This window comes from Spea bombifrons, chromosome 1 (assembly GCF_027358695.1).
Source record: "Spea bombifrons isolate aSpeBom1 chromosome 1, aSpeBom1.2.pri, whole genome shotgun sequence".
Classification (NCBI taxonomy): domain Eukaryota; kingdom Metazoa; phylum Chordata; class Amphibia; order Anura; family Pelobatidae; genus Spea; species Spea bombifrons.
In genome coordinates, this window is record NC_071087.1 from 92932222 (window position 1) to 93076152 (window position 143931).

At 40.4% G+C, this 143931-nt stretch overlaps 4 protein-coding genes across 4 annotated transcripts; 2 read left to right on the forward strand and 2 right to left on the reverse strand.

Moving 5' to 3' along the window:
• The first annotated feature begins 1786 nt into the window (after window positions 1-1786).
• DENND4C (DENN domain containing 4C) lies at window positions 1787-46534 on the forward strand. The gene is made up of 33 exons (XM_053465898.1): window positions 1787-1931; window positions 13840-14160; window positions 19151-19403; window positions 20832-20901; window positions 22654-22823; window positions 23271-23512; window positions 24692-24758; window positions 25184-25242; window positions 25826-25970; window positions 26674-26849; window positions 28566-28666; window positions 29089-29307; window positions 30111-30256; window positions 31174-31209; window positions 31397-31527; window positions 32825-32957; window positions 33156-33362; window positions 34571-34699; window positions 34941-35085; window positions 35429-35548; window positions 36681-36842; window positions 37578-37730; window positions 38537-39651; window positions 40141-40303; window positions 41059-41168; window positions 41503-41678; window positions 41876-42049; window positions 42498-42684; window positions 43046-43291; window positions 43410-43527; window positions 44295-44448; window positions 44596-44660; window positions 46332-46534. Exons 2-33 carry the CDS (start codon window positions 13856-13858, stop codon window positions 46466-46468), a joined length of 5814 nt encoding a protein of 1937 aa, XP_053321873.1. The 5' UTR covers window positions 1787-1931; window positions 13840-13855; the 3' UTR covers window positions 46469-46534.
• A 6895-nt stretch (window positions 46535-53429) lies between these two features.
• Window positions 53430-57261, reverse strand: RPS6 (ribosomal protein S6). Its single transcript, XM_053465899.1, has 6 exons — window positions 57130-57261; window positions 56332-56463; window positions 55964-56174; window positions 55334-55480; window positions 54742-54899; window positions 53430-53568 (listed from the first exon to the last, which is right to left on the reverse strand). Exons 1-6 carry the CDS (start codon window positions 57133-57135, stop codon window positions 53473-53475), a joined length of 750 nt encoding a protein of 249 aa, XP_053321874.1. The 5' UTR covers window positions 57136-57261; the 3' UTR covers window positions 53430-53472.
• A 10199-nt stretch (window positions 57262-67460) lies between these two features.
• ACER2 (alkaline ceramidase 2) lies at window positions 67461-76901 on the forward strand. Its single transcript, XM_053456508.1, has 6 exons — window positions 67461-67993; window positions 71795-71909; window positions 72759-72900; window positions 73494-73631; window positions 74906-75043; window positions 76153-76901. The coding sequence occupies exons 1-6, from the start codon at window positions 67886-67888 to the stop codon at window positions 76337-76339; spliced, it is 828 nt and encodes a 275-aa protein (XP_053312483.1). The 5' UTR covers window positions 67461-67885; the 3' UTR covers window positions 76340-76901.
• A 6999-nt stretch (window positions 76902-83900) lies between these two features.
• SMC2 (structural maintenance of chromosomes 2) lies at window positions 83901-104401 on the reverse strand. The gene is made up of 24 exons (XM_053465900.1): window positions 104210-104401; window positions 103286-103435; window positions 102995-103117; window positions 102327-102365; window positions 101729-101839; window positions 100535-100579; window positions 99426-99659; window positions 98261-98410; window positions 97690-97923; window positions 95644-95803; window positions 94876-94993; window positions 90781-90919; window positions 90504-90623; window positions 90028-90232; window positions 89196-89331; window positions 88919-89043; window positions 88186-88379; window positions 87260-87403; window positions 86885-87079; window positions 86226-86426; window positions 85746-85862; window positions 85335-85495; window positions 85099-85246; window positions 83901-84210 (listed from the first exon to the last, which is right to left on the reverse strand). Exons 1-24 carry the CDS (start codon window positions 104375-104377, stop codon window positions 84028-84030), a joined length of 3600 nt encoding a protein of 1199 aa, XP_053321875.1. The 5' UTR covers window positions 104378-104401; the 3' UTR covers window positions 83901-84027.
• Window positions 104402-143931: the final 39530 nt, after the last annotated feature.

Sequence of the window (143931 nt, forward strand, 5' to 3'; positions counted from 1 at the left end):
GATAGGGAAAGAAGATAGATTAAGAGAAAGGCAAGATAATGAGAGGTAAGAAGAAGGGGGGTGGGGAGAGAGGGGTGAGATATTTACAGTGGAGGAGGGGGAAAGGGGCTCTGATAACAGGGGAAAGGGTGGCACAGGGGTGGCCAGCACAGTGCGCCTGAATACCTAAGGTAATAATTACTTTAACGGTGGCTAGGACTAATGCTCCTTTATCATTTATTAATTACCGTATTTGCTCGATTATAAGACAAGGTTTTTTTCAGAGCAAATGCTTATAATTGGGGTCTTATAATCAGACCTCAAATAGGTCTGACTATGAGACGACTAAGATCCAGATCCCCCGCAGCTGCAGGGGACCTGGATCCTCCTGTCTCATACCCACCAGCCCCACTTACCGGTGTTGCAGCCGGGGCAGTGTATAGATGTCTACACGATTCGTGTAGACAACTTATGCTGCAGCCAGAAGGAGGTGGTGTGGCTAGCAGCCGGGGTTGTCTGCGTCCATCGCGCATACAATTCTCTCTGACAGTCGGGGAAGGTCTGCACGATGGGCGCAGACAACCCCCGCTGCTAGCCACACCTCCTTCCGGCTGCAGCGTAAGTTGTACATCTACACGTTGCCCCGGCTGCATGACAGGGGAGTCAGAAGCACCGGTAAGTTGGGGGGGGGCGGGGGAGTGTTAAATGGGGGGCATAAGGCATTTCTGGAGGCAGAGTGCTCTGTGAAATGCCTTTTAACCCCCTTAATGCCACTTTGCCTCCAGAAATGCCTTTTTAACCCTCTATACGCCACTCTGCCTCCTGAATGCCTTAAACCTCCCTATATGCCACTCTTCCCCATAATATGCCTTTTAACTAGACTTGTGCATTCGTCTTCAGGCGAACATGAAAACGAACACGAAGAGTGCGAAGACGAAGACACACACCACGAAGATCTTCGTGATCGTCTTCGTCTACCATTCCCCCCCCCTTCTAACTTACCTTGTCTTCGCGGCATCGCGGCAGTTCCCGGAAGTGGAAATCCGCAGGGTGACCAATAGGCTCATCCCACTGGTCTCCCTCCCTGTTCAATTAGTTAAATGTCCGTACGAGCGACCAATAAAGTCGCTCGTATGGACATTTACCTAATTGAACAGAGAGGGAGACCAGTGGCATCTGCAGGGTAAGTTGCAGCATTGGGGTTTTAAAACCTCAATGCTGCAACTTACCCGGCACATCCCACTGGTCTCCCTCCCTGTTCAATTAGTTAAATGTCCGTACGAGCGACGAATAAAGTCGCTCGTACGGACATTTAACTAATTGAACAGGGAGGGAGACCTGTGGCATCTGCAGGGTAAGGAGCAAATCAGGAAAATATTAAACAGTACAATAAATGAATAAATGAAAAAAATCAGTTTTTTCCTACTCCTCCTTTTCTAGCAATTTGATAAATAATATTTTTAATTGTCAGATTCATATGCCATGTTTTTTTTGGGGGGGAAGGGGGAGAAGTAAAAAAGTTTTTTGTTAGAGTTCCCATAACGATGGGGGTTTTGTATTCATGTTAGGATTGTCCAAGATTAGGAGAACTAGAAGTGTAATTATATATGTATAAATAAAAGTAACATAAAAGTCGCCTTGTAACGTTTCGACCTCTGCTGACTGCCACCTCCAAGCATGTGACGTCACTCGCTGACAGGGTGCTGTGGCGCCAGCGATCTGGCGCCAGGGGGCAGCAGTGAGGCGACCACCGGGGCAAAGCCCGGAAGTATTCTCCGGTCTCCAGTCAAGATCATGGCGCCAGCGGTACGGATCACGGCCGCTGCGTCGGCTCTAAGAAGTTTTATATTCGTGTAGCCGCCATCTTTCTGGTGACTCTCCTGCAGTTATCCGGCCTCGCCAGCACACTTGACTTAAGTAACTTAAGTGGGAGCGGACTCTCCGCCTGCCAGGTAAGAAAGTCATAACAAGGTGCCGGGCGGGGTGGCGGACCGTGCGGGGCGATGTCCTCCCCGGTGACTGGCATGTGCAGCAGGTCGGCTGGGGAATGGCACATGTACGCGCCGGGGCTGCTATGTTCAACAAGTGCTTGTATGTAAGGAGTGGGAGTGATAGGGTAACTCTGCTGCACTGATACTTATCAGCAGGAAGTGTGTGTACATGTATGTGTATGTATATATATATATATATATATATATATATATATATAGTGTGTGTATATATTCTGTGGTTGAAGTGAGCTCGTTGTGTGTAAAGGTGTGTGCAGTGGCGTGTATACACAGTGCAGGTTATCAGGTTACCTGGTGTGCACGGCGCTGCACCCGTGACTCATTAACATCACATGCATTGAGCGCGTCGCCTCTCGTTGTGCTATTTGTGATGTGCACAGTGCTGTGCGAGGCGTTAAAGGAGCATGCTGTGCTGTTAAGTGTACCGTACCCGGGTGCTTGGGCTCTTTTACGAGCGGGCGGCGTGGAAATAGGACCAGCTACTTATGCTCTGTTATGCCATTAAGGCTTCTAAACACCAAGTGTGTTATGGTTGCCTGGAATGTTGTCTGGAAATGTTATGACAGCGCTGTCTATAAGCTCCTTTCTATTAGCTGTCAGCTCGTCTCCATGCTTTATACTTTTTTTAGTTTATATTTTATATTTATTATTAATATACTATTATTGTTATTTTTATTTTGTTTCTTTTTTAAAATAACACAGCGGGTTTATCGTAATAGCTAGGGTGGTATAGATAATGTCATTGTGTTTTACTTATGGTACTGGATCGGGTTTATTATACTTATTATATTTATATATTATATTTTATTAATATAACGGCAACTACTTGTGCTTCTTGCAGCACATACATTCAACAGGTACGACAGAACCTGAACTGACATAAAAAGGGTTCATCTTCATCTAATTTATTTAGTTAAAAGCAAGAGGCTTAGATGCGATGTTCGGAAGTTTTACTTTGCTGGGGTGGGTGTGGTAGGTAAATGGAACAGCCTCCCAGCAGAAGTGGTCGCAAACTGCTCCCTGATCTCTGACCTTTCTTGTTACTAAATGTCCGAAAGTCTTCACATCTTGGATGTTTTGATATATTATATGTTTGGTCACCTAAACCCCGTCAGAATCTTAGAGTATCCACAAGCAACACGTACTAAAACGTAGCAAACATACCATCAAAGGGCATCCGTACGGCTTGTGCTGCAAACAGAACCAGCTCGAAATGAAGTACAATGATCTTATTACCATAGCGACGGAATGGTCCAGTCTGCCAGAACATCTATGGTTGCCATGGTAATAGGGTTTTCAGAACTTGCCCCGGAAAAACACTTTTTATACACCCAGCTATCATCTGCGAGGGCAGGTTCTGTGAGTGAAATAACAGACATCATGTGCATCTTAGCGCTGAAGGTAGAATATTAGTGACATGTTAGTGCTGTGTAATGTGTATTCGCCCGTATTTACATAGGTTTCTTGGATCTAGTTTTATGTCTGCCAATCGCTAGTTCTAGAAGCAATGTGTTGTATCCTCGTCCATCTGGATTTCATTAGTTTTCTTGAAAAATGTGCCTTCGTTTTTACATACATATTATCCATGCGGTTAGCGTTCAAGTATGTTTAAGTGCTGGATTTTCTTTTAATGTGTGTGTATATATACTGTATATATCCACTGCCGTTCAAAAGTTTAGGGTCACTTAGAAATGTCCCTGGTTTTGAAAGGACAATGTCATTAAATGGATCAGTAGTTATAGATGGTGTTAATGTTGTAAATGACTATTGTGGCTGGTTTTTAATGGAATATCTTCATAGGCGCACAGAGGCTCTTTATCACTCCTGTGTTCCAATGGCACGTTGTGTTCGCTAATCCAAGTTTAAGTTTAAAGGGATAATTGATTGTTAGAAAAAAACCCTTTGTAATTATGTTACACAGCTAGAGATTTCTTTGTTTTCCCCAAACTTCTGGACAGCAGTGCATGTTCCCAAGGATAGCAGTGTTTGGACCCGGTGAAATGGTGGGAAATCTGATAGCTCTATGAAATGGGACCTCTTGTTGAAACGTGGTTTACACTGCCCAATACAAAGTACATGGGCAGTCTTACAACGTAAAACATCGGCAGCTGCCGGAAATCACAGCGGTCAGTGATTTTAAACTGTAAATGTATTTACTGCAGGTAAGCTCCGCGTAAGCTTGTATCGCGCGTGTACAGTACATTTTGTTACACCTGTGCATACGTACCTGAGGAGCACGCTGCTTCGTTACCTGCATATTGCATGTGTGCACAAGGTAGTCATTGTACCTGTACAGCTGGCACACTCCAGAACCTCATTGCTCCTGTGCAGCTGGCACACTCCAGAACCTCATTGCTCCTGTGCAGCTGGCACACTCCAGAACCTCATTGCACCTGTACAGCTGGCACACTCCAAAACCTCATTGCACCTGTACAGCTGGCACACTCCGGAACCTCATTGCACCTGTACAGCTGGCACACTCCGGAACCTCATTGCACCTGTACAGCTGGCACACTCCGGAACCTCATTGCTCCTGTGCAGCTGGCACACTCCAGAACCTCATTGCACCTGTACAGCTGGCACACTCCAAAACCTCATTGCTCCTGTGCAGCTGGCACACTCCAGAACCTCATTGCACCTGTACAGCTGGCACACTCCAAAACCTCATTGCACCTGTACAGCTGGCACACTCCAGAACCTCATTGCACCTGTACAGCTGGCACACTCCAAAACCTCATTGCACCTGTACAGCTGGCACACTCCGGAACCTCATTGCACCTGTACAGCTGGCGCACTCCAGAACCTCATTGCACCTGTACAGCTGTCGCACTCCGGAACCTCATTGCACCTGTACAGCTGGCGCACTCCAGAACCTCATTGCACCTGTACAGCTGGCGCACTCCAGAACCTCATTGCACCTGTACAGCTGTCGCACTCCGGAACCTCATTGCACCTCCTTATATACTTATATTTACCCGGCATGCTTGTATTTATATTTACCGGTCGCTGTGCTGCAGCTAGTCATAACTGGATAATGCACACAGTGTCTGACGGCGGTCAGTGAGGTCTTACGTTTGACTATGTGTGTCACTAAAGAGTAGTATTTCAGCCCATTAGGATCTGCCTACCCGAGGAGTTAGTATCCTTTGTGGGAAGTTCTGCGCTGCAGAAAGGAATAGAAGTTTTTTTGCAAAGGCGTATCAGAGATAGATAAATTAAGTAAGCTTGCTTCTTTCTCCCTTTGGAACGGAATGGAACTGATTGTATGCTTGGAGCGGGCCCTTCTTTACCTGTGTATTGGTTTGTCTTAGTTGGAAATTCTACTTTTGTGGGGGCACTGCATAAATCCACGATTAAAATGGTAAATAGCTCTAATATTTAAGGCCATTTTTTCCATTCTCCATTATTTAGGAAATCCTTAAAATCCAATAGTTTGCTATCCTCTTCATTCTGGTTTGGGTGGATGAAAGCGAAGTGGTATAATAGAATCCTAAACCGCTCCACTTGCCCTAGAATGTAAAGCCCGTAGGAGGTATAGCACTCCATTTATCTGACGCTCAGGCTTGGTTCTTAAACCTGCGCTGTAAATACAAGAGGAAGGCGCGATCAGCTCTGCAATCTCCGCTCCCCTCCCATAGATGATGATAAATCGTACAGAGACTGCTTAATGATTAACCAGGCGTCTCTCTGATTAACGGCTGGAGGTGTGAAGGAGAATGTAATATATGGTTACCAGCTACAATGCTTTATATTGTGTAAAGCACAGGAAGACGAGGCTGAAATAAGAGCAACACTAAGAGCTTTAATGGCCCGCTAATATTTTATTCCTCTGACAGGTGTATACGTGTGTTTCAACACCCGGGCCTGGTGCTAATACACGCCAATCCAAGCTTTGGCTTTTATTTCTTCCGGAAGCACACATTCTAACACAGAAAGCTTGCCGTATATTTAAAAGCATAAGTGCGAGTGGATTAAGCCGTTTAGCGGAATACAAACGCTGTAAAGAATACTGAAACATGACTGATAATTGTCTGATCAATACCTCTTAATACAACTACAGATGTTTTCTGTATGGTAAGTAACTGAGTCATGGTGTCATAACAATTATCGTTTGGTGATTATTTTATAGAATGCGTAGTGCTGGACATTTTCTTCTACTTTTTCTTTATCCATTTAGAGTGGTGTGTATAGTGAGGCAATATTGCGATATATATTCATAAGAAAATAGCACATGCCAAAGGCAGCAGAGTGAAGAAAGAAAATAACTTGGAAAGCGGTAGCGTAGTAAATGTGCTCCTTCCATGTTTGATTCCGATGTCACCAACAATGCAACCATTCCACCAAAAAGAGAGTATATCAATCAGCAATCAATTCACTATAAAAGGCATGTTGCCAAAGTGTCCTATTTGATGTTCTTCTCTCATGTTTAGCAGTTGTTACAATCCACTTATGTTTCTTCTAAGACCACCGGCAAATATCCCCTTGTATTTATTCTTCCAAAGGAGTTTTTTTTCTATCTCAACCATTCTATTTCAGTAGTAAACATGACCACTATCTTTGTTTCCTTCTCTTACTAATCCCCCGTGTTTCCTTTTGATATCCACATCTTGGCATCATGTCAAGTCCCCTGCGATCTGTTTATTTCTTCTCGTCCTTTAAAGCCACTTTTTAAACAATGGCTATTATAGTTGAATTCCTCCATTAGAGTTTTATGGAAGTTCTGTGCTACGCACTACCTAGCCCAATGTGCGTAAATGGAATACCAGCGCTTACCGTGTTATTCCGCATTATTTAATGCTTGGTCTGCATATGGATAATTGTACGTATACAGCATGCTTTGTACATCTGTTTAGCTCTTTAATGTTATATGGATGTCATGCTGGAACGTGTACAATATCCTCAGCTGCACTTTCTTGGCATCTAACTTTGCCACCTGTGTGGTCTGAACTGGGCCTTGTAAAGTGTGCAGATTTAAACAAACAAGCAAACAAATGTAACATGTAAAAAAAAAATATATATTCATATTTATATTAAAGGGGGTAGTAGATTAAACACTCATCTACAGACACCAGACAAGCCAGAAGGCTTGTTTTTTCCTCAGAAATGTCTTGATGCAGCCACAACCACAAGGGATTCTGGGTAGGCGCATGCAAATAAGGTCAACAATGATCACCTTTTGCCTCTATATCCACTTTATACATGGATCCCTTGAAAGTAATTGCCCGTTGTACAAGGCAGCCTTTAGACCAAACTTGGGAAGAATTGGTGTAGTAGCCAGGTTATATACTTAAATTTAAAAAAGTCTTCATTTCGATGAGGCTAATGTCTGTTTATGTGTTATATCAAATTCTCTAGGGAAAATGACAATGAGCCACTTAAATGAGAATGGATCAGCAGATTTTAGACCTCCATATAACAGGTTCAGCAAGTTCTGTTTTGTGCTTTCCATTGTGAGACGGTGAACACGAGGAACTGAGGGCAATGTGTCACCTGAGTTTAATACACAAGGCCATCTGTTTGTTCCTACACAGTTTGGTGTGCCAGAGAGTAAGAGGATGCCTTTTAAAAACACTTTCTAAACACATAACTAACTGTAGTCTTAGATTAAAACCATTGAGTTTATTTAGCTGAGTTTGTGTAATTAAGACATGGGGGAAAAATGGACATCTAAATGTTGGTAGTCCAGTGATTGAATTTTACATATAAACTCACAAAAGTCTAGGTTAAGGGATCAGAAAGAGGACTCAAATGAAGCAATTGGAGCAGCAGCCAACAGCATGGATGATAGCAAATTATCAATGTTCAGATATGAAACATGTGATGCTTCTCTTCCCGTTGGTTGTAATGGCATCTCTCTTCCTATTGACTCAATGGGAGTTCTACTAGGTGTATGCAAAAGAAGTGTACTGGAGAATGCTCCCCGCTTTCAGTAGATTCATCTGAGGGAGGACTTAAATAAGACTGGGTAACTCGAGGAACAAAGCCATGTGCTGATTTGCATGCAGTTAAATAGGGTTAAATTGCTTAACATTATTACAGCAGTAGAACTGTGTGTTGGCATTCAGTTCTAAGAAGCAAAACATTATTATCCTTTGGCAAGAAAGCCCCTGATAAATGCACACACATGTCATTGGTCAGTTTTACAGCTTTTAAAGGAAATATTTAGCATGCCCGGTCTGGTATCAACACATTACTTTATTTTAATAGGATTTCATGAGCATGATATGAGAGTAGTAAGTGGCGCTGGAAGCTTTGTTTATGGCAGCGTGTATAATCAGGGATATTACATGTGCAGCAAGCACAGCAGTTCTCAGGGTGAATCACGGGGAGACGAAATGAGATGAGTCTATCCTACAGCTGCGACTGTGTGAAAAATAGTACATTTGCAGAAGCTAGTGTACTAACTAGGACAGCAGATGTTCCTCGTAACAATGGGTCTTTCAGACAAGTTCTCCCTCTTCCAAAGGAAATGCCACAACTGCATAATGTTAACCTAGTCCGGTCTAGTAGGCCAGTAGAAATCGCTTACTGTTGGGGAGATTGTGGGACCGGTCTTTTTTTGTTTGTTTGCCATGCAAAATTGTAAATAAGCTACTGCTGAATGCCACAAGTTGACTGTGATTGGTTGCACGTGAATCCCAACAGGACAAATGCAAAGCAGGAGTTTATTGATACTTAACCATAATATAGTCTGAAAACAACTAGTTATAGTTCTCATTGGTTATCCTGCCCAATAAATAATTTAAAGATGAACTAAATAAAGAAAATTACAATATACTCCATAAAGCTGATTCTTTATCGACATTAAAGCAAAGCTTGCTTGGGTATTTCTGTAGTTTTGGGATTTTGGGGGGGATTTATTATCTGTGTCTGAAGCTTCTGTGTCGTGTTTGCCTGAAAATCTCTTTGAATGCCAGGTTTGTCAAAGGATTGAGTGTTTTTTTTATCTCGTGATGGAAGATCTGTTGGATAAGCAAACTAGAAGCTACTCTTATGTGATAAATCTTATGGTAGTCCAGTGTTTCATGGCTGGCAAATATTCCACCGTTTTTATAGAAGAATGCATATGAAAGTACTCTCCAAATAACCCTCGCTCTGTGAGTACATTAAAATGCATTCTTCTTTCCCAACACACAAGAGGCTGCCCTGCTGCAGAAGCTGCACTTATCCTCCATGGTCCAGCATGTCTTGCCACTAATTGGCTGCTTGAAGCTGCCCTTATCCTCTGTGGGGAGCACTTTCCACGTATGTGCATGGAGTGACTAAACAGACCCCACTTATAGCATTTTCCCAGCCAGTTCTGAAGCTGACCGTAGGTGAGTAGTACATCATGTGCCGGGAGATGTGTTTGACTGTACCTATCTCCATCTAAATGCTGTGCTGGAGATGGGTAAAGAGACATGCATATGGGGGGGGGGGGGGTTCTGCAGAATCACCCCATGCGTTTACAAAATGTACAACACAAACAACTAATGAGGCAACACGGCTATCCTGTGCATTAAAGTGCATCTGATGGCAGGAGTGTCCCTCTAATCCGGTAGTTCCCAGTCCCCCGGGGAGTTCCCATAACAGGTATTACAGGTATAATGGGGGAAGTTGGTCACTGAGTGGTTATAGAAGCCGGATTTGGCCGTGCCGATAATACTGTACAAATGGGAAATGTGCTGTTTTCTGTGTCTTAGGTTATTATACTTGTAAAGGACATGAGATTTATCTGTTTCTATGCAAGTGCTCAGAGTCATTAGCTTGCTGTTTACAATACATTGAGTTAGCATAATGTCGTGTTTAGGGTACTTCTAATGCTGTCACATGTAACAGGTCACTGACCTTTCCTTCTACTCTTCTGCCAAGTTTAACAAAGCTTGTGTATGCTGGATTTTGGGTAAACACAAATGGATTAATGTAAGTCTATCAATCCTGTCACAGGAAATTGATACATAGATTTAGCCAACACTCCCCCATGGACTAAAGCAATCCCTTTCATGTAAACCAAATATCTCCAGAACATTTAAATTACCTGAGGAATGAACAAGAAGAAGTCATAGTATCGGCCTTCGGAAGCTTTACTCTGGTGTTTTTTTTTTGTTTTTTTTTTATAGATTTGTTAGTTTTCATTTCAGTTTCATTTTCAAACAGCTCTCCCTGCAATAATTACGGCCAGTTTGCTGAAGGTTGTATAATGTAGCATCTCTCCTTTGTCCCCGAGTCCAGCAGTTCGCTTTGTAATATACAAATGGAACATCGTGGAATCCTTTATAGGAGTATGAATGCACATTTGTATATTCATGTTTGTTATTTCAAACTTTTTTTCTACTTTTTATTCCAAAAAAGCCATCTGTATATCGGAGGAATGAACCTCTTATGACCTCAGTTGCAGTTTAATGGCAATGTTTTACAGCGGGGCTAAGTTCTATGTGTTTCTTAATTATCCTGTAGTCCAAAAGGAGAAATGTAAATGGTGATAAACTGTGGGCTGTTATGAAGGCACAGTAACAACAAGCTGCAGGTTCCTCATTGTTCGGAGTAAACATTTTTTTTTTTAATAAAACTTCATTGGTAAGTCTACGTTATTTTCCAGCTTTTGCCATGATGTGGTGTTGTGAAGACCGTTGTATTGTATATTCTCTGATAAATGTTTTGTCAGATTTGACAGTCTGAAATGCATTAACCCAGCCTGAGGCAGGGTACACTGTTCTGAGGACATTTTGTTTGTTCTGTACCCAGTGCACCATCGCTGCTTGTCTTTCTCTGGAGTGCTCCATTCAACATTTCAGCTATTCATCAACTGAAAAAGTCTCTAAAACTGTAGCTATGTGCATAGCCATCCCCACACAGTTTAAGTTCCCCCTGTACTGTTGGCTACCTATCAACGACTTTTAAAGAAGCAGATAAGCTGCGCTGTATTCATTAAATGAAGTGACATCAGCCGATGTGTAGAAGTTTGCTTGTAATTGTTACTTTGGAAGTGCTGTTGAAGCCTCTTAAGGGCTCTCGCCAGTAATGTTTGGTGCTTGTAAGGATGGTGGTGGTGTTGCGTAGTGATTTAGGCTGAAAAAATACACATGTCCAACCTTGCTGCTGATCCAAAAGAAGGCAAAAAAGTGATTTCTAATCGTGCCCTAAAAAGAGGATTTAACCAACTATATTCCTGTATGTTCATTGTTCTAAAATAATCTAGCCCATATGCAAAGGCATCTGTTAAATTTGATATCACAAAGCCTGTGGGTATTTACAGCAAAAACAAAGACATGGAATTAAAGAGCCCTTTTCTCAACTCAAAGTGAACATTTCTTTCTTCTAGAATGGGCGATCTCTTTTTCTTTGTACAGTCCAGTTAATGAACAGGTCTTCAGAGCATTTGTATTTGTACATAAGCTGCCTTTTTGTAATGTAAACCAATTCAACTCCCCTAGCCTTTCTTAACTTTATAGCTCACTTCTGCACTTTTTTCAATACCTCTTTTTATACAAGCCAATATCTTACTGGCCCCTACAGCGGCTGCTATTGAACACTGTTGCTAAGTTTGTCTGCAATTATTTCCTTTTTCTTCAGTAACTTTTTGAACACAAACGTTATACGGTAATGTGTAGAATTTAGACGTTTATTTCTTTTTCCAAAGTGCATAACCTTGCACTTGTCAACATGAGATCTGCCAGTTGATTCCCCCAGTGTTCCAATTGACCAAATCTGCTAGTAACATCTAGATCAGATTGTATTACCTTACCTAAGTAATACAAAAAAGTGGACCTAAGACAGAACCCTGAGGAACTTAATATACCGCTTTTGGTCCAGTTGGAGATTTTTCCATTAACAAAAAACATTCTGAACGCTATCTTTAAACCTGTCTTCAATCCAGGTGCTAAAATGTCACCTAAGTCCCCTATATCTTTTGATTTGTACAGTTTATGCGGAACTGTATCAAATTTAGCAAAATGCGAATAAACCTACTGAATCTACTGAAAGACCCTGCTCTGTATTTTTGCTCACTTCTTCGTAGGATTCAGTTAGTTTATTGTGACACAATCTGACGTTCATAAAACTGCGTGGTCTCTTACTAATGTTATCGGGCCAAGTGTATTGCTGAAAATGATCCCTTAGAAAGCTTTCAAATTATTTCCCCACCGCAGATGTCAGGCTCACGGGTCTCTAGTCCGCTGGTTGAGTTTTTCATCCCTTTTGAATATTGGTAGTACTTTTGCTTTGTGCCAGTCTTTTGGCAGCATATCGGACGAGAGAATCCATGAAAATAAAGAGCAGTGGTCTGGCTATTTCTTGGCTGATTTTCCCTAAGGGCACCCAAGGATGTATACCATCTGGCCCTGGGGCTTTATCTGCTTTTGTAGCATCCTTTATCACCTTGTCCTGTGTCAGCCAATCACATGATTGTCGCAAGTTGTTTGTAGCAATTATTTGTTTGCCTGCAAGCGTTGGTGGTTCTTGGTATACAAAGAGATGAAAACTGATTTTAAACTTCTGCTTCCCGATCTTCAGGAAACAACTTACCCGTTCCAGACTTCATGGGCCAACAGTTTGCTTGCTTGCTTAGCTTTGCGTTTGTCATGGGCTATAAGTTTCTCGTTATCTGCTTTAGCCAATTTGATTGCCCTTTTGTAATCCTTGTATTTCATAAATGATGCTGATTATCCCATTGATTTATGTACTTTAAATGCCATTCAGTTTTCCCTTATTTCTTGACTGACTTATCTATTAAGCCACATTGGTTTTAATTTGCTTCTTTTGTTTAGAAATGTATTTCGTTATTTTGTTAGTTTGAATGTTCCACTTACCTTCTGTGTTTTATCCCAGTCAGTTAGCTCCAGGGATGCTCTTAATCTTCTAACGTTGGCCTTCCTCAAATTCAGGGTTTTGCTGGAGTCTCTGCTAGTTTGCTTTTGTGAATTAATCTCGTGTCACCATGTTTTGGTATCTGTTCCCCAAATGCTGTCTTTCTGGGATATTCATCAAACGTTTATATGTATAGTTCTCACCAGATCCCGACAGGTGACCTTTCTAGTTGGTGTCTCCTCTTATTGTCACACAAAACAGCATACCCCCTCCCCACTTTCCTATTTACTTTGTCCTTCCTAAAAAGTGTATAACCATTTAATTTTATTGCCTAGTCATGAGCATTGTCTAACGAGCTTTTTGCATTTGCCAGCAGATACATCGGGCTACCTCAGTCTTTAAACTGCTTCGTGTTAAGCAACTTTTAGCATGTTGTGGTTTAGCCATTTGCTCATCTATGCTGATCCCACCATTCTCCTCACCGGCCGCGGCGAGGTACATCAGCTCCCTCAATACCCAGCAGTGGGGAATTTTGCTACAGGCTTGACAGCATTACTTCACTAGAAATACTAGCATGTCTTCCATCTTTGCTGCACTCTGTTTTCTCAAATACTGCTGGATCTCCGGGATAAACAGATTTTAAAATGGCCATCATTTCTTAAACCTCTTGGCTCAGAGCGTAAGCAGCATCCTTACTCAGATGTCTTTCAATGTGTTATACATATGAGTTGTTCATAATTAAGCCCTGTTGCCCCTTGAATGACACAATTCTACATTTATATGGGTAACGAAGTTTACAGTTTCAGGCAAACACACATTCTGTGTAACATCTACATGTAACGCTTGCAAACTCGCGCATGGTTTTGAGCACATAGAGGTGTAAACAGAAACATAGTCCTATGCATAAAAATGGGAAGCCACAACACCACGTGTTTTTGTACCTGTGATGTTCATGTCTGTATTGTTGTCTGTGATGTTACTTGATACGTGTACATTTTATTGGGACTGCGCCTATAGCTTTTCTTTCAAAGCAGAAAAATAGCTAAATGAATGTTTTGTGTTTTAGGTGGCCTGCTGCAGACATGATGGAAGACCAAGGCCATCGGGTTGCTGACTACTTTGTGGTCGCAGGACTGACTGATACTTCAAAACTCCTGGACCATGACACAGGTCGCATGGAAACTAAGACAGCAGGCCCCAAAGCTCCGATTACTGACATTGCCGTCATCAATAAAACAGCTGGAGAGACTGTGCCAGAGGGTTATACGTGTATCGAAGTCACACAAAGTGGCCTCCAAGCTAATCTCAACCATGGAAGCTTGAAAAGCCCAGAGCTGTACCTCTGTTACAAGCGTGAAAGAGGGAAGGTACCCCTGATAGATATTGGGTGAGTTCCTCTCTCCTTTTGCTATGTTTCTTTCCTTTTATGTAATATTAAGTGTCCAGAATCGATTCTCCCACTCTTTCTTTCAGTAAGATTGCTTGGGCTGTAGTCGTCAGTCTTGATTGCCAGTGTTCTATATTGTTACGTGTCAAAATAAAATTACTTGCTTTAGTTATCAACACATGAGTCTGTTGTCCGTCTTAGTATGGCCATGCCAGCTTTAGTGTCAGCTACACATTCCAAATCACGATTGCTGGTACAAAATAGAAAATACATACGGTGTATAACTGCTCCCTATGTGTATTTTTCCAGAGCCAAGTGATAAAAGGAGTCTTACTGATACGGAAGCATTTTTTTCTTGATGGAAAAGCTGCTCCATTATCATAGTTTATTATCAGTAACTCCCAATGTTTTTTAAGGACAAGAATGCAGAAGGAGTAATAGATGTTTGCTTTATTGTGGATTTTTAACCATGTGGGCGGTACGTGAAAGATACAGCTCAATCTTGGATAGATTCGATTCAAAAGGACTTTTCTTCTCCTTTCTCAAACTTTACTATGCAACCTAATAATGAGCAACAATGGATAGGTTAAGTACCAGTACCACTGTCTACTAGTGAGTTAATGAATAGAGGGGAAAAGCAATTGCTAAGGAACATACCTGCCTGTGACAGATGCTGGACCCCCATTTAATGGAAATTAATGGGAATGCAATTAAAATGTAATCCCTTCACCTCTGTTATGCTTTTGCCAATGTTGAATGTGAGATTAACCTGCTGCCGATGTTGTCTGCATAATACCTTGCTAGTATGTTGTGTTAATTATGTTAATCCTTTCCTGTTTCCTGCCTAAGTCAACTCCCTTTCTCCTGCTACAACTGTTATCTAAACCATGTCCTGTCCCAATAAAGTGTGTTCTCTTGTATCCTGACTGGTGTGTCATGTCACGACTGGTGGTACAGACCACCTGTAGGAACACCTTTTGTCTGAGGACTGGAGCGGCTACCTATCTTGTAGGTGACCTTCTCTACGAGGAAGGCGGCAACAATGGCCAGGGACGTCCAGCTAGACCCCCTGGTTCCAGTTACACGCTCCATTCTCCTGTATATGGGATAAGTGTTGGTAGATAAAGTTGTGTCTGTGTAACAGGCACTGGTGCTTGGATTGCAACATTTGGCACGTTTTGAGGACTTAAGTAGTGCTTGGAAGCACCACATTCCTACAGCCAGATGTAATACTGCATGATTTGTCCAAGGAAGCTTCAGTTTGTATAGCAATAAAAGTATATCTAGAGGAGAGCTATGAAATAAACAGTTGACAAATTTATTTAAAAATATTGCAAAATATTTCTACCCACCGTCCAAGTATGTCCAATATAATTGTGAAATATGGGCTGTGATCTTGTAAACATGTCTTGATGCAGATCTTCTAAGCACTTAACGCGCTAGGGTTCTATACCGCATGCAAGTACTTTGGAGAAAATGACCAGGTTATTTGCTTAGGTGACAGTGTGGACTCTAAGAGTGCCGTAATATGCAGTCAGCGGCCAAGATATGTTTCTCCCGTAATGCCGCAGCTCACTAAAGATTTGTTACACCTTCTGTGGCTATACTGGCTGCTAAAACATGCTGTCTGATTGAAGTACACTATATGGGCAAAAGTATTGGGACACCAAAAGGGACTTTAATGACATCACATTCGAAATACATAGCCATTAATATGTAGTTCGTCTATATTTGTGAGTACAGACCAAAAAGGTGAAGACTTTAATTTCCTGTGGAAAGAACTGTACCAGTACGCTGGCTTTCAGTGCATCACTTCCTTTATCACAGCCTATTTCCGTTGGCAGCTCATTACTGGGACATTATGTTGGGGGCATAATGTCCCAGTAATCTATGTCCAGAACACAGCACATACACGTATCATCGCCTCGCAGAGAGGAATAAAAACCTTATCCTCAACTAGTTTCAAAGTTCTATCCTAATTAACTAGTCAGAAATATTATAGGGCTATTACCACACAACTGGCCTAACTATCATTTTGTATTTCCTTAAATAATTGCATCTTGTGCGGCTTTTGTAGTTTTGAACTGTAATTCTGCCTAGAAGGCATTAAACGATAGCATGCCTGTATTTCGTTAGGAGCATCTGTCTAGAGATAAATACGATATCTGCGTTCCCACCAGACGTGTGCATATCTTTGAGAACATCTTCAGAAGCTCACCCATAACAAAAGCACAATTAACATGACATCACAGTTCTGACATAATTATAGGACGTCGTACACAAGTAAATGGTGATTTTATATTTCCAGAGTGTTTATTGTGGAAATAAGATTAGCACAACCATAACAAAATGCAAAAAAACTTTGCATTATTACTACTGTACTATTTACTGTTTCTGTGTAGGTTTGTGTATATGTATGCGTGTGTGTGTGTGTATGTATATATAATATATAATAAGTATTGTTCCTCTCATGGAAATACTACAGCTCATCATAGGAGAAATTACTTGTATAAGTAAGAATTTGGGTACGGCTGTTTGGAAGAGCAAGTAAGATATGCAGACCCATGTGTCAGTCATTATGCGTATTGCTATTTACAAAGAACTTTTTTTTTTATTATTTGAATGGAAACAATGGTGTTCCATACTTTTGAGGTGTTCAAGTCGCCCAGCCCTTTTAGACTGCTACGCCCTGCGATGCTCTTTAAAGCTGTTGGACGTTTTCAGGTACCCGAGGTGGTGTTTACTCTGAAGGAACACAAGGCAGGAGGATGATTACTCTTAGCTGCCAGGGCTTAGCTTTTGTGTGTTTTTCCTAAACGGATGGGCACGCGGCCGTTCCCATATCCTGCCAGCTCTGCGGCTCCTGTACAGAGTAATGAGGTGCGCACCTGCTGCGAGCGAGGGGACCCTGTGACCCTTGTTTCCTGGAAACCTAGCGTGGGGCAGAGACTTTCCTTGGTTTCCTGCCAATTCTTCCTACGCATTTTTTGTTAACTCTTATTTGAGAGAGACAGGGTTCTAACTCGAGCAAGCCTGCTGTGATTGACTGCCGTGTTATCAGGGAAGGTCCGTGACACAGGTGTCACTTGGTGCCACAGGCTAAGGTGTCTTCGCACACCTGTCCTTGCACCGCGCTCGTCACAATTATACAACGTATAGCAAGTCGATAAACTGTTTTCCAGGTTCAGCAGGTTCAGATCTCATGTGCTGAAGGTTTGTGGTCTGACATAAAGACTTCCTTGATGCTTTTTATTTTTTTATTGCATTAAATCCACTTGAAAAGGAGTTGTCGCTTGTTTAAAACCCTGTTAGCTGGTCGCTTTTGCCTGTGCACCATATAGTGAAAAATGAAAGCACCTCCGTTATAGAATAGTTTCAAGCCCTTTCATTTTGGTTTACTTCTGTGCAATGCATGAAGCAGAACACATGAGGTGTGAGCATAGCAGTAAGGGGTTAAATCACACCTGAGGATTATATTGAACGAGGGATATTACCAATCCACACCTGAGCTTTATAATGAGCAGTCATTGGGGTTTGTGTAGCAGATTGGGCTAAGATAACAGAGCAAGAACCCTTAAAATTGGCTAATATCCAGCTGCCTGAAAACATTATATAATGCAAAAAAACTAAAGCTGGTTTAAGAAAGAAAACAGCGCAATATTTAAAGATGAATGTCTAATCGGATGCTAGTTATGAGAGAAATGGTGGGATATCCCTTTACATATATATCCAACCTGGAGGCAAAGTTGAGGTGCTTCTAGTAAGAGTAAAGCAAACAAATTTTGGCTACTTTTTCCTCCAATCTGGAGTCTTATCAAATCTGATACCTTTTCTCGGGCCAGCATAAAAAATTTATTGTTACAAAAGCTTGTGGGACCTCAGAGGTCTCTTGTTCAGATGGAAGAAGAGTCCTCTGAGGTCCTAAAAGCATATGTAACTCTTTCTGATTTGGCCAAAGAAAAGGAATCGCCTTTTCCAGATACTTAATTTTCTCTTTCTCTAATATGCCAATATCCATCTTTCTATCCAATCCATTGGTTACTCGAATATAGCTTTTTACATGCAAAAATGACATGATTTTTGTCTGTGAAAATTCAATAAATAAAAATATGGCATCGACATTTCTTAACAGAGAAAACTGTTGAAGGAGATTGGTAAAATTGTTGTTTAAATGTTACTGATCCATTCTGATATGTGTGTATATGTGTTTGTAATACGGTCTCAACTACACATTACTTCCCTGCAAGGAAATGTGGACAAATTGGAGCACACGCAACCAAGTGGCAGACTTAATGTTGACAAATGCAAAGTTATGCACTTTGGGAAAGGAAAAAATGTGCAAATACTCTTTGAGGTTGTGTTATGGAAATCCTTAAATAAGAATAACTTTGGAATCATTGTAGACGATAAACTTGGCTACAGTGTTGCACGGGCCGGCAATATATTGTCCAAAATGGAGACTATACAGGAATACAGCTGGTTAAAAGGACATGGTTCATTATAGTTTGTTGATCCAGTGAAAAATATGATTGCCATTTTGAAGTCAAGAAGGAATTCCCATCTTTATGAAGCACAATTGTAAATCCCTTCATATTTGGGGGTGGGGGTTGTCTTCTTCTGGATCAGCAGCAAGGATGGAATTGATGTGTCTTTCTTCAGCCTGTATATCACTGTGGTACTATGTATTTTTGCGTAGGGTAGAATCTTTTGTTTTAGACTGTGGCACTTTTTATTATCACACAGACACAGATATTGGCACTCAGTTGAAGAAGATAGTAAAGTCACTGTAGGATTGAGACTTATCTCGGGCTGCAGAAGTCAGGAAAGAATGGGAAAAATGTGGATTGAAGTAGTTTTGGTAGAATACAAGATAGAAGCAGTTCAAAACGTAGGCCAGGGAAATCACCCTACTACTTCCAAGCCAAGTAATAACACTAAATTTTATTTTTGCCCCCCAAATATACAGTTGTCGTCTTTTACTATTTTGCAGTGTGTTATATGAAGGGAAGGAGCGTTTAAAGCCCGGCTGTGAGACGATTGTTGCTACTCCATATGGGCGATGTGCAAATGTCAACAACAGCTCGACCAATTCTTCACGGATATTTATCACTTGCCGGCGGGCGAATAAGGTCCGTACACAGAACTCTTTGGCTGTGACCGATATCTGTGTGATCATCGCTAACAAGGGGGAGACGCCACCCCACACCTTCTGCAAGGTGGACAAAAACCTCAACTGTGGCCTGGTGAGTAGAGGCTTGCTTTCAGGTGACATACGTTGGTAAGATTATTAAGTGAATCTTGGCCTGAATGTACATTTAGTTAAAAGGGTCGGTTGAGCATCCTGTGCAGCCCCACAAATTAAGAATGCATTCTTTAACATGCAAAGCAAAATGAAAACGGCTACATAGCCCCGCTCCCTGATATGCATTAAAGTGCATGTGATGTCCCTTACAATTGTTATAACGAGGCAAATGTAATTGACCTGCCAGCTTTCAGTGTGTATGAATTATGCCAGGGTTGCCTTTCCCATAGATATCGATTCTTTTCAGGATACACTTGGCCGAAACCAAAAATAGACCCCCCCTCTTAAAAAGAAAAAAATGAAATATTTTATAAACATACAATATATATACCGTATTGGCTCGGATATAGGCCGCCCCCGTATATAGGCCGCACCCTAAAAGTTTGGTGCTTTTTTAAAGAAAAAGTTTTTTTCTTTAAAAAAGCACCAAAAGACATGCTGCCACTCTGTCCCTCCCCCCCCCCGAGATATGCTGCCACTCTGTCCCCCCCCCCTCGAGATACGCTGCCACTCTGTCCTCTCCCCCCCCGAGATATGCTGCCACTCTGTCCCCCCCGAGATATGCTGCCACTCTGTCCTCCCCCCTCGAGATACGCTGCCACTCTGTCCCCCCCCCCGAGATATGCTGCCACTCTGTCCTCCCCCCCAACTTACCAGAGTAGACTCCCGGGTGTCTTACGGGGCCGGAGGGGAACATCTATGCACATCGTGTATACAACTCCCGGCACTCAGCGGAAGTACCGGCACCGGAAGTTGTATACGCGTATTGCGTAGGTGTCTTCCGCCGGCCCTGCAAGACACCCGGGAGTCTGCCCTGGTAAGTCGGGGGGGTTAAAATGCATCGTGTGGACGTTCACCGGCAACGGCGCATCGCCGCTGCCGGTGAACGTCCGTGCGATGCGCTTAGACAACCTCCCGTGCCAGTACTCCCCCCGTGGGAAGTGCCGGCATGGGAGGCTGTCTGAGCGTATCAGACAGTAGGATGCAGGTCCCCTGCACCGCTGCGGGGGATCTGTATCCTAACCCCGCTGCCTGCCCGGCGCCCGGGACTGCATGCCCCGGGCGTCGGGCGCTAGACCCCGAATATAGGCCGCACCCCCACTTTAAAGTCTTAAAGTGGGGGAAAAAAGTGCGGCCTATATTCGGACCAATACGGTATATGTATATAATTGTTAACACGTGACTGCTTGGTTCCTGCTTCCCTTGGGCGGAACAAGAGGCGCTGCTCGCACAGCGATAATGCCATTTTTGACCAATATGTTTTGGCCACCAATATTTCGGTGCATCCCTACGGGCTTTTAATAATATACATTAATGTTAATTTCCACTGGTTAGAAGTTTTGACTTTTTATGTGTCCTCTTCTTCTAGTGGGGATCTAATGTGTACCTGTGTTACAAGAAGTCTGTTCCGGCATCGAATGCCATTGCTTATAAACCAGGTTAGTAGCTTTTTTTTTTTATTTTTTATTTTTTTTTATTTTTTTTATTATGGATTTGGTATGTATTGGTGCTCTTTTATAATTTTATCAAAGTTTTTATAGTTTTCTTTTTTGCTTGCTATGGTTATGACAATTGATCCTTATTTTATTATGCTCTTCTTTTATATGCTTAAAGGTGCTATTCCGCTTAAGACAACATGAATAACCTCTGGCATGTGATCTTGCAGTTAGGTAACAGCCATTAGGTTTATTCAGGCTTATGTAGAATTTTTTCCCTGTTTTCAGAGCTGCTGAGAAAATAATAAAATTACACAAAACCCCGACTCGCAGTGCCCAAAATTTAGATTTTGACCACTTTGCAACTTGGCTTTTCTCTTTTTGTTTATCTTGGTGCAGCGTTGTTTGCTTTTTGTTCAAATCTACAATTCTCCCTTTTTTTCCAATTGATAATTTGATAACATGAAGCTGTATTGGCAGATGTTACAGCCCAGTTAGCTTGAACTCATTAGCAGTGTATGAATTTTCAAAGCACTATGTTTTTATACTTCATACTTGCACCTTTTACTCTAATAGGAGAGAAAAATATTTACTATGCACATCTGAGACTCTAATAGCAACATGGAATATGTATAGCAACCAATCAAGAAGTTATACCAGCTTTATTTGCACTTAAAATTACCGTATACAGTTTGGCAAGTGCTAATACATGAAAATATTTTTACAAATTTTTTCCACGGCTGCCTCTGCTGAGCCTTCCATTAAAAGGGGCAGAGGTGAGAGTTTTAGAAACTTAGACATTCTATTGAGTAAGGTGGGGTTGATCAGGGCTTGACAAATTAGGAGTTAGCCAAAAAATGTGTGAGCCATTTTTTTTCCCCTCCCTATCTTGTTTTTTATTTTTCAATCATATCTCTCTTCTAATGTAATGTTCCCTTCTAAAGTCCCCTTAATATAAAATATTATATGAACCTTAATTAAGAATTATGTCCCATTCTAAAGATGATAAAGATCTCTCGTAAAATATATGTAATAAATAGAAAAATATTGATCAATACATAAAATATATGGCACATATTAAAGATAATCCATTTATTACGCAATTGAGGAATTACAGAAAACATTAATCTATTTAATAAAATGATAGATTAATAGATTAAATTATTCGCACATGTTAATATTGAATTGCATACGGTTACACACTTTAGCATCATACAGTAACATACACACACATGCTAAAATCATAAGCTAACACACACCCCAGTCACATGCTAACACCATACGCTTATGCACAAGCATACACCATACACTAATATACAGGCTTTAACACTATATGCTTATATACATTTACACTAATGCCATACAGTAACACCCACACACCACCATGCGATCTTACACGCTAACACCATACTCTTATACTCATGCACAAACTATCCAACAACATTATGCACACATGCTGACTCTGGCTCGCACACACACACACACACGCACGCACACACTGTAACACTACACTAAACACGCACTATATATAATCAGAAATACACCATGACTATCCGTACAAACACGCATGCACTGTGCATGAACTGCTTTAATGCTGCCTTTCTACCATTGCGAGGTCACACAACGTGCCAGGCACCCGTGGCACCCTCAGCAGCCGAGAATTAGGTGTGCCAATCATAAAGAAGCTTTCCATCAGAGCAGTTGTATGCAAATTGAGCGTTTGGTGAAAGGAGTGACATTTTGTTTGGTTTCTAGGCTTAATCTTCAGGTATCCAGAAGAAAATCACGAGTCTTTCCCACTCTCAGAATCTGTGCCCCTCTTCTGTCTGCCAATGGGTGCTACTATTGAATGCTGGGCTCCTGAGATCCGATTCCCTCTTCCCGTGTTCTCCACGTTCGTCCTGACAGGCTCCACAGCTGAAAAGGTAACTGTCAAACAGTTTCAGTACTGTGAGGGCAAATCAGTCCATACTGTATCACCACAAATGTCACAGTGTAGATGTATGTGACAACACATCAGGGTTTATAGAAATATATAATAACCTATAGTAACTAAACATGTTTACATGACTAAAGCTTACTGAGAGTGAAGAATAAACTCTAGGGTGGACTTTGGTATCACTTAGATCTCCTTTTAAACAAGATTTTACTAGCTGTTTGTGCATTCTTTATAGCGCAGTTTACAAGCACCGTGTTCACAGCACTGACTGTAAGGAAGTAACTAAAGCTTTTTTGTAATTATGTTTATACTTGGAATTATGCAGAATGAACCACTTCTTATACTGTAGTTCCTTATATTGTAACACACTAATGCATGCAAGCAGATACATACCTGATATATGCCTCACACTATGCGCGATCTCTCGTTAAAGGTGTATGGTGCTGCTATTCAGTTCTATGAGCCGTTTCCACGCGAAATGTTGTCGGAGAAGCAGATGATGCAGCTGGGACTTATAACCGCGGTGGAGAAGAAAGTGCTGACCTCCAAAGCCATCAACACAAACAAATGCATCTGTCTGCTGTCTCACTGGCCTTTCTTTGAGACCTTCCGAAAATTCCTTATGTTTATTTATAAGCTGTCGGTGTCTGGCCCGCACACCCTTCCTATTGAAAAGTAAGTGTAAATGTTGGATTCTTAAGTACAGAACTTAAGTTGTATGCTAACAGGAACAAGTGGATGTCTCTCTTGCAGCTGCTGCTTTAGGCCTTGTCAAGCTGCGGTTGACTTTTCTTTTATTGAAATACATTCATAGTTTTATTTTTTGCAAATGCTCTGCTTTCCATGTCGTTTGTTTTAGGGCTCTAAAGTGTCTATCCCTGCCCATGCAGGCGTATAGGGGGAAACTTTTCTCTAGAGATATATCACAGCAAAGAGCATTGTTTTATCATTGACTGCAAATGTATTTGCTTGACAATTTGACGAGTCTAAAGTTTGTCTGATATTTGAAACGGATGTGTCCTATGTAGGCTAAAATTGTACTCATTCTTACTGTCCTGTATTGAGCTTTTTATGGTTCCCACAAAACATATTGACTTATATGACTACAGGAGAATTGGATTTGGACACCTTGACCTTACTATACGTTGTGAGCTTCTGCCACAAGAAGAGTTTGGTTGGCCTAGTATAGTTTATTATACAGGGCCAGTTGAGCTCTTCATACTGGAGAAACCTGCCAGTGTTAGCCGTTTAGTGGATAAACCCCATTAGGTTAGACATTATTCTGTTTAAGCTGCCTGTGTAGTGACTTGTAAAATTGGTATTGCTTGAAGTGTCTCGGTAGCTGCTTGTTCTTGGCAGCAGCGAGTGACAGACAGAGATTTTGTGCATTTTCGCCACAGAATGTGAACAAAAATCCTAAGAATGTCTGGTTTTATTTGAGTTCATGAATAGTTGTTGACATGTGAATAGTCGGATCAAGCAACATAACTTATGATGAGCCCAATTTTTTTTTTTCTCCAATGATTGCGGTAACGGTGAATGTGTACTTAAAAATACTTCCTTTTTAGTTGGTTGACATTTTCACATGGGCTTTGCCGGGTCTTATTCAAATTGCTAGGCTTTTGTTGTCATGCTATGGTCAGGTGTGTGTGTTGTGTTTTTATACGGTCCAAAATGTCTACTGGATTGTCTTTATTTAACCGCATTCTTGGTGGAAAGTGGTTCTCTAGGAGAACAAAAGTGAAGTGAAGTTGGTTAGTTTAACAAGTGGGCTTTTGTGTGATTCTTCAGTGTTGTTGTTTTTTTACACTGCATGTTGTGTTAATGTTCTCATTTGGTATTTTTTTTTTATAGGCACATTTCGCACTTCATGCACAACGTGCCTTTCCCATCTCCTCAGAGGCCAAGAATCCTCGTTCAAGTAAGTTCATGCTGGATTTGATCAAAAGCCTCAGACCGTTCATGTACATGAATTATATATATTCCTGCATGCTTTTAAGATATTTGTGTGCTTTAAAAGCATTTTGGTAAATGCTCTCCTTTTTTGACTTCCAACAAACCAAGGGCTGAGTAGAGTTGCAATGAAAGTGTTGTCCGGCTGCGTTTTATTGTGCAGTTTCACCACGGTGTCTCCTAACCTCAGATGCTGGCAAGTGTAGTGGCCTAATTACTTGTCCAATAATATGAAAAATTTGAGTTTCAGTGCCTTATCTGTCCTCTTTATGGATTCTTTTTCATGTTTGTATTTTGGCAATGACTTCACTTCCCACAGTGACACGTAGGTGGATTAATCACTAGGATATCTTTTTGTGTGGGATTGTCTAATACTTTCTCCTTACTTTATAGCTGTCTGCACACGACACCCTGATTCTCTCTCAGCCTGTGTCCACCCCTTTGCCCCTGAGGTATGTACTTTGGATTGTCGCAGTAAATAAACTTGTATATATGACTGAGCGTTGAGTCATTGCACAAAATATGTCGCTGGCCTGCATTTAAGAATCTGGGATGGATTTTTTGAATGTTTGTGAAACGTTCACACTTTTCAGAGCAACAGAAAAACTAACATTTGTCATTGACGCGTATTCCTTGGGAAGGCTTAGAGGTGTCATGGCATGGCCTATTTGGGTGAGGTCCTTACAATAGTTCCTGCTTGAGACATACTGTAGAATGGTGGAGAAACACATACATCAGGAATAGCTTTGTTAATGACTTCAATACATTTAGCTTCGAGTGTATATGGGAAATGCTGTTTATTGTGTTTTGCTAACCTGATGATACGGAGAGGGTTTCTGTACCATGTAATGCCCTCTAGAACAAAATGTAAAAAGTGGTGTCATCGCCACGGCAAACAATGTAATGTTCTTGTTGATTTGATGATTCAGTTGGTTGCTAAGTAAACCCGGTGGTGTTACTGTTTGTCATTCAGTTGTGTGTGTAACATAGATAACACTTTTCTTTCCCATCTTCCCATTTTTTCCCCTCTCGTAGTGGTGCAGATTTTAGTACTCTGCTGTCAAGCCTGGGGCCAGAAAACTGCGCTACGTTGCTGCTATTTGTGTTGCTGGAGAGTAAGATCCTGTTGCACTCCCTGAGACCCGCCGTGCTGACTGGAGTAGCTGAGGCGGTTGTAGCTGTAAGTGTTCAATCAAATGTCTTGCCAATCCTTCTTCTTTAACTGGACATGGTTGTGCATGCATAACCATGTGCTACTGATGCGTTGGTGCTTTACATATAAACCAGTGGCGGAACTAGCGGGGTGGGTTGGGCCCTTAACAGATTCTCGCACCGGGGCCCTGAGGTTTCTAGTTACGCCCCTGATATAAACCATATGTCTGTGGAAATTGCTGGGCATGCTGGACTGGCCTTGACACCATGATCAAATGCATGAGGAAACCCGGATATGAACTTTACTGTCCTGCCCAGCATATCCAACAATTCCTATGGTGACATGCCATTTATATATAATAAGGTAATGAAGCCATTTAACTTCCATGTGGATGCTACTGAGGGACACATCTGGATTCTTCTGTGTTTTACTGGAATATAAATCTAAGTTTTGCCACCTTTTCATTGATGTATTGCCAGATCCATATCTTCTTGAACTTTTACTGACATGGATCTCTGCTGAAACACAATTAACTTCATAAAAATATAGCCATGTTTTTTTTTGTCCAGCACTTACTGAAGGACAAATGATATGCCTATTGAGCAGAAGTGGTTTATTGTGTTTTGTGTTGCTGCACATATATCAGTTTTGTCACAATTCTGTACAAATGTTCTTGCATCTCGAGCAAGGTGATAAATGTCTAAATCTATGTTTTTATTTAATTTTGTAGATGATATTCCCATTCCAGTGGCAGTGCCCATATATACCCCTTTGCCCGTTGTCTCTGGCAGATGTGCTCAGTGCCCCTATACCATTTATTGTTGGGGTAGACTCTAGATACTTTGACCTATGTGATCCGCCTCAAGATGTCGTCTGTATTGACCTGGACACAAGCATGGTCTACACGTGAGTGGTAGATAACTCTGGAGGACAATAAAAATGTATTTATGTAGATGAGTCTTTGACGTAGCTAAGGATATTTGTTACCCAATACTAAAAACCAAAATAGGCGCAGGAGAGAAAATGTATACTGTTAGATAGGGCTGCAACTAACGATTATTTTAATAATCGATTAATCGGCCGATTATTTTTTCGATTAATCGATTAATCGGATAAAAAAAAACAATATGCAAATTTTTCGTTTATTTAAAAGAATTTAATGAACTGGATGTTAAAAAACAACTTAAAATTTACATTAACATTCTTATTTTGTTATGATGTAATAAAAAACAATATTTTCAAAGTACAAGAACCCAAACACAATATTTATGAAACAAAATAACCCCAAACATTCTGAAAAGAGGTGGACTATTACTGTTCAAGAAACTTTGCCCCAGCACTTTGCACTTTGCACCCAGCACTTTGCACCCAGCACTTTGCACCCAGCCCTGGCACTTTGCACCCAGCACTTTGCACCCAGCACTTTGCCCCAGCCCTGGCACTTTGCATCCAGCACTTTGCACCCAGCATTCAGCACTTTGCACCAGCACTTTGCACTTTGCACCCAGCACTTTGCACCCAGCCCTGGCACTTTGCACCCAGCACTGGCACTTTGCACCCAGCACTTTGCACTGTGCCCCTGCACCCAGTCTCTAACTCTGCCCTGCACCCAGCCCTGCCCCCACATTCTGCCCTGCCCCCACACTCACACTCTGCCCTGCACCCACTCTGCCCTGCACCCACACTCACACCCTGCCCTGCATCCCCACCCCCACTCTGCCCTGCACCCAGTCTCCCACTCTGCTCTGCACCCACACTCACACCCTGCATCCCCACCCCCACTCTGCCCTGCACCCAGTCTCCTGCCCTGCACCCCCCACCCCCACTCTGCCCTGCACCCCCCACCCCCACTCTGCCCTGCACCCCCACCCCCACTCTGCCCTGCACCCACACTCACGAACCGCTCCGTGCGAATGGAGCCACTCGCACAGAGCGAACCGCTCTGTGCGAGTGGAGCCACTCGCACAGAGCGAACCGCTCTGTGCGAGTGGCTCCATTCGCACAGAGCGATTCGCTCTGTGCGAGTGGCTCTGTGCGATCCGTGCACATAGACATGAAGAATACTTACCTCCGGAACGCGTCACATCCGTCACGTAGCTAGAAGAAGGCGGAGACTGCAGAGCGTGTAGCAGAAGCGGGGAACGCTCGCGGAGGTAAGTAAAAGGAGCCGAGTGCTCCAACAACGAATTGATCACTCGATTAATCGATAACGGAAATCGTTATCGATGATTTCCGTTATCGATTATTATCGATTTTATCGATTCGTTGTTTCAGCTCTACTGTTAGAGTGAATTTACATGTTAGTATGCATGTGTGTTAGTTACAGGGGTAACAGAAATATTGCAGTACTAACCCTAGGCTCTGCCTTGCGTTCATAAGGTGTGCATATGGGAGGATCATAAGGTGGGCTGATGGTTGGAACATGGACAAAGTAATAGGTAGGATAATGGAAGCCTGTTTTTAAAAGGAGAAAATAATTACATAAGGCCTTATACTGTAAAAGCTGGTTGAGAAATTTGGAAATGTTCTATTAATAAAAAAAAGCTTTAGGTAAGTAGCCATGTGCTTACGGGGATGCATTAAACAGATATGATATTTAAGATATTTTATGGGACCTCACAGGTCGGAGGATAAAAGAAGCCTGAACTGGAAGCTGCTGCCTAAGAAACCAGCAAAGAACCTCATTGCAACCTTAAAAAAACTCCATCTTCAACTGTCTTCAGGTAATCTTCTGATTTGAACATTCTTACCACCAACTATTAGGAGGAGCCTCTTGTCTCTGTTATCTCATTGCAGTTTTAAAATGGTTTGTGTCTATACAAATCAATCCCAAAGAGTTGCATGCACACACTTTCACAACTATTGTTTGCCAAGGTCATTTTCCTTAATTTTAAGGGCTCCTTATGTAATGTTAATGCCAATCGGCCAGGGCTGTCTCTTTTTAATGTGAATGGGTCTGTTGGCAGTTTTGAAGTTGTTCACACACAAGAGCAATCAGCCTAAACTAGACACCATGTAATTATTTGACACAATCGCCATGGTTTTCCATACATGATCCCAACTGTTCCAGTGGAGGATTAAATTTTTATTTGATGACTTCTTAATCTCTCATATTTTCTCATATATTTGTGTTCAACATCACCAGCTCATCGCAAGAATGAAGAAGAGTCTGCATTAGAGCTGACTCCCATTGAAGCGGACTTCTCCTGGCAGAGAAAAATGAAGGAGTTAGAGATGGAAATTCAAGAGGCCTTCCTGCGTTTTATGGCTTCTATACTGAAAGGTTACAGGACCTTCCTGAAGCCCATCACCGCTGCTCCATCCAACAAAGCCACAGCTGCAAACTCTTTATTTGACCATCAAGGTAACCCGAACAGTTTGGCTCTGTAAACAAATGAAATTGTAAATTGAGAAGCAAATGTTTCTCCCTGTAAGAAAAAATAAATATAAAGACAGTATGTACTTTGGTGACACAGGTAAACACCGCTAGTGATGTCATCTTCATCTAAAAGAGTTTAGTTATGGTGCACTGCCCTCATCGGGAGTAGTGCAAAAAATAAATATATATATATATATATATATATATATATATATATATATATATATATATATATATATATGAAAAATATGCAAACCCCAGTAAAAAAATACTGTTCCTCACTATGAATGTTTTTGGTTTTAAGAAATGCACAACTTCTAATTTTGGCCCCAAGGCCCCAAGCTTCCCCAAAACATGCCCATGCATGTCAGGCGCATACTCTGTACTCGGGAACGTTGTAGAACATAAACGGTTTGTTTCTGCAAGTGTACATACCCTGGGCAAAAATTCAAAGCAACATTACTTTGTGTGTATGAAAATTTAGATTTTTTGTTTTAAACCGCTAATTTTGAGCTTGTCTGTGAAACTAATTCACAAAATATGTCAAAATGACTATAGTACGATACCCTACATTGTTATATAGATGAACAGTTTATAATAAAAGCCCTGCTTGTCCTAAAAAAAACAAACAAAAAAAAGCATAAATTGTACACTGAGAAAATTATGGTTGAAAAGGGACATAGCAAAAATGCTGAAAATGCGGTCACCCACAAGTGTATGAATGCCTTTGCCTGAAGGAAGTTAAGTAAAATTACTGTTGGTAAGGAAGTATATTACACTGTTTACAGGGTTTCTGAAAAGCCGAGATCGAGCCCACATGAAATTCTATTCGTTGCTGACTAAAACCCAGATCTTCATCCGCTTCATTGAAGAGTGCAGCTTCGTCAGTGATAAAGACACCAGCCTGGCCTTCTTTGATGACTGCGTTGAAAAGGTATAACTAAACAATTTGATAAATTGCCAAAACTGCAGCAATTTTTCCGAAAATGTTATTGAAAATAGTCAGAAAAGTGAAACCTTTTGGTGCCATAATGAATCTGTGCTTGGTTGAGTGTAATTGTACAGAAGAAATTGTTGGGTACTTGAGGTGCTAGCTTGTTCCCTGTTTACTATGCTATATGAACTGAACAAAAGAAGGTATTAGGACATCCAGGTTACGTCCCTGCGGGGCAGCTAAAAGCTTGATTTAAAAGCACCCCCTTTTGTTTTAGAACTGGTAAATTATCTACGTGGAGCAACAATTGGCAGTACCTGTTTTTGTTACCCTCAGGATTATTCAAGTAAAGTTAGAAATGCTGTTAACAATTTTGGCTCTTTACAGACCTTATTTTAAAAGATGTTTAAAGTAAAGTGAACATTCTCTGTGGTAAAACCTTTTTTTCTGCAAACAGCTCCTCAATACAATAGTTCAATAAGCATGTAATATATATATATATATATATATATATATATATATATATATATATATATATATATATATATAATTGTATATTTTTTCCCTATATAATTCTGAGACCAGGACCTTCATTTCCATGAGGCGAGAGGGGCACACTGTGGCTATGACATCCACATGGGAGAGGACCTCTAACCCCAATTACCAATAGCCCTAGTTTAAGTTTGTGGTTTTGGGGTTTTTTGCTATATTCAAAGACTAAGGAGATGCTTAAATTTGTCTTGAGATTTTTTTTTCAAAAAATTTTCCTCAGTAATATGTAACAGCAAACTATATTTTGGGAACTAAAAAAGATGCTCTGTTTTATTATATTAGTTGCTAGCATAAGTACAAAAAAAAAATGTTCATTTTAAATGGAGGCTGTTTTGGCAAATTATAAAAATGTTTGTTTGTTTTAGTTGTTCCCTGATAAAGGCGTGGAAAAGGGGGATAAGGTATGCATTAGTTTTTTTGGTTATTCTTAATCTAAAGAGAAACACCTTCTGAGGTGTACACCTTGAGTCTCTTTCCACCCTCATCCTGTTGATCTTTTATTTTCTGTCTTAACCTTTCTTGCCTTCCTTTTACGTCTCCGTTTCCTTGCCATTAATAAGATGAGTTGGTGTTTACATTATATCACAGGTGGATTTGGAGGTCCCAGAAGATACGCGATTGATAGAGTTGGACGAGTCACAGAAGAGTGAACACACAGTGTTTATAATGCCACCAGAACCTTTGCCAGAAGATGGCCCAGATCCTCCTCCCAAATATAGGTACAGTTCCACTTGCAGATTGCTTTAAGCAATGGTTGTGTTTTTGTGAACAAATCTACACCTTAAGCCATTTGCTAAGATTCTGGTTTATACTGGTCTCTTCTCAAGTTAAAAATAAGTAAATAAATAATGAGTGACAGCATATGATGTTTCTAAATAAAATTCAAAAATGACTTCCAGTCCACAAACCCTGTTATGTTTGAAGCAGAAAACTAAAAGTAGGGATACTGCACACAAACGGTGGAACATTCAGGTCCATCTATATATATTATTACTTTGCTCTGGTGGAAGAGGGAAAGAAGGAGGACGTGAAAATATGTTGATGCCAGGTTAATAACCAATATAGGCCATTACAGGAAACATGCCTGTTTTCACTGATGCTGTACAAACCCACAGCGAATAGATGTAATGGAGATCAGTAAGGCCCAACATTGTATGCCCACTGGCCCTTATTGACCTTAATAGCCAGGGCATTTTCTTTAGCCTTCAAGAAATAGTTTGCCATAGTTTTTTGCCATAATTCCAATCAAGCATATACTGCAGATGTGTGCGCTTATTTTAATTTTATTTTTTAATGCCATCTAAATATTTACTAACGCTAGTGTAATCTTGATCAGTTAATTAAAATATCAAAGATATTGGAGTTCAAAACATTGATTATAGAAACGCTTTCGCCTAATTGGAATATGGGTTGGAACTGAGTTTTGTCGACTGCATTCCCCATGAACACCCAGGCGTCTCATTCTTATTCCTGTTCACACTATGGTGTATATGGATGCTAAGTGGTGAACTTAACCTTTATCTGCCTTCTGCAAGAAGAACTCTTAAATTCCATATATAATTCTTAAAGGCAAATCAGTCCCACCAACTACCACTTACATCTAAATATACCTTAAGGATTGCAGCTACCACACTACAGTGAGCGCTCTGCCGAAACTGCTCCAAGAACGCGGAATATGGAGTGTGTAAAATAGTCTTTATTATTCCTTCGACATTAAACCGAGGAGGTGGGGAAGAAAAAGCAGAATCAGATGTATCTTGCTTTTTTGTCCCGAGCCTTTTGTACACATGGGATCGCTATGTATTTCACGCACACTTTCATATTCTTGGAGCGGTATCTGTAGAGTGCCACTTGATTCTTAAACTGCAACATGGAACGTTCTCCAAAGGAATACTGAGGGTAAGACCTGACATTATTATCATGTCTGATTTTGCTGTGGATTCAGTGTTTTTTCCTGTGTATAGATACAATAGGCTGATGCAGAGGAGTAGTTCATTTGCATGTTCTTCTTCTTAGCTACAAGAGCTTTCCAAGACTTGACTATGCTCTTTTTGACCGGACGCGGGAACAGTACCTCACGTTTAATGGTCCCAAAAAAGGCAACCGAGCTGCAAGCAGTCCTACTTTCATTGCGAAAAGGACCAAACAGGTAACGTATAAACTGATTGTTTATGGAACCACCTAGATGGTTATTTATATGAAATACGCGCATACACGTCAAAATCCTTAGTTACTATAAATGCTTTTCTTGTGTAACCTACATATTTTCTATATTGTTTTGCAAAGCTTTTTTTTCCTTTAATTACGAATGATGTTTTATTTAAAATGTTATTTTCTCCCTCTATAGGAAATTAAAACTGCACATAAGTTGGCTAGAAAATATTACACTAACGCACCCCAGTGGGCAAAGTGTCTGTTCAGTCAGTGTTTCAGCATGTGGTTCATTTGCCTGCCAGCTTTTGTCAAGGTTTCTAATTCAAAGTCACGGGCCCTTCAGAAAGCTTACGATGTCCTTGTTAACATGAGGAAAACAGATGTGGATCCTCTGGATGAGGTGAGTGTAAATCACGTCCAACAACATCCTAGTCTTAGAGGTATTTCATTTATAAAATTTATATAGTCTCTAAGGACGTTTGCTGAAACTGACCTGTCCTGACACAAGTGAATGTATGTAGGATATGGATGAAGCTAAACATTTATGTATACATTGATACAACTTTGTTCCCTTATTGTTGAAAAAAGTGATAAAACAAAAAGACACAAAGTGTTTGTAAGTGCATTCTATACTAGATAGCTTTCTAATTTATGATGCACACTAGCAAACTTTCTTAGACTGTATTTATATCCATGCTTCAATAAGTACAAGGTAATGGGCAAAGATCAATCAAGACAGCAGAACATAAAATACTCAAGATAAAAAAAAAAGTCCCATAATGAATGATTTCATGGTTTTCACTGCCTTTGTTTTCAACTCAGATAATACGCATATGCAAGTAGGTTGGCGTCCTTGGGTATCATGCGCAGAAGATCTGTCATAAGGTGCAACCCCCCCACTGTGTGTAACAAAGACAGGTCACAGGACTATATTACATTTAATCATAGTATGTCATGATCATGCTGCATAAAGAAGGAATTTTTAAGTGCCACAAGTTGGAGTGCTTGGATAATAAGTTCCCAAGCCCTTTTCTTTTTACTTGGAAATCTGGTTGGAAGCGGCATCAGCCAGGGTCTCAGCCAATGAGGGATCCCAGCAGGCACCCAGGGTACCGATGGATAGCTCGGAGTCCCTAGAACAGTCTGTCCAAAAAGCGATATGATCCGCTATTGGGCCCCCGAGCGTTAGCAGTTTAAAGTTTGCCCGGGACAGACCGTGCGCTCCATGAACCCCGTCCTCTTGGAGGTCGGAGAAACTGGGGTTCCATGGGAGGCTCCTTCTCCGAAACCACCTCTTTCCTGTACCCCACCACATGTGGAGTAACTCTACAAAAGGGTGCCCTTGTGGGGTCAATGGTGTCCAGGTTATTAGGGGTTAAAGTCAGCGCGCAAGTGCTCGGATCCTAGCTGAGAAACAGTTCGAGGATTGTGGCTAGGACCCGTCAGGCAAAGAAGGTATGTGCAAACCGGGCTTCAGAGGTGATTATGCTGGTGGTATAAGGGGAGAACAGGAACCACATAACAATAAACAAAATTAATGAATCTCTGCAACCCAGAGTTGTGACAATGTGCACCGCTGCAGATTACTAAAATCCTGTCTCTATTTAGGTGTGTTACAGAGTTGTGATGCAGTTGTGTGGTATATGGGAAATTCCGGCTCTTGCTGTGAGAGTCTTGTTTGAAATGAAAAATGCTGGTATAAAGCCAAATGCGATTACCTACGGCTACTATAACAAGGTAAACTATGCTCTATTACTTATTACCTATTTACATGCAGGTCATTTACAGTCTCGCCTCTTCTCTCCACAGTAAGAATATCAGTCTCTTTAATCTGTACTCCTGCCCACAGCTATATCCTTTTTCTTCTGCATGTTTTAGTCCATTGGACCCCAGTTTTGTTTTTAATTTTCCTCAGTTTGTATCCTTCACTTTGGTGTATCTGTGCTGTATAAATAGTTTTGTTTTTGTCTTGGTTTAGGTTGTGTTGGTTAGCCAGTGGCCAAGTAGCAATCGTAGTGGTAAATTTCTGTGGACCAAAGTGCGGAACGTGGTACATGGTCTAGCACAATTCCGGAGACCAGTCAATAAAACACAGATGGGCTCTGAGGCATTGATGACACCAGGTAATCAACATTAAGGCCGTTTAACCTTTACCATGTGTGTTGGGAGAGGACTGTAAACACATTTAAACGCTAGGTGGCTCTCCATAAAGGAGCCTGTGTAATGTTGATGTCTGCAGTCAATTTGCTTTCTACTGCATTTGGCCGGTTTCATAGAGAACTGATCTGTTGATTTCTAATGTGTTGCAAATGCTTCCTTGATGATTACCTAAGAAAGTGATCCCTTGGTTGGTCCTGCATACCTCCTGGCGTGTGATCTGGTCTGTTGTTAACTTCCTGTCTCGCATGTTTATTCTTTTTATTATTATTAGGATGCATGATGCATAATAACATGTTTTCACCTTAGCTTCTCAGAGCCTTGCACGTAATGGGGACTTGATGACAGTGGATGATTCTAACGATGCTAACTCTCTCTTCGTGAGGGATCTAATCAGACTTGATTCCACTGATAACAGCTCTAGCACAGGTATTCATTATACCCTACTGACCTTTAACCCTCCTCGCAGTCAATCTAATAGGTGCTCGATAAATAACTGTATTACTGTTGGTTAACATCTAATCAGTTTGCCGACAAATTGTTGATATATTGCATGCAATTTTTAGATATTTAGATTTTTTTTTTTCTTTTAGCATTTGTGTTTAGAGATGCTGCATGGTTCTGTCTTTCATTGTGCTTGCCATGTGGGATGGCTATAAAGTTTTGTATGTCACTGTGTGTTAAAACTACTATTCTGTGGATGTATTTAAATCTAAAATGAGTGGAGATCAAAACCAGTTTTAGAGAAAACACAGTTGCAGGAGTGGTTTGATGGGGGAAAGATGGGGGAAAGGGCATCTGCAAGCGCAGAAAATTTTGGGACCAAATCTGAAATGGCATTTAACTTTTTGAGTAATAATGGAGGTGATGATCTGGAATGGGAAACGTGTAAATTTAGAGGAGCATGTCAAAAAAGTACCTTTTTGAAGTGTAGGAATAGGTAATATATTAAGAACAGCTGGTGGAGAAACACAAGCAAATGGATGGCAGAATAAAACAAGCTTTTGGGAGAACAGGTAGGCAATTATTTGTAAACCCTACTGCTGGCAAAATTATCTTCCCTGCACAAACTGTAAGTAGGACGCAAGAAAAGGTGTCAAGAAATTAATTGAAACTAAGTGTAAAACCATGTACAAAGTTGCTGCACATGCACCCGCCCGTGATACTAGCGGGGAATAGGAAGGCCAGCGTCTCCAGCATGTGTATATCCATAGGGTGCTTAAGTGTTTAATTTTAATAGTTGACCAGCTCTAAGATGAGGCACGTACTAAAGGAAAATTTACATAGTGGCAACACAGAAAAATCTGGTACAATTTATTACCTGACGGAAAACTGGTTCAGAATCTCTGGGCTGCAAGGGGACGTTACGACATGGATTTTCTGTTCTAAACAGTGATGGACCAAAGTAATTGTGCTTTTTTATATTCATACCTTCTAGTAGGTGGTTAAAATTGCCTTGTTACTGCTGCTTTTTAGAGACACAGCAGAGGTCAATAGCTAGCCAATGTGGATATTGAAACAAGCAATGGAGGATGATTTTTGTTGTCACGGTTCTCTGCAGTGCTCCAGTCTGCTCAGGGTTCCCCCTCCAAGAAAGACCCACAGGGAGATCTCACTCACCATCAGCAAGTTGAACAACCCGGTATTAAAACAGAATATATGCCAAAGTCAAATCATTCACCTTCGAGTCATGAAATTGCCTCCTCGTCAGCTAACGCGATAGGTAAGTTATCATTTTCTGCAGAAGCTGGTAATGCTATTTCTTCAGCGCCCACAATTTATGGAAAAGGTACATGTGTTGGGTAACAAAAGGCCTGAAGATGTGTCTAGTTTGTACATTACTGAAATATAATTAGAGTTTAATTTCTTTGTATGTTTTAAATGCATGCTGTAGCTCTATTATGTCTCTCAAAGACGGTTCTGCCCGCCAGAAGGTTGTCGAATTAGTGGATACAGTGAGGGGACTTAAACAAGTGACTAGATAGGAAAAATGGTTCTTATCTGGGGTCACGTTATCTGTTTCTAGGTCTTATTAAGGTGACTAGATATGAAAAATGGTTCTTATGTGGGGTCACATTATCTGTTTCTATGTCTGTTAGGTGCTGGTCAAGCACTCTTGGATACCTTGTGACGTATATGTCCATCCTAGGTGTTCTGGAAGGCTATTACTTGCATCACATTGTGCCTGTAAAGTCTGTTTGTTTAAACAATGCCAACATAGTTTCATTATCTGAAAATGACTTCAGTTTGCATTGATTCCCATTAAAAAAAAATAAAGAAAAAGGAAAAGTCCAGAAATAAATGTCCATTATGTGACACCAGACATTTCATTTAAATATGCTATTTAAATGAATGAGAACAATAAAAAGGGCAATACTTTGACATTTGTAAACAGGAATGTTTAAGAGAGCATATTCTATTGTTGCCATGCTATTGATTTTATATGTTCATTTTGTAGTGGGGGTCGCAGTAACCAACATAGAGAACCATGAAGAAAGATTGTTGTCTCTCTCTGAAACATCCAACCCACCAGAATACTCTCCATGCGGCAGCAGCATTGTTAAAGTTCCCTCTGGCATCTTTGACAACAGTGGGAGGAAGAACAGCAGTGGTGAGTTATTTGCAAGGTTACTAGATTGTTTGTTTTTTTCCCTCCAAATCCCCCTCCCTTAGGGACTCATCATCTAAGGTACCTTCAGCTAGGGTAGCCATCACAAGGGTGAAACTTTCCAACATGGCCTTTTGGAAATCACGTTAAAAAGAAATGTATTTAGAATGAGCAAGCTTTTCATAATTATAATAGTGGTGTATTTTTAATCTACTTATTTTTTTTTATTTATATAGCATATAGCTAAAGAGGCCACCCTTGAATTATGGCGGGACACAATGTGCTTGTCTTATATGATGTATGTTAACAGATTTGGTTTTAATTTTGTGATGTCTGTTCTAGCCACGGCTTGTTGTTTTATGAACAAGGTTGTGTTAGCCTTTAATGAAACTGCAATGCTCTGAAATGCCTTATCTTTTTTTGTATGTACTTCACATTAGGCTTTTTCTCATATAGAACAGGTGGGGCCTTGTTGTGCCATCCTACTTGTATGAAGACCGTTTGTTGTCAAGGCCTGTCAGCCTTCTTAGTTTTTTTTTATTTATAGAACGCGAGCAGATTTAATAGCACGGTTACAATGTGAGAGACTTAACAATAACATTAAAATTAATAGTATACAAAATTAACAAGAAAAATACTGGACCCAGAACAAGAAGATGGTATTGCTCTTGTAAATCTTAGTCTATATCAAAGGTGACAAATTCTTGTTTTATGAATTTTATTGATATCTATGCATTTTGTACTGTGACAAACCATGCATGTTTTTTTGTATTGGATGAGGTAAATATGCTAAATGTCTTTGTTTACAGGAAGTGGGCCATTACCGCTCATTATTGATGTTGAGGATGTAGTCTTTTCTAATGAAGTTCAAAGTAAAAAGTCTGGAGAGAGAACTCAGAAGAGACAGAAGGTCTTTTCTGAGCGAAGCTGCAGCTTCAGTTCAGAGAGCCGTGCTGGTATGCTCCTTAAGAAAGGCAGCCTTGACTTGGCTACCAATGAGATGGCCATGAAAATGGGAGCTGATGCCAAGATCCTCACTGCAGCACTCTCAAAAACACCACCACCTCCCCAAGGAAAGAAAGAATTTAGCTTTGATGTTGTTGATAGCCAGGTTGTTGAGAGGAAACTTGATGTAAATGAAGCTGCAGCTAAGCCAGCCCTGGAACCTGCATCAGGGAACAAAAAACAGGAGTTCCCGGATCAGCTAGACACTGTTAAAGAAGAAAGCATTGTAGGTACGCAAGAGACTGTACAAGGCACGGTGGAGAAAAGATTGCCTGTTAAGTCTCCTCATCTGGAGGAACCGAGCAAGAGGAACAGCTTCCATGGTCTCATCAAAACTGCAGAGAGGGAGGGAGTTGAAACGGGCCTTGATCCACTGTCCCTTCTGGCTTCACAGATTGTAGAGAGCAGTCCACCGCCTCCAGAGGAAAAGATCATTTCACCTGTTGTGGCTCGCAACCTAGCGGATGAGATTGAAAGTTATATGAACTTAAAAAGCCCACTGGGCAGCAAATCCTCCAGCATGGAACTTGGAAGCGCAGAGTTAGTCAGGGTAACTGATAAGCAGACCACTGGTGGTCCAGAGAGACGTTCCAGCCTCCCGGCAGACACCCTTCCTCCAGATGACCTGCAGAGTGAGAACCAGAAAAACGCTGTCTCAAGGTCTAAGACTTTTACTTCCAGTCCGAAGCACCACTTACGCAACCAGAAGGAGCGGTCGCTGTCACTGACTGCCCTTGTCCGATCGTCACAGCACGGCTCTTTGGGTTCTGTAGTAAACTCTTTTCCTGGTCTTAAGCTGGACAGTCTCCTGACTGGGCCAAAAATGGATGTCCTGAAGTCTGGCATGAAGCAGGCAGCCAATGTTGCCAGTAAGATGTGGGGGGCAGTTTCATCGGCCTACAGTTATTCTGATGAAGAGGCAAGTATTAGGTGGTCAAGCTAAATCCCCTTTATGTTAATCATATTCCACATACTGGAACGTGTAAATATGAATACTTGCTACATTATTCTAAGAAAAAAGTAAATTATCCACTGAAATTTTAAAATTAATATATTCAGTCCTTGCGGTCAGCTCATTCACTGCCTATATACATTTTTTTTATTATTACATAGTTTCTGTTCAAACATTATATAAGTTGAGTGTGAAAAGTCACCAGAGACTTATATTGCAAAAACTGCCAGAACTTTTGCCAGATATTTTAGCTAGGGCTGCGAACGTTTCACATCGATTGTTACAATCGATGTGAAACGTTCACAGCCCTAGCTAAAATATCTTTTACGTTTTACAAAGCTTTACTTGCTATGTGTTGTACTTAACAGTTTTTACTGACCTCCATAAAGCTTTTATACAAAGTATTAGCTAAATTAGTTTGTGTGTCTTTTGTTCTCTTTGGTGCTTGCGTTGTAGGATGAAGTTGGAGGTCGGTCTGAATTTTCCTCAAATGTTGAAGAACACGGTGAAAGTGTGAATTCGAAGATGAGCCTTCAAGGACCTGCTAGTGATCTTACACAAAGTGACACCAGCCTTAGCAGCAGCAGTGGTGACGCCAGTGTGCATAGTTATTTAAATAGTAAGTAGCTCATCTGTGAAACCCTTTGTTTTTTGCTAGTGTAATGGTTTTTCATTAGGAGTTTCTGCATAGCTAGCCAACTGATATACTGCTCCTATTCCAAGAATGTCTGAAAATGACTTAAGTATGGATTGACAGTCCAGCTTTCTGTATTAAGATTACTCCTGCAACAGCGACCAGCCAAATTGTTTCTCAGGGATCTTATTCTTATATTCTTTCCTAGCATTCCGGTAGACCGGATATGAAAGGTCCTAAGATTCAATACTCTTTCTAACTGTGAACACTTGGACCTGTTAGACTGTCAGGGCCGTGTGTGTGTTTGTGCGTATGTATAGTGTCCACGTATGTTATGGATGCATGTTCGTTACGAGGGGGAGAAAATACCACTAAACCTAGCTGGGAAAATGGGATGGGCATGGGGCGGGTTGATGGGAGGGCAAAGGGGCCCAGGCTTTAAGTCTGTCCTGCATCCTGAGAGTTCTGATGTTGGGCCTGCTGTCAAGACCCTTTGTTCTATCTTTAGATTGGAGTCCTACAGAAAACACGTGTTAAATCTGAAAAATATTTTATTCCTTGCTTTATGGAAAGGATCATAGTTTTGCAGGCTTATGAATGAGGCTAGCATTAGATAAGAAATGGATCCAAATAAATTATCTGAAAGAACCCCCAACCCAAACATTATGAGAATATTCTTGCCTTCTTGAGACATTTTGTTGCTATATGAGGTACGCAAAACTCTTTTGTGTCTCCTTAAGATGAAGCTGTTCCTGGGAAAAGCACACGGGGCTTGGAACGTGAGAAATCGGAGCAGGCATCTTCTCAGAACACCAGCCTCTCCAGTATCTTTCAGAATTGTGCTATGGAGGTAAATATGGACATTGATTCAGCTCTCTCTGAGTCTGCTGCCGGCTTACAACATTTTTATATGCATCCCTTGCTCTTGCTTACCTTTAGGAACAGGGGCTTTGGCATTAGATGTATGTGCCCCTTTGGCAGAGATCTCTGCTTTGTCACTGCCACTTCTCGCTCTCCTGTGCTGTTGGATAATGTTGCAAACCTGTTGGTTAAGCTAGTGTATGCGTGACTGAACATTTAAGTATAGATTTAAAGAACAGAGATGGCACGACTCTAGTAAAGCTCTTATAATTTTTTCTTGCTACTCTGTAACTGTCCTATTTTCGCATTTTTCTTTTCCCTAGGTCCTCATATCCAGCTGCTCTCAATGCCGAGCTTGTGATGCACTCGTTTATGATGAAGAAATCATGGCAGGATGGACTGCTGATGATTCTAACCTCAACACCACTTGTCCTTTCTGTAAAGCCACCTTCTTGCCATTTCTGTACATTGAATTTAAAGATTTCCGTGGCTCTGCAAGGTTTGTGAACTGTTACTGAAATCAATGTAGGTTGTATTTTGTATTTATTTATTTAAATGGAATATTAATTAGGGCTATGGAGTCAAAAAAAAAAACGAAAAGGTTTTAGCATTGTTTTTGTGCATTGTTCTCTGGTTTGTTACAACCTTCTTGTTATGTGAGGCAGTCTAAAATTTGATCCTTTTTACCTTTTATAGTTTCTTTCTCAAGCCAAGTAATTCTGGAGACAGCCTTCAAAGTACCAATGTCCAGTCAGCGGAGAATGCAGAGCATAAAATTGCATCAAGCCCTGCGGACGGTGACCTAATGAGCGTAAATCCCCCTGACCCACTTCAGGCTACAGTGGCAGGAAGCACAGCCTCTGAACAGGGGTATGTGAGAGGTCCACTAATCATGCTCCCTCTCCTCACGCTTCCCCTTACCTACATGTCTACATTTCTAAATTGGTATTTTCCCTATAGTATAATATTTATGCACTTGGTTTAAAGCAAGTAAAATTACTATAATTTAGTGGTGTTCAGATGATACATGTACTGTGTATGTAAATGTGTGTGTGTGTATATGTAAGAGAGAATAGTAACAGTAGTTGTATGTTGGCAATAGGCCATATACATACGCAGATAACGACACAATGCTGGGTTTTCAAACACTTAACTTGTGCAGCGTCACTGGCTCTGCAGCTACCCGCGTCCTTCGTGGTCCAGCGTTTATTGCCACTGATTAGCTGCTTAAAGCAAAGATGTGTATTGAGATGACAAGCTATACAGTTCTTGTGACAAGCATATCTTTTGTGATGCACTGCTTGTTTTTCGGTTCCAGTACCGTTCAGGTTACGGAGGCTTTACAGGCAAATGCAACACATTCTGAAACCGGCACTACACCAAAGAAAGTTGCTTCATTGACAAGAAGTCACAGTGTGGGAGGACCTCTGCAGAATATCGACCTGTCACAGAGGCCGTCTCATGGAGTGTCCACTATAAGCCTTCCAAATAGCCTGCAGGAAGTTGTAAGTGCTTGTAGACTCTATCAACTGGTCATCTTCAGAGGCCTTTATCCTCAGGAAAGGATAATTGATCACTTAATTGAGTGACATATAATTGACATTGGCTAGAAAGAAGAAAGTTGTAAGACTTCAGTTATAAACGGAAGATATATTCCCGCTCATGGCAAATAACCTCTATTAAAATCTTTGTCACCTGTCTTGTTTCTTCCTATTTTTGTAATCTGGATTTCCCCATTGTCATAGTAATTGATCTGTAGTATGCATTGTGATACATAGAATTAATGTGGTGATTAATATGTTAAGTCCAAGCTCATATTTTTGTGTATGAAGAGTGCATAGTGCTTGACCAATCTCTGTTGTCTAGGATCCATTGGAAAAGAGGCAAAACCCCCCTCCTGTCTCAGTGCCCTACCTTAGCCCACTTGTGTTGCGTAAAGAGTTGGAGTCTTTGCTGGAAAACGATGGAGACCAGGTTATCCATACATCCACCTTTATCAACCAACATCCAATTATCTACTGGAATTTAGTGTGGTACTTCAGGCGCCTGGACCTACCCAGCAATTTGCCTGGTCTCATCCTCTCTTCAGAACACTGCAATGGCGGAGTGCAGGTGAGGATTTTAATTCCTGATCATGTTACAGCCTATGTAGGTTAAATGGTGACATTTATGTCTCACCAACCAGAGAGGTTTCTTTCCAGTTTTGGATAATATTCTCTGTTATCTGCAGCTCCCCCAGTCATCCCTGTCCCAGGACAGCAAGCTTGTCTATGTCCAGCTGCTATGGGATAATGTCCACCTACATCAAGACCCAGGAGAGGCGCTTTATATCAAGTGGAGAAATCTAGGTAAGCAAGTATATTTTGGTTTTTAAGTTGTTTATATAGTCGATATAGTTGTATATTTATGACACAAGCGATATTTAGACACTAAGATTTTCTTTAGGGGTTTTCAAATGTTACCCTTTTTAGTGTACAGATGCATCACGATTTTAAACGGGTGTAGAAAGAAATTACTTCCACAAAGGCTGGTGGTAGAATTAGTGCACGGAAAGAGTTAAAATACTAGCATTGGAAATACACTGAGGTGTCTAGTTTTCAAACAGAAAAAGTTTGATAGGGGTAAATTGAACTGATCAGCTTCAAAGATGTCCCAAGTAGGACATGGGTGTTGTATGAAAAGAATGGTTTTGTAATAGCAATATGCTACTTGCACTTGCTACTGCCTATAGCTTGCAATGAAAAAACCTAACATGGAATATTTCTAAACTCAGTACAAATATAATCTATTTAACAGGTTTTAGTATCTGCTTTTGTCGATGAGTGTAAAGATTTTCAAAGTAAAAGTCAGAAAAAGTCCCCTTTTTGTCCCCCATATGTTATGTTATTTTTTTTTATATATAGTAAATTATATGATACAATCAAAATAACGGTATCTAAAGAAAGCCCTGCTTGCCCAGAAAAATAACCAATATATAACTTGTGTGGGTTCACTAAAAAAGTAAATTACAGCATGAACACTGCAGAACTGTTAAAACAGCCATTGTCATGAAGAGTACAAAACAAAACTAAGGGGTCATGTTATATTCATATAAATATTTGTGTTTATTTTAAAGAAGCAGCCAAGAAGACAACCTCTTCTCTGCAGCCTGACCTCCAAGCCACCAATGAATTACTGGAGAGCATCACTCTCAGCATCCAGCACAATGATGTCCTGAGACCAATCAGCCTTCTCCTGCTGAAATATAATACAGCAGCCAAACGGCAAAGGTAAGGCTTGGAAACGCACCCTGGAGCTCATTTTCTTCTTTTTCCCTTTAATCAGCACTTAATATATTATCATATGAATGCCTTTTGTAGCATAATTACAAACATTTTAGTCCTAATGGTTAATAGATGACTTTTTGTATCCCACAGAAGCTTGTACAGAGAAATATTATACCTTTCTTTGGTTGCTCTTGGAAGAGAATATATTGACATTGGTAAGCTGAAGTTTAGATTTTTATTTTGTTTATATAGCTGTCCACAATAAATTATAAGTTCCCCATGCACATGAAATGCTACAGTGCTGTGAAAAGGTATTGGCCCCTTGCCGAGCTTTTTTTTTTTTGCATATTTGTCACACATTTGTTAAGTGTTTCAGATCATCAAACTAATTTTAATAGACAAAGTTAACCAGAGTAAACACAAACTGCAGTAAAGAAGCTATCCAACCCTACCTGGCCCTATGCGGAAAAGTAAATGCCACCTCTGTTACGAAATCAACTTACTAACCAAATGTAATTGAAAATTGGGTTAGAATTCACTAGACACACCCAGGCATGCCCACTACAAGTCCTGTTGAATCTAAATATCAATTAAATAGAACCGGTCTCAAAAAGCTGCCTCGATCTAAAGAAATTCAAGAACAGATGAGAAACAGTCATTGACATCCTTAAGTCTGCAAGGGTTTAAAAAAACCGACGTTTAAGGCTCTGGAACTCCAGCAAAACTCCGTTACTCCAAAACTTTCCAAGGGTGGCCGATCAAAATTCCTCCAAACACACATCTACGACTCATCCAGGAGGTCACGAGGAACCCAGACTAACATGGAAAGAACTGCAGGCCTCACTTGCCTCAGTTATGGTCAGAGTTCACGATTCCACAATAAGAAAGAGACTGTGCAAAAATGACAGGCATGGGAGAGTTGCAAAGCAAAAAAAAAATACTTTTTTGGAAGACCTAGGTCCCATTACATCTGGCATAAACCTAACACGGCATTCCACAATAAGAACGTCATACCAACAGTCAAACACGGTGGTGGTAGTGTGATGATCTGGAGCTGGTTTGCTGCTTCAGGACCTGGGAGACTTGCCATAATTGATGGAACCATGAATTCTGCCCTCTACCAGAAAATTGTGAAGGTGATTGCCCGGCCTTCAGTACATGACCTAAAGCTCACGCAAGCAAGTCCACATCTGACTTAAAATCCTGACTTGAATCTGATTGAGATGCTGTGTCATCACCTTCAAAGGGCAGTTCATTCTTTATAACCCTCTAATATGGCTGAATTAAAACAACTCTGACAAAATTTCACCACAGCGATGTAAAATGTGGTTACAGTTATTGCTGCCAAGGGTGCCATAACCAGTTATTAGGCTTAGGGGGCAATTACTTTTTGACATGGGTGATATAGGTTTTGATTAACTGAAATGGATGATCTGAAACGCTTAAATGTGTATAATAAATATATGAAACAGGGAAGGAGGACACTGTATGCTGTTCAGATGTTAGTAGGCACCTACAATCTAGGTGCCTAGCAGCGTTCATGGATATTAATAAAATACTATTCAGTAAATTCTTGTTTCAACAAGAATTAAGACAAAAGGGCATGGCTACCAATTAAAATTGAATGACAATTATAATTTAATAGTTCTCTATTAAAGCAGCTTTTACTATATACTAATTTTTTTCATAGCAAATAGAGGGAAAGTGCTGTGTAAATCCAGTAAAATGTTTTTAGATTTAAAGAAATACGTCACAAGCAAACCCGGCAACATGTGTAAAGATATTGGACTTATGCACCAATGCTTCTGTAGCATGAAGTTTTGATTTGTTTAATATTGTGTGCACAGAGTTCTAATACTAATGCATTTATTGTCTTCATATTGCAGAGGCCTTTGACAGTGAATACAGACTTGCATATGAAAAACTTCCAATTGAGCTGTTTCACAAAATGAAGAAAATTGATATACCCCCAAACAAAAGCATGGAGAGCTGCAGGAGTAAATTTGGGGCCCCTGTGATTTGAGAGAAAGTATATACCTAGAACTGAACTTTGCTCCCTTGAAACCCTAAGATCCAAAGCGCTTTCAACTGTAAGGCCACAAGCCGGGTCTTATTTTAGCTTCATGTTATTACACAAATGAGGAGCAGGAGGAGGTTACCTTAAAGACTGAACATGCACCCTACCCATTTGGACGTGCTTACCATATCCTAATTCTCACTTTTGTGACATATGGGCAAGGAAGCATTTGGGATCTTCTGAAAAGGGCCTAATACGACAGTGGAAACTTTGTTACTCAAAAAACATCCCCCATTTTGTAAATGCAAGTCTACTAATGTGGCCTTTTTTATTATTACTTTTTTTTACATTTGATGCTCACATCAATGCAAAGAAATAATAATAATAATAAAAAAACATTCTTCTAGATAACCCAGTAAGTGGGTATGAAATAGATGCTGGACGCACTCTACAGCTCCTGTAATCATTCTTGTTACCCTTGTATTTACGTTTATTGCTGTGACATATACTTGTTCTTTGACAAACTGCTGGAAACAGCTTTGCTGCCTTGTAGATAGTGAATAGATGGCAAACTCTCTTAACAATAAGACCCCAGACATTATCTGACAATCTGTTTCGTGGAAAAATGATTCTAACTTACAATGTATCACAAGTAGTAGGTTTACATCCACACATTAATCTGCATCCTAACTCTGGTTCACCGACCAAGCTACTGAAGAATTGGGGGCTTCTGTTGGCATTGAGCTACTGGTATGGTCAGTCAACCAGTGCCATTACCTACCTTTATAGTTATGTGAATTCATACATATTTACTAGCACTACTATTTTCTATTGAAACGCTGCCGTTCAAATAATTATGTGATTATAGGTGATTTTGTTCCCCTGGCTAAAACAATTGACAGTTGAAATATTAACGGTCATGTGCGAAACAAAAAAGCGATTGCTATACAAAGTATAAAAAGTAGACTTCTCACCATAGCAAGCAATAGAATGTACTCGCTGATTGGGCCATTCCAGTGCTTGCCATGATGACAGGGCTACTCTTCAAAACTCCTGCAGCGTTATTTGCACATTAATATTCCATATCTGTGTTGTGCCTTATTTTGTGGAAGGTAACTGATAATCATGGTGCCTTCTAAAGATCATCACTGGGTACATAAGTCAGAAAGTACTCCCGAGAGCCCTCATTCGTTGCGCATCGCATTGCATTTGTACATATGACCGATATCGGCAATAACAGGGTTCGAGCGTGCCTTAAACATTCTGTGATTGTACACTACATTATTCATTCTTTACGCCTGATTTTATGTTGGCTTTATGTATAGTTTTCTGTTGCTTATGGCGACTGCAACTATGTGGCATGTGCTCTATGGAGCTGCATGTGTAGTAGTCTTTAAAAACCAAAACAATTTAGACTAAGTCACTGTAGCTATGTAGACAGTCTATTGTCCTGTGCACAGCTGAAATGTAATCGTAACAACTTGCAAACTTGGTAAATGAATTAAGAATTGAATAGATAATCCAACCTCCTTTTCAAGATCTCAAACAGTATCTGATCCCTATTTGACTTGGTTCTCTAGTGGCCTTGGCTGTCAGGATAGATGACGTGTAGATCCGCTCATAGCTTTATAATGCGTGAACAGCTCACAGGCTGAACTAGATACTCGCTATTAGCAAGACTCAGGGTGCCTTATATTGTATTTACTTAATATACTTGTTCCTAAAGTGCCTGAGGGAACCTGTTGAATTCACATTCTGGGTTTGACCCATCTATGTGTGGTGAAAGGAACCAGGAGTACAACATGAAGGGAATATCTGCCAAGGGATTTACCTAAAGCCATGTACCTCCTGCATGTGTAATATATTGCAGCCCGTCTCAAAAGTCACTGGTATGTCTGCTTTCTTCAGCTACACATGACCTTTTTATAATATAACAGGGATGAAGCTCCACATTAACAGCAGCAGAATTATAATTAAGCCTTACTTGTTGTTGCTTATTGTTGAGGTTCCATCAGGACAAGATCTTTCAGATGTGGTATTTTTCTCACCTGGAAGGACTTAATGCTTCCAAATTACATTTCACCAATAATTAGTGAAAAGTGGCACATCTAGCATAGAAACGTGCTGTTTAGCGCCGGATAATTGATTGCGAACATTATCCACTGTAAAACCAATGATACTTGACCTTTGATAGACTTTATACATATCTTGCCCTCCTGACAAATTAAACATCCATTTGTGCCTTACCATTCTTTTATTACACTGACAACGCACCATTTACTCTGACTCTATAGTTTTCTTTGTTTGTTTTAAGAAATCACCTGTAAAATATATATTTTCTATTTAGGATCTGCTTTCACAAAGCTGCATATACACAATTGCTGTCCTCAGCTCATGCCTTTGGCGTTGCTTGTCCAGTCTTATTAAATAACTGTTTTTACTGACACGGCTACTTTGATTTTAGCTCGTTGTGTGCCAGAGAACTTAACTGGCACATTTTTTGTCCAGCTTTGGGTCTTTGTTTACAATCCCACTAGACTGTACAGAAGAGGTCTACTGACATTGTATTCATTCTGATGAAAGAACAATCTGACCGCTTATTCATAAAGTCTGTGCTTTTGTCACAGAGATGTTGGACAGAGGTCGTGAGGAAGTGAAGGAGATAAGATAGACATTGTGAAGGTTTACTTTGGGCAGAACATGTACCAGCAGCTAACAGGATGGCTTCTGCGTGCATCCACGGTGGTCTATGTGATATTCACATGTGGCCTTCGCGTGGGTAATAGGAGTTCAAACATTGAAAGATATCCATTCACATAACTTTTTTTTATTATTATTTTGGACACAAACTGTACTTGGCTCGCTGGGCTTTTACTTCATTTGCTGTTCTGAAAGATTATATATAATGTATTTTTATATAAAATTATTTAAAAATGATGACCCTGGAGTTCTTACACATTTTGCATAACACTTCATCAATTTTTTTTTTTTTTTTTTTTAACCTTATATCCAAAACAGTTGTTTCTGGGTTTCTTATAATTCATTTCCGTCCATTATATGTGTGTGTGTCAATACATTGTATTGATGGGGAGTGTCTTTTTAACAAGTTTTCTGGCTATTAAAAGATTTGTAGGTCTTGTTGCGGCCCATTAATTTTATGCATTTTCTGTATGTATCCAAATGGCTGACATTAAAGGGAACTTGTTACTGTTTTGGTTAACCTTCTTTATTCACATTGTGCCTATAACTCTTTAGTAGATTTCTACTGTTCTCCGGTATTTATTAGTGGGTCTGCGGGATCCCCTGCCAAGTGTTTAGCGTATATGATGCTTCTGCTTGTATGCAGTCAATCAGAGCAGATTGCAGTAAACGGAGAAGCTCATATCTACAGATTACACCTGACACTAAGGGAAAAATTACTGCTTTTATACGATATTGGTCTAAATACTGCTGCTTTCTTAAAGTCTTTATAGAAGACAGTCTTTAGCTATGTGTAATGCTATATAGGGTAGGTTAAGGATGATCAGGAACCTAACCCTTGTACCTGACAAGCAGTTCTTGAATTGTGTGATTGCATTTTGCAATGTTAATTGTCCAACTGGCCTAATTAATAATGCTGCAGCAGTGTGAGATCAGCATTAATATCTACATAAGATCTTTAAACAATCATTTCACATTTTCTGGACTCGTTTTTTCTGGTTTCTCTAAGGCTACCACTTTCTTGTGGAACTCAGAAGGGATGCTTTATTCATACAGCTTATTCAACCCACCACAGTTGGCCTTGAATAAATGACGTGATGTGCGCGTGTGTATATATACATGTGGATATCCGTGTATATATTGTAAACACGCAATGACTGAATATCAAGATAGTCTAGAGGTTTACACAGCTTTCAGGGCGGAACTGTACGCCTAAATTGGCAATGCCATGTATATAAAACTCGTATTTAATAGGTGGGATGCAATCTGTTTTGCACTTCAGACCGTAATGTATCTTTCTTTTTGTATGCTTTTAGGTAGAGTAAATGTTTTTGTATGTTTGAACTGCAAAACTTCTGTTTTGTCATCAGAATCGTGTATAGAAATGTGATCTATATAGAACTGACCCCGTAATGTGTTTCTTGGGTAAAGAAAATAAAAAAAGTATAAAAGAAAAGTGTTAAATGTTATGTTCTTTGGTATTTGGAATGATTGCTATAAATCTGTGCTAGCTTCAGGTTTGAGCTCCAGAATAAAACTGTAAGCAAAAAAGTAAAAGGATTAAACTGGACTAAGTGTGTGCAACAGACCTAAAAAGCATTGCCTGCAAATAGCTCCGAATGGTGGCAAAAATGGCACTCACAAGAATAAAAGTAAGAAATTAGTGGTCTACTTACACAATCCAAAATATATTAAATATAAAACTCTAATTTGTGTGTAAGTGAATGATGCAAAATGAGCACAGACCAAAGGTCGCTCACCAAGGCAACTCCTATCACAAATGGTATTGGTAATATTGAATGTCCTAGAGATGGCTTCACCTACAAAGAGAAGAGTACTTAAAGAGGCAGTCTTCAAAATAAAAAAACAACCCAAAACTTGTGTTTCATTGCAGCATTAAACATGAATATTAAAGCAATTTCCCTCAAAACTTCGACCTAAGCAAGTGTTTTGCATGAGCTTAATGGGATGTTAGGGACAATAAAGTGAAGGTTGTATGCATTACTCCCATCATTATATAGCAAGCCAGATGCTGATAATGCTGCAGCATATCTCCCCTTAAATAGTGTGAGACAGCATAACTCCTATCATTATATTCTGAGCATGACGGTGGTGTGGTATAACTCCTATTAGACATGCATTCATACGAATTCTAAAACTACCAAATTTTGGGATACAGAAAATACATGTCTTTCTGGAACACTTGTGACAAATTACATGTGGAGGTTGAAACACCGATCAGAAGTCTGATGGAGGAAAAAGCCATCATGGACACCTCAGAGTACATGCAGGCCACCCTCTGCCAAGGGTTAGGGGTAAGTTGTGCCTTAAAAAAACTATTTAAAAATGTCAAAAAGCACATCTTGTCCGAGTATATGAGATGATGCAGCATAAAAAGCTAAACGATGGAGAGATGTAGGAATTGGAAGCGGCAGTAGTGCCATCTATATGGCATTTTCCAAACCCTTGCACCCATGCAACGCAGCAGCCATTCGGGCAGAGGCCGCTGATACTTGGTATGTACCACCCAAGCTCCCCAAAGTCAAATTAGTGCTTTAAAAATGATTAAAGCCTTCTAACTGCCAATACGTCCTACTACTGAACCTTAGTTATTGGGACCAGAAAGCTGTTATCTAGCCCAGCAACTACTTTCATGCCCACCCACCAGTGTCCAATGCAGGGCTACCATCAAGGGTGTACAACTATTACAGTAATATGGGGACTGGCTGACGTGGAGGGCCCGCTCAGGGAGTTTTCTTAAAATAAAAGCTTGGCAGCCACTGGACCACCAATTATAGGGGGGCTATAAGAGAATCCCTTGCTAGGGTCCTGGATTGCCCAGGACAATCCCACAGTCGGACTTTATGTTCGCCGCAGCCTCAGTCCTGGAGTTAAAGAAATGGACTCAGCCAATCAGGAAAGACTTCTCAACTCATGAGCTGAACTAATTGGGTGAGAGTTCAAAAGCCCCTCCTGATTAAAGAGCTCAGTGTAAGCTCCAGCCAGCACTAGGTTAGAAACCCAGTGTGAGTAATGTGCACGTGAAAACACATTTAATGTCTGGTAATAGAGGGGCTAATACTGCCCCTTTTGAAAAATATGAAGTGTGCAGAGAATTCATTCTATTGTACAAACAGATTTCTTGAGAAGAAATTACAGAGCTAGATATAAATGGTATATTTGTACGTATATATAAATGTACATGTCTAAAAATGTAAAGGGCTGAATAGAATGCATGTTTTTAATTTTGCCTTTTGTTTTTTATTCTAGTGTTAAAACTGCTAATTGCTCATCCTTTGCAAGCTCAGTGAATGAAAGCTTAAGGTTAGACCAGGATTTACATACTCACCCTTGAATGGTTCAACAGCAGAGGATAGCTTGGGCTATTATATAAGGAATAAAATGTATATATCATAACACCTGACTAATCTCACCAACAAAGACGGTTCGTGCTGAAATGTCAAGTTTCCGCTGCAAAACGTATCTGCATTCTGGGAGCTTTTGTTGCCACAAAAACCTCCAGCTACACTAAGCAGCCAATTTAGATTTATAAATCCCGCTTCCAGGCTGTTTGTTTCTTCCAATTCCCACATCATTTATCACCAGTGATTATCTTGTATTACAAACTATTTCATTTAACTCATATAGCCATTTGGTATTCTATTGTTCCATGAGTGACTTCTATTTTCTTGTGTGTTTAAATATTGAATTCCTAGAACTGACAATGCTCTGTGTTGAAAATATCTCCCGGACAAACGTCTTGAAGCATCTTTCTGCAACTTGAGGCAGCGGGGCTGTTCCGATGTCCTTCGATCTGCTTTGCGGCACAGATCCTGTCAATGTTCAGGGGGCGATTTCCTCCTTCACAAAGTAGCCTTAATAGCTTTGAATGCCCCATGCGTGATTTTATCCATCATTCCATAATGCCTTTCATATATTGGTATTATAGGTTACCATACCAAAAATGGTTTTACCTGCTTAAATGATACTTAAAGAAATCCCCCCCAGTGCAATTTACTGCATGCAGATCTGCGCAGGCAATCATTCGGAAACAATCCTCTCTCGTTTGGGAGCATTAATCAGCCCTCGTCTCGCTGAGCTCCAACCAAAAATCATTGATAGTAGCAGTATGCTGGCTACCTGAAGTGTTTAGCTGGCATACATGCCATTTGTCTGCTACTTCAGAAAGCGTATATACAAGTTTACAAACTAGCACTTCCTGGTTTCAATAGACACAGCCAGGGGACAAACAAAAAGGAGACAGAAGTGTCATTAAGTTTACAAGATTTATTTTGTTACACCATGAGGATTTACTTCTGGCTGGATTCAGATTTGGATGTGGATGCCCTCAGTGAAGACAGTCTACGCCTCTTGGCAATCTGCTCCTGGCGCTTCTCCTTAGCTTCCTATAAAACAAAAATAAAACCAATGTATTAAAATGCCATAATAGAGATTACACGTAGTGATAAAAAGCTTCAGCTGGTCACTGAGTGTTCATTTTAGTGTTAAAGGCAGTTTCCAGATGAACAGTGTAAGAAGAGTAAGATAGCAAAGGAATAAAGACAGGACAAAGGCAAATACGAGGGAGAATATGAACAATCTAATGGGTAACTGTGTGAAAAAATAGCTTACATACAAAGTACCTTTTGTTTTGCTGCTACCTAATAAGTTAAGTAACCACACTGTCAGACTATTCTCAAAGCGCATAACCCGTACATATGACCATGTAGCACAACAATATGGTAGATGAGGCATGTAAATATACATAAAATGCACTATTACAGAAGAGGTCTGAACTCACGTAATCAAATGAAGCGGGAGACCTTCATGTCCATAAAGTAGCCAATAATGACCTTTATGCACATAAATAACTACCTGAACAGACTAAAGCACTAACCCTGAGAAGCCACACTTCTATTTCAACCACATTCATAAAGTGCAACAGTGCGATAGGTAAATAGCATTTCAATGTATAGAATTTTTGCAAACCGAGGTCAAGCGTACAGCATATTTCTACTGAAATCTCATTCTTGCACTGCCTAGATTCAAGACCATTGGTCCATTAGAGGGACCTACTTGCTGCTGTGCTTGCTCAATACAGACTTTAAACCCCAGAAACAGTTTTTCTAATCCACAAGGAGCAAAAGGCACAGAAACTGTTTGCCCGCTGTCACCAAATGATTCTATATCATGCCAGGGTGTTCAACTCATTGGTTTTCCAATAGAAAGTGCAGGAGAACAGGAAGGAATATGCCAAGCTGCACACGTTACATACAAAGCAATTAAAAAGGTGTTCAGCTCGCCCTGCTGAATTTAGTACCAATTACTTATAACCTCCCTAGTACTGCTGAATGCCCAACCTCTTCCCAGGAATAACCTAAATAGCCTCATATTTCCAGGAGACTGGCCACGCAACTCAAAAAGCAGGCACTGGTACAACAGAAAAACCTTCTGAAGTCTTTTTATATGATAAACTTTCAGAGAAACAAACTGACAATTCTTTGGCTTCTTTAGGACTACGACAGATTTGCAGTGTTTAGGGGAAACAGCATCATTAAGTATCACACAAGATATCATACCTTTGTCCTTTTTGCCAGCAGCTTGGCATACTCGGATGCCTCCTCCTTGTTCTTCTGAGTGCGCTGCTTCTTCAGAGCAATACGTCTGCGCTTGTGCTGCAGAACTCTAGGGGTCACAAGACGCTGGATCTTGGGTGCCTTTGTCCTGGCCTTCTTTCCTGCAGACAAGCACAAGGGCTATCAGCCAACATACACTTTACACACACATTTATATCAAGTATCTAGATAATGCTGTTGGACCGCAAACATCTGGGGCTGCAGAGATCATTGGTAGAGGTAGATTTATTAACCCTGCTACAGATGAGGCATTTCAATAACTACATAAAGATTCCTGGAACAATATTAGTAATAAATATCAAATAAAGCCTTAAATACTAAACATACGAAAACATTAAGCTTTGAGTTTATTAATACAGATTTAGAAATATGTTAGAATCTGTAGTTACATTTCTGGTATGTTAGCATCATTAATGTGCCAAGATGAATAAGGGCATGGCATTTTGTCTCACCACGTTATATCTTTTATATATCTGGTCAATACTTAAGGTAACCAAATCCGCCCAGAGCAACTCATATCAGAACACAAGCTTACCTTCCTTGGCGAGTGGCTTTCTCACCACATACTGACGCACATCATCTTCTTTGGACAGGTTGAACAGCTTGCGGATTCTGCTGGCCCTTTTGGGACCCAGGCGACGGGGAACGGTGTTGTCAGTGAGACCAGGAATGTCCTTCTCACCTAAAAACCCATAGAAGGATTAGATCCCGAGATATATCAGATCAGTGTATAATTAAATAACTGCACATTACGGCGAACCAAACAATTGTTGAGTGCAATTATATTGCAAACCTTTCTAAAGCTAAATGCCCATCCCTAACACTCTAATAACTCAAAAACCATGTTTATTTTCCCTAGTCCTAAGACTATGCACTGAAATACAGGTAAAATAGAGTGAAGATGCTTGCCTAGAACAGTGTCCGTTATTCATATACCCCTAGACTATGTATTTGGGATACTCTCCTCACTCACAGGAGAAGCAGAGCAAAAGGTGACTGCTTCACCAAACTTAGGACAAGAGTTCTTTCAAGTTCATATTTCCTCAGAACAGGTCTCTGCCAGCACTTCAGATTTATTTATTTACTTTTTAACACTAGCTTAGTTTACAAAGCATTTTCTATTCCCTTCAATTAAATAGCAGTGATGCATTAAGCTGCATCTTACCTTTCCTGACAATAACCAAGTTCAAGACACTCAGGTTAGCATCAACGATGCAGCCGCGGACAGATTTACGCTTGCGTTCACCAGTCCTCCTGGGGCGGTAGCAAGAGTGGCCCTTGCTCAGGAGAAGACGCACACGGCCGTGGGTGAGGACTCCCTGTTTCATTGGGAAGCCCTGTTTGTCGTTTCCACCGCTGATGCGGACAACATATCCCTGCAAAGAAATGAATCGATTATCCCACAGCTTAGTCAAATAGAACCAACAGCATTCCATGATTTAAACATCAAAAGAAGCCAACCAGCCTAATTGTTGAGCTGCCACACAGTTCAGAACGCACACATGGTGCATCTCCATGCATTAAACAACTTACCTTCCATTCATCACCCAGAGGATCTGCGGCAACCTCTGTGGCCATACGCTTTTCATAGAAAGTACGCAGCTTGCGCTCATCATCAACCTCAATGAGCTTCTGGCAGCCAGTGGCTGGGAAAGAGATATTCAGCTGCGGGAGACAAATGGAACACGTTAGTCTGTAACATAACTTGCTTTAAGTCTACTTGCAGCAGTACTTCCCAATATATACCCATCATATGATTCCCATGTGCTATAGCCTTATAAAAGCCTGAAAGTAAACCCAAACGATCACTGCCAAACCCTGGCCAGCATCCACAGAAGACTTAACATAAAATGCAATACATGACGTAAAAGAATCACATGCTATACAGAAGCATTAAACATACGTCATTAGTATAACACTGTTACAATACGCTCCGTTACCGGTAACAAGAGACAGCATTGACACACATCAGGCTAGCAGCGAGCGGTGTGCGAAGATGAGGCCGTTTACTGCTCCCGGTCGGAGACATGGCGCCCTGGCCTGTCCTGCTGTAACAGGGAGAGTCTGACACTTGTACAGCACGCAAGCTCAACTCCATGCCGCTGCGCGCTAAAGTAGTGGGGACGTGGTACAGGCCGCCGCCATGTCTCACTCCCCCGGCCCCAACACCAGAGTCCTCTCAATCCAACTCCATCCGGGGCCTTCGTGACGCCGGAGGGCCGCGGGCACAGGCTCAGCGCCTGCCGCATAGTCCATTCTGCAGGAGGCGCCCGATATTTCCCGAAAGGTAAAGTTCCCGAGCACGATTTAGTTATTTAGGTCCCGGCTCACCTTCATGGCAGCAGACCAGTCAGTCTCGGATCCCCCACCGGAAAGAGGCCGAACTTCCGTGCGATGAGCTCACATAGAGAGGAAGGGGGAGGCGGTAGTGACGTCACCAATAAGAAACACTCAGGATTTAAGCGCCATCGGCTGGTCGGAGGTCATAAATGTAGTTGATAAATGTTATTTCGAACAGAACACTGACGCCGATATAGACGAATGCAGAATGTGATAATTATTAGATAGCATCTCTGACATTTCCTACAGATCCATTCTCCGCATTCCAGAGATGCAGAACCCGGGAAAACTAAAACAACATTATTTTTTATGGCTCTTTGCCATAACTATTATTATTATCTTTTATTTATATAGCGGCAACAGTTTACGCAGAACTTTATACTATACATATATTCATGGGGTATGACAAGACAAGAATTGACAGACTAAGACAAACCGATAAATTAGGTGGAGAGAGCTCTGCTCGCAAGCTTACAATCTTGAGGGAATGGGGTGACAAACATAAGGCACAGAGAACGGGTGAGAGGTAGTGTGGTGGTTGTGTCAATGACAAGGAAGTTCTAGCAGCTAAGATGGTGCGGCTTTTAGAAGAAGTGGGTTTTTAGATGTTTCTTGAATGTTGGGAGGGAGAATGCTGAAGGTTCCTTGGGAGCAGATTCCAGAGATATGGGGCAGCTCGAGTGAAATCTTTCACAGACGGAAAAGGAAGAGGTGATAAGTGAGGAGGAGAGCCTTAGCCCATGGGAAGAACGTAGGGATTGAGTAGGAGAGTATTTGCTAATGAGTTCAGAAATGTATGGAGGAGCAGTGTTTTGGAGGGCCGTATATTCTATATAGAATTTAATTGTAAAGAATTGGGAGCCAGTGGAGGATTTCACAGAGTGAATTAAAACATGTAGTTAACACCTTGGGGTGTATTCACTAAACCCCATTTTGTAGGTGAAATTAATAATATTATTTATATACACAAATATTGATTTTTTATTGTTTAGTATTATTATTACAATTATTATTAATATTATTATCATTTCTACATACAATTGTTTTTTTTTAATTGATTATTATTATTATCATTATACACATTACTCCATTAGAGCTGTTCCACACTATGAGGCACATTAGTGGAGGAAATCTAATCTGGCTAAAAAAATAAGTCAGAAATTGCTTGCCACAGAAAGCCTAATATCCAAACTTATTCGCTGATGTTTCTTACACTTTAAAGTAAACCATAAAATGCTGTTTGTTATATCATGCGAAAACGTGGCAGTGTTTTCATCCTGGTAAGCACCTTCACTTTCATCATTTACCAACAAATGTATAGCCAAAATATAACTGGAAATTAGATGCCACCGCAAAAAAATTGTATTATACTATCTAGGGGGGTGACATACGATATTGTAAAAAAAAAATTAATTATTAAATCCATTATTGTGCAAAGGAACCTCAAGTATCTTCTTGTCACTACATAAGATTGTCTCCAACACATTAGCTCAGTGGGATATTGTCCTCTACTAGTAATAAACAATTGAGAATGGGGTTTCCCTTGTTGTGAATAGAAAGACTTCATTCTATGTGCATCTCATTGAAGTGTCAGTTGTCATCTCTGATGTCATTGGATCATTTTAGCATGAATGGTTATTTATGATGTACTTGTTGCTGGGGCAGATATCGGATTCTGAAGACAATCCAATGGGGTCAAAGCATATAGTGTTCAGCACACAAAAGTGAATGTTGTATTCACTCGGATTCCTGAAAGGACAGTTATTCTGTGATTTGGAGAGGACAGATTTATTTTTGTTTTCTCAAGAAAAAGTTTCTAGATCTCACCAAATCTTGTTTACGTTCTGACACAGAGAACCATCTCAGTGTGTATGGTGGACCTTATATACCCAGAACTAGGGCCTGATTGAGGATTAAAATCCGCATTTAAGGACTGTATATATTATTATTATTATTAATATTATTATTATATAGTGGCAACAATTTGTGCAGCATTTCTTCTGTGACATTTCATCAGCATACGTTGTATAAGCATAAGTTGTCACAATCACCATACAACAGATGGTATGTACCTTTGCAGTCAATATCGACACCCAAATCTCCCAGATTGCTTCTTCATTGGACATAATATTCTTTAGAATGCTTTCCAGAACAGAATGCTGCCTAAAACCAAACTTACAAACTACAAAAATATTATAAAATACACAATGTAAATCCTCCATTAATTTCTTTATGGTTATCAGATGTATTTTGCTTGAATGACAACAATTCAATTTCTTTAATTTCCTCGTTGATATTTTACTTCCCCTAGGCTTTTCTTGCCTCTAGAAATGCCTTTTAACCCCCTATATGCCACTCTGCCTCCAGAAATGCCTTTTAACCCCCTATATGCCACTCTGCCTCCAGAAATGCCTTTTAACCCCCTATATGCCACTCTGTCCCATGATATGCCCCTGGCATATAGAGGTATTAGGCATTTCTGGAGGCAGAGTGGCATTTGGGGGGTTAAAAGGCATTTCTGGAGGCGGAGTGGCATATAGGGGGTTAAAAGGCAAAAGGAGTCGGGGCACGTTAACAAGCATTAAAAGAGGTGGGGTATAAGTGGGTGTGACAAAAGGGCAAGAGCTTGTGGGGGTAGAGCCAGGGGGCGGCAAAATTATGTTTTGCCTGGGGTGGCAAAAATCCTTGCACCAACCCTGTTTGTAGTAATGTCCATAGCAGGGCCGGCCTTTGGGGTGTGCGACCTGTGCGACCGTACAGGGCGCCACACTCCAGGGGGCGCCACCGCCGCGCGGTCCGACGCCACCGTAGCGTGCCGCTGCCGTCAGCAGCGTACCTAGCGGGGGGGGGCGGTCCGCACCGGGTGCCGCTCATCAGGGGGGGAACTCGGCACCCCTCCAGAGACGGACAGTAATGTCCGCCGCTGGAGGAGCAGGCTCGCAAGGGAGCGGTATCGGAGGTCTTTAACAGACCTCCGGCTCCCTTGAGTGATTTTAAGCCGGTTCAAGGATCTCCCTTGAACCCGGCTTAAAATCACTCAAGGGAGCTGGAGGTCTGTTAAAGACCTCCGATACCGCTCCCTTGTGATCCGCGCGGCAACAGCTGCTGTGCGCCGGGGTTTGCTGTCAGATCCCGGCGCACAACACTGAAGCCGCGCCCACCGCTGTCCGTGCCCTCTGACCCGGAAGAAGACAGAAGAACTGAAGAAGAGGAGCGAAGAGAAGGAAAAGGAGCTGTAAGGAGAAAAGAGGAAAGGTAGGAAAGCATACAGTGAGAGTAGATTGGTATGTGTGTGGATTGGTATATGTGTGGATTGGTATGTGTGTGGATTGGTATATGTGTAGATTAATATATGTGTGAATTAGTGTATGTGTGTGGATTGGCATATGTGTGGATTGGTATACGTGTGGATTGGTATACGAGTGGATTGGTATACGTGTGGATTGGTGTATGTGTGTGGATTGGTATACGTGTGGATTGGTATACGTGTGGATTGGTATATGTGTGGATTGGTATGTGTGTGGATTGGTATGTGTGTGGATTGGTATGTGTGTGGATTGGTATGTGTGTGGATTGGTATATATGTGTGGATTGGTATATATGTGTGGATTGGTATACGTGTGGATTGGTATACGTGTGGATTGGTATACGTGTGGATTGGTATGTGTGTGGATTGGTATGTGTGTGGATTGGTATATATGTGTGGATTGGTATATATGTGTGGATTGGTATACGTGTGGATTGGTATACGTGTGGGTTGGTATACGTGTGGGTTGGTATACGAGTGGATTGGTATATGTGTGGATTGGTATACGTGTGGATTGGTGTATGTGTGGATTGGTATATACGTGTGGATTAGTATACGTGTGGATTGGTATACGTGTGGATTGGTATACGTGTGGATTGGTATATGTGTGGATTGGTATATGTGTGGATTGGTAAATGTGGATTGGTATACGTGTGGATTGGTATGTGTGTGGATTGGTATGTGTGTGGATTAGTATATGTGTGGATTGGTATATATGTGTGGATTGGTATATATGTGTGGATTGGTATATATGTGTGGATTAGTGTATACGTGTGGATTGGTATGCGTGTGGATTGGTATGCGGGGTTTTTTGGGATGGGGGGGCGCCAGAGGAGTAGTCCGCACAGGGCGCCAGAACACCTAAGGCCGGCTCTGGTCCATAGCTTATATTCATAAAGCAATAGCACATTCCGTTAATATCTATGATCCTCAGAACTAAATGTCATGACATTATGACATCGCTGGTATAATGTTATTCTTCCATGTGTTTCATTCTGATATTCACTAGGAATGAGTGTTTAATGCCTCCCTAGGATTAGCAGGTATGGCAGATCAATCCAAGGATGAGATACCCTATTCCAAAATCAGTGTAGTAATACAGTATCTCTGCTCCCATGACATTTGTAAAGATTTCCTTTTATACTGTCTTCTCTGCCTTTGTGCCACTTTCTGGGAAAAAAATGCATTGTCTGCTGGCCCTTCTAGCTTTGGCTATTGTTACCTTAAAGATGAGTCCTGGGGATACTATTGTTAGCCCTCTGTGTGTATATATATATATATATATATATATATATATATACTACTGGGGGCACTTAGAAATGCCCTTGTTTTTGAAAGAAAAAAAAAACAGGGGTACAGAGGCCCTTTATCAGCAGCCATCACTCCTGTGTTCCAATGACACATTGCGTTACCTAATCCAAGTTTAAGTTTAAAAAGCCTAATTGATTAATAGGAAACCTTTTTTACAATTATGTTACACTGCTACAAAGTGACCCCAAACTTTTAAATGGTAGTCTATGTATTATATATTTAATTTATTCTCGAGGGAACTCCTTGTAACTGTGCTGGCCCCAGGGCCAAACCTGATCTGCCCAGGCCATTTGGTGCTATGTATGTTCTTTTTTATTCATATTTTTACCTTTACTGTCCATTAAAAAGTAATTTTGTTTCTATATATATTTGCTGTTATTAAATGTATTCTTTATGGAGTGACGCATTTATGCTATATTTATTATTTACGGTGTTTGGACACACCTGCTCCCTGTAAACTATTATATCTATTGTTCGTTAGTGTGTACACTCTGCATCCCTTTACCTATTAATACTATTGGGTGTGATCCTGATACCCACCCCATTAGAATGGTACAACATTTTATCACACACAGGACAAAATGATCTTCCTTATAGTTTTTTTTAAGCTGTTTAACAATGAATTGTGAAAAGCTGTAGCTATTACATAACTGCTATTACATTGCTACAAGTGATTCTTGAGCCAAGTTATCTTCATTGTTACGTTAAATAATCATGTTGCCATGTAATGAATGCAGATGGCATTTATCTGATAAATGATTAATAAACAATAACTTTAAGACTGATAATAACATGCAGTGTAATTTATAGTATATTTATAGTGACTGTTTTATTTATTGATTTTTGTGTGTTAAATGTTAAAGTCATTTTTCTTAGCTTTCCTGATTTTTTTTCTTTAACTAAAATAAAATATTTAGTAAATGCGTCACCAAACACATATGTAAGTACATTATCTTAAACAAAAGCTAATGTTGCTTACTTAATACAGTATATGCCCGATTTTTAGAATACGAGTATGAGGGGTGAGAGAAAGGGTAAGGGAGTGAGTGAGTGAGGCAGGCAGAAAGGGGGCACAGATGGAACAAATAGGCTGTTTGGGGGCACTGACCAGCTATTTGGTGGCAATGATGGCACAGACAGGCTGTTTTAGGGCTCTGATAAGCTGTTTAATGGCAAAGATGGTACAGACAAACTGGGGGAAAAGAATGGCACTTACAAGCTGCTTGGGGACAAAGATGGCACAGAAAAGCTGTTTGGGGGCACGGACTATGTTTTCAATACATAGAGAACACAGATAAAATGGGGCACTGACCAACTATTTGGGGACAAAGATGGCACAGGCAAGCTATTTGGGGTCACTGACACGTTGTTTGGGGACAAATATGCAGTTTTCTCCACCACAGATCCCGCTTCACCACTTCTTTACAACTCCCCTCATTCCTTTTCATTTTTTCCATCCAATAACAGTCTTTACTAGATGTTTTCTCTTGTCTCCTTAGGCAAACATTTAGGGTCCCTAACCACAAAATGCAGTTGAGGACATCAGTGTCTTTCTCTGCAACACAGCTAGAGCTTCATGTGTGTTGTGTAGCATCAGATGTTAGTGTATGTGTTGTGAGTGAGCAAGTGTGGGACCTATCTGTACATAATGCCAAGTGACCGCTCAGAACCAGGCTACCATATACCATTTTTTTATTTGCACCCCCCCCCAATTTTCATAGTGAAACCAAATCTTCTGGCACACTATTAATAAAATTAAACATGTAATGTACATGAAATATTGTATGAAGGCGGCACCAAGTTGTGGTCCTGTATGTGCTCCAGGTACATCTTAAGTCAAAATATTCCCAAAGAATCTCTATGATGATATTATACAAATCAATCTTCAAAGTTCATCTTAGACTAAGCGCAAGACCTTAGCTTGTGGAAGCCCTCAACGCATAACATTCTGACTTCTGCAGAGATTCTGGTTCCAGAAGTTCCAGTACAATATGCAAAACATGAAGAATAGCTTTCATATGAATCAAGGCTGGGCTTGGTGTACTTTTGCTGGAAATTTCATAATTCAGAAGCATTAAACATAGAATTTGACAGTGCATGAGAACCATTTGGCCCATCCGTCAAACTGCTTTAATATGCGTTCTTCTTTAGATGGGGTGTAAGAGACATTAGACTGCCCCTTAAGGGGACACTCTAGCCATCATATGCACTTGTGTGGTCCATTTACATTTTCATGGTGCTCCTTTTGCAAATGCATGGGGGATTCCGCAGAATGCCCCATATTAATTTGCCCCTTCTCCTGCCCCAACTACTTTTGTGTAGGTGATGCGTGTGGCTGAACATATCTCCCTTCAAATGATATACTTACTCCCAGACAGCTTCAGCCCTGGCTCATCTCGTCAGACCACAAAGGAGGAGGGTGACTGCAGCAACATAACTGCAGCTTCAAGGTCGGGTAAGTCTTTTATTTTATATACAGTCATGTGAATTTTCACACAATTTTTTCTTTCATTTTGAAGAATGCATATTAAAGTGCTTGTGGAGTACATTAACATGCATTCTTCTTTAATTTGGGTGTTTGTGACATTAAACTGTCTCTTTAAATAAACTTAATTAAAATGCAGGATTTCTGTTCAGTCAAGCCGTTTTTTCCTGAATTTTGAACATTTGTCTCTATCCATTGGGATTATGATGTAACTCCGCTGAAACCTCAGTTAACCTCAGTAATGTCACAGAGTGGCTGGCATGAGATACCCTTAGAAAATCCTTTCATGCTTTTCACTCAGATTCTATTGCTTTGTCCATTTCCCGATAAGTTTGATGCATTTTTCAACACTTTGCTATGTCTTTGTTTAACCATACCTTTCCTCTTTCTCATCTAGTTTGCCAACACAAATTATATATTGCATATATCACAGATTGCAAATTTAAAATGTAATATGCTGGGCGTGTAGTCTTTACAACACTCACAGATTTCAAAATCACACACAAAAGTATATGTTAATGGAACACAGACTTCTTATTTCAAAAGGATCATTCTACCACTCTTCATACATGAATTTATTTTTATTTTTTGCATGCTGTGTGGGGCACTGACAAGCTGCTTTGAGCGGAAAGATGGCAGAGATGTTTGGGGGAACAGATGGCACAGACAAGCTGTTTGGGTGGAAAAGTAGCACAGACAAGTTGTTTGGGGGTAAAGGTGGCATTATGGGACATGTTGCTTGTGAAGTTTGAGTGCCCCAGAGCTCAGTGGTTTCTAGTTATACCCCTGGTGTGGCGTATGGTCACATGTGCTCTTAATATTACCAGGGCTGCTTTTCATTCCTATTCTGGCACTGATCCAATAGTCTATCATACAGGGTAATGTCAGGGTCTGCCAGCTAATGCTCAGTAGAATTTGTGTGTTCAGATATTGGGCAGTTTGAATGTGCCAAATAGTTCTTATCCACTGACACAATCTATGTTTATATGTGTAATGTAGCAGGACAAGGACCCTAAACATCAAAGTAAATCTACTACAGAATAGTTCCAAAAAAAAGAAAATCTGCCTTTTGGAGTGGACCAGACTTTAACCCATTAGAGATGCTGTGGAATGACCTCAAGAGAGCCGTTCATATCAGACATCCTAGGCATATGAGCTTAATCAGTGCTGTAAGGAAGAATGGTCTACAATTCCTCCTGAACATTATACAGGTCTGATCAGTGGCGGAACTACCGGGGCCATCGAGTTCCGCCAGTCAGGGGGGCCCAAGGGGGGGCCGAGCGGTCGCTTTCAGCAACCGCTCGGCGCCCTTCTGTCTCCTCTGCTCCCTGCCGCCGCCTGCCTCAGCGCTGCCCCGACTGCAGTGGTGAGAGCGTGAAGCGCCTGTCTCGGGTGCCGGCGCTTTACGCTGAGCACTGGCATATGACGTCATATGCCAGCGCTCAGCAGTGAAGCCGTGCGCACCGTGGCAGAGCAGCGAGGCAGAGGCCTTGCTCCCCCACCACAGGACTGCACGGTAAGTGACCTACAAAGGGGGGTAGGGGAAGGGTAGATAGTGAGAAGGGGGGTAGGGAGAGGGTAGATAGTGAGAAGGGGGTAGGGAGAGGGTAGATAGTGAGAAGGGGTAGGGAGAGGGTAGATAGTGAGAAGGGGGGTAGGGAGAGGGTAGATTGTGAGAAGGGGGTAGGGAGAGGGTAGATTGTGAGAAGGGGTAGGGAGAGGGTAGATAGTGAGAAGGGGAGTAGGGAGAGGGTAGATAGTGAGAAGGGGGGTAGGGAGAGGGTAGATATATCTGAGAAGGGGGGGAGGGTAGATAGTGAGAAGGGGGTAGGGAGAGGGTAGTGAGAAGGGGGTAGGGAGAGAGTAGATAGTGAGAAGGGGGTAGGGAGAGGGTAGATTGTGAGAAGGGGGTAGGGAGAGGGTAGATTGTGAGAAGGGGTAGGGAGAGGGTAGATTGTGAGAAGGGGGTAGGGAGAGGGTAGATTGTGAGAAGGGGGTAGGGAGAGGGTAGATAGTGAGAAGGGGGTAGGGAGAGGGTAGATAGTGAGAAGGGGTAGGGAGAGGGTAGATTGTGAGAAGGGGGGTAGGGAGAGGGTAGATTGTGAGAAGGGGGTAGGGAGAGGGTAGATAGGGAGAGGGTAGATAGTGAGAAGGGGGAAAGGGTAGATAGTGAGAAGGGGGTAGGGAGAGGGTAGATAGTGAGAATGGGGGGGTTGGGAGAGGTTAGATGGTGAGAAGGGAGGGAGAGGGGGTAGATAGTGAGAATGGGGGGTTGGGAGAGGGTAGATAGCCTGAGAAGGAGGTAGATAGTGTGAGAAGGGGGTAGATTGGGTTGGGGGCTGGGGGAGCCTTAACCTATTCTCACACCGGGCCCCGAGGCTTCTAGTTACACCCCTGGGTCTGATCCTCAGCTACTATAAGCGCTTGTTTGAGGTTATTAGTGCCAAAGGAGGTTTGTTAAATCTTAGGGTTCAATTACCTTTTCCACCAGCACTGTGAATATTTAATGGATGTGTTCAATAAATACATGAAACATTATTATAGTTTGTGTGTTATTAGCTTAAGTGCATTGTGTTTGTCTATACTTGTGACTTTAGATCATATTGCCACTGTCTGTCTGTGTGTGTATATATAAAAAATAAAATCAGAACGCCGGGGGAAAGGTTGCCTTCATAAGAGCACTTTGGCTCAAAACATGTGACAAATGAATCCAGATTCAGTGGCATGCCTAGTAATCCGACCTCCTCGGATAACAAATAAAGAAGTGGGTGAGATTCTGCGTCCAGTTCAGGATGTAAACAGAGTCTGCTAGGAGGAGACTACACAGATCTGAGCAAAGCAGAGAGGAGGGAAACGGTGCAGGCGCCACCCAGCCATGCACATTGTTACAGCTCACAGAGACCATGCTAGGGAGGGATCTCACCCAGTGTGCGGACAGGGTTAATAGCAGAGGCAGCAGGGGTATCAGCCAGATGGCAGGGAACAACCAGGCACAAAAGAAGAAGCTGCACAGCACAGCTGCTCCTGTCAGCCCAGGCAGAGGCTGTCACTCCTATCCCACACAGAACCCCTGACAGTCAGCCTTGTCATCTGATCCACGCTTATTTACACGCAGGAATTACTGCAGCGTCTCTATATTAATATATCATGTTCATCAAGGAGGTCAGGACCATGTTCAACACCATGGAGTCCTCTTAGTAGGCTGCTGACAAGTGACATTACCGACACCGGGTACTAAAGGTCTCAGATCACCAGCAATCTGTTGCTTGACAAAGAACACCAAGTCAGGAGGCTTCAGCAGGACTCATCCAGACCTCCAGTGTCTTCTCCAATCTTTGGTGTCTCGCACATGACATCAAGCTCCACCCACTGCTCGAGTGCCAGTGTATGTTAAAAGGCTGCAGTTCAGCGTCTACTCACATAACAGCTGGAGCCCAGGCTTGCTAAGTGACCTACAGTGAACCCAGGACAAGGAGGACTAAAACAACAGCACAACTAGACAATCAACAACTTGGCTAAGCGTCCACTGCTGTCTTCTTCTTGTGTCTGTCTCTGCATCTGACACCTGTTGTGTCTAACTGGAGATATTTGCCTAGACCACCAGCAGTTACCCATTTGTCAGGCTTACCATCTTACTATCTTCAATGGGTTCTTTAAAGATATGGGATCATCTTCAAGCTGGGAGCTCAGAGGTAGACTGGTGTGAAGACAACTACAAGATTGTCCCCTCCATAGCTGAGTTCTACAATACGGTTTGTATCATCCAAGTCATGCTGTTGTCTCCTGCTTCCTATCTGTGGAAATTGAATGTATTAATATTTCCTTGAGTAACCAATACACCATTCATGGCTATACCAGAGCCAAATTGTTCTGCTCAATGTAAAAGAGATGCCTTCAGCTACCATATCCTGTTTATCATCAAATTAATCAGCTAGGAGAGAGGGTGGTATTAAGGGCAAAGTACCCCAATACCTCCAAGTACTCTGTGAGATCTTGGCTAGAAGACTAGTCCTTATCCATTGTAATTCTGTTTGGTAACTTCTTTCCATTACATTAATATACATCAGATTCCTATTACAATAGGAGGAGAGTGAACAATGACAATAACATTAAAGCTGACAATATACAATATATACTGGCATACATGGGGAAGGTAGTCCTGTACCTGCCAGCCTACAATCTATTAAGGAGAAATGTGACAAATAGTCTGTATATTATTAAAAAACAGACATTCATTGAAAAGTTAACCATGCATGTTCTGACTATTCTAGAAAATCACAAGTCTATTGTATATGAATCACTGTCATGATCACTCACTTACTCATTTGTTTTCATTTACTCTCTTTGTAAGGTTTGCCTATCTTTCTTCAAGATGAAGCTTGATAAATTAGGTTGTTGTTTACATTTATATATGATTTATCAGGCATTTCCCAGTGCTGTGTACATTTGCTCAAAGATGGAAATGTAGTGTGTAGTCCTGGGGTAAATTCTTTGTGGATAGAAGATAAAACAGGTTTTAGTTTTTTTATTGAATATTTATTGTTCAGTTAACATAACGTCAATAAACAACCAATCGTAAGAAGGAAAAACAGGTGGACAACCTAATTCTAAGAAGAAAACCCCATAATATAATTGTAATGACAGTGGTTCTGTTGTACACAGGACCAGCAGATGATTCATTCAGTTACTGACACCCGCATAACCTGTTTTATTTGGATGGAGACAATGTAATTGACTAGAATAAATGTAGGTTAAAAGTACAAACAGTGGCTTATACTATATATAAGTATTTACAAATAACTTTGTTTCAATTTGTTGCATTAGTAGAAGTAATTCTATTCAGTGCAGCATGTTCTCTGCAGATCTAATGCTAGTCTGCCCTCTGCTGGTGCCTCGTGTTACTGCCCAGCAATTGCCAGTATCTGTGACTGTGAGTCCCATGTGACTGTTGGTAGTGAATGGCCCTGCTGACCTTATTGTAGTGGAGGAACATACTTAGCCCTGCCATACCAGTGCCTTTAAATGGTGCTTCTAACTGGGCATCAACATACTTGAGACCAGAAAGGACTGCCATCATTCTCACATGCACATACCTACCCAAATCAATGTAATAAAGCATCACTTTCTAATGATAATATCACCGCCAGTAAAGCACCTTTAATACGTTACCCAATGGACATATTCGTAAGAATAAAAATATGTTGTCTGACCTCATTGTGTGTTGTTGTCAGGAGAAAGGCATTTTAATGTTTTAATAAAAGTTAGGCGTTATTTTGTTTCATTTGAGTTACACAATCACCTTCAAGAGTGCTAGACGTTTTTCGATAATGTTGTATTCAGTTTAAAACCCAATCAAGGCACAATGTAGTCTGGATGAACTTAAGCAAACTCCCATAATAACAGAATTAGTAAGGAAAATAAATCAAGAGTCTGGAGTCTGTCCTGCATATATCCAGTTTTGGGGCAAAGTCCCTGCTTTCCAGTAATCAGCTGTGTGGTAAATGTTCCAAATGTAGCATTTTTCTCATACCAGGACCTATCCACTGAAAATGTTTTGGCTTTCATTCTTAGCATTGCCCTTAAGCAAAAGTGCCTAGGCTCATGGTTGTGTTTCTTATAGATAAATCTGGATAAACAGGAACTTTACCCTCCTCACGTTACCCTCTTGAACCTTTTTCATTTCTATTTTGTTCTAGAGGATGTGACACAGTTATTAAAATAGAAAGTGGCCTTAACTGTTTCCTTTGGTTCTATTTAACATCATACTCCAAATGCTCATCACTACTTGTATTATTCAGGCAAATGAAGGTCTCTATGTTGCAGACAATCAGTAGATAGAGTAATGGGAGAGAAGTCTTTCCAGTGAGGGAAATCTTCCCAGCTCCTGCCAGGGCCGTCTTTAATAACAATGGGGTCCTTAGCAAGTCATCCCCAGTAGGCCTTTCCCGCAGCCGGTGACCCACAATGGTTTCCTCTTCCTTTACTCAGCAAACTAACACTGGAGATGTGTCGAGGGGGGGCATTTACACTACGCAGGTGAGGGGCCCAAGGGACAATTTCCGGGAGCCTTTAAGGTTAAGATAGCCCTGGTTCTTCTGTAAGGAATTCTAATGATCCCTTTTTCAAATTGGTGTGTGGGATCATAAAGAATAAGCACAGTAGAGTTTCCACCATTCCACAATGGTGATCTGTCTAGAGCCAGTTCTTTAATGTCATTTTATCAGTCTGTAAAGTCTAAATTATCTCTCCTACTTTAGATCTTTTCTTTTATTTGGGTAAGAATGATAAAGAGAGTGAGAAAAATGTTATCCATCTGTATATGTCTTCTGCTCTGTTGCTTGTCCTTTTCGCAGAAGATATCATTTTATTTACGTCATCACCTTCAGCAGCAGTAGTATTTTAAAGAATCTCAGAGATTCCGGATAATTGTATGCGCTCTAAGATGCATTTAGTGATTCGTCTGATAGGTGTGTCACAATGACAGATTCATTGGGGGTGGATCCAGATGTCTATAAATGATGCGACTTGTTTGGCCGGTAACACAAGGTAGTTGTAACTTAATGACAGTATAGTTTAAAGATATTTGGCAAGTAGGATTGGGGAACCGATAAGGATAATTATAGTGTAGGCATCCACTGTAGGCTGTCATTCTTCTTAAGCAGCTCTGCCCTTTCAATTACAGATCAACTCTTATTAATTCAAGGCCAGTAGTTGGACTCACGATCAGACAATGTTGACAGATTATGATAGGATTTTTTCAATGGTTTTTTCAATGGTAGCTTTACAGTATATTAATGCTAGTAGGATATTAACTAATATCCAGGGACGAATCAAGAACATATTATACAGGTTATAAGAGGTATGTGAGCAGGACAGGTTATCACAAAGAGTAACATAACATTTTTGATCCTCCAGTGGATACACTTATTTAATACCGCCGGCATGTTTATATTTTGTTAATGTTTTTAAAGTTAACCTGTCGCCTTTAAAAAATGTTTTGATTTATTGAATGTTATAGAATCACTTAAAACTACCTATGTAACTCTGTATATTTAAAAAGTTTTCTGGAACATGTTTCGCAAGGCGCGGAGCCCACTTATGCCATAGAAATGCTGTTTACATATAAACTAAAATATCTCCTGACTACTCTTCAGCCAACAATGTTGCTAAAATAAAGCCATACAATCTATGATGGTTACGTAGTAATAAAATAGCCTTGCACCCATTTGGTCACACTAGTAAGAGTTTGTTAACCATTAGAAGGTCTATAACCCCCCGAATATTTTAACAATTGTAGGAACTACTGGATGCAATCAAATAAAATTGGGAAATCATTAAGACTTTATATCTGGTCACTAATTGCATTTTAAACAAAGCAATTCACTTTTAAGAGCCACTGTGTGCTTAAAAACCAATTATTTATTTAAAATCAAATGACATTCTGTACATACTATTACATTTAATACAAAAATATGAAATTATGTGAAATTTGTGTTGCTTTCCTTGTTTTAAATGTCCCATTTCCCCTTTTCTTCCTTTTTTTTTCATTATAGATCAGCAACATTTTGTTTTTTGTGTTACCACCCATATGCATGTGCCTGTTCCGTCAGTACGCCACCTACTTCAACAGTGGGATTTACTTAATATGGGCCCTGCTTGTTGTGGTTGGTAAGTGTCAGTGAGCGTTATTAGAAATCTTATACGTATTGGAAAACAAAGTAAGTTCGTGTTATTTCCAGTACAGGACGTCTCGATAGAACACCCAGACTGTGACGTCTAACATTTACGCCGCGTGCCAAGGACTGCGACATGTTACGCACATCCTGGACTACATCCTGGACTACAAACCGTAGCATTCTTTCTACACAATTGTTTTCATTTTGTTTAAATACGAGTTCCGTGTATTGAGAATTCTTTGCATGTACTCTACTTTATTGACGTGCCAGTAAATCACACAAATTCAACATTTCATTTTTGAGCTTTGACAAATATCAATATTCAGTTACAGAAAATCATAATGATGATGTCCCTTTTCCTTGATGTTGGTTCATCTTAGGCACAGGATCCTATTGATTTCACCCATTGTTTGTTCCATTGTATGCTAGAGAGTACAACCATTTCCTGTGGCTTCCTGGAGGGTTAAAATACCTCACTGTCCAGAAACGTTCTCATTTCGGGTTTCTTACTGCTAGGTTCCTCTACTGATAAGGATCTACCTAGGGTCACCCTTCTCATTAAGGCTCACCATACCTGGACTGAAAATATGGCACATTGGGCAAAGTACTAGTAACTACTTTTCCTACTTTCCTCGTTCAGAGATATTTAAGATATGACCACTCTACTAATCCCGAAGGATTCGAGAACGCCCAGTGGCATAGTGGGGATAAAGGGGATTTAAGATATTATTAGTAGAGCGCAGGCATCAAACTAAACATGGTATTTATCTAGCAGAATATACATGTACAGCCTTATTGCTCAAACATCTGGTGTGATTCACTTGTCCTTGTGATCTTGCAGGTATCGGATCTGTTTACTTTCACGCAACGCTCAGTTTTTTGGGACAGATGCTGGACGAACTGGCCATCTTGTGGGTGCTGATGTCTGCACTGGCTATGTGGTTTCCCAAAAGACATTTGCCTAGAGTTTTCAGAAATGACAGGTAACCTTTTCTTGCATTGAAGATGTATGCGAATGAGAGATTGACGCCTGTTACCCCCTGCAGTTCACTGTTAGTCATGTTGCCAGAAATCCAACAAGAAGACCCTTTGGTCAGCTGTATCCAGTGTACATTAGACCATACTAAAACTGGCCAGTTTATAGCAAGGATGCAGGGCAGGGGGTGGAGTGTAAATATATATTTTGGTGGGAACGTGAAGGATTCAGCAGAGTTTCAGGCTCAGGTGTGTTGTGGCAAGCAGGAGATGTGTTCAGGCAAATGCTTCTCCTACAAGCCAAGGATATGGGTGGCAGGGAAGGAGGGCAAATGCATAGGGGGCATTCTGATGATTCCCTCCATGCATTTGCAAGGGCAAAATAATAATGTAAAGAGGACACTCGGCTATCATATACTCAGCGTCCCTTTAAAGTACATGTGACACTTGGAGTGTCCTTTAAGATACTAGAAAATGCTATTTATATTCTGTTCTGGCATATTTGGTGGACAGAATCATATAGTACCCAGAAGGAAAGAGGCTGATAACACTGTGATATGGTATGCAGACTTTTGTGATTTATCTTTTCCTTCTATTGTAGATGGAGATTTAAAGCAGCTGTGGGGGTTCTTTCTGGAATCATCACAATACTAGCATTTATCAAGCCTGCCATGAACAACATTTCCCTTATGACTCTTGGAATTCCTTGCACTGTGCTACTGATAACGGAACTGAAGAGGTGAGTTCTGGACTTTTTTTTCTTGGATTTGGACTCTTTTGGCACTATGGAAGGGGCTTACCCCTGGCCCATGAAGCCCCTGCAACTTCTTGGTTTGATGATGTCACTAAAGGCATTCTTTACCAATTAATTGTGTATCACTGGTTTATTTATGCTCCTTCACATAACTGACCTCAACTCACACATTTGGAATAATATATTAGACACAAGCATTCAGATCCACAATACAACATAAATGGAGAAGGTGACGCCGTTACACAGCTCACAGGGTCCCAAACATTTTGTGTAATGAGTGTGATCAAAGGATGGAGAAAAACAATGGATTTAGAAATTAAGCAATTTCTGTGCTTTATTTACTTAGTATTCAAGTAAAGCTAGAGATAAAACTATGTTGGTGCTTTAGAGCTAGCTTGGGAAACCGCTGTCTTATAACAATGCCAGACATTTAAAGGCACAAAACACAAAACTGCAAGCGTAATGATAAAAATCCTTTTAATTTTTTAAATGCCAAAAGACGTGCACGTTGTTTTGACACTATGACAAAAAAAAGCAACACACACACAGTGGCCCAATCCAGCAATCCATGTGTCGCAATGTATACAAAGTGTGCCTCCTCCAGTCTATCTGTTTCCTTCTTGGCCAGCTGTGGTGCATGTGGATGTGAGATGTAGCGCAGTTTCAGCAATGTCATTGTTCAGATCCGTGTCAAGTCATTTTTCCTGGAATAGTGACACGTGAATACGGACTATCTAGAACTTCAATATGTCCATTTTACGCAAATCCAGAGAAAATGGCTTTTACGTGATATGCAATCAGTTGTCAAAATACTGATCTGTAAGGTAGCACAAAGGGTTATTGTGTTAAACATCTGTGAAGGTGGGATATATTATGGTAGTTTGTATTTTAATAACAGCTAAGATAGGGACAATGTATACAAAATAATTTTTGTTTCATAGAGTTAACCCCTTCAGTCCCCTATGGACGTACCAGTACGTCCATAAAACACATCTCAAGAATCCCCTATGGAGGTACGGGTACGCCCTGACCTTCTTGCAGTGGCAGGGACCACATGCTCCGGGCCTTGAGGTACCAAAAACCCCTGGGACTAAAGGGGTTAAAATGCTTGACAGGGGTACCACCCTGGCCTCCTATTCACAATCCCATATTAAATAAAACCATGTTAAATATTTAGCATCATTTGTAACATGACCTGTAACAAGGCAATAACAATGTCTTAAAAATGTGTTTCCCCCCCTAATTCGTGACTATTATAGATGTGACAACATGCGTGTTTACAAACTTGGCTTGATGTCTGGATGTTGGTGGATGTTAGCTTTAGTCTGCTGGATCAGTGACAAGGCTTTCTGCGAGATATGGTCATATTTCAACTTTCCGTACCTTCATTGTGTATGGTAAGTGCCCGCCTGCAATCCACATAATGGTGAATAATGCACATAATGGTGAATAATGCACATAACGGTGAAAATGGCCACTAGCAGCAATGTGGGACAGTGGAAGAGAACCTAAAAATTGGGACTGTCCCCCGGAAAACAGTATGTTTGGCAGCTTATGTCAAAAGTAAATCAGGTAACGTCCCACTAAAAACAAGTTTACCGTATTTGCTCGATTAAGACAACCCCCCAAAATGTGAATATTAATTTAGGGGAAAAAAAGAAAAAGCCTGAATATAAGGCTACCCTATAGGAACAACGTTTTACTAGTAAATATTAAATCACATGTAAACTATTTTTTCGTATTTAATAAAAACTGTGATTGAGAAAAATGCATTTTTTGTTTTTATTTCCTTTTTATTTGCCAAACTGCCCCCAGTTATGCACATCTGTCCCACAGATATGCCTTATACCCCTTATATGCAACTCTGCCCCCGAGAAATGCCTTATACCCACTATATGCCACAATGCAGCCAGATATGCATTATACCCCCTATATGCCATTCTGCCTCCCAGATATGCCTCTTGACCGCCTATTTGCCACTCTCCCCCAGATATGCCTTATACCTGCTATATGCCACTCTGCCTCCCTGATATTCCTTTTAACCCCCTATATGCCACTCTGCCTCCATAAAGCCCTTATACCGCCCATATGCCACTCTTACCCTCCCCCAACTTACCAGTGCATCCCTAGACTTGTCCCCCATGCTTCAGATTCACTGGTGTCTAATGGGACAGCCGGGAAATAATTGAGCAAATACGGTAATATCATTATCCTTCTGTTAGAGAAACCCAAGTGGAAGCTGCTATGGAGGTCTGTAATGCGATATCACAAACCTTCATTGATTGTACAGCTCCATGTACCAGTGCTCTTAAAGTGGTGGTCCCGCAATCCAATATTTAGCCATAATCTTATATTTTATGTGTAAACCATAATTTGCATGAAGTTTGAGGCATGAGGAAGTGTCTGTTCAACCTCTTTACTCTGCTCCAGCACAAAGAGGACGTTTTTCCGGTGTACTGGGTGGGAGGTGAAGCAGCTGATCACTTACTTATCTTTTCTCTTGCAGGCACATCCTGATCTGCCTCGCTGCTTATCTGGGCTGTGTGTGCTTCGCCTACTTCGATGCTGCTTCTGAAATCCCAGAACAGGGGCCCGCCATCAAGTTCTGGCCAAGTGAAAAGTGGGCTTTCATTGGGGTTCCGTACGTCACCTTACTCTGTGCTCAGAAGAAGTCTCCACTCAAAATTACATGAATTCTACCTATGAGATCAAATCTTCTCTGAAGGGAAACGGCTCAGTGACATGTGAACCCTGGTGCAGTTTTAGCTTTCACCTTGCGGCAACTAACAGAACCTTTAGCTTCATAATTCTCCTAGAAAACCTCTCTTTTTTTTTTTTTGCAGATTTTATTATTTATATATTTGCATCTTTTATGTGTTTTTATAATGGAGTGGAAACATTGTTTTTGATTACTTACCCATACTTTTAAGAGGTGTTAAGATCACATTTATTCATACATTGGAACTGGAAAACAGACAATGATATGCAACATCTAAATGTCAAAGTGAACAAAGGTCCCGGGTTATTGCTGCAGGTTGGACATGCCTCACCTGGAATTATTGCTGCACTGGGCCACTATTTACTGGTATTTTTTTGGGGGGTGTTATGGAAGAATATTTATCCAACGTGTAACCTTTATGCAGGGTACTGGGGAGTCTTGTTACATTATGGAAAGTTTTTTTGCTGCTGTTCACAGGGAAGAGGCTCATTAACAGTCACAAGCATATGTTAATTGCTGCAGGGATCATGGCTGACTTTCACCGATTACAAGGACTGTTCACTAAGCCACTTTGCACGTCTTTTCAATGTTTGATCACTCAGGGTTGTGTTTATGGTTATAAAGGTAGCACACATTCATATTACTAGGTTTTATTCCAGGTAGGCCTAATGCTCATACTGGATTTTGATCCCTGTCTTTCCTGAAAAGCCAGTCGATCAATGGATTAACTAGTGTTTTAAAGCAGTTGGTTATCCGACGAAATATACACATTACGGTGTTTGAAACACATCATTCAAGGAAGAGTCTCTGTACCCTATATATATATATTTACTTGTATATTCTATTTTGAAATGGAGTATTTCAATTTGTTTCCCAGTCTTTGCAACGTTGGACTTCAAATCCATCTGATGGGCAATTAATAACATCATTAGGAGACGGAACTCTAAGTAGTGATGATGTCATATTGAAAAATTCTATATTTTGTAAACAATTACAGTGTTTTGCCATGCAAATCTAAGACAGTTGTGCTAAACAGTTTGATGACTTTGGTGTAAAATACTATTTCCTAATATTATGCTTTTCGGGAGGGAATGAAAATGACATCAGATTTGATCGTTGATGTATATGGTACCTTGTTGCAGATTACTGACTAATCTACCTGTAAGTACCCATTGTTTGAGATGCTTTTACTCTTATACAGAAAGCATTGGAAAAGTCATCGTCTTTTGGGTATAACACAGATTATATTATTTTGGGTGCAAACTGTTTTATGTTATCAGGAGACGGAGTGTTAAAAGGTGATCGAATTTTTATAATCATCCTTGTTGGTCAGTCTAGACCTTGAAAAGTTCCTTAAATAATAAACAATCAGTGTTTCTTCTCAGGTGAGACCTCATATATTTTTGCTTGTATAAATGTATTCTTATGTAAGTAAAGTGTTTGTGTTATTCATGGAAACATTCTGTTTTTTTTAAAGGTTGATAATATCTATTTTTGCAAATAATTAAATACAATATAATTTGTTTCTGCTTTATGTTTTTATTTAGATTCATGATACAAGCATGATAGAAAATGGTTATTGTAAAAGCATCAACATCATTGCTAGTTATGAAATATGATATTAGAGATTTATTGAATGGTGTTTGAGGGATGAGCGGGGATATTACCAAAAAATAGACTGGATTCTAGTGTAGTGCTCCCCTTCACTCCACTGGGAGTAGTTTTTGGCAAATACCTATTTTTAAGGACTAGGCAGAAAAATGTTTCATCTATGATGGTGATTCCAAGGATTTAGCGTACATAGTACTACAGTCAGGGCTGGATGTAGATCACCTAGTTTTATGGTTTTACACAGTTATTGTATGGTTATATACACACAATATAATTTATAGACCCGTTTACTGCATTGTGTTAAAAATATTGGGGCTGTAGAACAATTTGGTATACTCATACTCGGCAAACAGTCTGAGCTTTTGGGGAAGACAGACATCAGGGGAGGTACGGGGGACAGAGGAATTTGGGACCAATAGGAAAAATACACTTTTGCCTGGCACCCCCATGATTCTGCCGCCCAAGGCAGAGCCAAAACCAGCTGATTAGATGGTGGGGGAAGAGGTGTTAGTATTGTGTATCCACAACCCATCCACACTATAGGGTGGCAGGAAGGCTTCTGGTAGGGCCCTTGAAGGAAGACACACATTTGTAATCATATTACAGGAGCTTAGTAAAGCAAGAAAGGCGCTATATAAATACTAGTTATTAATATTATTATTAACATATTCCACTCTTACTCCATACTCAAATTGGAGTCTCCACCTGCTTCGACCATGTTCTTTTGATCCTCACCATCTCCTCCAACCTGACCAACGGACATGGTGCCTAAAACCTTAGGTACTACACACTTTAATGAAAAATCTAATACAGAAATCTCCCAGTTGCCAGTCTGGGAGGCAAACAAATGCATGGTGCAAAGCCACTTTATCAATCTCTGTCCTCAGAAGAAAAAACAAACCTCTGAAAAAGTAGAGTTTTTATGTGAGCGTATTGCCTCTGAAGAGCGTTTCCACAAAACCTCCCTACTTGAGGGAGATTACCCTAAACCAAAAGATACACCGAACTCATAACGGCATTAAAGCCTGGTAAATATCAAGCACGTTAACTCTGGCAAATGCCAGAGACTCTTGTAATCTCTAAAATTCGTACCTCCCCTAGCCTTCTCGCAACAGAGGTCTTACAAGCGTTCCTATCAATAGCACACTCTCTTCAGTATTACTGCACCCCTGCAATGAACAGTTTAGCGCCAGCTCTCTGAGGAGGAGGCAGTCTCTTGAGTGCCCTATTACCCCCCCTGAGCTAGATTTGCCCATCAGCTTCTCTCAGACTTAAAAGTTCCCGGTTCTAGGCGGTCTATCACTGAAAAACTACAAACTCTCCCTTGAGACCCTAGGACTGCACTTTGTTCAATTTCCCTCATCCCCAAGCAGTGCTGGGGATGCCACCCAATATTGCTCCTTAATATTGATCTCAAGATTTTTGCAAAATTTCTGTCTCTTCATGTTCTATATGGGGCATCTAGTACACCAAGATCAAACAGGCTTGTCCCAGGCCAGGAAACTACAGACAGTACTATCTTGGCCCTTAACCTAGCCCACTAGGCTAAGCTCAGTTCAACTCAATCCCTATTCCTATCCACAGACGCTGAAAAGGTGTATGATTGCTTAGACTAGACGTTCATGGGTGAAACACCTGGGTTTTGGTACACACATGTTAGCTTGGATCCTCTTGCTTTACTCGTCCCCCTCAGCAAGTATTAGAATAAATGAGGTCCTTTCACTTTTCCTATGCCAAACAGCATAAGACAGGGCTGTCTCTTGTTACTGTTGCCATTTGTACTTTCCCTACAGCCCTTGTTGCAATCCATACGTTCTAACACGGACATCAATGGCCTCTCCTTAGGTGATGGTCACCATAAGGTTGTGCTGATGACCTCCTGTTCCTGGTTACCAGCCCCAGGACCGGCCTTCTTTCTATTCTTAAATAATTTTCTAATGTATGGCGACCTATCCAATCAAAAAATGTAACCATTCTAAGCCAGAAATTTTAAATATTGCCCTACTGTCAAAAAAGAGCGCCAGCATGTGGCTAAACCCAATCTATGTAACTTCGTGTTATCTGGGCTTTCTTTTTCCCCCCAAATAAAATGATTAATTATAGACTGGACAGAGTAAAAGAAGGGTTTTGGGACTGGGAACGTCTGAAATAGGTTTAGTACACGTGGCGTTATTCATTTCCAAACCTTGATCTTTTCCAAGGCCAAAGGTGGTCTTGCACCCCCCTGCTCACGGACATATTATAGAGCCTGCCATCTGCTCAGAGTACAAGAGTGGTCCCACAAGCTATCCCAGAAGCTTTGGATTGAAGTAGAGTGCCAGAGCGTTAGGGTCCATATGCGGACCTTAACCTAGCGTGCCTCATCTGACCAGCAACACTTTCAAATGGATAGACATGGAAAGCGCCACATTAATACGTCATGGTCAACTAATCGATGATGGAAGTCCACATGCTATATAGTATTGGAAAATCCTCATTGGATACACCAACCAGTCCATCAGTGACAACCTGGTAACCATAGAGACAGAAATAAACAAGCTTTTAAACTAAAAAAAATAATCACAATAAGATAAAACATTGAAGGGAGATGGAATGAGGATGAGCATTAACCCCTTCGCGACCTTTGCCGGTTCAGGACCGTCATGACAAGAAGGTCACTAAATGACCTTTGACGGTCCTGAACCGTCAAAAAGTTAAATAAGCTTAGAAAGTGATCAAGGATCACTTTCTTCGCTTAAACGGCCTTGCTGCAATGCCTCGATGTCGAGGCATTCAGCAAGGCCGAGATCGGCATCGGGGGCCATGTCTGGCCCCTCCCCGGGGCGTCAACAGCCGCCATACATTGTATGGCGGCGGACGCCCGTTTTAAAAGCGTTTAGGAGGCGATCAACGATCCAGCATCCAGCGACACCAAACACTTACCTTTAGGTGGGCTGTGAGAGCGGTCACAGCCGCCGCTGCCGGTGATCTTCGCCATCAAGTAAGATGGCCGCCGCTCTGTAAAAAAAACAAACAAGAAAAAGTTTGCTAGATGGTCTCCAGACCCTCTAGAGAACTGGCTCCACTTGCTGGTTGAATACAGGTACTGCATTCAACCATGCAAGTCAATGAAGCCCAGTTTTCTAATCACTATGTGATTAGTAAAATATTCAAAAAAAAATAAAAAAAAAAAATGAAAAAAAAAATAAAAAATGTGCTAACATTTAAAAATAATTATGCAGTGATGTCACTAGATGAACCATCCAGTACCAGCAAAATGCGTAAAAAAAATATAAAAAAAGTATTAAAAAAAATAAAATAAAAATAAAGTTTATTATTTTGAGCAAGTGCTAAAATTTCTCAAAAATCTCAAAGAGTTAAAATAAAAGCACTTCAAATACCCAAGGGGTGTCTAATATATAAAAAAAATGGCTGATGGGGTAAATTGGAGTGGCCTAGCTCACAGATAGGGCATAGGTACAGACTGACCAAAATGGAGAAAAAAAGCGCACTTCCCAAATGTGGCATTTTAAATCTGAAACAACCCGACAAACCCATGCATGTGGGGTATCACTGCACTCAGGAGATGTTCCTGAACACATATTGGGGGGTTGTTTGACAGTGACATATACCAGAACCTGTATATCTATAACTAAAGTACAATTTGTGTGAAAAAAATTACTATTACAAAGTTTGACAAAGTGTAGTTCTATAATTGGTGCATGGAAAGGGTTAAAATAACAGCATTCGGAATACCCTGGGGTGTCTAGTTTTCCAAAATATATGGTTTGAATGGGTTAAATTGAGTTAACCGGCTTCAAAGATATTCCAAAGAGGAGATGGAGGCAGAATGACCAAATGACCACCTGAATTACGCATGCCCCAAAAGTAGCCTTTTACCAGCCAAACAATCTGACAAACCCATGCATGTGGGGTATCGCTGTACTCAGGAGATGTTGCTGAACACATATTGGGGTGTTGTTTGACAGTGACATATACCAGAACCTGTATATCTATAACTAAAGTACAATTTGTGTGGAAAAAAAAATAAAAAAAATTACTATTACAAAGTTTGACAAAGTGTAGTTGTATAATTGGTGCATGGAAATAACAGCATTTGAAATACCCTGGGGTGTCTAGTTTTCAAAAATATATGGTTTGAATGGGTTAAATTGAGTTAACCGGCTTCAAAGATGTTCCAAAGAGGAGATGTAGGCAGACTGACGAGATTTGTTAAAAAAGATTTGGAAATCATAAAACGCTGCTTGTACTTATTGCCCTATAACGTACAAAAAACAGCAAAAAAACATAAAAACATTGGGTATCTCTAAACTCAGGACAAGTAGTAGAATCTATTTAGCTAGTTTTTTTACTTGCTTTTTTAGGTGAGTAAAAGATTTTTCAAATAAAAGTCATAAAATGTGTTTTTTTTTCAATTTTTCACCATGTTTTTTTTTATTTTTTTTATAGTAAATAAGATGATACGAGCAAAATAATGGTATCTGAAGAAAGCCCGTCTTGTCCTGAAAAAAACAATATATAACTTATGTGGGTACACTAAATGGGTGAGGAGAAAATTACACCTGAACACAAGCACCACAAAAGTGTCAAAACAGCCTCGGTCCCACAGGGTAGAAAACGAAAAATGAGCCCGGTCCTTAAGGGGTTAAGACTCAATAAAAAGAATAACAGCGCCACCTACTGTTAATTTTAAGTAAAACAAGGTAACCTATTTGAAAAAGTTATATTATAAACTATGTACCAATTAGTTACAATAAATCACACATGATGCTAACCGTCACGTCATGTAGCTCGAGCACAAAAGCTAGAGCAGCATCGAGGAAGAAGATACTAGTATACAGTTTTACGATAGTAATGGGAAAACATAATGCAGAAAAAAAAAATGTCCATGTGCGCCCCAGCCACCCCAAATTCAAGGTAAGAGCTTCTTACTCTGTATACATAAGGTGGGTTTCTAACGCATTTCAAGTTGTATGATTATTTTAGTCTAGGTTTAACTAGTGCATGCATGGTGAGCTTTTTTGCTTCATCCAGTCTTCCCCCCCTCCATTTTCTTTTAGCTTATTTTATCTTGCCTATCCAAACTTCCAGCCCTGCTTTTACATTAACCCTTTCATTTTTTTATTCTAAATATCTTTACTGCTTGCCGTCCTTCTGCCATATTTTCCCACATTTCATCTCTTGCTGTTACTTCTTTAAAATGACTGTTTCCTTCCCTTTGATCTATGTTCATTAGCACCCCTCCTCCAATAACTCCTTTACATTATCGCATCCCTCTGTTCCGTTCAATTAGCCACTTCATTTTTCATCCAATAACCCATATCACCTTCTACATGATACCAGCCCCCTCATCTCACCTGAATCATTTCATTACTCGTCTTTAATATACATTGTATCATCAACACTTCTGTTTTTGTTATTTCTGCGTATTTTTTAGCAGATGTATGAGCTGCGGGTATCACAAATATACAGAAGGAAAAAAAACACTACTTGCCGGATACATTGTTTATTAATACAAAAATATTTAGATATTTACAAGCATTTTAGAACATCATAGACTTTAGGCCACACTTATGCAGGTACCCCATCGCCAAAGGGTCTGCTGGACTGCAATGCTGTCTTCAGTCATTTAGTGGCCATGGCCAGCAGCAGGTTTAGGTAGACAGTGGGCAGACCCCAGATCATCCACTTTGCATTGTGTTATATTGGCAATGAATTAAAATGTGCAGATGCAAGGCAGTTTCTTAAAAAAATTCATTCAAATGATGCACTTGGCAAAGTAGTAGTATATATATATATATATATATATATATATATATATATATAGCAATATATTTCATATCCATAACTAGCTCGCGTAGAACTGAAATATATATACAAATAGGAAGTAAATCAGTCTTTCACAGAATTATTTTCTCAGAATTTAGGGATGGGGGGAAAGCAGACATGTTAAAGCTGTTAAATAAAACATGGTGTACAGATTAATTGTTTGCTATGAAAAGAAAGGCACACGTTCCATATTTTAAAAAGTCTTATAAACAATGAAATCTGTTATGCCTCAACTTGCTCACGGCTCCTTTTTTCCTTTGATCTGGACTTTTGCTGTGAAGCTGCATTACCCCCATTCTGATTCTGCGTGAACCGAGCCACTGTAGACACTCCATCGACAAACTTGGTCTTGAAGAGGACATTGGCGTTGTTGAACATACCATCTTTCAGCGACACCACAATGAACTAGAAGAGAAAGAGAAAAACATGCTTTAGCAGATTAATACTCCACTTATTGTTTTATAGAATAAATGTAAAATGCATATTAAAAAAAATACCAGTATCAAAGCAACAATCATTAAGAGTAGTAAAAAGCCAGTCAGATGTCTAGTCTACCTTTTTCCCCCCACCGACAAAAAGACCACAAAAAAAACAAAAAAAAAAAAACTTTGCTCCTTGGCCTCTGCTTTAAGTCTATAATATTAACGTTTACACTTCCTCACTTGATTAACCTCTGCAACTTTGCTTGGCTCCTAATATGAATGCATTAGAGCTCACTGACTCTTACACAGTAACGTTTCTTCTTACAAGCCAACAGAGCCGTATATCTGGCACCACCAGTGATAATGATGCATATTCTTTAACTGAATTCAAAGCTGACCCATGGGAAGTACATTCAATATTCATTATAATGTGTATTTATCTTACAGGCAACCACTAGATGGGGCCCACAAAATTTTCTGCATATATATATATATATATATATATATATATATATATATATATATATTATATATCTATATATATATTATATATCTATATCTATATATATCTATCTATATATATCTATATAGCATTGTGTATTTGCTGCTCGATGGACAGATTAGAGGATGGGATATATGTTGAATAGGTCATATTGCATTGTGTAGTTATTGACTTATATAGTGCCAATATACTATGCAACACTATTCAAAGTGTAAACAAGACATAAAAAGTAGTGCATCACATAATTTGGGGAAAAAGGTGACGAGGACCCTGCTCAAATAACCTTACAAACTGTAGTCATAGTCTTCCAACACGAAAAACGTGTGACTAAACTGTTGCCGCAGAGTAATCACATTCATGCATTTTTACCTGTGAGTGTCTGAAGTGAGTGCGCAGCATCTGTCCAATGTTCTGAGTATGAGACAGGTCCAATGCAGCGTCAACTTCATCAAGAATGTAAATTGGAGCAGGTTTAAAAAGCAGCATGGCAAGAATTAGGGATAAGGCCACTAATGATCTGAAGAGTGATAAGACAGAGGCATTAGAAAATGATTCTTGAAGTCAGAACCTAACTCTCTATGGATAGGAAGAAAAAGGTTAATTACCGTTGACCTCCACTTAGTTCTGTCAGGTTTTCCTTCCAGGTGTTCCCAAGGGCAACTTTGAACTCCAAGCCATCTAGCGCCGTGTGCCCCTCCGGGGGTGCCAACATTGCATTCGCCCCTGGCAACAGGGTGGAAAAAATGGAACCAAAGTCCTTGTTGACCTGAAAATTTGGAATTATTTGGTATAACTCACTGTGATAAGAGTCACAAAAACCAACATAGAATGGCCAGAAAGCTCAATAGTTCACTTTTTTGCATGGGAATCATAATGTAGGAAATTAAGATGTTACATATCTTATTCTCTATTAAAGGGTATGTCGAGCATAAATCCAAGGAGCTTAATATTCAATCTGTATATTGCACTAGCAAAGCTATAAATATATACTTTTGATTTTGTTCATTGAAACATACCTTTTGCCATGCAATATTCAAAGCCTCGTTTTTCTTCTGATCAAGTTCTTCTATGGTGGTCAAGATTTTGGATTTATCATTTTCAACAATTCTTTTCTTTTTCATTAAATCGTTGTACTGATATAATAAAACACAAACAACATTAAATTGGAATCTTAATGAGGTGTAATTACAACTCTCAAAAGATTCTCACAGCGGGAGCTTTTAGACAAGTATTTCGACATAACGGAACTGAACACAAGCTGTATATTTGATCAAACATCTAACAAACATTTGCTTAATTTATATATATGCATTTTAAACTTTAGATTTACCAACATTTCAAACAATAAACCCCCCAAAAACAAACATACTACTAACAACTATGATTACCCCCTCGTACAGTTACCACTTGTTAAACATTCACAGCGTTCAAATGACTACGTCTTTGTCCTTTGCAGTTCTGGTAACAAACTGTGGATGTTACATATACACACGTACCCTTTCTTCTGCCTGTGTCAGCATGTTCATTGCCCTCATGTTGACATTCCTCCCTAATTTTTCCTTTTTCTCCTGTAATTTTTGCAGCCTCTGACCCGCTTCCTTTGGGTTATTGGTTTTGAAGTCATAGGCAGTGTTTGCTTGGCCGAAGAGATGCTTTTCCGAAGCGATCCATTCGTAGTCATTTAACATTCTGGCAACCTAAGACACAGAAATTCTGTAACTCGCACAGCAACATAAGCACCAGGAATCCCATGAAACAAAACAGAATTAGAGGCAAAGTTCAATATAGAAAAAATGTACTTTAAACAGTTATATTGGTCTTTGTCTATAATGTTTTTGGAACCACATCTATATTATGGTGGCAAGGTAAGTTAACGCTGAAAACATGCTATGCTTACATTCCAAAATGTGATTTCCAGCATATCGCTAACATTTTTAATAAAAAAAAGCCAGTTAACGCAACAAAAACTTAAGACTAATTTCTCTTGGGTTACAAGTCTATTCAAATCCTGTTACCACATTAATAGGAGACTGGCAACACTACTTGCAATAATTAAGCTCTCTAATCCAAACTGGTCACTGCAACGATACCAGCAACTAAACACTAGACTATGAGAGAATAAATGTGGAATATGGGTGTAAATGAAAAGCTTTACCCTTGCTGCAGCATCTGCACTGTCCTTCTTGTGCTTGCTGATATTGTGTTCCAGCTCCTTGATCTTTAGCTGGGACTCATTGTTATTTTCTCGGAGTTTGGAGGCCTCCACTGACTTGGCCTTAATTTCTTTGTCGTGTCCCATAATTATCCCCTTCTGCTTGGTCAAATCTTCCTGGGCTTTTTTGACAACATCCTATACACACACAAGAAAGAAAAGGAGCGAGAAGTAGAAAAAAAACATGTAAAATATCAAAATAATTCAATAATTGAAGTTCTGATTTGGAATACAATCTCACAAAACAAACCAGGTTTTAAGGTCCATTTGAAAAGTTTATGAAGTATACGTTGGTGGACATTTTCTTCTAACGCTCACCTTATTTTTTGCAACCTCCGAGGACATATTTTCAACTTGCTCCTGAATCGCTTTCATGGCCTCATCTACAGCATCAATCTGCTGTTTGTAGGTAGCCTGCTCTCCCCGGAGTTCTTCTAGTTCAAGAACTAAGGCATCCACTTCCTATTGCAGAAACATCACAAGGAACATTCTTAACAAAATTCCATTACACTACGGCCTAAGCAGATACTAATGTGGGAGGACTTTTTTCTTTTTTTTAAATGTTAAAACTTTAACCAAATGTTACCCCTAGCTTAAGTAAGGTGTTAGAGTCCTTATCTAAGCACATTCAATAAAATTAAATGGCAAAAACCCAAACTCTGTTTTCAGGAAGTGGGCGACCGAGGTAAGTTTCCTTGAATTTTTTTTTTAATTGCATGTGCTGAAAACTGTAAACCTTTGGATACATATTCAGTTTAAAAATAAAATAAAAAGAGATACTATGGGATTACAACATTCAAAGCGTTTTGGTTCTAAAAGCAATATATTTGCTATCCAGCTTGCTTGTTGACTGATGTTTGCGTTCCTACTTTTTGTATATAAAACTGCAAATGCCAAACAGAAGACCCTTCAGAGAGGGCTTTAAATTGCAAAAAGGTTCCACTGCGTTCAATAGGACGTGCCAAAATTGGGATATGTTGACGTAGTGGGGTGCTACGCAATACATAGAGATATAAAAGTGTGACAGGATACACAAGACCTGGTGCTTTAGGAATAGTATTGTTCTGTGTGCGCCAATTTCTTGCTTTGTTGTATGTTCACGTTGGTCATTTCAGCAGCACCTTAAAATCTTAATTTAGATGCTTTTTAGTGTACTTTCCTCCTTGTATTTATATAATACTATATTAGAAATTCACCAGTTGCAAAACTTTTTTTCAGATGGTGAGGGGTGATATGAAATTAACCTGTTGCTTCTCTTTCATCTTCTTGCTTGAGACGTCCGCCTTCTTTTTTGCAGCATCCAGTTTCTGCTGTGCCTCCTTTAATTCTTTCTCACGCTCTGCTTCTGCATTCTTCATTTTGTGCTCCAGCACCTTGAATTTCTCCTCGGCCTTTTGCTGGATCTCCTTTGTTTTCTTCAAGGTCTCCTCGCACTCCTCTGACATTAGTAAAAAAAATAAATCATAGTAAGTTAAGACACTGCATAGAACAATGCAATTTTTTTTTAAATGTTTGATGACTGTAATAATTGCATATTGAATGATAAACTTCATTGAACAACCCAACCTTCAAACAAGTCTGATGTAAAATGGAAACCATGGTAAAATTTATATATGCATAATTTAGGTGATACAAACCGAGCTCTCAAATCTACCAACACAATGTGTAACATTTTATCATGTAATTCATATATCAATTATGACGATTATGAAAGAATGGGTGGTGGCAGGAAGAAAAGCTCATGTGGCACACATAGGGGGCAATTATAGTGTGAAAGATGCTTTGTACTTAAACACAAAGGAAGAAGTTTGTAGGTACATGGTGTCCTGGTAATAATTCAGTTTTTTGCAAGAAAGGAATTGCTGTGTTTGTCCACCAAATATCCATATGCAAAATTGGTGGGTTTTGAAACAAAGAAAATGAGTAATAAATAAAAAAACAAAGTCACACAAACAAAAACGCGTGCTGCAAGCTTACCAATTGTCTTCTGTAAAGCATCCAGCTCTTCCTGTTGCTTGTGGTAGGAACTCTGTTGGAGTTTGGTCTGGAGGAGATCTGCTTCTTCAGACTTCATTTCCCATTGTTGTTTCAACTGCCGGTATCTAAAAGAGCAGGGTGTTAAATAGGAAGGCTGCTTTCAGGCCTGGCACAGTTTGGGAAAATGCTGCATTGAATAATCTGATGGAATGGCTTAGAAATGTAAAAAGACTAATCAGTTCCAAGATACGAGACATTTTAGACCACTTGTACTAACCTTTCAGCAGTGTTCTTCATGGCGGTCAGTTCTTTCTCCACTGCTTGCAACTCTGTCTCCTTCAGTTTCAGCTCATCCTGGACATCTTTAACCTCCTGTACCTTTGACAACACTGATGGAGCCTGGGAACGGGCACCTGGGGGAAACAACACGCTGAGATGACTTCATGTAGGCAAGTATAGCCCTATAGTTATGTGTAGCAGGGCTTTACAATGTAAAAGAGCCATGTTTGTAAAGCATTTATAAGGCTAAATGCTATACAAGAAACAACCAGCTAGAGAATGCCATTGGATGATTCTACACCACTTAGGCCCAGAAATACTATTTATAAATATGGTTTATATAGTATTTGATGGCTAGAAATCTCATTACATAGCATATGCTACAGAACGAAATAATAGAAACCGTAAAATTCTAAAATAAAATGGAATTATTAGCGTGCCAGTTAGGTACCCTCTAGCAAACTCATCTAAAAACATCGGCCATGTATAATGGTCCTGCTGGCAATCTGTGTGCTGTATACAGCAAACCATCACTTTCTAAAATAGATTTTGTAGTCTATTAAATCAATGTTGGAAAAAAAGTCGGATTCCTGATAACATAAAGGTTCAGAAAACTGAAGGACAGTTGAGATTTAATCTCATTGACTTTACTAGAGATTAGGAGGCCTCATACAATGTGACATTCTTACTCCTACTTTATAAAGAAATGCGCCATTCATAACGAACAGAGAGTCAAAATCAGAGCACTCATGCATTCTCTCCCTTTAGTAAACAGACCCCAAAGGGTTAAAGAACAAATAAAAGCTGACGTATCAAAAACCCTTATTTACCTCCACTGAGCGTCCCCTGAGGATCGAAGGTATCACCTCCAAGTGTCACGGTTTTGGTCATTATCCTTTTGTCAAAGGTTACTTTTTTGGCATTGTCCATTGTATCACAAACCAATGTCGTCCCGAAGACATATTCTATTGCTTTTTCTAGTTCAGATTCATACCCAACCAGGGAAAGGGCCAAATGCACATTCTCAGCACCTACCTACAAAACAAACAAACAAACAAAATATAGATATATATTAAACAAATGGAAGTCATGCTTGAAAATAAGAAATATCACAGTAGCCCAAATCTAGAGCTAGCTGTTCTCAGTTTGTAATAGAGTGCATTCCCCACATTTGTAGCTTGTCTATGTCATTACAAAGATGTAGGTAAAAAAAAAATAGTATAACATATAGATGGTTAGCAGTTTATAGAAAATTATTGATAGTATATGTGTACTGGTTAAAAAACAAACAAAAAAAACTACTTACCAGGCTTTTAGCTACATTAACAGTATTGTCTCCCAAGCGTCGAGCTGAGATTTTATTTAGCGGGATGATGGTAAGCCTGCGCTTCAGTTCTCCCTTCTCCAGCAATTTTTTACCAGTGACCTATGATGTAAGAGTTGTTTAGATGGCGGTTATACGTATTGTTTTGAATCTCTGTTGATGCCAGATTTTGGCTACAGTGGGAAACGTTTGCTGGGACGGACCAAATCAATGCATAACTTCATTCTCAGAAGGAAACATATACCTATAACGTAATTACCTCCGAGTCCACCACCACATTATACAGACGTCCACCAGCCACTACTTCCAGCGCAGTCGCAGTAGATACGTCTTTAACAGAGATCAGAGAGGCAACAAGGCCCTTTACACGACTTGGATCCCAGTTCTTTTCTGGATCCCTAAGACAATGAGTGCAAAATATTTAACACAATGAAACAGATTTCTATTATGTCATATAGACAGTTACTTCACACCATGAAACTGAACTAGGGCTGAAACAACTAATCGATAAAATAGATAATGAAAAGAGTTGTCAACGATTTTCATTATCGATTAGTTGAATCGATTTTTATCGATTATAAAAAGAGTTTTTTTTCCAGAGCAAATGCTCTGAAAAACTCCTCTCCTTGTATAATCCGATCTCAAACAGAGATCGTATTATAACACCGGAATCCAGATCCCCCGCAACGCTGCAGGGAACCTGGATTCCCCTCACTGTCGGCCGGTCTCTCACTTCTGTCTCTCTCCCCCCTCCCATACACTCTGCCTCTCCCCCGACTCCGTTGCTGACAGGCACTTTCACTTCAGATTCGTAGAAGCCTCAGCGTAAGTTAAGGTGTGTAACGGAGGCTGTCTGTGCGCATCGCGCAGACCCCCACCGGCTGACAGAGAATCCAGGTCTCCTGCAGAGGATCATCCTCTCTGTCAGCCAGTGGGGGTCTGCATCGCACAGACAGCCTCCGTTACTGCCCTTCACTTACGCTGAGGCTTCTATGAAGCTGCAGTGAAAGTGCCTGTCAGCAACGGAGCCGGGTAGAGAGGCAGAGCGGTGTATGGGAGGGGGGGAAGAGTCAGAGGGGTGTATGGGAGCCACCCTCCCATACACCACTCTGTCTCCTCCCCCTCCCATACGCCACTCTGCCTCTCTACCCGGCTCCCTGGTGTCTTGTGAACCTCCGTTGCTGACAAGAGGCAGAGTGGAGTATGGGAGGGGGGAGGAGGCAGAGTGGAGTATGGGAGGGGGGAGGAGGCAGAGTGGAGTATGGGAGGGGGAGGGGCCAGAGTGGTGTGTGGGAGGGGCCAGAGTGGTGTATGGGAGGGGAGGAGCCAGAGTGGTGTATGGGCAGGGGAGGAGCCTAAGTGATGTATGGGAGGGGGAGGAGCAAAAGTGGTGTATGGGAGGGGTATTATGAATTTCAGGGCATATAGGGGGTATAAGGCATATTGATATTAGGCATATCAGGGGGGCATAAGACATAACTGGGGGTAAAAGGTATATCAGGGGGCTCAGTTGGATATCACTGCCATATAAGGAGTATAAGGCATATCGGGGCACAGTGGCATATCGGGGGCACAGTGGCATATCGGGGGCACAGTGGCATATCAGGGGGCACAGTGGAATCTGGCATATAAGAGGTATAAGGCATATATGGGGGCAGAGTGGCAAGCTGGGGGTCAGATGTGCATAACTGGGGGCAGTTTGGTAAATAAAATATAATCAGGGCTTTTTTCTCAGTTTTTATTAAATATGAAAAATAGTTAACATATGAATTAATATTTACTAATAACTTTGTATTAAAACCTAGTTTGAGAAACACTGTGTTTGGGTTCTTGTAGCTTTTATTATGTCAGTAAAATAAGGTGAATAGAGAGAGAGGCCATTGCAATAAAGAGATGAAAGTGTAAATTGTACGTTTTTTATTCCATTATTTTAAATTAAAAAAAATGGATTTTTTTAGCCGATTAATCGAAAAAATAATCGGCCAACTAATCGATTATTAAAAAAGTTGCACCCCTAAACTCAACAAATGCAATTATCAACATTTGGTACTTGTGTATTATCCGGGCCGCCTTCTATAATTTTTTTATATTTTTTTTAGATAAAAGCTAGTTTGGTACCCTTTCCAAGAAATAGAATATATACCGTATTTGCCCGAATACAGGCCGCACTCCCCCCCACTTTAAGTCTTTAAAGTGGGGGTGCGGCCTATATTTGGGGTCTAGCGCAGGAATGCGCAATTCATATCGCCCGATGGCCGCGACATGCAGTTCCGGGCGCCAGGCAGGCAGCAGGGTTAGGATACAGATCCCCCGCAATGCTGCTCCCACGAGGGGAGTCCCTGCAAGGGAGAGCAGACGCGCCGGCAGCGGAGGTCGTTTACGCGCATCGCCGCAGCCAGTGAACATCCGCACGATGCGCTTAGACAATCTCCCGTGCCGGCACTTCCCACGGCGGAAGTACCGACACCGGAAGTTGTCTACGCGTATTGTGTAGATGTCCCCTGCCGGCCCCGCAAGACACACATGAGTCTGCTTTGGTAAGTCGGGGGGTTTGGGGGGATGGCGTGGTGCAGAGTGGCAGCATATCTGTTCTAAGCTTTTTTTTTTCCAAAAAAAGAAAAAAAATTCTTTAGAAAAGCACCTTTTTGGGTGAGGCCTATAATCGAGCCAATACGGTAATTATTCCTTCTTACATTCTTTCATATTTAATAATGTAAATTTCTCAGGAACTTTAACAGTTAACTTTAACAGTCTTTTCCCTGTTCATTTCCTGGCAGCAATCACCTCCCGACTCAGGTAGGGCAGGAAAAACACATAACCATGAATTACCGGTCTCCTCTACTTCCTCGCCCTTTATTGGGTGGGAAATACATGCTGCCTGAGTACGATCAATGAAAAGGAATTCTCAGTAAATAGAATAACTTTCCCTTGTGACCCTTGGCAGCTATCACCTACAGATGTAACAAAAAACAAGGAAGGTGTAAAAACAAAGCAACCTGAAGAACCTTCTTCCTCAAGTCTGCATCCGCTGAAGAGAGTACATCTATCCTGTAAAGGTTGGCGAAAGTGTGCACGTTTTTCCCAAGTAGCTGCCTTTCAAATCCTACAAGGGAAAGCACACGCTCGTTCTGCCCATGATGCTGCCACTGATCGAGAGCAGACTAAAGGGCTCACCAGCCAACCTAGGCTTTCTAGTGTATACGCCACCAGGGAATTATGGGAATAAGCCTCAGTTTCCCTGACTCTTGTAGGACCCAGAAATATAAAACCCTTTGCCTTAATCTCTAGGTGGCACGGGAAAGATCATATTCTTCTCTAGGAATTCCTGGACATTCCGGACCACTCTCGGAGGCCCCATCTGCAGTCCAGCACCTTAGCCACAAGGTCCTACGTGCAAGTACAGTTAGAGCAGAAGACATAGCTGCCATCCTCAGATGTAAAGGGGGTGACTAACATTTCCAGAAATATCCTTTTCTGAACCACAAATTCAAATCTTCCTATGATCGTTGCATCTAGAATTTTGCTGACCAGTCCACGGAGGACGAGGCAAAACAAGATTGGAAGCAAGATGAAATAGCCCCAAAAGCCTTACAAAGGACATCCTTCCACTTTCCTGTCCATGGGGTCAGCAAATGGGCAGCAACATCTACTGAAAGCACAGTTCTTTTGGTGGCTCTAGCTACAGCTGGTTCCACAGGTAAGCCCCTTGCCTACCTGGAATACAGTGGGCTAACTGAACGGCCCCAGACCCTTCATGGCCAGGGGACTGGAAAAACAACAAATGGGGGAAAGTAAACTTGCTCTTCTAGAGGGGAGGGGTAATTTATAGTTTTGGCTTTTTTCCCTGCCCTACCAGAGTTGGGAGGAGGCATCTCTAGGTGATTGCTGCCAGGGATGGCAAGGGAAAACTGTTTTTAATGCAAAAAATTTACTTGTTTCCACAATCCCTGCACATACTTATCACATATATTTATTGCAATTCAGTTTTATTTTCCCTCTAATTCACCCTTACACCATTCTACACTCGTTAATTCATAACCACAATAAATAAAACGTTACATTTTTACAAACGGTAATTTAGATTTTGTAAAACAATTTCCATGTTGTAGTGTAATTTTATTTAATCCAGTTTATTGCATTGCAACACCCCGTCGTCTTTTAAAGCAGTGCTCCTCGAAGCACGCCTAACAGTCCAGGACTTAGGTGTTACTCAAGTGCGTCTAAGGTGTTCACCTTAGACACGCGAGTGATACCTAAATCCTGGACTGTTAGGTGTGCTTCGAGGAGCACTGCTTTAAAAAGGGTTAAAACCCTGTGTCCTATACAATATGAAGACAGTTTAAGCTAGATATACCTGTATTCAAAATTTAGGTTGGAGTATCGTGCCATTAGAGACTCATACGCTTCCCTAAGATGGTTCACATTGCGGGAGAGCTCTCTGCGCTTTTCTAGAAGTATTTCCTCTTTCCCATCTGTAAATAAAACAAACAAGTCTGTAAAATGGTATTAAAGCTTCTTCTTAGGAGGGGAATCATTTTTCCTCCCCATTTATCTTTTACCCAATAATGATTATTGTTAAGATCAGTCTTTGCAAGAATATTTAAGAAGGTGGCAGGTCCAATTAAAAGTATTTTTCGTTTCTAAAATTTGTGTCACTCAAGACAGAGGTACTTGCCAATAACGTTACAAGGACATTCCAGCATCATATGCACTTTAATTCATACGATAGCAGAAAACGTATGTGGTATCCACATTGCAAATACATGAGGGATTCTATGGTATACCACTCTAATTTGGCCCTTTGCATGGCCTCAAATATATTTTCAGAGCAGACAATGGTGCAGGCGGGGAGCTGCAACTTCTACTTAAGGCAAGTTTTTTACACCTTATTTGATAGTGTATATTAAAATTAGTCACAAAGAGCTTCTTTTTTTTTTTCTTGGTGAGGCCGTCAGGGATATTTAACTGGTAACGTTCTAATTAAGATTATTGTATTAATACATTGAATATGTACAATTTGTATTATAGCTGCATATAGCAAAATGAAATATTTGTTATGTAAAATTATGTTCCAAAGTTTGTCATTCACCAAAACACAGAACATTGTCAATCTGAATCAAACCTTCATAATTTAATTTGTTCATTTCGGCTTCAAGTTTCTCTTTGTTCTTCTTCACAGCTTCAAATGCATCGTTGTCTTTCTTATAGCCACTATCCATTTTCTTGACTTCAGCCTGCTTGGTTTTCAGCTCTTGCTGGGCATGCTTTAGTTTCATCTGGGCCTGAGAGAAGAGTGTAATGGTTACCTATCAAAGGCAGATCCTACTCAAATAGTTAATAGAATGTGTGATGATATTAAAAGGCAATTAGGACGTTTCTTTGAATAAAGAGTTGCAGATCCACTTTTGCACCTCAACATTAATTGGCAATCAGAATTTGATAGCCTAGAATTGCACAATAAATAATAATAAAAAAAAATTAATACTGAAATTCAAAAATCTAAGAGGGGCCGTAAGGGGCATTATTTTGTTTTACTTGCATATATACAGAAACAATTCACGTAGTGAAACGCATGTCATAGTGAAACAGATGGTGTATAATTTAGATCTATAAATATCATACACGCATACTAAAAGCGCAGACTTCCTTCAAAAGCGCTTCTGAATGCTACTTCAGAAAATCCAAATACAATGAAGACTCACTACAAATTTTTGCTACTTGCCTTCTACTGTGCCCTCTCTCTCGCTAAATATAACCTTTCTGCCAAAGCCTTGCTAACCCACGATGCCCTTTTCAACCTTTAGCTCCCTTCTCTGTCCCCTCCATACTCACACCACAAACCACTTCAAAGACAAGATCAAAAACGATCACACAAGACCTTTCTACTGCACAACCTCCTCCTACACCACCCACCGATACTCATGCCATGCAACTGAAGAGCTAACGACTTTGCTATCTTTCTCTCACTCAACAACTTGTCTCCATCTTTCTAAGCCTCCCCTTCGTCTGTCACTTAACCTTTCCCTCATCTGGAACTGTACCTACACCTTTTAAGCATGCTCTAATCACATCCTTCCTTGGATGTCACCCTATCGCTCTCCTTTCTTTTAGCTTGAGTTGCTTGAATGGGATGTGTACAATTGCTTAACTTAATCTCTAAATCCCTCGTGGACCATCTACAGCCTTGTTTTAGACTTCTTAACGCTACCAAAAAGTATCCAATTACTTGCTCTCTGCCAAAGCAAAAAGTCGCTTCTCCTGGATCGCTGATACTGTCAAACAACTTTCTTCTTGGCTCACTTTATTCTAGGTAGAAGAAATACAGCTTTCTTATCCTAACATATAAAACCCACCATACAATTCTTCCCTTAAAACAAAATATTCTTACTCGATCTTTACATTCTTCCCATGGGCTAAGGCGTTCCTGCTCACTTACAAGACTTACTATTCATTGTTTTATAAAGCAAAATCATACTCCATACTGCTGTGACAATGGGTAGACAGATATTTTATAACATAATTTGACTTAGAAACAATAGGTGAGAAGAGACTTGTGGTGCCCCATACTTCTGGAATTCACTTCCACCTAGCCTCCAACTTTCATCCTGTCTCTCAATATCCAAGAAAATCTCAAAACCGACTTCATCAGAGAAGCCTTCCATCTCTGTAGTTAGAACTTCCCTAACCCCCATACTGCCTCTCCACTTTTTGCTGTACCTTAAGTTTCCCCTCACCACATTCCCTCATGATTGTAAGCAGGGCCCTTTCTACCCCATGTATCTATTTTTCATAGTCCTTGAATATATGTATTGTAGGAAGTGCTGCATAAATTGTTTGCACTATATAAATAAAATATAATATACAATTTTCACTATACATGTTTTTTTCTAAATGCGTTTCACTATATGTATGCGGTAAAACTCCTAAAAAATTTAAAAGGCACCAAGTTTCTTGTAAAGTGTAAAGTACATGTATATACAGTAGCAGCAGATACTCGAGAAGCCAAAAACAAAAGCAACAGAAAAGGACTTAAAGTTCATAAATCGAAGCAAATTCTATGGATGCATATTTGCACCACTGAAAACAGGGCGCTACAAATAATGCCTCTTCTTGAGCAAAGCTAAGCATTTGGATGAGGAGCTGTATTACTGTTCTCTCAGATACATACCTGCTTAGCCTCTGTCTCTGCTTTACTAATCTCATTCTTGCAGGTCATCATCTGCCCAGCCAGGGTGGCCTCCTCTCCATCCTCATTGCTGGACAGCCCAGCAGAGACCGCGTTGAAATGTTGCTGGGCCGCAGTGAAGCACTCTGTATCCTTTTGGCATGCCTCCTGAAGAGCGCTCAGGCCGTCTGTTATTTTCTGAACATCTTTTTCTTTGGCAGCCAGTGTCTTGGCATCCTATGTTAGAATAAGAAGGTTTAGACAGCATGACCCCAGCATAATGTGATGTAACCGTGAAATTACCCACTCTAATAATTTGGGATGTGGAAAATGTGTTACAATAAATAGTGCAGCCAATCGGTCCTGCAGCAAATAAAGATACAGGGGATACCTATAACATGTTCCTTTCTTTGAAAGCATGGACGCTCTCAAGGTAGAATACATAGTGAAACAAAGAAAACAAAGGTAACAGAGCAATCAGTACTTTACAATGGACACCATTCAGAACGCAACGCTAAAAACACAAAAAAGTTTGGTTTTACGAAAGGAAGTACCCCAAGGTACAGCGTCTTACCTCATCCATGCTTTTCACTAGCTCCTTGCGTTTCTTCTCTTCAGCCTTCAGGTTTTGCTTCTTGAGATCTAAGGTGCTCTGTGCTTTGGCATCAGCTCTCTGAGCCTCAGCAAGTGTTTCTTCCAATAAGCGCAACTGTCCTCCAACTTCCTGCAAAAAGGAACACGTTTTCAGTGTATATAACCACATTAAGCAGATTATAGAAAAACCAAGGCGAGGAGCACATTACAATGTTTACAATCGATTTCACTTAAATTACGATGTTAAAATACAAAATCTTGCTTCAAAGTGTTATTCTGATCAAAACAATACCCCTTTTATACTTAGAAGAACCATAAGGTTATGTAGTTTAACTTCTAAGATCTCCTTCTCCCGTACAACAGTGCAGAGAGCTCATCTTTGGTGTGCATGTGGTGGGCTCAACATCCTTTGAGTGGCATTAAACCAGAGCTCCCACTCTCTGAATCGCTACTTCCAGATTTGGGTTTTCAATTGTTCAGTGTTACCATATAATGAACTTTTCATCCAACTGCATGCATTTTGTGCACCCGTTTAATTCAGTGGGAGCCATTGTTCCTTAAAACCCTCATTTCTTTTCCACCTAAGTGGCATATCTATATTGTTGTAAGGGTTCCTAGCAATATGCGACAAGTAGGTTTTTGTGAAAAGCAAGTAAACGTACATAAAGCGTTGCATAGGTGTTCTTAATAGTTTGCTCTTCCAGGTGTGATTTGCATGCAGTAAACCTAGTATCCACTGCAGTTGCATTTCCCATTTTCTATATAAACGTTGGGTACCAAAAGAAGGTCTGATGTCAAAAGCAACTAGCCTTTTTGCAACAAAAACTTGATAACTTGTCTGCATTAACAGTTATATGAATATTTTGCACCCTTCTGAGCACCAAGAGGCTTCTAGGTCGTGACAACTAGCTTCTCAAATTGTAGAGGAAAATGGATAGGTGCATGAAACACTAAATTATAAAGTTAGTGTTTACATGTCAAATATTACATGCATAACCTTACAAGCATAGGACAGTAATAAAAGGATATACAAGTATGGTGGGAGTTCCCCATTAAGGTGGTCGGTGTAGTCGGTGAAATTAATGCTTATCAAACCTAACCCTAGGATACCTAATCTTTCAGAACATCTTCAGAATGGTACACACCTGATCTCTCTTTTTCTCGATCTCTGAAATTTGTTGCGCCAACTCCTTGATTTTATTCTCATTCTCAGCCATTGTCTCCTGTAGTTTGAGTATAGAATCCTGCATTTCTTTCAGCTCCTCAGCACAGCGCACCTTTGTCTCCTCGGCACACACAAACTGATAGGCAACATATAGTCGGCTTAAGTGCTCAATCTCACGCATGATCTTCTGATACTCCAAGTAGGAAGATCTTTCCTATTCAAATGTAAAATCACAGAAATAAGGGTGTCAGTGTGAAGTCAGACATTTGTCTGATACGTCTCTAGTGATCAAGACCTTAAAACTACTTTACTTCAGCACACACTTTTCCAAAACTATATATGGCTTTGTCTGCTATGTCCTTGTGCGTTACGTAATATTTTGCTTTTTAATTAACCACAGATAGGTTATACTTTATACAAAGACGAAAGTGAACAGTTGCCTTTAAGTGGACACATAAAAACAATACTTATTAAACAATGTTATTTTATATAGAGCCAAATTCCGTAGCGCTGTACAGAGAGCACTTTGGTCTCCTACAGTACAATTATTCACTATGCTTTGGTAGCTGCTCTGCATTTTTCAACCCAAATTTTGATTTGACTATTCCAGCGGAGTGTTTTACCTAACAGGGTTAGCCAAGGCAGCCAATTTATTGTTGGCATCTAGAGGTCAAGTTGAAGAGTACTAGAGTGATATTAATAAACTGGGAGGTGTGTAAAGGACCAGTACAACAACGCCATCTTTAATTATTTTTTTTTAAATAAAAATTTCCAAACTAAAGCAAATGCAGGTGTGTATTTTTTTTAAAAAATACATGGAAAGATATAGTCAGATACAAATCATTACACTTGGCAATATTAGCAGCGTAAACTAATAAAAACTCATTGAGGCTCATTTACACCTTGAAGGCCAGATACCAAAGGTGTCTGCAGTCCATCATGGCCCATAGAATCATTAAGCCCACTTCTTGCAAAAGACGTGTCAAGGATCTTGGCAAAGCTTAGACCCAAGCGAGTTGCACTTAAACATACGGTATATCTACATTCTTTTAAAACCACCAATACAGAATCAGAAATATATCCACTTACTTCTTTGAGTTTATGTATAGTTGGAGTGATTTCTTCCTCCAAAATCTAAAATTAAAAAAGAAAAATGTATATCCAAATTTTAACAAACAAAAAATGTCAATGTTAAAACAGTAGTTGCCATTTCAAAATCCTATATACCGTTTTTGCTCGATTATAAGACGAGGTTTTTTCCAAAGCAAATGCTCTGAAAAACACCCCTCGTCTTATAGTCAGACCTCAAATAGGTCCGACTATGAGACGACTAAGATCCAGATCCCCCGCAGCTGCAGGGGACCTGGATCCTCCTGTCTCCCCCCCCCCGCCCCACTTACCGGTACTTCTGAGTCCCCGGTGTGTAGCTGGGGCAGCCGGGAACTCTGATCTCTGACAGTCGGGGAAGGTCTGCGCGATGGACGCAGACAACCCCCGCTGCTATCAATGCCTCCTTCCGGCCGCAGCGTAAGTGTGTGGGATCTACACGCTGCCCCGGCTACATGACAGGGAAGTCAGAAGCACCGGTAGGTTTGGGGGGGGAGCATAAGGCATTTCTGGAGGCAGAGTGCTCTGTGAAATGCCTTTTAACCCCCTTAATGCCACTCTGCCTCCAGAAATGCCTTTTTAACCCTCTATATGCCACTCTGCCTCCTGAATGCCTTAACACTCTAAATGCCAGAGTGGCATATAGGGGTATAAGGCATTTCTGGAGGCAGAGTGGCACATAGGGGGTCAAAGGGCATATCATGAGGCACAGTGGCATATAGGGTTAAAAGGCATATCATGGGGCACAGTGGCATATAGGGGGTATAAGGCATTTCTGGGGCAGATGTGCATAACTGGGGGGCAGGTTGGAAAATAGAAGGAAATAAAACCAAAATATTTTTCTCAATCAGCTTTTATTAAAAAAAAATAGATGAATTAACATTTACTGGTAAAACTTTTTTCCTATAGGGTCGTCTTATATTCAGGCTTTCTTTTTTCCCTAAATTAATATTCAGATTTGGGGGGTCGTCTTATAATCGAGCAAATACGGTATATATAGTGTGTTTTATATATTATATATATAGATACAGTCTAAAGCTAAACGGAAGATTAGTAGTTACAAGATGAGCACAAGGTAAAGTTACTTCTATTACAACCTTAACATTTCCTAATTAATCTGCTAAATTTACTCAAAATAAGAAGATTAGATTTAAGCAATAGAATAAGATAGTATACCGTTTGTATTTCTTTCAGTTTGGCTTCCTTTTTTTCAATTGTTTTTTGGGCAGCAAGTTTCTTGCATTCATACATCCTGGTTCCAGCTGCTTCTTCAATCATTGCTAAAATCTGTATTAAAAATAAGCGTCAACATGCATTTCACTGAATACAATACAAAACTAAATAGACCTTGAATACACTCTACAGTAACGGGAGATCAAACACAGGGGGTAAACAGTTAGTGTTTTATGGCAAAACGTCTCTTATGGACTTTAGAATACAACAACTTAAAAACACAGCTAGTAATGTTTATGATACATAAATGCATTACATAGTTAAAGCACGTCTATAAACAATATATGACAATACAAAAAATAGAAAGAAAAATACAATCGGTTCTATGGTTTACAATGCTTACTGGCACATACCCTCTCCAACGGTGTGAATTTAAATCAGCAGAGTCTGACTAGATCGACAAAAAGGCACTTGCTCTTATTAAAAAAAGCCATTATCACCATCTCCCCCAATCAGAATAAAGAATAACAAAACAAGTTATCTTGCTAGAATTGTGTTTTTGGAAATATGAACAAAAAAAATAAATCAAATATGTTATTACCTCAGGAGGTTTCATATTCAAGACTTTAGTTATTCGCCCCTGTTAAACATTACAACACAATTTAATAAAAACATGACATTTGACAAAAGCAAAATCCATATGATTAAGTTATGAGTTATGAGACAAGACTGCTGCAGAAATAAGCTATAGGGTAAGTGTACAGTTTAACAGACTCCCTGCTACAAGAAGCCCCTCCACAATCACATCAAATAGTATAAGACAGGATAGTTTACTGAGCAACAAAGGCCTCAACATTTCATATGATATATTGACATGCCATGCAATAGTGAACCATTAGCAGCTTAATTTAAAGTAGAACTCCAAATGTTTTCCCTTATATGTGGCATATTTGTCAGTGAGACATTTTGCTATTTCAGCAACAAAACCAGACTTGGGTAAAATGATTAAGCACTATTTGTGATATTAAACATACATATTTATGTACTTAGAGCGCATCCCATCTGACGCAGTCAGTACCATGTTCTAATCTTTTAGAGGCTTCCAGATGGTGAGAACTAGCTTCTCTGATATCAGGGGATTGTGGATAAGGTAGTACTTATAAATAGCTATTTATGTGACTTTTTGCTACAAATATTACAATAGGACAATAACTAAAGGGTATAAACGTACATCTGGACTTTAAGGGTATTGCTCACAACAATAATTACCTGCATGATAAGAAAGTGAGGATTGTTGACATTGAGACCGACAGAACAGAAAAGATCTTGTACGCGAGTGTTGTTGGCATTTACTCCATTAATTAAATACTTATTTCTGCCTCCAATAACCACCTGGAAATTAAAAACAAAGATGTAATCACTGAATTTATGATTTTGGTTAGGATTTTGAATGAAGTAGACAGTTTAATGCAGTAAACCCAAATGAATCAGGACATACTGGAGACAAAAAAGTAATAATGAGAAATCACTGAAATTCACCGAAGGTGTTAATGAACTTACCTGCCTGGTCACCGTTATCTCATCATGTGCCTCAAATCCCAGCGGGCTCTGCTTTTTGTCATGGTTGTCAAAGGTGATAGAAACAGTTGCTTTTGTAATGCCAGCCTGGCCATTTTTGTAAACAAGGTCTTGCAAATTAGAGGCTCTCACCTGCCAACATAATACATTTCAAAATGTATGAATGCACATTTTATATATACACATGTACGATAATTGTGGAACATTTTATTCTGTCTACGTACAACATTGCCTACTGGCAAGAAAAATAAAAATACTCAGTCAGGGCTCAATAACCCTAGTCCTCTATGCACATGTCATGCTATGTTCTAGTGATTTTTTTCTAGCACATTCAATTGTCCACGTTAAAATCTGTTCCACATAAACATGGATGATAGGACCATGTCTATTAAAATATAAAACAAATGTTATTAAGGCAAAAAGCACTAGCCAATGAGACCTGAAGGGTTAGCCACTGTCTCAAGCCACATGTATTCAATTATGGACAATGGATCTTACAGTAATGTCATTTAATTACATTTCACTAGCATAGGGCTTGAGTTGTCATTTGAGTGATTTTTAAACATTACAGCTTTCTTAAAAAATCAGATATAACCATTCCCTAATCAATCACTGATAAGGAATCATATAGAATTAAATTCTTTATACATGCACACATATATAAACCATTTCACCACTAAGGATATATATAAATAAATATGTATGTATGTAATGAATCATGGCTAAAGTAGTAAGGCACAAAATACAAAGGACTAAAAGAGTCTGCACAAGACTCCCACATCGGCATTACACAATTCACCACCCCGACGTCCTTAGTGGTGAAATAGCAGCCATCATTTATTTCCAGCGGCAATGTCACCACAAATGCTTCTTTTTAACACAGTTTTGCTAATAGCGTTAGTATACCTGAGTCAAATTAGAGATCCCGAGCAAGAAACAGATGGAATCCAGAATGTTTGATTTTCCACTACCGTTTAGTCCGGTAATAGCATTAAAAAGGGGATCAAAGCCATTTATCTCCGTCCTCTGGGCGTAGGACTTGAAACCTTCTACGATAATTGATTTGATGTGCATCTTCTGTCTTTTCCGCCTACAATGAGACACATTGAATCAGAAATCAAAACAGAAAAAGAAATCCCAATCACTGAAGGCATGATTTATACTAAAACGATATAGTAATAAATGCTGGATCACCAAAATTACGTGGCATAAAAACAAAGTTCTTTACTAGAGACAAGATAAAACGCATAAACCGACAGCAGATATTCAATGGGGTTAAATTAAGCACTTAATCATAGGAGTAATGATTTATAGTCAAAGTATTTTTCAAACATCACTTCCTTTTTTTTTTTATTATTATTTTTAACAAAACCCCAAATGTTTACATATACAATAAACTGCTTGTACTAGTAACTACTACAAATTAAATATTTGTGAACAAAATATATTATTCATTATTATCTATTCCACAGTCTAGTCAGTGAGAAACCCATTCATACAATTTAATAAATTATTCCAAAATAAGAAGCTGACAATACAATGTAAATTGAATCTGTATTGGAGTAGAGATTTTTATTTAGAAACTCATTTGAATTTGCAACCAGAAACCAGCTACACCGGATATTCCAATTTCATACGTATTTAAGTCACGAGCATTATATATACACATTACAACTGAGGTAACCTATAAAGCACACATATAGGATTTTACTCTGTATTTATATAAACTCCGACTCTCACTCACCACTTACTCCGAACGGCGGTGACTGTTCAACTTCAAACCACACACTATTTTGGCGCCCGGTATGCGGAGAAAACGTCGTGAGACTGACTAGGACCAACCAAGACAGCGCCTGACAAAATAAATGCAGGGGAGAGAACTGATAATGATATTAGCAAATAAAAACATGAAAACAGAAATAGTAAAGTATACAAAATGTTTTGCTTTTAAAACGTGCATATTCTTTTATAGAAAAAAACAACTTTTTCCACCGCTTCTCAACAGGCACTTGTTTGGACAGCCCAAATAAAGACAGCAGGCGGTATCGAAAGAAGGAGGGCCTACAATTCGAAAACTGTGTTCTTGTAATCGCTTGCGGCGCAGTTATTGTCACGTGATTAGTAAAGGAAGCTGTAGCGGACATCGTTGAAAAGGTTGTGGCATGCAATCCAAGAAATGCGTGAATGTGAATTATTTCGTGGGGGCGCAAGATTTTAGTTTCGATATAACAGCATGTTTGGCTAAAGCTGTGTATTTCTATTTCAGAACAAAGGAAATGGATTTAATTTACACGATCTTATTGGTGTTTTGCAGTTGAGAAGATGACCGATGCCTTGTGATCATCGAAATCAAGCTCCAATAATAAAGATGTAATTACACATAGAATTATGACTGGATTGTGGCACACTTGTAGTGGAGGGCCCACTAGCCCTGCCCCCCCCCCCACTACTAGCCTCTATGTGGGGGGGACAGATAGTGTAGGGGAGGGGATAGGTGCTGTATGGGGGTATAAAGGATATAGTAGGGACAATTAGTTGATTATAAAATTCAAAACAAAATTTATTAAAAAAATATTCGAAGATGGCCATCGGGTGATTAAAACCGCGTTTTTTTTTCTGCCATTTATGGACACACTATAATGCGATTACACAAACAGGTGTGTGTATATATATATATATATATATATATATATATATTTATACACTGATGCACACCGTCACATACACATAAAATACATTATATATATATATATATATGTATATATATAATTTCACATACACCCTGATTCAGATATACTATTATATATTAATAAGAAGCCTTGGAATCCATGCTGATTTCAGATTTAATAATATACATACACTCATTACAGACATGAGTAGATATAGAATGTTAACCCCTCTAATACCAAGCATGAGTAGATTCAGAGAATTAACTCCTCTATTACCGGACATTACACACATAGTCACACACATAGTCAAACATACCAGGAGAAGCTTCTGAACTCTCAGGTAATCAGGAGAGTTGAGAAGTCTCTCCTGATTGGCTCATACCTCCTTCACTCAGACTCCACATTCCAGGACAAGGCATTGTCCCAGATTGAGGCTGCCCGGGACCCGGCAAAAAAATCCTATTGCGGGACATGTGGTCATCCTAGCCCCAAACCGGCAGTATGACTGCCAGTGGGCCTCCGAAGGTTAGTGGGCCATAGGCAAATGCCCACTTTACCCGCCGAATAAAGCGGCCTTGCAGTGAACTAATTGTCGTGTTCAAGAAACCAGTTTGAGATGATGTGCGCTTTGAAGAAAATGTCCCCCACACCATTACACCATAACCACCAGCCTGAACCGTTAATACATGGCAGGATGGATCCACGCTTTCATGTTGTTTACACCAAAGTCTGACCCTGCCATCTGAACGTCGCAGCTGGAATTGAGACTCTTCAGAGAGGCAACGTTCTTCCAGTCTTGCGTTGTCTAATTTTGGTGAGCCTGTGTGAATTGTAGCCTCATTTTCCTGTCACTCCTGACAGGAGTGGCACGCGGGGTGGTCTTCTGTTGCTGTAGCCCGTCTGCTTCAAGGTTCAACGCGTTGTGCGTTCAGAGATGGTTTTCTGCATACCCTGGTTGTAATGAGTGGCTATTTGATTTACTGTTGCCTTTCTGTCATCTCAACCAGTCTGCCCATTCTCTGACATCAACAAGGCAGTTTTGTCCACGCAACTGCCGCTCACTGGATATCTTCTCTTTTTCGGACCATTCTCTGTAAACTCTAGAGATGGTTGTGATCAGCAGTTTCGGAAATACTCAGACCAGCCCGTCTGGCACCAACAACCATGCCACGATCAAAATCACTTAAATCCCCTTTCTTCCCCATTCTGAAATACACCAATAATTCTAAAAATGACGTCACTGTGCAGACACGTTGCTTCATTGTGCACGTCCCTCTCCAGGAGATTACCGCAGATCAGGATTCCCACACAAGTGTTTGGGAGCTGAAAAGTGTTTCCCGTATGCTTGCATTAAACTTTTACAACACTTAAGTTGTTGTTAGTGTTTAAGGGATTTATAGAAAAAAAATTCACTACATTTGTCCTTTAATAATATAATTGTAAATATATTGTGCAAAATATTTCGATTTTGTTGAAATATAGTATTGATTCTTATGATTCTTAATTATGGGGAAACAGCTTATTGATCCAAGGAGAAATCTGACTGCAATTTTGGGGTCAAGAAGAAATTTTTTCCTTGGTTAGTGCAAAATTGGAAAGAGCCAAACTGGGTTTTTTTGCCTTCTTTTGGATCAACAGCAACAAATTAACAGATATAGGAAAGGCTGAACTTGATGGACGCATGTCTTTTTTCAGCCTATGTAACTATGGTATAAATGCATTATTTTTTGGGTCCATCCTATTTATATCCCATGTTTTCCTTTTCAGTTTCCTGAAAGCTTTTAAGAAAATTACTGTTGCTGGTGGTGCCTGAAGGCATGAATTGATGCCGTTTCATTTCAATTATCCACATTGCTATAAAGAACCCAGAAATTTCAAACTGTGATTCAAAATACCATTAACACTTCTCCCCTGGGCTAAAAAAAAAAACATGCAATGGGTCTTTAGTGCTTGTGTGATGGAATGTGGTAGAACGTATGGCCAACATGTCGAGCAGGCCAATAAGAGTTTCCAGGTATAAAAAAACTATTTTCCCATTTAGCTTAATCTGCTTCACCAGCTTAACCCAGCCATGCCCAAAAAAGATGGTGGGTGATTCATTGGGATTGCTGAGTTAGACAGTGTAACAATGCAACGGTTAATGTTCATTCTCCGATACTCGTCTTTCCATGCTATCTGACATCTTTATAGCTTTAAAATTAAAAACACCAGCCTGGCATAAGATAATACTTATTGATAAGCTAAAACATTTGCTTTGGCTCCTATTACAGTGTAATTTTTTAAAATAAATACGTAACATATGTCCATTCACATTTGTAATAGGAATTGTTATGGAAACAATTTTCAAACATATCAATGAAGGTGAATACATGTATTTGTTTTCCTTGTGAGATTAATGGAGAAATAATATTATTCAAGTGTTTAATATGAAACGTCAGGGCACATACGTTAGAAATGATTGCGAAAACTGTTCCGGTATTGTGGAAGAATAAAATATAGGATTCATTTCTTCCCTTCTATAATTATTTTAATTTAAGTAGGAAAATGTGCAAATGTGTAAAGTATAACAGTACCATATTTGTCTTGGCACATCATACATGTAGAAGTGCCCATGGGATCGCTTAAACTAAAACCACATGCAAAAAAGATAAAATATAATGCATGTGAAACAATAAACAACAGGATTGTATTTCCAACAATGGTTTACAACCTCCTGAACAATGCCCGAACGATTCACACATGACAGCTATGAATGATTGCATGTACTTGAACAAGCTGCATACTCTCAATTAATGATAATAAGCAATTTAAGCCTATTTCAGATTAACTCAGATGATCTTAAGTGATGACATATTCACATAGATGTTGATGAGGAAGCACTATTTTTATGTTTTATTTACCTGTTGACATGGAAATACAATTGGTTATCGTATAATAGTTGGTAGCCATCACAACTCACAAACTTCATTTAGCTAAGTTATTTATGTCCTTATTTAGAATTTTCTCTACAGGATCTTTAACCCCTTAATGACAAAATGCATTGTTTTCAATGGGTTTAGGGACCGCCAATTGTCCTTTAGGGGTTAAAGCCAATAATTGATAGGACTGACCCAAGTATCTATATAAACCAAGCTATGTTTTTATATAAGCAATTATTCACTATCATTTTTTTCTCATAATGATATATTGAGGGATGTGGTAGCCTGGCAATAAGGTGTAAGCAGCGTACCTAGCGTGGGGCGGGGGGGGGATTCACTCCGACCCAGGTGCCGCTCATCAGGGGGGTGTCACGGGCTAGGGTGACAACATGTCCCAGATTGCCCGGATCCCCGGCAGCCTTGGCAGCCGCTCGGCGCCCCTCAGTCTCCTTCGCGAGGTCTCTAACTCCATCGCGGTGCCGGGCATGTAATGCTGAGTGCCGGAATATTCAGGCGCTCAGCAGTGAAGCGGCGCTCACCGCGGCAGAGCAGGAAGACAGAGGCGTCACGCTCCCACCGCAGGACTTCTGGATGGTAAGTCCAAAACATTTAACTACAAAGGGGGATAGGGTAGATAGAAGGGAGGGAGAGGGGGGTAGATAATTAATGAGTTTGTGAGAATGCATTAATGAACAGTGAGAATGGGTGAGAGAATAAATGAATGTGGCAAAAATTTGTGTGAATGAGTGAGAGAATAAATGATTGTGTGAATTATGTGAATGAAAGTGTGATTTAGTGAGTGACTGTAAAAGTGTTTGGTGTATGATAGATGTATAATTGATTTGTGGAAAGGCAAAGATAGCACAAGCAGGATGTTTGAGCCCTGGGGACCAAGATGACAGGCAGGGTGACAAAGATGGCAGGTCCTATGTGTGTAATCTAGGTGCTGGTCAGGTTCTATGTGGGCAGTGTGGACGTCAGGGCTGGCTTTGGGTTGTGCAACCTTTCATCTATGCCTGTGGTTTTATCTTTACCTTTATTGCTGAGTTTTTATGTGATTTCCAGTTGATCTATACCGGCAATGCTATGTTTCCATACATTATTATTGTATACTTGCAAGTATGGGATTTGTATGTCTAATTCTATGCCTCCGGTGCTGAGTTCACATGTGAACAATAATAATAACAATATTAATATATATATATGATTGCTAACAGCAATCATGCTCCTATCATGCCCAGGCAACCAGTACATGCTAGAACCTGGACATGATAGGAGTGTGATTGCTGTTAGCACACACTTCTATCATGCCAAGTCAGCTAGTACATGCTGGAATCTGGGTATGCCTGGGAATGATAGGAGTGTGATTGCTGTTAACAATTATTTATATATATATATATATATATATATATATATATATATATGTTTACATTGTTAGTTAATTTTTGGTGTGTTACTTACTTTAAATAAAAGTGAGATTTTTTTTTTTTATGGTGGGGGAGTCATATTCGGTTTCGGCCAGGTTAATGCTGCATTTTCGGTTTCAGTCCAGAATTTTTGTTTCGGTGCATCCCTACTACTAAGCCAGACAATGAAGTGGTAGGCCTACGCCACATCAATGTTTGGCGTAGTATATAGTGATAGGAGTTATGCTGCACTATTGTCAATGTCTGGCTCAATGTATAGTGATAGGGATTATGCTGTACCACCATCAATGTCTGCCTCATTATATAGTGATAGGTGTTATGCTGTACCACCGTCATTGTCTGCCTCAGTATATAGTGGTAGGTATTATGCTGTACAACCGTCAATGTCTGCCTCAGTATATAATGATAACAGTAATGCTGTACCACCTTCAGTGCCTGTGATAGAAGCTATGCAGTTTTAAAGTGTGTGTGTGTGCCACATACACGATCCGCCCCAGGTGCCAAATACTCTAGGTACTCTAGGTAGAAACTTTTTAATTGGATATTTGCTAATGGGATTAAAAGGCAAACTAGGCCTTTCCCCCTCTCTAACCACCACCTTATATCCCGCTCTCTCACTTTGCCTCCTACTCCTTCCCGTTCCTGCAAACAACCTCACCTAACCAGAGATCTTAGCTCATATCAATCTCTAGCAGTTCTCAAGTTATCTACTCTCTTTTCTCCTGCCTTGAATATGTCAAGCCCTAACCTAGCTACCTCTCTCTACAACTGTACCCTTGCATCTGCTGTTGACCATGTAGCCTCAATCTGTACTTGCTCTTCATATTCCACCCATGGCACACAACACTAACCTGACATCTTCAACATTGCTTCTGTAATGCTGAACATAGCTGGCAGAGGTCTTGTTGCATGTCTTAATTCCTACGCTATAAAGCCATGCTATATTCCTATTAATCTGCTCTCACTCTTCCTGAGGAAAAAAAACTCTCATATCTCCTCTTTACCTTATAACCATAAGCACCTCTTTGTTACCTTTAGTTAACTTCTTCACTCTTCTGATTTTACCACCTGACTTCTGCTGACAGGGAAGAGAACCAGCCCATGTAAAAAAAAAGGCTGGACGTACCAGTATGTCCTTACAGTATCCAAAAGGGGCAATATACCATAACTCTTTCTATATTGGAAGCTTTATTGACCTATTTCAAGATTGTGTGATTTTTGTATTTATAAAATACAATCCTGCAGACTGACCAGACAGAACAGACATCATTTTTGCAAGCTTTCTATAAGATGCAGAGGAGATTTGTGAGTCCTGGACTCCACAGAAAAGTAGGCTTAGATGGAAAAAGCCCTGCATCATTGGTAGTGGCCAGCAAAAAAGTGCACACCTCAATGAGTGTAGAGTAGTTTTTGGTTGTATAAAAAGTTGCTGTTTTAAAGTGGCTTCTTGGGACTTGATGCTTCAGGTGAAGAAGGTCTGGCTCTCGCGAGTCTACTGCATAGATGAGACTACAGGTACTCATACACTATGTGGACAAAAGTATTGGGAGACCTGACCATTACACCAACAGGGACTTTTATGGCATCACATTCTAAATACAGAGACATTAATATGTAGTTGGTCCCCCCTTTTGCAGCTATGACAGTTTCCACTCTTCTGGGAATGCTATCCACAAAATGTTGCTGTGTTTCTGTGGGATTAATTTCCATTAGAGCATTTGTGAGATCAGGCACTGATGTTGAACAAGAAGGCCTGGCTCACAATCTCTGTTCCAGTTCATCCCAGAGGTGTTCACACAACACCAAATTGTTCCCACAAAGTTGGAAGCATAGCACTGTTCCCCCTAAAAAAGAGCCCCATGCCATTATCTCTTCCACCAAACTTTGCAATTGCCACAATGCAGTCAGGCTTCAACGTTTTTGTGCATGTATTAATCCCAGAGGAAGTTTGAAACTCTTCAGCTATGGAATCACAGAGCATTGGTGACTTTTATGCACCATGCGACTTAGCACCATGTGATCCAGCTCTGTAACTTGACGTGATATTCTGCTTCATGGCTGAGTTGCTGCTGTTTCTAAATGTTTACACTTTCCACTTATAGTTGTCCATAACTTATACCACTTACAGTTGACCGCCGAATATTTAGCAGGAATGAAATTTCATGAACTGACTTATTGCAGAAGTTGCATCCTATCATAGTACCACGCTTTAATTCTCTGAGCTCTTCAGTACGACTCATTTTTTTCACAAATGTTTGTCAATGCAGAGTGCATGGCTAGGTGCATGAGTTTATACACCTGTGACAATAGGTCTGATTGAAACTTTAATAATGTAATAATTAAGAGGTGTGTCCTAATACCTTTGTCCATACAGTGTATATGACCATATAACCTAACAGGCAGTGTAATGTTTGGTTTGGTTTAGGCTGAGCTACCTAAAGATTTTCTTTTATTTGGATACACCTCAAGATCTTGGGCAGTAAGATTGGAGAGTTACTTGGGGAAGACACAGGTTATTTTGTTGTTTTTGGTGGCATAGCTATGGTTTGGCCACATGGCCATCACACCTATATGAGTTTGTTGAACATCCCATTACAAAACCATAGGCATTAATATAGAGTTACCCCCCCCCCCTTTTGCAGCTTCAAGTCTTCTGGGAAGACTTTACACAAGATTTTGGAGTGTGTCTCTGGGAATTGTGTCTATTCAGCCAAAAGAGAATTTGTGAGGTGAGGAGCTGATGTAGGGTTAGAAGGCCAGCCTCGGGAGGTCCGGGCTCTTTTGAGGCCACTCACATTCCTACCCACCAAACTCATCATACCATGTCTTTACAATCCTTGCTTTGTGCATAGGGCACTGTCATGCTGGAATAGGAAAGAGCCTTGCCCAAACTAATACCACAAAGTTGAAAGCATAAAATTGTCTAAAACATCATTGTATGCTATGGCATTAACATTACCCTTCTCTGGAACTAAAGGACCTAGCCCAAACCCTGGAAAGCCCCAGACCATTATCTCTCCTCCACCAAACTCTACAATAGGCACTATGCATTCCAGTAGGTAGCAATCTCCTGGCATGCAACAACCCAGATCCTGTCAGAGTCCCACACAAGGTCACACTCTAATAGTGGAGTCCAGTCGTAGGGAATACAGAATTTTGCAGGCCATACATCACACAAGCAGTGTGAGTAGGCACAGAATCAGGTCAAACGACACGGTACAGAAGCATAGTCAGACAGTCCAGATTAAGGCACAAGCGGCATAGATTTGTAGTCAGGTAAACAAGCAAGAAGTCAGGTCCAATATAACTGTCCACAGCACAAGCTCAACAGGCAAAGTATCACTGAGCATGCACTTCATCCTACAGGCAGCTTTAAATAGCATTCAAACAGGTAACCGGTGCAGGTTATCAGTACTTAGTAGCTGCAGAAAACAGAGCAGGTAGTGAACCGCAATAAACTGGGTCAGCAGTATAACTTGACAAGTGGCAGATAGAACAGAGAACCTACTTGTAGGTTTAAGATCCTAGGTTCAAGTCATGTGCCGAGCATGACCTTGGTGAGCTTTCTGCAGACCTTGAATCCTTCCAGAGGACACATTTCAGGCTCCAGAGAATGCAAACTATCCAGAATTCATGGTTCTTGCAGTATCTACCCTATCTACCTTCCTTATAATACCACCACAACCATTCTAGCTAGTGGGGTGGGGTGGGGTGCAGGTTCTGCCACATTGTTATGTGTGCAGGCTGGAGTGGGGCTACCAACTAGTTTGTGGGGCTTGCATATTTTTGTGTGCAGGGGGGATTGGATTGATAGTGTGCGCGTAAGGGCTACCAGATTGTGCATAGGGAAGGAACTCACAGATAGTGATGTGGATGTCTCAAGCAGATAGCTTAGCTGATGAGTTTGTGAAACTCACCCCTAATGATACATTTTAAGAAAACTTTAGCGGATAACCAGTGACTCAGGTCCTGTACTAACTTAGCCCATTAGTGAGCCCCAGGCATAGAACCGTGTCCAACATTATAAGAAAAAAAAATTGACATAGCTGTTTTAGCCCAATCAAAAGTGGAGTCTTTAGTCAAAGTTGATACTTATTGGGCCGACATAGAAAAACATTTTTGGGAGCATTTATATCCTCAACATATTTTAGAGGTCACTGCTCTGCCTATAAACTACAATAAAGTCTTATCTTAAAAAGACAGCATTCTTAGATGTTGTCATAATACTAGTTTCTCAAAGACCGGTCCTTATGGGACATGGAAGAGTTTGATTACAGATCAGAAAATACTTCAACTCCAGAGCAAAGCCTTATGCAGCTAAACAGAAAGATTTATGGTGGACTAACAAGTAGGAAACCAATAGTATATCTTTTTAAAGGTCCATTATTCCAATTATCCAATGCCCTTAGTGCTTCAATCAAAGATTAAGGGATTGAAGCATTATTGCATCCAGATCTGGATTAGAATTTCACAGATCATTCAGTATTAAACACCTCTTTTTTGTCCATTTTAGGAAAAAGCAATAAACTTGCCAACATTACATGATTTGGATTTTTAAATCATTCTGGGAGATTCATAAAATGTTGCTATGATTTATTTGCAATAGGCAATTTTTTTTAAGAAAATGCTGTTTTTACAGTTTTGTGAGAGAAATGATAACCTAGCAACTGCTTCACAGATTTACAGGAGAATAATAAAACTATACCATAAAATATGACTCAGAACTAAATTGTTTCCATGTTCCAGGTATTGATTTTGAGGTAGATCATATATACATTCACATTTGTCACCAACACTGTATTGTTCTTCTCGTATGTAACAATATACAGTTTTATAGCCAGCTTTTTTGCAACATACCTACTGGTGATAAAATGTCCATTAAAATAATGTTATTTCCAGTACTATCCCCAATAAAACATGTTATAGCTTGTTTATGTGTGTCTTTATCTATATAATTAATTTATGTAGTGATGAAATGCTTAGAAAGTGATGACACATTAAATGGTAACATACACAATCTGGGTGAAAAACCATGACTTTACTCTATAAAATTTGTTAAAAGGCCAGAACCATTAATAATTATTTCACAGTTGTTGTAATTAAATGCCAACATATTATTCTGCAGTATGCTAACATAGCCTTTAGCCATCTGAAACCTATTTTAAAGCAAAAGTATCTGTATTGCTAGCAAGACATTTAAACACTTTACAAAGGGATATGAATGGTGATTATAAATGTTAGATGAGAGAGGTGAAGAGATCTTCATCCATCACTAAGACAACTAATATTTTCTGCCTATCACAATCGTATTGCCATCAGTCCACAGCAACAAGAAATTCTGCTTTGCTGAAAGTAGACAGTCTCTGAATGCCCTTGCCAAGTTCTGACTCTCGGAACACCTCTGATTGGCAACCCTCATCGGCCCCTTGCCCCACCGGTTACTCATATAAGCACTGGCACACATTATTACACACATACATTTGTACATACTTAGACACTCAAGTCAACACATATGTACACACATACCCAATAACACACACTTACACCCTATACTGCAATGTTAACACATACACCCTCTCATGCACATTTACACATACACGTTCATGCTCTCACACACACTTAGACATGCTAAAATACAAATGTATTCCCTTGGGATATCCTATCTAGATTATTGCAATTTCCTACTAGCTTCTGGGTTGTTGAAACATGTTATCAAGTTGGAAACCTAAGCATATGTATTCCTGAATGAAGGCTACAAATGAGGTGACTTCATATCTTTCGTTTTTGAAAACAGGCCACGTTCTTTATACCGCATCGTCACTGACATATACAGTAAATCGCGTGACTTGTCTAAACACCTAGGGGAAATCATCTCCATCCTTTATAGAATGGCATTAAGTAAATCTAATTGTCACCAAGTACTATTGTTATGGTGTAGCATAAAAATATAATATATTATAGCCCATAATAATTACAAAATCCATTATATGGCCTATATAGCCTGGATTTGACAGTAATGTCTACAAATGAGCCATAAGCCAACTACAACGTCAGGTCAATCTGATCACGATTCTCTCATGTACAAAGGGATTCCATGCAAACAATCTTATTCAAACAAATTTGTAAATTGATCTTGTGCCATATCTAGTGTGTTCATCTTATGATGTCACTTGATGAGTGGAATATAAGTGCGCTGATATATTAGAGGTGTAGCCCAAAATAACTGCTGTTTTTCTGGTCTAACATAATCGCTATTAGATTTACAGGAGATAAGTAAATACATTTTTTTTTTAAACTTAAAGTTTTTTATTTTTTTTGCAAGAATAGAAAGAGAAAAGCACATGGTGGTAATAAAGAAATGTATTATACGTTTTTGGGGCAACCTGGAGTACTTCCAAGATCAGTTTAAAGATTCTGGACTATAGTGGGCAAATGATTGGACATATCCACCAACCATGAAGCATTGTAATCTTAACACATAGCCTCCAGCAGTTAACAACTGTATCTGGAAGCGTGTGCTAACTACAAGAGATTTGTATGGTTTGTGCATTGAATGTCAACACTTTATTTAGTGCTCACATTCAATGTAGATTTTCTAAAAAAAATATTGTAAAATGTCCACATTATATTATTGTAACAAAATGGCAGCTTTTGGAGTGCAGTGGAGGTTGCTGATATGTTAGGTTGTGGGGAGCATCTCGCACGGAAACAGTCAAAGGATTTGATGTTATATTCTAGGGTATTAGATGAATAATATATGAAAATGCGTAGGATGACAAAGTTCTTTGCCATAGCCGTTACACTGGGATTCAAACTGGTGATCTGAGGTGCAGAAGCTAGTGCTTTATAAGGAGAGCCAAGGGGATTTTACCTGGCTAGATCAGAAGCATTAGCTTTCAAGACAACGCTTCTTAAAGACTGGCATCTCCACATGGAACATAATGGGCATTACCTGTATATGCATGTGTAGAAGAAATACTTTCTAACAGATTTCTTCCCAGTCTTGAAGCTATATACTTGTGGTGGTTTGAAGATGTTTGCCAGAGCATTCTTTACCTGATTACAGTCTGTGGTAAGAATGAAGGCCAGATGTGCAGACTCACCACAGGTTAACCTGATTATTGCATGAAGAATTTGCAATATCACATCTGCCTTTTAAGCACTTATACTCATATATTGACATTCATAAAAATGTTGTGATGAACCATAGCAAAACATGGCCAGGTAAGCTGCAGTATATCACACAATGGGAAATGTTATATATCTAGCGATACTTAACCTTTTTGTTCATATGAATGTAGAATGGGTTGTCTGCCTTTAATTATTGGGGTTATCTGTACTATATACATTGTGTTGTGTACAATAAAAGTAAAATGGTTTTTGGATTTTTCCTTAAATCTTCCTCTGCTGTTCATTCTTTGTGTAGTACAGTGGATATAAAAAGTCTACACACCCCTGTTAAAATGCCAGGTTCTTGTGATCTTATAACTGGGGCTGTGGCTGTGTTCAGAATTAACCAATCACGTTCACGTATATGTTAAATAGAAGTTATTACACACCTGCCACCATTTACAGTGACTCTGATTAATCACAAATAAAGTTCAGCTGTTCTAGTAGGGTTTACCTGACATTTGCGCAGTTGCATCTCAGAGCAAAGCCATTGTCTGCAGAGAGCTTCCAAAGCATCAGAGGGATCTCATTGTTGAAAGATATCAGTCAGGAGAAAATAATTTCCAAAGCATTAGATAGACCATGGAAGCCAGTGAAGACAGTCATCATCAAGTGGAGACAATAAGGCACAACAGACACATTACCAAGAACTGGACGTCCCTCCAAAATTGATGAAAAGAGGACTGCAACATTTAAGGAACTGCAGGAGTTTCTGGCAAGTACAGCCTGTGTGCTGCATGCGACAACAATCTTCCGTATTCCTCATATACATGGGCTAAGGGGTAGGGAGGCAAGACAGAAGACTTTTCTTACAAAGAAAAACATCCAAGCCCGGCTGAAGTTTGCAAGCACAAACATCAAGTCCCCCAAAAGCATGTGGGAAATGTGTTATGGTCTGATGAAACCAAGGTTGAACTTTTTGGCCATAATTCCAAAAGGTATGTTTGGCGCAAAAACAACACTGCACATCACCCAAAGCACATCATACCCACAGTGAAGCATGGTGGTGGCAGCATCATGCTTTCGGGCTGTTTTTCTTTAGCTGGAACCAGGACCTTAGTCAGGGTGAATGTAATTATGAACAGTTCCAAATACCAGGCATTTTTGGCACAAAACCTTCAGGCATCCGTTAGGAAGATGAAGTTCACCTTTCAGCACGACAACGACCCAAAGCACACATCCAAATCCACAAAAGCATGGCTTAACCAGAAGATGATTAACGTTTTGGAATGGCCTAGCCATAGCCCAGGCCTGAATCCAATTGAGCATTATCTGAAGAGGGCTGTGCACGGGAGATTTCCTCGCAATCTGACAGATTTGGAGCGCTTTTGCAAAGAAGAGTGGGCATATATTGCAATGTCAAGATGTGCCATGCTAATAGACTCCTTTCCCAAAAGACTGATTGCTGTAATAAAATCAAAAGGTACTTCAACAAAGTATAAGTTTAAGGGTGTGCATCCAGGTTATTGTGAGTTTTTTTTAATTTTTTCCCCCCCTTTCAGCTTGTTTTGCAATTGAATTGTTCATGTTATAGGTCACATTAAAGGCATGGAAAAAGTTCTGACATGATTTATCTTTGTCTCATTCTTTAAAAGCACAAGAACCTGGCATTTTAACAGGGGTGTGTAGACTGACCATAAAAGCAGAACATTGGAGCAGCTGTCCAGGACAGCAGAACAGTGCCCAAAAAATGGGTGTGCTACATAAACACTTGGGACTTTTCGGAGGTATGCGTAGGTGAAGACGCTGTCTATAAGCATATTCACTAGAATAAGTACTTAAAGCAGACCCAAAATAATCTGAGCCTGCCCCGTGTTCTGCACTTTAGTCTCTCTCTCTTTGCAAACTACTATACTGGCACCCCAGATGTGAACAGGGTTGGACTGTGAATTAAAACCAGCCCTGGAAATATTTAAATACCACCCCCATATTTCATGGTGCCACTACGTATGTCGGGTCCTGGCCCCAATATTTTTTGTTCAGAACAAGAACAAAACTAGAATGTGAAAGTATATTTAAAAATGACTAAAATACACATGAGAACATATGGTGCCTAATATCACTGTGGCCCATGACCAGGCCCGGACTGGCCATCGGACACACCGGGCATTTTCCCGGGCTGGATTGACGTAGGGGCTGATGGAGCTGCAGCTCCAGGCCCCTACCTTAAAATAGGCTCAGTCAGGACCGGACTGACTGGGCCTATGCGGACGCATTAACGCAGGGCATAAGGGGCACCTGCCCCTTAAGCCCGCAGCAACTGCGACCGGGTCCGCCACTCTAGGGGGCCGGGCAGCCCCCACCAGGGCCGGCCTTAGGGGTCTGCGGCCGCACAGGGCTTAAATGAAAACATCGGGGTTTTTTTTTTGTTTACTTTATTTAACATTCTTCATGTTAAATAAAGTTTGTTTAACTTTATTTAACATGGAGGATGTTAATTAAAGTAAAAAAAAAAAAAAAAACCCCCGATGTGGGGGCTGCCCGACCCGGTCGCAGTTGCTGCTTACTCCGGCAACAAGGTAAGTAGGTTAAGGGAGGGGGGTGCAGTGAGAAGAGGCAGAGGGGGGAGAGAGGTTAGATAGAAAGGGGTAGAGGGGATAGATAGTGAGAGGGGGTACATAGTGATAAGGGGGAACATAGTTAGAAGGGGCAGATAAGAAGGGGATGGGGAGAGGGGGTAGTGTGAATGCGTACAAGAATGAATGAGTAAATGTGTGGATGAAGTGTGTGAATGCGTATGAGAATTAATGAATTCATGTGTGGATGAATTGCTTGAATGATTTGTGAGACTGCATTAATGAGTATGTGTTAATGATTTGTGTGAATGATTTGGGGAAATGCAAAGATGGTACATGAAGGGTGGGCTTTAACAATAAATAAATAAAAATGGGCTGCTCAGTCTTAAATGCCTGGGCCTATTTTTTGTCCCAGTCCAGGCCTGCCCATGACATCATGTAATGGGTTGGGACCAACTGGAAAGCACTGGTATAGCTTGTACAATGCGAACAAAACAGCATAATATGAAATTAACTGTGTTCAAATGTATTTAAACAAATTAATGAGAAGTTATTTAAAACAGATAAATTACTTTCAAAACAGGTAATAAACATTGCAAACAAGCTTGTAGCGCTCCTATTTTTTTTTTTTTTTTAGAAATGTAGGCGGGAGGCTGAGAGATGGGGACATGTGTGAGTCACATGGATTATCAGAGACAGTGGCTGTGTGTGTTTGTAAGTGTATAGTTTTAGGTTGTTTGTGCACATACATTTAAGTGTATGGTGTTTGTACATGCGTGCTTGCATGCATGGATGTTTATATGTGTAAGTGCATAGCATTAGAGTGGCTATGTGTATGTATGTATGTATGTATAAGTGTATGGTGTTGGAGGGTCTGTATGTGTATGTATGTCTAAGTGCATGGTGTTAGAGTGGATATTAGTGTGTATGTATCGGCAATTGTATTTGAATTTTGTAAGAGTGTGTGTATGCACATATGTGTATAGTGATAGTGGTTATATGTATATGTATGTATGTTTATTGTGTTATTACTCCATATTGCTCCCTGATATAACTTATTATCATCTCTATACCCATCCCTTATTTCCCCATCATCAGCATGCTCCCCTTCATATTCATACATTATTCAACAATAATTTTCATTAATTCATACATTTAACACTAGAAACCATAGGGCCCTGGTGCTAGAATCCCACATCACAAGCAACATGGCCCACATTACCACCTTTGTCCCCAAACAGTTGTGCCAAAACAACTTATCTGTTCCAACTTTTGCCCTCAAAACAGCTTGTGCTATCTTTGCCCCAAAACAGCTTGTCTGTGTCATCTTTGCCCCCAAACAGCTTGCTTGTGTCATCTTTGTCCCCAAACAGTTTGGTTGTGCCATCTTTTGAACCCAAACAGCTTGCATGTGACACATTTGCCCAAAACAGCTTACCAGTGCCATCTTTACAACCAAACAACCTGTCTGTGCCATGATAGACCCCAAACATGCCTGTGCCATATTTGCCCCAAAGCAGCTAATTGGTGCCCCCAAACAGCCTGGTTGTACCTTCTTTGCTATGCTTCCAACTATGCCCCAGTGTACAAAGCAAGGTCCATAAAGTCATGGTTGGATGAGTTTGGTGTTTGAAGAACGTAACTGGTTCACATTGAGCCCTGACCTGAACCCCATCAAATAACATTGGGATAAAGTGGAACTGAGATTGCAAGCCATGCCTTTTCGTCTGACATCAGTGTCTGACCTCACAAATTTGCTCTGGGCAAAAATTCCCACAGAAACACTCCAAAAGCTTATGTTAAGCCTTCCCAGAAGAGTGGAAGCTGTTATAGCTGCAATGTGATGTCATAAAAGTCCCTGTTGGTGTAATGGTCAGGTGTCCCAATACTTTCGTCCAAATAGTGTGTGTGTGTACCATATTCCGTATCTGCACCCCCCCTTTAAAGTCTTTAAAGTGGGGGTACGGCCTATAATCGGGGTTTAGCGCAGGGATGCAAAATTCGTATGACCCGACGCCCGGGACATGCAGTTCTGGGCGCCGGGCAGGTGGAGTTTTTTGCCGGCTCTATGACTGAGAAGCACCAGCGGAAGTGCCTGCAGCGGAGGTTGTCTAAGCCTAACGCCGCAGCCGATGAACGTCTGCACGATGTGTGACATAGAAGTGCCGGCAGCAGAGGTTGTCTAAGCGCACCACGCAGATGTTCACCGGCTGCGGCGTTGGGCGTAGTCAACCTCGCTGCGAGCACTTCCACCGGTGCTTCTCTGTCATAGAAGCCCCGGCGGAAGTGCCGGTAGCGGAGGTTGAATACGAGCATAGCGCAGACGTCCCCGCTAGACACCAGGGAGTCTGGGGGTGCATTGGTAAGTCTGGGAGGAAGGCATATCAGGGGGGCAGAGTGGTATTTCTAGGTGGCATAAAGGATACCTGGGGGGGGCAGAGTGACATTTCTACGGGGGCATAAAGCATATCTGGGGGTCAGAGGGGCATATCAGGGGGGCAGGGGGTAGAGGGGCCAATCCGGTATATAGTATAAGGGTGAGGTACTGCCGACTGTCTTGTTGTCTAGTTGTTTGCACACTCATATTTACAGTCATACATTATATTGGTGTCCCTATTTAACTTACATATTATATCTATCATATGTAATGTGCTCAAAATATTGAAAGGTTGCAAATTCATCTTGTACATATTTATATCTTGGACCTGCCACATCTCTGACTTATGATGTTTGTCAGTCTAAAAAGCCCTCAAGTACCTGACACTTTATTCAGTCTTTGTCTTGTAAAATATCTCTCTTTTTTCACTGAAAATAAATATCTAACAGTTGCCTCATAAAATGATCCAATATCATTCATGATGCCCTGTGGAATTCCGATCACTAAAGAGTGAAAGAACTGGTCTAAGCATTTTCTCTTCTAGCTTTTCCAGATCTCCTGTTAACATTTCCACTCACTCTTTTAGTTGGCCTCAAACTAGACTTATAAATAATCCAATATGTTTCCCAGATCTTGCTGATCATTGCAGAACTTTTGACAGACCCTGGCATATCACTTAAAGCATTCCAAAAATGGGTTCAGATTCATTTATATCTTTGCTCTGAATATATAATTTTTTTACAATATTCATTGAATTGCTACAATGCTTTTTTACCATCTTTTGGAAATTTTGGAACAATAAATAATATAGTTTGCATGTCTATTATAATACCTCAGCCAGCCCTCAGCTAGCATATCTCCTGTTTGAAATAAACTTCCCTCCTGTACTTTGTTAAATACCTTTATGTATTTAAATGCATATGCAATAGAAACAAAAAAATTATTCTGGTCTCCCAGATCACAAACACAACCATTCGGCCCATCAAGTTTTTACTAAAGTAAAGACTTAAACCTTAATCAGTCCTTGGTCTTCGCTTAGATTCAGAATAGGCATATGGCTATCTCATACATATTTAAATTCCCTCACTATTGTTTTTTTGCTTTTCTTCAAGTGTACGGGAACACACTCTCTGGTGTTTGCTTAGTTTCTCCTTTTTCTTACTATCTACCTTTTTTCTTTCCTCCCCCTATTTGGAACGCAAGCCTATATTGTAACTCAAGTTCCCTCTCTGTATTAACCACTTCTGTTGGGAGGCTGTACCATTTCCAGAATGTTATTTTTCAAGTTTCTGTAATGTAGGTACATTGTAATATTGTATATTAAGGTATATTTGTTGACATTGTTGATATTTCTATATTTCTAAATGTATTACTAATTATTCTTATTATTTTTCTTGCACATTTGTCCCTTGATCATTCTGGTTTAGCCCTGGTTGGTTAGCATCATAATTATAGAGCAGCTACATTTCCCTAGAGAAAAAAGAGACAAAGATACATTTTCTTAGAGAAAAGAGTATATCACCACTAAAGGGCACTGTGACTTAAAAATAATTAAAAAAGACTCTTTGACTGCCTTAAACAGTTGTCCTTTGTCCTTCGTGGAGTTAGTAAAATATGTGGCATGCCTAAGCAATGACACCAACTTATTTGTGTTGTAATAATCGTCAATGATTGCTGTAGCTATCAATTTGTCAAAGTCACATCAGAGGCTGAAATAAAATAAAAGTAAGCTTCTTACAGAGATTATGGGACACGTCACCCAACATAAGTAAAAGAAGTATGGAAACATTGCACTGTGCCTAAAATGCCACAAGAGGACCTGCAAGGGAAGGATAACAACTTTGAACAAGGAAACCTACTGTTGGTCTTTTATAGGCGCATTTAAGTGGAAACCAGTTTTCAACACAAAAAAACCTGCATGTTCAGTACCCTGGACTGAAAAAATAAATAGGTATAATTAAAATGCATCAATGATCGGAAAAATGGTTGACTTCATGATGTCATTTTTGGAAGTTAAGGTCTATTTCAAATACTATATATATATTATATTATATATATATATATATATATATATATATATATATATATATATATATATATATAGTTTTCCTTTAATAATAACCAATATGTGCGTAATTAATATACACCAAAAGTCTATGTGTCACTTTTCAAAATAATATATCTTACTTTCATTGTATACTACACTATTTTTTAACAAATAGGTCTGTAGCACAAACAAAATACTGTGTACATTGTTGGCATCCGGAACTGCATACATAGCCAAAGGGGCAAAATTATGATACAGTTCAGCAGCTTTAGATGTATTGCTAAATGTACAATGCTTAAGATAATCGTTGTGAAGTGGAAGAACTGAATATATATGCATATATATAAATATATAATATATGTATATAATAATATATAATAATAATATTTAGCATAATCTGTAAAACAAACTAGCATATATTCAATATACAGTTGCTTAACAACGCAAGGAACCAACACGTATATGTTGCAAACTAATTTTTGGGCTTGATCAATGAGTTTGCAATACCTTAATAGGGGGTGGATGTTAAATAAATCACGAAGAGCAATCATGGATTCCAGACTGCCACTGCTAAAAAGCTTCATTGGAAGAAATAACAAATTGATTCAGTGGGTTGCATATTTTTTTACCATGTTAACATTTGATACACAACATTTTCTGGTCAGAAAAATATCACATCTCAATTTCAATTAATAAAACCACATCAAAGTTATTAAATTGACCTCTTTTCTAAAAATGTATAGAAAATGTGTCTTGTGAGCCCATGCTTGTTTCCTTTGAAGTAGTTTCACCAACTATGAATGTTTATTTTTTGTGGTTTATACACAACATGTATCACTTCATTTATATAGAAATGATGCTTGTTGTTTCAGAAGCTGAATTCATGTGGCTTTATTATGGAAATGATACAAAAAATTATAACAGGTGACATGTGGTTTATAGGACATAAGCATGGTAGGCAATTCTCCAAAACCCACATAATTCCAAAATGCAATATTATAGATTGTTAATAATTTGTGTTAATTCTTATTCTGAGAATAAAAATCACAGCTCAATAGTTTACACATAATTAATAAGGGCCGAAACAGACAATTGGGGGTTTACTCACTAATTATCAATTTTTAGCTGAGTTACAAGTTAGCTATGGTGAGATAAAAAAAACATGTAAAACTCATGTCGCTAAGCATGCAATATGATGGACCATCTTGTGCCTTCTGGTAGGAGAAACCAGGGTTGGTCTTAGTGCCATGCAGCTGTCTGAGCACCTGAACAGGTGACGCTTCTTGCCTGAAACTACTTGATTAAGGACTGGCTTTGTGGGAACTAACCACAGCTGACCATGTATTACACCAGTGAATATGGTTAGATGAGTTTTCATTCAAATAATTATAGAATGTTCTTAAGACATTCTAACAGTTCTTCTGACAGGTACCATGTTTGGATAAAACAGAACAAAGTGTATAAAACTGTATTCAACTTGACTTCATGTAACAAGGCATATAGGTAAACATGAGTTGCAGAACTTTAAAACAATCATTAATCAATTTGGCTATTCATGAAAAAATAGATTGCTGCCAAGTTGAATGCTGTTGAGTTGTAGATTGTCTTCTGATGATTTGTGATCAATTACCATCAAGTTGCTTTAAAAAAAAAAGGTTATTTTTTTGTGAATAGATATGTCAGCCTAGAAATCTATTTCATTAAAAAGCGCCTTATTCACTAAAATGTGAATGTGCTTGAGAGTTTACAATGTGCTCCCAGAATTCTATGTATTATGAAGGACCAAACCTAAAAACAAAGGGTAAGTTGACCCTGCATGTTGTATAATTACTGTGCGTAGGTTATTGGGAAATCATGTCACCGATTCAACTGCAGTTGGCCCTTCATAATGCATATTGGGGGCCTGGTTTAATTAATACATTATGAATTCCAAGGATCTAACTTCACTCTTATTTTATCACCCATCCCTAAAGAAAACGCATGCACATTGGCCATTGGACAGACATTTCCATTGTTGTTTTAAACAAATATAATAGCACTTGCCAACAGGAATATCCTGTTTATGGCCGAACATTTGTTTGCAGAGTCAAATAAATAAGCCATTCTCAACCTTCTGATAAGTAGAGTGTGTACAAAATATAGCTGCCTGAAACTCTATATAAACAGACGTTTACCGATGTGAAGATATGCCTGAAATTGGCCATAGCAAAAGCAATGAATGCACTTTGAAGTTTACTCTACCTCTGTAAAGTCTAATATTTGATTTCTCTGTGTAAATGACGAAAGAGGAACATGTTGAAAACCACAATTTGTAATGATCAACAAACAAAATAGATTTCTGAATACACGTAGATGAGAGCATTCGATTTTCCAACATTAATACAACCATATGGAAATGTATACCGTATTTGTTCGATTATAAGATGACCCCTCAAAAAATGAATAATTATTTAGGGAAATATAAGACTACCCTATAGGAAAAACGTTTTACTAGTAAATATTAATGCACATGTAAACTATTTTTTCATAGTTAATAAAAAATATGATTGCGGAAAATTAATGTCTTGTTTTTATTTGCCACTCTGCCCCCAGATATGCCTTAACCCCCCCCCATATGCCTCTTTGTCCCCAGATATGCCTTATACCCTCTATATGCCACTCTGCCCCCAGACTTACCAATGCATCCCCAGACATGCCCCCCCCCGTGCTTCAGACACCCTGGTTCTAGTGAGGGCAGTCGGTGAATGTCTGTGCGATGCGTATAGACAATCTCTGCTGCTACCCAGCACTTCTGCCGGGGTTTCTATGACATAGACGCCCCGGCGGAAGTGCTGAGTAGCAGCGGAGGTTGTCTGGCAGACGTTCACTGGCTGCCAGAGAGGAGGACAAAAGTTAAGTCTCAATAGAGATATGAAGAATAGAAAAGGAAAAAATGAGGCAGAGAAGGTGGGTTAATACTAGAATGAGAAGAGAGGCAGAATATGGGAATTAAACATAAGGAAGGGAAATAAGGGGGTATTAAAAATACTATGGTTGAAAATAAAGGGATTAAGGTAAAAGTAGGGAGTATTATGATTGAAGTTACTTCGGACAGAGTAGTTAAGGAGGGTTATGGGTGGAAAAGGGATCAAGAGAGGCATAAATGATTTTGTAAGGACACACACTGATACGTGCAATGCCAGTTGTTAAAGTTTACAAGTCAAAATATTTCCCTAGCAACCTCAAAAATGGCAAAGTAACTGAATGCGAGAAAGCAGGAAAAGGAATCTGGACATGTATTCTTTTTTTTTAACATAAAACATATGTATGTACCATTCATTTACACCTTTACACCCTTTTTATTCTGGGTCATTTGACTTTTATGGATTGTTTTGGCAACTCATTTATTGCACGGCAAAAACTGTCAGTGAGTGTAACTGAGCATTAGGTAGGCTGAACAAATGTGACTTAGCTTAGGTGCTAGAAAAAGCATGCTGTAGCTGTCTATCAAGAATCATTTGCAATCCTTTAGTAGAATGGATTGTTGGTCAATGCACCTGTTATATAAATTAAGAGATTTTTTTAAAGATCTTAGTCTGTCAATTCGAGTCTTGTCATACTCTTTGAATATATGTATTGTAGGAAGTGCTGTGTCAATTGATGGTGCTATATAAATAAAAGATAATAATAATAAGATGCCAGTGAGTAGTTTGTGCCAATGAAATTTGTGGAGTGCACTGTGGGAATATGTGTTGAAATTTACTTGCGGACAGAAAAAAGCCCTTTCTTTTGAACTACACATTTGTGACAATGTATAAATAAACCTTTTTACAATGCAGGAAGAAAAGGCTGTTTTAACATTTCTTGCGGTGCTCACGTTTAGCTGTAATTTTTTCTCATTCAGTGTACACATACAAATTATATATGAAGGGCTTTTTCAGATACCATTATTTGGATCATATCATCTAATTTTCTGTATAAAAAATAATAAAAAATGGTAAAAATTGGAAAAAAAGCACTGATTTTATTTGAAAAATAATGTACAAAGGCTAATGAAAAAACCTGCTAAATAGAGTCTGATATTTGTCTTGAGTTTAGAAATAGCCAACATTTTTTAGGGTAATGTTTTTATGGGTTTTTCTGCAAGTTATATGGCAATTAGTACAAGTATAGTATTGGTATTTCAATTTTTTTCAAACCTATAAAGCATGCCCACATGCCCCAAGGTATTTCAAATGCTGACATTTTACCACTTTCCATGCACTTACTTTACTACCAGCCTTTGTCAAACTTTGTGGTAGTAATTTTTTTGCATTGCCAACTGCCAATCAACTCCCCAATATGTGTTCAGCAACATCTCCTGAGTACAGTGATACATTTCTCTAATCACCTACTATGACATAATAATAAAAGCATACTATTTCTCAAACTAGGTTTTATTACCTAAAAAAGTTTTACTAGTAAATATTAGTTCACATGTTAATTATTTTTTTCATATTTAATAAAAAATATGATTGAGAATAATGCATTTCTTGTTTTTATTTCCTTTTATTTTCCAACCTGCCCCCCAGTTACGCACAACTGAACCCAGGCTTGCCACTCTGCCCCCCAGATATGCCTTATACCCCCAGATATGCCACTCTGTCCCCAGATATGCCTTATAACCACCAGATATGCCTTATACACCCAGGCAAAGTAGGCACCTGCCCAGGGTCACTTGATGGGAGGCAGGCAGCCGCGCAGGCAGTGCAGGCTGCAGTCGCCGCCCGTGGCCATTCAGTAAGCGCGGCCGCGGCCACTATGGGGAGGAGTGGAGTGAGTCAGCCAGTTAGGAGGACCTTATGGGAGCGCCACGGCACGAGGAGGGGCTTGTGGGGGTGGATCCAGGGGGCGGCAAAATTATGTTTTGCCTAGGTGGCAAAAATCCTTGCACCAGCCCTCAATACACCACAGCTATGCTATAAACACCTTGCCTGTGCCATTTTGCTCCCAAAACTAAAAAACACCCTGCTTGTGCCATATTTGCCTTTCCCCAAATCACTTATACATCTATGATACACACAAATACAGTCGCTCACTCATTTACACAATTGCTTCACACAATTATTCATTCTCTCACTCATTCACACAAATCATTTACACATATTTACTAATGCATTCTCACAATTCATCCACACATTTATTCATTCATTCTCTAATTCATTCACAAAATTCATCAACACATTAATTTATACTCTCACTCATTCACACGTTAATTCTTTCTTTATCTCACTCATTCACAAAATTCATACAGACATTAATTAATTTATTATCTCACTCATTCACACAATTCATCCATACACCAATTCATTCATTCTCTCACTCATTCACACAATTCATATACACATTAATTCTCTCACCCATTCACATAATTCATCCACACATTACTTCATTCATTATCTTACTCATTCTCACTTTTTATTTATTTCTCATGATCTCTTCCCCCTTCTCACTATCTACCCCTCTTCCGTTTTCTTACTATCTACTCCCTCTATCTACCCCCTCTCCTGTTATAGTCAGACCTCTATTTGAGGTCGTATTTTGAGACGAGGGGTATTTTTCAGAGCGCTTGTACTCATCTTATATTTGATAAAATCGATTCAACTAATCGATTCGAAAATTGTTTTATCAATTAGTTGTTGCAGCCCTAATTAGGATAACAAAAGAAAAGCGAAATTAAGCAATAAAGATCAATGTATCTAATTCTAAATATAGTCACGCAAAAAAGAAAGTACACAATCTTTGAATTCTATGGTTTTACATATCAAGACAAAATAGGAATCATCCGTTCTTTAGAAGGTCAATAAATTCTCATGATTTATTCAATAAAAATATTGAAAAAATATTGTTCTCTTTATTATTTTTCTTATATTATTTGTATGGGTTTCAAATTCTGCAGGCGCAATGAAGTGCTTCTGTGAGTCCTGGTGTAGTTGTATAAATTTCCCCTTGTACCCACTAATATTGTTTGGGGGCCACCCAACCTTCAAAGGGCTCTTGTAAGGCCAGTATAAATTATGGTAAATATGACATTGCTTTTGCTTTAAATTGCATTTTAAATTAAAGTATAAAAAATAAAAAATATTTATTTTTTCTTAATGTTTATCTTACATATACTTTTTTCATAGTCACCTAATTTGACATTTTCATTTTTTTCTGATGGAACCTTTTTTCATTTTTGTGATAACAATGCACTCTCATCTGTTCTTCATATGATAAGTCTTTATATTTTTTCTGGTCAGGATCCATGACTCTGTGTTCTTGTCACACTCAGCACTTTTTTGAATTGCACTCTATCATATGTGAATCATAGCAGGTGCAGTATGTTTTGTTTGCTTGAACCATTCCATTTTGTTCAGCTCATCCTCTTCTGAGGGTAAGCAATCTGATCTGGATTTAACTTATTATTGGCATTACTAGTCCTGCCCACAATATCCACATAATAAATACAACATGTTCTGCTGGACCATAGCCACAAGACCTGGAATTCATAGACAAACTGTTCGGGCTGAACTGCTAATAATAATGCAGAGGACCTGGAAGGCTATGTCAGAAATAACATTAGGGACAACTAGGCTAAAAAATATGTATCATAAGGATGTGTTGGGTTTGTTTGCTGGCATCATCAAGAAGACCATCATATGACACCCATATTTTAAAACAACTTACACATTTATTGCCTTATTAATTATTTACAGGACTAGCCTTACCTTACGGGTGACCTAGACTGCTTTCTAAGGTAGTGAGCTGAAAGGGTTCTCCAAATACATGTATGAATGGAGTACCACCGGCATAAATCACCTAGGGGGATAGAAAGACTGCGGCTGCCTGTGATTGTGTACTACAGGTTTTAAGAAAAATAAGATTCACTGCTAAGAAGATTGTATTAACTTTTATTTGGCCAATGTCAGTGATGGTGGCCTTTTTGGCCTGCCTCAGAAACCTCTCAGAGGGGCTCTTCAAAGCAGTAGCATATGACGTCATGCAATGAGGGTTGTACCACGTAGGCACAGTACACCATAGTGTAAACATTAAATGGGACAGTGGGGGCCATCAGAGCTCTCTCTTTTAACAGACCTATTGCCCAGCAGAGCACAGGAGAGCCTGATTGTCCAATAGGGCTGCCCTACAGAGTTAGTTAGTCACATAAGCTTTCAGAACCTCTGTGGTTCGTAATTCAGACGTAATAAGGTGATTATAAGGAGTAGTGGGAAGCATGTGGTCATATGTTAAATGAGCTCTGTATAAAATCATGGTTAAATAATGTTAATGAGATTATTGAAAATACCAATTGAAGAACTGTAAAAAGTGGCATGCTTTCGAACAAGGAAAATCGGTAATTCACAGGTAAAACCAATACATTCCTCGGTATAACAAGTTGCTTTTCTCCCCACGAGTAACTCATATGTCATATGTATATAAAGCCGCCTGTTGCTAAGAAACATAACATGGTTGTGTTAAAAAAAATTCCCCTTGTTTTGTTTTTTAACAGCATTTATGTTGACACAGTGGATTTTATAGAACGTCAAAAAGCACAGGTGTGCTTTTCCTTCTTAAACAAACTGTGCTTCCCACACAAAGAAAAGAGCTAGAATGGCTCAATAGATATTAAATAGTACATGACCCTTGCACTGCCCATACCCAGGCGGTTCCCCATTTCTCGAACCCGAAATAAGAGACAGACACCAGCAGGATTGGATTTAGAAAAGGCCGAGACATTTATTTAACAAATGTCTCGACATAACTTTATTTAACATCTTATAAATTATTGTAAAAACACTTTAATAATAACTTCTGTATAAATACTATACAGTCTTCTGTACACCTGTGTACAAACAGCTGAGGGTTCCCAACCTAAACACAAAACAATGGCTTCACACTACCCCTTCCGCCGGATACCACAATCGCCCAAGCGACCGCGGGTCGGATAGGGGAGCTCCACCTTAACGCTTTGGTTAATCCTGTACAGGGAGGGCATTAACTCTAACCTCTAACCAAAACCATCAACTTGCCACTCCCATTATCATTCAAACTTCTCCAGGGAACTCCTCCGCCACAGCAAAGAAAACGGATCCTGCAAAAAGAAAGAGGGAAAGGGGGAAAGAAAAAACACACAAAGCCAAAACAAAAACACAAAGCAAAAGACAAAAAGAGGGAGGGCGGGCGGGAAACTGCTCCTGTGGTGTTCAGTAATTGCCCCTTGCACGTGTGCTTAGAGGGGCTTTATAGCCCTGTCCCCTTCCCCCTACAGTCACGTTCCTTGTGACTTCCCCCTCGTTCCCTGTGCATTCTCACCTCGTGCTAACCCTTGCTGAGTTAACCCTTTCCTGCCCTAATACCATGTGCACCGTCCTGTAGTGCTGGCAGGGTCATGTTCCCCTTACGCCTATGACTCCAGGGTTTCTTGACCCTTGCACTGCCCATACCCAGGCGGTTCCCCATTTCTCGAACCCGAAATAAGAGACAGACACCAGCAGGATTGGATTTAGAAAAGGCCGAGACATTTATTTAACAAATGTCTCGACATAACTTTATTTAACATCTTATAAATTATTGTAAAAACACTTTAATAATAACTTCTGTATAAATACTATACAGTCTTCTGTACACCTGTGTACAAACAGCTGAGGGTTCCCAACCTAAACACAAAACAATGGCTTCACACTACCCCTTCCGCCGGATACCACAATCGCCCAAGCGACCGCGGGTCGGATAGGGGAGCTCCACCTTAACGCTTTGGTTAATCCTGTACAGGGAGGGCATTAACTCTAACCTCTAACCAAAACCATCAACTTGCCACTCCCATTATCATTCAAACTTCTCCAGGGAACTCCTCCGCCACAGGCAATGAGCTTGTATCCCTACTAGCTCTTTGCCCCCGCCACACAGCAAACGCCCTCTCCAATCCTGCCCCAACCTCAAGACACCACAAATCCATACCAACCGCATTCAAATGAACCCCATCCCGGGCAAACAAACCAGCCGGGTCAGATTCGATATCAGAATGCGACACCACCAGGCCACCATGCTGTGCCACAAAATGAGAAACAGCCCGATTAACCCTCCTACGGGCCCTATTGATACCCACAACAGATCTCGCTCCCCGCCAAAACAACCGAGGGGTAATCTCAGACCACACCAAGAGCATCCCCGGAAAACTGTCCCACAAACGCAACAAATCACATTTAATGTCCTTAATCAGCTTCCTGGCCGGCCTGGTACAAAGGTCGTTACCACCAGCATGAAGAACCAAAATGTGCGGGGCACCGTGCCGATGCACCTGAAAATCCACCTCAGAACGCACACCTTCCCACCGCAAGCCCCGAAAACCAAGCCATCTGACCTGTACCAGGTCCGGATCCAGGCCCAAAAGCCGACCGCGAGGACGAACACTGGCCCTACGCGCCGCCCAGTAAACATATGAATGGCCCAGAATCCAGATCAGGCATCCCGAGAAACCTAAAACGAAAAAACACAGGACAAACAGGAAAGAAAATGACCAACAAGTCACACAAGGTGCGAACGCACGTAAGTCTGAAAATGCCCAGACTCCCACCTCCCAATCCGTCTGATAACATCCTCACCCAGACCCCACCTAGCCGCCTGGGTGGCCGCGCCTATCCGAAAAGAATGGGTCCCAAACTCCCCCGGGTTCAAGGCACACGCCAACAAGCATTTGCGGAAAACCGCCAAAAACTGAAAGCGAGACAGAGAACTTCCATTCACATGCACCAGCAAGGGACCATCCCCAGGCGGCCGCACAGCCAAAAAGGAACGCAAACAACGGACTGGGCAAAGGTCAGACCCCTCCAACCCAAACAAACAGACGCGAAATCCCCGCCCCAACTGATCAGTCTTAGAACGACGAACCAAAAGAGAAACAGACCGATCCCTAAGCAAAACATCAGAAAACAGCAACCCCCCAACCGTAGTGGTGCTCGGACTAACCAGCTCACTAACGCGAAAAGCACCAAAAAAGGCCAAAACAAAACTCAAACGAAAAAGACAAACCTCAAACTCAGAAAAGCAAACCCCAGGCAAACAAACACACAAACGCCCCAGCAAATCAAAAGTGACAGGACGCCGACTATCCACCCGTCTACAACCACGCCGATAGCCCTTCATAGCCTGGGAAACCAAGAACTCCTTAGTCAAATCCACCTCCCCATGCATCTTAAAATAAAAAGCAAGAGCCGCCAGGCGCTTAGTAATGCTCGCCACAGAAACCCCGCGAGAAAATTCCGTGCCCACCACGAACAGCAAAACGGACAGTCTGCCTTCCCGCGAAGCAGGACCACCAACTTCCCGCAAGGACGCCTCCCAGTCCTGCCAGTACCTGGTGTACGCCGACAAGGTGGACGGAGCCAGCGACCGAGCCACCTGACTCAAGACCCATCCTCGACCACGCTCCAAATCCAGGCTGGAACCTCCACCCCCACTGGATCCGCGGCCGGCGCCAAATCCCGAAAACGGTCCCAAAGCTGTCGAGACAAAGCATCAGCGACACTGTTACAAGCACCGGCGACATGCACCGCCCTGACCCACAAATTCAATTGCAGACACCGTAAGACCAAATGGCGCAACAACCGAATCACCGGAGGAGAGGAAGAGGACAGATTATTAACTGCAAAGACCACACTCAAATTATCACACCGAAAAGTGATACACTCATTGCGAAACCTGTCACCCCAAACCTCGACACCCACCACAATAGGGAACAACTCTAACAACGTCAAATTCCTAGTGAAGCCCAACTCAAACCAGCCACCCGGCCACGTACCAGCAAACCAAGCCCCACGAAAGAAACCACCAAAGCCCACAGAGCCGGAAGCATCAGTCCACAAAGACATGTCATCATTAAAGACAGCATCCGCCATCCAATAAGACCTACCATTGTAATGAGAGAGAAACATATCCCAAACCCGGAGATCCTCCTTAAGTTCCCGCGTCAATCGAATGAAGTGATGGGGCGACCGCACCCCGGAGGTCGACATAAACAACCGCCTGCAAAACACCCTACCCATGGGCATAATCCGACAAGCAAAATTCAGTTTGCCTAACAGAGACTGCAACTGCACCAACGTAATCTTAGTGGCAGCACGCGCTCGGGAGACATGAGCCCGCAAATCCATAACCTTATCTAAAGGAATCCTGCATAAAAGCTGCTCGGCATCAATCTCAATCCCCAAAAAACGTATCACAGAACACGGACCCTCAGTCTTGTCTTCGGCTAGCGGCACACCAAAACGCCGCATAACGAAACGCAGAGTTTCCAACAACACCAAACAAACTGACGTACCCCTTGGACCCACACACAAAAAATCATCCAAATAGTGAACAAGTGAATGGACACCCGCAATCCGCTTGATAACCCACTCCAGGAAACAACTAAACGTCTCAAAATGCGCACAGGAAATCGCGCAACCCATGGGCAAACAACGGTCCACATAAAAACAACCTGCCCAATGGCAACCAAGCAACCGAAAACACTCAGGATGAACAGGTAAGAGTCGAAAGGCAGATTCCACATCAGCCTTGGCCATCAAGGCACCCGGCCCAGCCTCCCGAACCAAACGTATGGCAGCATCAAAAGAAGTGTACGAAACTCTACAAAGTTCCCTGTCAATGCCGTCATTCACCGACCTGCCCTTAGGGTAAGATAGGTGATGAATCAAACGGAATTTACCCTCCTCCTTCTTGGGCACCACACCCAGCGGGGAAACCATCAAGTCAGCCAGCGGCAATTCAGAAAAGGGGCCCGCCAGTCGCCCCAATTCCACCTCCTTAGCAATCTTATCCGTGACAACCTGAGGATGCAAAAGTGCAGACTTCAAATTCCTAGCAACAAAACCCCGAGAATCACCAGAAAAAGGGATCCTAAAACCAAACGAAAAACCCTGCTCAAGCAAAACGGCCGCATCTCTATCTGGGTATTCACGAAGCCAAGGAAGCATCGCGTCCACGATCACCGGGGACACCCCCTTTACCAGCAGATCCCGACTTGGGCTGCCTATCCTTCTTATAGCACTTCGAGTAAGGGTGGCTGCCGCTGCATCCGGTACACTCGTGCCGGAATTTGCACGCATTACCCCACAAGCATTGCCCGTCATTAAATTGCCAACAAATGCCCTTTTTGGCAGCGACAGCCCCCGACGCGGAGGCGCCACTCCGAAAGGGCTGGGAACCAGACCTAGAGGGAGTCATCACCTTCAACCACAAAGCTATCTCCTTCTGATCCCAACGCAAAGATGGACGAACAGCCTTCCTCTGACGGAATTGCTCATCATAGCGTAACCAACCAACACCCCCATACGTCCTGTAAGCCTCACCAATACTGTCCTGATAACAAAACAAAGCCGAACAATTTTCCGGCGCCTTTTCACCAATGACGCTAGCCAATATCGCAAAAGCCTGCAACCAATTACTAAAAGTACGCGGGATAAGCCGGTGTCTACGCTTTTCCTCCTTCTCAATCTTCTTAGCATCCTCACCCTTCAACGGCTTATCCAAATTAAAACGCTCTAAAGGAAGCAAGGAGAAAATCTCAACGTATTCACCTTTCCAGATCTTTTCCCTCACATCACTCTTCAGATGGGCCCCCAGCGGCCCTTCATAACAGACATACACCTCGCCCTTCGCAAAATCCGACAAACGCTCCACCTCAGAATCCTTAGCCGCCGACTCAACCGGAACCACGGGAGCAGCAACAGCGGACGTATCCCCCACAGACGCCACAGAACACGCAACTGGAACGGGGGCAGCCGCCACGGGCGGCCCCGAACCCGCCGACGCATCCCAAACCTGAGACGGCAACTGAGGACCAACAGCCCCAGTAGCCCGACCAGACCCACCCTCAAATAACCTAAGAAACTGTCGCAAACCCTCCAACACATCCAACCGAACCTCACTCCTATCACTCCCAGCCAACCCCACTACAGAACCAGCACCCACTGTCAACCCCGAAACAGCTTGTGAAGAAAGAGGAAAAAGAGAGGGGGAGAAAACAGGAAACCCCAAAGACTCACCAGGCTGGGGGGCTGTGCCACTGCCTGCCACGGGTCCTGCCGGGGTCACACGTCCAGGAGCACCAGCCGCAGAGCTGGGACCAGCAACAGCATCACCATCCTGACGTCCTCGAGCGGGCAGGGAGCCAGGACCCGCTGTAGAAGAACACTGGTACCGAGATCGGCCACCAGAGGGCGTCCTGCCGACACGAACAGGAGCAGGAGACGCTGAGTCACGAGAAGAAGCAGCTGGAGCCAGCTGCACACCACGAGCTGCAGGGGGAGGGGGGGAATCCTCCAAGTCAGGCTCATCCAGAGCGCTCCAGGAAGCTGCCACGGACATCACACTGGCAGCAGGAGATGGGGAGCGGGCAGACCGAGGCCCGGAATGCGAACCTCGGGCCCGTGCGGGGCCACCACGCTCCCGTGAAGCCGGCCGTTTACGCGACCGGGCAGCATCCCGGGACCGGCGTGCAGGCTGGGAACTGGGGACGACATCTGCATCAGGGCTGAGGCGCACAGGAGGCCGACGGGCCCTGGAACTCGTCCGCCCACGCTCCACAGGAACCACCGGAGGTGCAGCAGCCACAGCAGCAGCAGGAGGAGGAGGAGGAACCAGATCAGCAAAGCGGTCACGGAGCCACTCCATCCCACGGGTCCTAGCCTCTTCCCTGATGGCTGACAGCAGCTCCTCCATGAAGACCTGCAAGGTAAGAAAACAAAACGAACACACACAGAGGGAGACAGGAGACCAGAGACTGGAAACTGCTAAACTGCTCCTGTGGTGTTCAGTAATTGCCCCTTGCACGTGTGCTTAGAGGGGCTTTATAGCCCTGTCCCCTTCCCCCTACAGTCACGTTCCTTGTGACTTCCCCCTCGTTCCCTGTGCATTCTCACCTCGTGCTAACCCTTGCTGAGTTAACCCTTTCCTGCCCTAATACCATGTGCACCGTCCTGTAGTGCTGGCAGGGTCATGTTCCCCTTACGCCTATGACTCCAGGGTTTCTGGTGTGAGAAAAAAATGTATTCTACAAAAAAGCAAATGGTCTGTTAATTACATAACTGAAGAAATTGACACATTTAAGTGTTCCTGTTTAGAAATGTTATTTTCTGTCTCCATTACATTTATGTTTTGTGACATATTTCTTTACTAAGATTCAGCCATTTTTATAAGGAGAGAGGGAATGGCTATGATGAAAATACCTAAATACAAAAAGGGATTTCAAAATGAAGAGAAATGCTAGCATAAGAGGTTATAGACTAGTGCTATAGGTTGGAGGCCTAGCTTTGACATGGCCGAGGTAGCGTCAGTGTGGCGCCCTTCCTTCCCCCAAATAACGACAAACACAGTGGTAATCTTTAACATTGCTCTTTAGTCAGCTATGGATACACTTTTGGCCACGGTGCAGTTCGCTTTCGCCTTCCACACGGTGACACGGATATCAAATAACTTTATTACCATATAAAAATACAGCATTTTAAACACAAGATAAAACATGACATAATGTGACAATGCACGTAACGTACCACATGACCCACACTTGGAACATGTGCAAGCCTTGAAATAACTGTTAAATGACAACTATAAATCCCAAAAAGGCTACTAAATGCCAACAACTTAAATTGTTAAAACCAACCACTTAACCTCTAACTACACTGACCCAGCTGGCACAGGCATGAAACCATAACACTGTTGCAACCACCGGCGTCCCATGCATGGCAGCCCTTGTTACCACCGGATTCACCAAGGCACAAGCCCAAAATGTTCTGCACCTAGGCAAACCACCTCTGTACCTATCACCTACTAGCCCTGGCTGTCAATTGCTTCCTGAATGACGGCTTCCTATTAATTAACAGTAAACTGGGGGGGCTGCCTGCGGTCCTTTCGCTCCATTCTTTTGCCCGGGGCTTTCTTTAGAAATAATTTTTCAAATGAGTGAGTGGTGTATAAGTCAAATAGGCTTTCACAGTGATGGTGGAGCTTAGCTCACCAAGGGAATTTAAGCATGAATGAGACATAAGGATATCCTGGTTATAATAATAGAATTAGTGCAAAATAATACATGAGCAAAACTGAGGGCCCAAACAAATTCAGTGATTCTCTCTACCTTTAAACGCAATTCCATGTAATGGCGGATTTTCATTAGTACAAAGTCTATTGGTACAACAACTTTATACTTGAGATTAGTTAATGTTGTGGGGTTTTTTTGTATTCTCACCTCTCCTATCCTTGTTTAACTTAACATTTGTGCTGTAAATCAACAGTGACTGTGCCTACACTTTATAAACCTTTTAAATGACATCACAGATTCTTGATGTATGAGTCACTAGATGCTAAAGCAATATATTTGGACTGAGATTCCCATTTCACAGTTGCAGCGTTATAAAATATTTGGGCCTTACCCAAAAGAAAATAGCACTTAATTGATAAGAAAGCTACAAGGTACAGTTTGTGTAATGAGACCTTTGTGAGTAGTGTCAGCACAGGACAACCCCCATAAGGAATAAATAACTGGGTAGCTAAAAATAAATGAATGTTATTATTTTTTATTGATCTATAAAGCACAATCATATTCTGCAGTGCTGCAAAATGGCTAAACAGTACATCAATAATACATTACATAACTGTTTGGATTTAAAGAAACAAGAAGTTCAAGACTGACGTGCTCTTACAAACCAGAAGGAGGTATACATTTGGGATCCTAATTTGGCATTTGCGTATTATGGTAGACCGTTAATGACACTCCAGTAATGTTTCCTTCCGTTAACATACGGTCTTCTGATCAGTAATATCCTCTTAGAAATATGTATAATATAATATTATCTTGAACTCCTTAGGTAACCCCTAATTTTATTTTCCATCTAATGATTCTTAATGGAACTCCTTAAGTAGAGTACCAGACCTGCAGTTCTCATAAATCTATATTATTAAAAATACTACACATTTTCACTTGCATTTCTCATGTGTTTAGAACAATATATTTAACACCATGCCCTAGGACGTCCGTGTGATTGGTTGCTCATTTTTGCATACATTTAGAACCAGGGCAATAATGTCCATGAGGCAGTTGCCCCCCATTGCTGTTAGGTGAATGGCCCTTTGAGCCTCCCCGATGGCAAAGCCCCTATACCTCCTTGTGCTTCTGGCAATAAGTGATATTAGCGTGTGACTTAAGACCAGACATGACCCACATGTCAGAGGTTCTTATCAGGTTGGTTGCCTAAAAGTTTCAAGATCCCTTATGGGATCTATTAGAACTCATAGCCAGTTGAAAAACGGAGGCAGAAACCAAAAGAGCTGAAAACAATATATCCACCATTGCCTAGACTGATTAAAAAAGCAAGCAAACAAAAAAAAATGATTTCTACACTGTAGAACATGCCATGTTCTCATATTTAATGCATTGATTCAGGCACATTCTAGTACTCATGTCTTGTTACACAAAACGTATATGACGGTCACAGGTGGAGTGTATTTTGTAGCTTGCCCAGAACTGTATCAGCGTATCTCCTCTTGATGGCACTGCAACACAGTAAAATGTACTGCACTTGCAAACCGTGTTTGTATAAAATTTCTAAGGAACCTCCCTACAGTGTAATCAATGAAGTGAAGCGAGAACCAACCTTATTCACTGTACAGCTGCACTCGCCATCCAGTTGTAATCCGGTTCATTTCACAAGACAAGGTCCTGTAATGAAATTGGAAGTGAGAACACTAAGGGTTAATATTTTCTCTGAACTTTTTTTGCCAGTGGTAGTAAAGCCTGTTCAAAATGTATATTTTAATAAAACCCTGAAACCTATGCTTATTAATTTAACAACAAAAATTAACCTTGTTAAGAGCGCTTTGGTTGTTTTAATTGTGCAAAACAACATGGAATTCAGGACATACCAAATATCAGTCGATCTCACAACAATATCCATCTCTTAAAACTAAATAACTTCGTATCTTTTCACAAGACTTAAGAGGTAACTAATAAGTGATGTATTAAACATTTAGACGTGTAATTGTACATTTGCCTAGAAGCCGATACTACAATCTTGCACGGGGCCCTTTTATTGCTTTTTGACCATCTTCATTGGACATTTACAGAAATGTAACACACAGGTACGGGAGATAAGAAAGGATGATTTAATTGAGTCTCTATGATCAGAAAAGGACTTACAATATAATATCACTTTAGTCCAAGGAGTCGCTGGTATCTTATTTTTCTGGACTATGGCATGATCATAAGAATGCAGATGTCACAAAATGTCAGTCTTAGGTTACTGAGCTGAATGAAGTATTAAAAAATATTTCGGACAAGGCTTAGAGTTCAAATTTACAGTATATGTATGATGTATTACCTGATTTACAGAATTACATTATTAATTATTAATTAATTAATTACATTAACACAATTATAGATCATAACAAAGTATGAATACTGCACCTACGGCCCCTTACACCTGCTGAGGAACATTCTGTTCCTTTTGGCCTACTTTGATCCTACTGGCCTAGCAGTCAAATATATCTTCTTATCCAGCCTGATTTAATTGTATAGCTTTGTTTCTTAAGGACTTAGGGTCGAATAGAAAGGTCGAATAACGGAATAGAGACCCAATCAATGTTGCTAAAATAAGGCTGTAGTGTATTATGAATGTATGTGTAAATGTAAAAAACATACCATAACACCAAGAGGACACAAGAAAATGTAATTCTGGTGCAAGGTTGGAAAAATTTTATCTATACTCGTACACTACTGATTATATTCTCAGAGAAGCTTGCTGAGAGTTATACGTTGCTGAAGCCATGTGTAGCTTGTAACAAAGTCAAGATAAATAGATGTGTGATTCATGAACAGTGTAGCCAAAGGCAATAATTAGGAAGATTCAGCTGATAAAATATGTGCACATTAACTGAACTTTTGGTATAACCTTTGTGCAAGACAACGACCAATGACAACCTGTGGTCAACGTGCAACTGTTTCCAATCCTTTGCATTATAAAGATGTCCTAGTTGTGTATTATTGCAATATTTCCCTGTGTAGATGTTATGAGTTTTAAACTGCTTATAAACAGTGATTTTCATGTAGCACACAGAATAGCATTTATTGGATTTCCAATATACAGTACATTTACTAAGTGTGTGTTGATTTTTTTGTTTTGTTGTGTGTAGATTTTGGTCATTACAGCAACTCCCTAATATATGTATTAATATGTTTGTTAGGTGAGTGGCTTCCTTTTGGGGAAAAATGGTTTATTTATTCCAAATGTAAGGGACTATCTGACTGACACTCTACTTTAGACTAAGTCTAAATTCAAATAATAGAAAAGAATTATCCATTTTAAAGAATCTCTTTAATTCTAGTCTTTACATGAACCACACACATTACACGCAAGAAACATAGATTTTTCCATTAAATGCTATACTCAACAGGGGCATAATAATAATTACTATTATTATTATTATTTCAGTCATTATGTAAAAGTTAGTTGTCCCGCTCTGATCCCTGATCCTGAAGTAGCGCAAACACAACAAGCTTGCTGGGCAATTCCACAGAGAACTGGTAAGTGTGGTTTATAATGTTAAAAATAGAGATGTTTATGTGGATGGCACTCCTAGCATGTGTATTAAATATGTAGCATATAAGAGCATAAAAACATGAATCAATCTGCATTTTGCAGATTTCATATAAAGTTATTTTTTTATGTCATCCACAGCCCTCCACAAACAGCTTTGTTTCTTGCAAGCTATTATCATGCATTATTGGTATATCTTCAAACCTACAGAGACTGCACGACCAGTTTAATGAGGGAAGCACAAGGATCCTTTCCACATTGGTCTGTTTCTCATTAAATCAACCACTTGTCTCAACTAGCTTCTCCAAAATACCATGTGTTCATTCTTAACACAGAAATGAGTCATTAGAGCTACGGCTATGGAAACCAGAAATGATATGTTTATTTGGTTCATGGTTGTTCTATTTATTTTGGTTACTTTCATATTTGTGTTGCATTTTACAACCTACTGTGTGGAGAGATCTTATGACTCAGATGCATCCTGAAGCTTTGTGATGCCGTCAATACACTGCAAATGCCCACTCGCCTAAACAATGTTCACACTGTAGTTTGAGAATCCATGCTCTAGTGTCGTGGAAAATTAGATGATATCGACAGAGGGATTAACTCCTTTTGTGACAGGAAAAAAATCTGAAGGTCCACATGCCACAGCAGTAAATAGTAGCTCTGGGCCGGGAGCAGCACAATTATAAAAGGACCACTGTAGCATTCAAAAGAGACTAAAAACTGGTGAAGGCATTTCCACACTTAGTCAGACCCAAGATTTATCACCTGAACATCAGTGAATCATGCCCAGGGGTCCTCAGGGAGTTGACCCCTTTCCATATATTAATGTTAATTTGCAAAGCAGAATATCCAGTTTACCTATCATTTTATCATTATTAATACATGCTGGGACAAGCTGTTTGGAGTTGGCAAGC

What these genes read in the sequence shown, in the direction of transcription:
- DENND4C (XM_053465898.1), top strand. Translation starts at nt 13,856, where the DNA reads ATGATGGAAGACCAAGGCCATCGGGTTGCTGACTACTTTGTGGTCGCA. An exon ending in CAGGCTCCACAGCTGAAAAG is followed by an intron (nt 22,824 to 23,270) that starts GTAACTGTCAAA and finishes CTCTCGTTAAAG; the next exon opens with GTGTATGGTGCTGCTATTCA. An exon ending in CCTACGGCTACTATAACAAG is followed by an intron (nt 34,700 to 34,940) that starts GTAAACTATGCT and finishes GTCTTGGTTTAG; the next exon opens with GTTGTGTTGGTTAGCCAGTG.
- RPS6 (XM_053465899.1), bottom strand. An exon ending in CTCTGGGTGATGAATGGAAG is followed by an intron (nt 56,175 to 56,331) that starts GTAAGTTGTTTA and finishes ATTTCTTTGCAG; the next exon opens with GGATATGTTGTCCGCATCAG. An exon ending in AAAGCCACTCGCCAAGGAAG is followed by an intron (nt 54,900 to 55,333) that starts GTAAGCTTGTGT and finishes GCTTGTCTGCAG; the next exon opens with GAAAGAAGGCCAGGACAAAG.
- ACER2 (XM_053456508.1), top strand. Translation starts at nt 67,886, where the DNA reads ATGGGTTCTTTAAAGATATGGGATCATCTTCAAGCTGGGAGCTCAGAG. An exon ending in GGCCCTGCTTGTTGTGGTTG is followed by an intron (nt 71,910 to 72,758) that starts GTAAGTGTCAGT and finishes GTGATCTTGCAG; the next exon opens with GTATCGGATCTGTTTACTTT. An exon ending in CCGTACCTTCATTGTGTATG is followed by an intron (nt 75,044 to 76,152) that starts GTAAGTGCCCGC and finishes TTTCTCTTGCAG; the next exon opens with GCACATCCTGATCTGCCTCG.
- SMC2 (XM_053465900.1), bottom strand. Translation starts at nt 104,377, where the DNA reads ATGCACATCAAATCAATTATCGTAGAAGGTTTCAAGTCCTACGCCCAG. An exon ending in GGATCTCTAATTTGACTCAG is followed by an intron (nt 103,436 to 104,209) that starts GTATACTAACGC and finishes TTATGTTGGCAG; the next exon opens with GTGAGAGCCTCTAATTTGCA. An exon ending in TCAGGGGACGCTCAGTGGAG is followed by an intron (nt 89,332 to 90,027) that starts GTAAATAAGGGT and finishes TGTTTCCCCCAG; the next exon opens with GTGCCCGTTCCCAGGCTCCA.